Genomic DNA, 144,179 nt, shown 5'->3' with positions numbered 1-144,179 from the left:
GATTCAGATAAACCAGTGTCCTTCAACACTATGATTAATTACTGAAAAAAAGATTGAAAGAACCAAAATTTGATTTGCTTGCATTATTTCAAAATATTAATTGCTTATATTTCCTCAATTAAAAAATTCTCCAAGCATCTGAATTTTCATATCTAAGGATATGATTTTTCAGATAAAACTCTCAGATTTTCCAAGTCTAAGGATGTCACCAAACATGCATATTTCCATTGAGACCACAAAGTTACACTCAACATGAATTCCTGTCCTACATGCCTCACTGAAAGATTCTGGCAAGTTAATCAGAATTCAAAGAAGATAAAAATTATTTATTGAGAGAAGAAATACTAAAAGAACAATAAACATTTCTTTATTAGTTATGAAGAAATATTTTTTAAAAAACCACACATTTGCTAGCTAAGTGATACCTGGAGTTGGAAAATGATGGCATAACTACAAATATTTGGAGAGCCTAAAAACTTGGTGAATAGATTTTCAATTAAATATTTAGTAGGTACACATTGAAATACCACCAAGAATATCCCTTGTACATTGAAACAAACATATATGAAGCAAATATCTAAATGTGTTGTTAAGAAACCACAGCATGTCACAACGAAAGGAAATAGGGTTCAGCTCAACCAAATTTTATGTTTTACAGAAGAGGACACTAATACTCAAAATAAAAAGTACAGGGATTAAGTTACATAGATGAGTAAAAAATACATCCTTTAAAAGTCATTTTAAATTAAATCAAGGTGACGTTTGCTTTTTCATTCCCTTTGCATTGCTAGTAACAGTCCTGCAAATGCTGTATGGTATTCCAGCAAAAAAGCAACCACTAATGGCCTTTCTTTGATGAGATTTCATGGGTGAACAGTAGAGCACTTATGTTGGTATCTAATATTCCTAATCTCTCTTGAAAGACATACATTTTATTAACTTTTGCATTGAGAATCATAATTGGCATAAAGGTCACAAAATCCCCAAGCAAAACACATCTACCCATCAGTAGCTTCCTACAATTTTGAAAAAATGCTGAGTAAATGAAAGAAGGCAGGGGATTTCCATTTGCCAGGTTAGATGGCAAGAGAGATAGTCTCTGTTTTGCTTTGCATATAATTCTGCTGTTACCAGATGGAATCTTGATGGCAAATACTCTATTAGCACTGGATTTGTGATGGTTTATCTGATATCTGGGAACAAGCTTCAATAGCTTTCTCCTAACATGGCCCCTCTATCTACATACCTGCTATAATGCTACACTGTCTCAGTCCCGTTGCTAAACACTGGACTTTTTTAAACGATAATGTCTAAGGCAGAGTACCAACTATGTCCAGGGGTCTCCAGAATGATTTTAACATATGCCTCTATCAGTAAAAGAACCCCTCCCCAAAATAACCCCATGACCCAGTTCATGGTATTATAAATGACCAATATTTGCCTGTGTATTAATATATACATACATTATAAAATAAACTTAAAAATAGAAATGTTAAAAATTTGATAAAAATAAATACCAACAGAAATGTAGTATTTCCTCACCACAGCCCACCAGAGAATCTCACAAACCCCTGGGGAGCAGGTCCTTCCCCTGGTACCTGCTTTCATAAAGAAATTAGATGAACTGATTCCAGCTATATTGTAAGATTTTAGGGTGATGAGCCTCATCTTGATTTCCTTTGCATCTCTTGAAATATCTAGCGCACATGTTTGTGTCTCATAGTTACTTAGCTTTGTTGAGAAGATATTTCAAGAAATTACTCTGCATTGGTGGACAGTAGAGGAAAGGTTTTAATCTTCAGGAGCTGGGTTGGGCTTGGCATTTTACACAAAAGACATAGAGTTAGTTATCTGACGTCAGATACGTGAACGGTTTTATTTTCAGAACTCAGCAAGTATGTGTTGCCCTTCTGTGGCTACAGTTTGCTTTACCCAGAAAACTTCCAACCACAGTTCTTTTGAAATATGCCTGAACTTCAAAATCCAGGGAATTATATTTCAGAAAACATCATTTGCTGGTCTAGGAGATAAGGAATACCATTCAGTCTGCCATGCCTTTTTACACTTCGGCTCTCTCAAAAAGTAGGGAAGAGGTGATAGAGTAAAGACACTCAAACTGACAATAATTCATGAGGTCTTTCTTCACCAGGAAATAATTTTGTAGCTTCCAGATTATTTTTAGTCATATAAATAATTTCTTTCTTTTATTAAGGCAGACATTTGTTTTAGTCATCATGACAAACTGTGAGATGTCTGCTTCATCAGTCCCTAAATACAGGCTTCTTTGCTCCAGTTTTAGAGGCAACAAAACTAGATAGGTGTCCTTACAAGAATAAAGCTTTAAAAAAAAGATGCAACCTACTGTGCACTGCTCCTGCATAAGGCAATTCATTCACCCATCAATTCACAATTTTAAGCACCAACTATGCGTCAAACCCTGGGCTACTTTCCAATTAACCATTAACATTTGATAAGGATATATACAATGTAGCCCTAATAGAAACAAGTGACCCAAATAAGAAAAACAGAAAAATGCAAATGGTGAGTTCTGCGTTCAGAACTTCTACCATTACTTTCTCTTTGTACATGCGGATATGCTTCCTCTTTATATTTTACCACAGAGGCAAACTTTCACAGGCACTAATTAGCTCATGTCTTTTTAGCCAAGCACACAGTGGAAAAGTTGAGAAACAGAGGATGAGAACAGTAAACTTGAAAAGATTGTAAAGCGGAACCTCTATTTTCTATTTCTATAAAACCTAGTCCTTTTATTTGTAGAATGGAGCTTATGGGAGGATTTTCTCCAGGATCAGTGGAAAAAGATGGGTCTTCTATGCAATAGCTTCCATTTTTTCTGCATTTGATCTCTGCATATTTCAGCAAATATTTTTTTACCTCCATAAGGGATATAGTCCCGAAAACATCTCCAAAAATTGGGAGCAAACTGTCTACTTGAACTCTAATTCATTCATTAAAAACATATTGGGTGCATACTAAGTGTTACTCCATTGACTACAAGGATCTACCTATATGCTCTACTCAACATGTACAAACGAGGAGACACATCACAATTCAGGGAAGAAGAATAATGTCTATTTAAGAATGATCTCTATTTTATTATATATATATATATATATATATATATATATATATATATATATATGCATTACTTCTAATTTTGTAAATCAGAAAGCATGCAAAACAAAAGTAGAAAATCCAAAAGAATTATCCAAAAAAGAAAATAAAAGACCCTCTTGGAATTAATAAGCAATTACAGCAAATTTGCAAGATACAGAGTATATTAGTTTGCTAGTACTACCATAACAAAATACCATAGACGCGGTGGCTTAAATAACAGAAGCATACTTTCTACAATTCTGGAGGCTACAAGTCCAAGATCAAGGTGTCTGCAGGACTGCATACTCCGGAGGTCTCTCTCCTTGGCCTGCACATGGCCACCTTCTAGCTGCATCCTCACGTGGTCTTTGCTCTGTGCACACACATCCTTTATGTCTCTTAGTGTATCTACATCCATCTTCTCTTAAGGGCTTTAAAGAGGTAATTAAGTTAAAATGAAGTCTTTTAGTTGGCCCTAATCCAGTTTGACCAGTGTCCTTAGAAGAGGAGATTAGGGTATTCAGAGAGAAACCAGGGATGTGCAAGCACAGATCATGTGAAGAGGCAACAAAATGCTGGCCATTTGCAAGCCAAGGAGAGAGGGCTCTGAAACTGTCCCTGCTGGTACCTTACTCTTGGGCTTTCAGCATCCACAACCGTGAAATAATGCATTTCTGTTGTCTAAGCCACTCAGTCTGTGATATTTTGTTAGAACAGCCATAGTAAAGTACCCCACTAGCCAACACAATATTGAAGGAGACAAAAAAGGGGAGTATTGATACCACAGGACTGATATTACCTGAATTCAAGACACACTGCAAAGCTAGCAATAAAGACACTGTGCTATTGGTGAAAGAATAGACAAGTAGATCAATGGAGCAAAATGAGAGCCCAAAACAGACATGCACAAATAGAGTAAACTCATCTTTGCTAAAACAGCAAAAGTAATTAAACAGAGACAACATAATCTCTTCAACAAACAATACTGGAACAACTTGGCATCCATATGCTAATTTTTTTTAATCTACTCAGAACTTACACTCTTCACAACAATCGACTCAAAATGGATCACATAGATTTAACTGTAAAGTGCAATGCTGTGAAAACTACTAGAAGACAACTTAGAAGAAAATTTAGATGATCTTGGATTTGGTAATGACCTTTTACATACAACACCAAAGGCTTGAGCCATGAAAGAAGAACTGATTAAGTTGAGCTTCACTGAAATTGAAACCTTTTGCTCTGTGACAGATACTGTCAGAAGAATGAGAAGACGAACCAGAGTCTGGGAGGAAATATTTGCAAAAGACATACTGATAAGGGACTGTTCTCCAAAATACTCAACAAACCCTTAAGACTCAAAACTAAGAAAACACTGCCTGGTTTTAAAATGAGCAAAAGATTTAAACAGAAAGAAACCAGTCTCAAGATAGTACCTTCTATATGATGCCAACTATATGACATTCTAGAAAAGATAAAACTATGGAGAAAATAAAAAGATCTTTGATTGCCAGGGGTCTAGAGCAGTGAGGGAGGAATAGGTGGAACATGGGATTTTTATGGCAGTGAAACTATTCCGTATGATACTGTGAACACATGCCATTATGCTTGTGTATAAAACCCATAGAACGCTCAACACCGAAAGTGAACCCTAATATAAACAAAGGACTTTGGTTGGTGATGGTGGGTCAGGTTGTAACAAATATACCATTGGGCTGTGGGATGATGATGGCTGGGAAGGCTGTTTGTACTTGGGGTGACAGGTATATGGGGCCTCTCTACACATTCCTCTCAATTTTGCTGTCAACTTAAAACCTAAGAAAATAAAGCCTATTTTGTTAATTTAGTTTCTCATTCTTCCAACCTCTAATATCCAATTGCTTTAGAAACATAGGGCCAAAATTATCTTATATCTTCTTTAAATTAAATATGCAAGTAACAGAATACACACACACAAAGTCTATCTAGACAAAAGGGATCAGTCAAAGCAACTGACCAGCACCTCACTTTTATCATTTATTAATGTATTTTGAAAATCTATTCATAATAGCAGATATCATTGTGTATGTGCACCACATCTTCTTTATCCATTCATCTACTGAGGGACACTTAGGTTGTTTCCATATCATGGCTATTGTAAATAGTGCTGCGATAAACATAGGGGTGCATGTGTCTTTTTGAATCTGAGAAGTTGTTTTATTTGGGTAAATTTCTAGGAGTAGAATTCCTGGGTCAAATGGTACTTGTATTTTCAGTTTTGGGAAGAACCTCCATACTGCTTTCCACAATGGTTGAACTAGTTTACATTTCCACCAGCAGTGTAGGAGGATTCGCCTTTCTTCACATCCTCGCCAGCATTTGTTGTTCCTAGTCTTTTGATGTTGGCCATCCTAACTGGTGTGAGCTGATATCTCATTGTGGTTTTAATTTGCATTTCCCTGATAATTAGCAATGTAGAGCATCTGTTCATGTGCCTGTTGGCCATCTGAATTTCTTCTTCGGAGAACTGTCTGTTCATATCCTCTGCCCATTTTTTAATAGGATTATTTGCCTTTTGGGTGTTGAGGCATGTGAGTTCTTCATGTATTTTGGATGTTACTACTCAGCTGTAAGAAAGAAACAAATCCTACCATTTGCAACAACATGGATGGAGCTAGAGGGTGTTATGCTCAGTGAAATAAGTCAGGTGGAGAAAGACAAGTACCAAAGGATTTCCCTCATTTGTGGAGTATAACAGTGAAGCAAAACTGAAGAACAAAATAGTAGCAGACTTAGAGACTCCAAGAAGGGACTAGTGGTTACCAAAGGGGAGGGGTGTGGGAGGGTGGGTGGGGAGTGAGGGAGAAGGGGATTGTGGGGTGTCATGATTAGTGCACATGATGTGTGTGGGATCGCGGGGAAGACAGTGCAGCTCAGGGAAGACAAATAGGGACTCTGGCATTTTATTACATTGATGGACAGTAACTGCAATGGGGTAGGGGGAGAACTCCATAATAAGGGTGAATGTAGTAACCACAATGTTGCTCATATGAAACCTTCATAAGAGTATATATTAATGATACCTTAATAAATAAATAAATAAATAATAGCAGATATCAGTGTAGCACACTTTTTAAAGCTGTGTAGAATTTTGTTGTTTGGATATATTATATTTTATTTAACCACTACCCCATAGATTACATGATGTTTTTAAACTGCTAAAAACTATATTCTATATCATAGTATAGTTCTGCAAGAATGTTTCTAGGGCAATTTTCTGATAATAGCATCACTGTTGGGCGAAAGGATGTGTGTGTTTAAAATAAGTTTAGATATTACCAAATATCTCTCCAAAGTGATCTGATTTGGATGTCAATCAAATAAGAATGCCCATAGTCCAATAACCTTTGTTAAATTAGTAATATTAACTATATTTACTTCTTTCAATTAGATATGTGTAAATGCTAATTTTATTTTTATTCATTTAATATACATGAGCCTGAGCATTCTTTTGTTGATTAGTACTTGTCTTATTTTCTATAAAATAATTATTCAATTTATGAGTGAAATATTTATTAATCATTTTATGAGACTATTAGATGTATTGTAAATGTCTTATACAGTTTTTTTTTTAATTTTTCATGTTACCATGTTTTTGCCATCATCTAGTTTTTAATATTTAAGTAGACACTTTTATCAATGTTTCTTTGTAAATTCAATGAGTTTTTTTGTCATGAGTCATCCCTTATTATATTGCTAAGGTTTTTGATTTTTACATTTATACAATTAATAGATCACAAATTCATATTGAGACTGAAGCAGCCATACAGGATGATTTTTTGCACAAATGTCAATCCAGTTTTCACAACACCAATTTTTGACTAATCCATCTTTCCCCATTGAACAAAAATGCCATCTTTATCATATTAACATATTTATGTATATCTGCATGAATTTTTTCTAGATTCTAGATTTTGTTGCACTGAACCTATAATTTTTTCTTATTTTTCAGAATCATCGTAACAATTCCGTACATGCATTCCTCAAAAAATATCATCCTGTAAAGTTTTCCTCAAAACATCTCAGTGGTATTCTAACTTGGATGGCATAGGCTTCATAGATAGTTAGAAGATAACATCTTTATGAGGTTGAGACATTCTCAGAACAAATTATGACTATTTTCTAAGTCTTCTTTTATCATCCTCAGAAGAGTTTTAAAGTTTCCTTCACATAAACCCTGAATATTTCTTGTTCCTAGTTTTCTTTTTAATCTGCTTTTCTTGATATTGTAAATGGGATATTTCCTTCATTAAATTTCCTGTTTATAGCCGGTACAGAAGAAAACTAACGATTTTGATATAAATTTTGCAACCAGGGAATTTTCTGAATTCTTTTTTATTTCTAACAGTTGTTCAGACAATTCTCACGAGTTCTAATAGTAGACAATCATATCACCTGCAAATAACACTAATTTAATGCCCTCCATTCCCAAGTTTATGGTTTTCCTTCCCGTGTAACTGCACTGGAACACACTCTCGGAGGTCTGTTAGGATGATTACTGACTTTCTTGCCAACCTTCTGACTTTGCCCTATTTTTTACTGAGAGCATGCAGGCAAGACATACCAACCCATGTCCCACTTTTCCCTTTGCATTGCTTATGGGGTGGAAATTCTATTAAAACATCTTCAAGCCGTGGGTATTTTGTACTCTTCTTTCTCTTTTTTTCTCTGACTTAACTTTTCCAAGAAATGCTGTGTGTGAAGCTGTGGCATCCCACGTGTTTGATGGTGGCCAATGCAGCAATAAGATATCTAGTTTTGTTCATATCTTCTAGGCTACATAGAGGGAGGCAGTGACCCAACTTTTCTCTCTCTCTCACTGATGGCAGAAATGCCATCCTGTTACTGACTGTAGGCCTCTCAGGCATCCCAGACACTTCACTGGGGCATCTGCATTAAGGAGCCCAGTTGTCTTGTCGAAGCCTAAGACATAGTTGTTATTATTCCTGATTTACTGGTGAAGCCCAGAGAAGAACTTGTCTTAAGTTATATAGTTAATTGGGAGGAAGAAAAGACTGGAAGCCACAGCTCCTCTGTCTGCAAGGCCCACACTCTGCTGCCTTTCCTCGCATCTCCAGAAGGCTGAAACATGGGATGTACAAAGTTCCCAGGGAATGTGAAAGAGGGAGAGATCAATTCTGTTTAGGGAGTGTCAAGAAGTGATGCATCTGTTTCTAAAGATCAGCGCTGGAAGTGATGAATACAAAATTAATCTCCCATCGTGCCTCTGGAAATACCCTCCCCTCCCCACCTCACGGGAGGAGTAAGCACCCCACAGTAGCCCTGGGTTGATTTCCCATCGGGCCTCGGCAGATCCTCATGCGATAGTCAGGTCAATTATTTTCAAGTCAAAGCTTACTTGCCTTAAGAGCAGGCACCTGCTCAACAAGGTTCTTTGGGGAGGGAAAAAAATTGTTTTTACCTTAGAAACTTAATTCAAGTTTTGAACTTATTTCTTCTTTCAAGCAGTTTCTATTGTAAACCCAATTCTGTGGTGGGATTTATTGAAGCACAGAAAAGAAAAGACATTTGCTCAGAAGTAACTGAGGGATCTGATGTGGATTAGAACCTGGAAAAAATAATAAATCATAAAGCTAGTGCATCCTGAAATGACTGAGCCCTAGTTGAAAGTAGACTGAGATTGGAACAGGTGAGCTATCATTAAAGGAACATGAATACATCAAGAACTGTGTCTGAATTACATTTCATTTCGGAAGTTTTATTTAGCCTCTAATTTTTCTCTTAACTCCTTTTAACCCTATTAAAGTAAACATTAACATCTCTTTTCAGTCTTCTTTATAGATGAATAAATAAGGGAGTCATTGAATTTCCAGGAGTTATTCAGGGGATAACGAGGCCTATATTTAGAATGGATAATTCCTGATCAAAGGGTCCTTTAATCTCCTGGTTGAGGGTGGCACTTTCTCAGGCCTCCTTCAGAGGACACAGTGAACCTGAGGTTCATCATGGACATTTTTCTTGTTCTCTCTAGATTATCCAGTTTCTGGAGCTTCTTCTCATCTAAGCTCAGCTGCTTTTCACATGAGGTCAGGTCGAAAGTCCTAGAGCCAAGGAAGGCAGCCAGAGAATTTCACCTTAATACTCACAAAAGGTGATATAATCAATTGTTCACTTACTGGCAAGAAAATTAAGGGCTTACTGATGGGTCACTTCACCATTCCTGGCATAGGTATGACCTTGCCCAGGATAAGTGAAGGCAAGATTGACACATGTCCCTCTCTCACAGAACATACAATCTTCTGGGAGATAGATGTATCCAGAGAATATAGCTAGAGATCTATCAACTATAGAATAGTAAGAGTATAAACACAGTGTAAATGCCAGAGTGTAATTCAGGGCTAAAGTAGGAGAAGACATAAAGGAATATCTGCAAGGTTGGGACTTGCCTCTACAACATCAAGTGTTTTTATGTTTATTTTTTCCAAGTTGAGTCAAACTCTGACTTATCAGTTTATATATCTCTTACATTAAATCCCAAAATTGAGTTTACTGAATTATGGGAAAACAAGATAAATAGTTTTATCTATTGCAAAGAGGAGAATGTTTCATGCCAAATGGTCTAGGTACTTTCATTGTGGGACAGTTATGGGAATACCAAAAATACTGTGCCTGCAGACACAATTAAGGCTGTGCATTTTATCACCAGCAAAAATCAGAGAAACATACCAATGTGGAGACCTTCCTGTACATCCCCAGTTGGAAGTGAAGCTTTCCAGGATCCCCAGATTTGTCTCTGAGATGCCAGCTGCTAATGATTCTATCCTTGTAGAATGAAGTTCTGCCCAGGGTGAGAACTACCACTTTCCCACTCTCAGTGGGGATTTGCAATCTGGGAACTTTGGCTAAACACCTTTCTACTCACCAGGTGCTAGTAACCATAAAAATCTAACCCCAGAAAACTTACTTCCAGGTAGTCAAAGGTCAGTTTCCCAAGAGACTCTTGACTTTTCTGTCCCTTTTTAGGACCAACCCAAACCTGCCAACGGTCTGAATTCTTACAGGTGCCAAAGTAATTTTTTTTCTTTCCATCTTTTCTCATTTCCCTCTTTCCATTCCTTCGTGTATTTTTTATCATCTTTTACTAAATACAATCTTTCAAATAGCCTCAAATCATATTCCAAGAAAAATGTGGTAAGAATAAAGGTATACATAGGAAATTACATCAGGATATTAGTGTGACTACACAGGCTTGTATATTTTACTTCGTAGAGAAGACATAAAAAATTGTCTTAGGAAAAACAAAATTATAACATTAGCAATAAACAATAAAGAGCCTCCTGGGTGAATCAAACTTGTTAAAGAATCCATGAAAGTAATATGCAGAAGGAATCAGGCCACAGATCAAAGAGCACAGAGGAAAGACCAGTTGTAAACAGCAGGAACATTTCTCTGGGTTCTCCAAGTCAGAGGTAAAAGATATAAGACACAGGAGAGTATGATAACGGCAGCTATCAAGGTGATTTCTGTGGAGCTACATTCATACAAGCTGACCTTTCCTACTTTGATAACAGAAATTCTGGGGCAGTGATGAAGGGCACTTGTGTGGGAGAGGCTAAGAAACACCAAGATGGGTGATGACAACCTAAAAGAACAGAGAACATGCTCCCCCCAGACAACAGCCATTGGCAAATAACATAATTAAGCTTAACACATAACATCCCCATAATCACTGAAAGCAGGCTGTAGTATATAAATAAACATGGAATCTCAGAAAGATTTTAAAAACTTAGAAAGCACCAGACATTTGAAGAAAATCAAAAGTATGATATAAGGGAATCAAAAATGTAAATAAATCATATTTAATGAAATATTTTATTTATTTAAATCAAGTTTATTTAATAATATTTATTTAATGAGTGAATGCACAAGAAATTAGGTTTACTCTAGAAAATATTTATAATAAAGCCTTTATTAAGCAAGGCATAAAACTCAAAGCCATAGGGGAACATGTCCTTAACTTTAATTACATATAACTAAGAAAATTCTTTCCCATAGAGGCACCACAAATAATATTAAGAGAAAAATAGCAGGTGGGAGAAATTAATTGCCACATATGTAACAAAGAATTGAAATAAAGACTCTGAATAAATTCTGTAAATGAATAAGAAATAAATCTAAATCCCTGGCAAACCTAAGAAACTTAAGAAAAAATAAACAATCTCACAAATTATTGGGGAAATAAGAATGAAAATTATGAAATAATATTTTTCATCCCTTAGATTGACAACAAAGACTGGAAGAGATTTTGTTTGTTTTTTCAGCTCCTGATATTCAAGGAGGTATCTGTCAAAACAGTATCCAAACACCAGCTAACATAAAGACATGCCAATGACCTCAAATGACAAGGAATATAGTCTGCAAAAATAGTTTGGAAAAACCAATTAAAAAATGGATGACTACAGCCCTCAGTAATTCATTCTTCAAGAAGATATGACAATTATGAACATATATATGCACCGAGCAACTGGCCCTCAAAATACATGAAGCAAACACTGACAGAATTAAAGTCAACTTTAGAAATAAACATATCTAAACTAATATTTGGAGACATCAATAACCTCACTTCCAATAATGGAGAAATGTTCTAGACAGAAAATCACTAAGGAAATAAGACTTGCCACTTCATTATAAACAACTCAACTAACAGAATAGAACACTCCCAACAATAGCAGAACACACATTCTTAATTGCACAGGAAACATTATCCGGTATAGACCATAGGTCAGGTGACAAAACAAGTCTCAATAAATTTTAAAAGATCAAAATTATACAAAGTGTCTTTCCTAACTACCACGAATGAAGCTAAAAATCACTAACAGAAGGAAAACTAGAAAATTCACAAATATATAGAAGTTGTACAACACACTCTTCAACAATCATTGGATGAAAGAAGATATTAGAGGGGAATTAGAAAATAGTTTGAGATGAATGAAAGTGAAACAAAATAGCAATACTGATAATATACAGGAAAAGCAATGCTCAGAAGGAAATTCATAGCTGTAAACGCCTACATTAAAAAGACCTCAAATCAATAACCTTATTTTGCAACTTGAGGAGCCAGAAAAAGAGCAAACTAAACTCAAAACTGGCAGAAGGAAGGAAATAGTTAAGATTAGAGACAATGAAAAAGAAAATAGAAAAGCAATAGAGATCACTAACCAAACCAAAAGTTGACTCTTTGAAAGAAAAAACAATTGGACAATCACAAACCACAGTGAGATACCACTACATATACACTAGAATGGTTACAATTAAAAAATAGAAATTAAATGTTGGTGAGGATGTGGAGAAATTGGAACCCTCTTTTTTGCTGGTGGGAATGTAAAATGATGCAGCCACTGTGGGAAACAGTTTGTCAGTTCCTCAAAAAGTTAAACATAGAATTACCATATGACCCAGGAATTACACTCCTAAGTATACACCCGAAGAATTTAAATCAGGGATTCAAAAAGCACGTGAATATTCACTGAAGCACCATTCACAATAGCCAAAAAGGGAAGCAACCGAGGTGTCTATCAACAGATGAAATGATAAACAAAATGTGCATATATACATAGAAAGGAATATTATGCAGGCATAAAAAGGCATAATATACTCATACATGCTACAATATCAAAGAACCCTGAAAATGCTAAGTAAAATAAGCCAGACACAAAAGACAAATATTGTATGATTCACTTATATGAAATATCTAGCATGGGTAAGTTCATATAGAAAGAAAGCGATTTCCAACCGGAAGGAGGTTGGAATGGGAAGTACTGCTTCATAGTTACAGAGCTTCTGTTTGAGGTGATGAAAAAGATGGAAACAGACATCAGTGATAGTGGTACACTGTAAATGTAATTAATGCCATCAACCATAACCTGAAAATGGGTAAAGTGGCAAATCTTACCCACATTTTAGCCCAATAAAAAACTGAGGAAAAAAAACAAAACAGTGCTTGTGATAAAGTGAGGACATAATACTCAAGCATTGGTATGTAAATTGATACTTTTTGGAGGAAAATTTGGGCAGTATCAAAATTTATAATATTTGTAATTGGACACCATGTATTTTTCCTTTTTTAACTGACCTGTAAGACCTGCCACATGTCCAGGTACTGGCACACTGGAAAAGCACAGACTTGAGTAGGAAGTTCAGTGGTCACCACAACCCCTTCCTCCCCACTGGTGAGTCTGGGGGTGGCAGGGAAGAGTGGACTGTATTCAATGAAATCCAATCTCTTCTAACGACTCAAAATCTGATTCTAAGGGTAGAATGTGGCAAATAGGAATTTTGTTAATCTTTTACCTCATTGCCTTCCAGGAATAAGACATAGTCAACAAACTCGTTCTGGGGCAAAGTATACTAATCAAGCCAGAAAAACAGTTTCCATGCAGCTGAAAGCTAAGTACTGAGGAGTTTGTCCTTGTTGTTTTACTTTGGTTTTCTGTTCTGTTCTTTAGCATAAAATATTTGGCAGGGGGAAAGGTAGACTTGTATCTATTTGGCCCAGTATAGGCAGTTCTTAATCATACCTTTCCTGTATCCTAGTGAATTGGAAACCCCCAAAAACAAGGCCCAGGGAGAAAAAAGGCCACAATTTGAAACACAACGGAGAACCTGAGACAAAGGAGGAGAAATGGCGAAGGCTGAAGAGAGCAGAAGCAGAGGCATTTAAGAGACTGAAGATGCTCTGGGCAAGAAAAGAAAGAGAACAATCCAGAAGGCCCAGAATCAGGGAGGATACCTGAACACCCAAGAGTCATGGAAAACCTTCAGGGCCTATCTAGAGGACCAGGCCAATACTTGTACATTTGACTTATTTGTATCAGTTAATCTTTCTCCTGAGTACAAACCATTTCAAAGCATAGTAACTGAAACAACAATTACTTCTTTAGTTTAAGTCAGTGGATTAGCTCAGCTGGATGGTTCCTCTGGTCTCCTCTGCTCTACTTAACACATGTTTGTTCAGCTGCTAGGTTGTCTGGAGGGCTGACCAGGCTCAGAAGGCCCCAGCTGAGCTGGCCTGTTTCTGGTCTATGTGGTCCTTCACCTTCCAGTAGGCGAGCTCAAGACAGTTTGCAGAGCAGCTGGGCAGCTTCCCAGGAGAACAAGTCCAAGGGGTCAAGTCCTCTGAGGCCCAGGCTTATGCCAGGCCCATCACGACTTCCACCGTGTTCTGTTGGGGAAGCCAGTTCCACATTCAGCCCAGATCCAAAAGGTGGGGACACAGACCTCCCCTCTGGTTGAGAGAAGCTGCAAATTCACATTACAAAGGATATTGACACAGGACAGGAATAATTGTTGCCATGTTTGTGATCAGTGCAACATCTCATTTCATCAGTCAGTCAAGAAGCAGAACCTGAATTTCTAACCTGCATGTAGGGCTGTCTATCACATAAACTATGATATAAAAAAAAATACGTATCTTTTTTTGTGTCTGCATGTCCACTCTGCAGAGATTTTTCTCTATGTAACTATGGGGAAAGAGATGATGCTCTGAGATTTACAGAATGGGTTTATGTTCTTTTATTAAATTCATTTCAAACAGCTATGACTTTGGAGCTTAACTATAGAAATAATGGTCCAGTGGTTGCCTTTGTGTGGCTTAGAGTCTATTGGGAACCCCACATGTAAAGCATGCCTGGGAAACAGAGACAAAGCAGGAGTTCATTCTCCTCTGCTAAAAAGATGATTTGATTAGGACTTTAAAGATTAGCAGGAATTTGCCAGATTATGAAAACTGGAGAAAGAGTCTACCTTATCCTCTAGGGCAAACCTCAGAAACCCTCCCCTCCCTGCAGAAGTGTCGGCATAGGCCTCTGTACCTCATTTGATTGTCTGTTTTATGAGTGAAATCATTAATTTCTAAGACCACATTTAAAATTCACAGTTCTAGCAGAACACCCTCACGTTTCTGTGAAGTCAGGCGTCTCAGTCATATTGCTCTAGCTACCATCATCCACTGCCGGCTGCAGCTGAACAGGAACACCATTTACATTGCATTTCTCTCCCAATATCGGACACCTCGAACCTGAATGATGAGCTTTGACTTACGATGATGCTCTTTACTAGCACTTCCCACATTGTCACTTCATGCCAGAAATGTTATTTTTCTCCAGAGACTTGTTTTTGGTGTAGAATTGGATGCTGGCACAGTCTTGATTCTTATTGACAAGCTTCCTTGTTTACCGTTGTTCATCCTTAAGATGTTGCCTTGTTAAAGACTGAAAGGTTAACGAATGAACCCTGTTTGCCTTGAGTAAATCATACTCAATTTACTGGAGCTCATTGCAAATGATCTACTCCAAGAAAGCTAATTAGGGCTGAGAATACAAAATGAGAATTTGGACAGCACCATTTGCGTCGCCTCGACAGCAGCCTCCTTTCTCTTCCTTCACACCAGCAAAGGCATTCTGCCTCAGTCAGTCTCCTTTTTTCTGGGAAAGAAAATGTAGGCTGAAGATGAGGATGCACGCACTGTGGCATTCTGATGGCAATGATGGCTGCATGTGGGCCATCAAATACATGAAAAATCTTGTCAGTTTCCTTGGCTACTAGCAGACACATAAAGGTACCTGGACTGCCATTCATTTGATTAGGAACTGCAGCATGGGGCTTCTAAGTGTAGCTCAGTTAGAAACATTCTGCTTTCTCTCTCTTTCACCGTGTGTGTGTGTGTGTGTGTGTGTGTGTGTGTGTGTGTGCGTGTGTGTGTGTAGGAAGAGCATTGTCAATAGATGAAAGTAGCTCTTGTCTCGTGTCAGTGAGATTTTGCAGCATGATAAACCACCCAAAACATATTAGCTTCACACAGCAACACCTTATTAATGTTCTCAGGTCTATGGGATGACTGGGTAATTCTGCTGATCTGAGCCTGGCTCAGCTGATTCATGAGTCTGCAGTCAGCTGGTGGGTCAGGGGGAAACAGGCTCAGCTTGGATGGCTCATCTCTGGTCCATACGGTATGTCATGTTCCCACAGGTTTGCCTGAGCTCATTGGCCTAGTGACTCAGCAGGGCTCCAGGGAGTGGACAGCAGCATGCAAGGCTTCCTGGCCTTGGCTTGGAGCCAGCATGGCATCCCACCCACCACATTCTATTGGCTAACACAAGTCAGAGCAAGTCCCCATGCAAACAGTGGAAAACGAGACTTTATCTCCTGAGGAGTCACAAAGTCACTGAAAAAGGGCATAAAGAGATAGAGAATGTGTACCATTTCTGCAATCTACCACAAATCAAAGGAATTGATATCTTTGTTATGGCCAAAATCTCAAAATAAACCAAATTAGGTGATCTTCAGTGATTTGTATAAGAGGGTGCGTTGGGCCTGTGTTGCAGTATGGGGTAGGGCAGGTTGATTTTCCGTCCTCTTCTCCAACTTGGTTTTTTTTTTTTTTGCCGGTTTGGAAAGCTCTTTAATAAATTCTTTAGTGCACACACAAAAAAGTTAGAGACAACTTTTATAAGTGTGAATAAAGAGCACTTAATAAGAAATCTTACAGCACTTAGTGGGAAACAAACAGGAATAGCTTAGGGAGGCCCATAAGGACAGTTATGGAAGAAAAAGCATGTGAAGGAGCAGCCACTCGGACAGGACTGGTGCTCCGCCTTTACGTGACTGTATTAGATAAAGAAGTGGTGGGGTCCCAAGAGTTGGGTTCCAGGGATTCCAAAAGAATGGGTAAGAGCAGTTAGAAGCTGGTACCAGGTAATGACTTTGACAACTTCTAGGAAATTCAGCATTCAATAGTTAGACTATCTAAAGGATTATTGGTGGGTTTCACTTAACAAATAAGGGAGGCGATGTTCATTTATGATAACCATTGAAGAAAGCATCAGGGCACAATGGGGAAAAAATAGGATACCAGATTTAGAGCCATAAGGTGACTTTGATCAGTTTCAAGTCTAGGGAAGGTGGAGCAATGACACTGAAGCTGGATAGGAGGCATGGGGCAGCTATTTGAACACGCTGAAAGGCAAAATATTGGAGCCAAGTTTAAGAGGAAGGTCGTAATTCAAAGTGCCACTGAATCTACCAGGAGTTTGCCATCCCTCCCCCACACTAGTATTCCTTTGTCTGGATTTAAAGCAGCACCAAACGCAGAACTGGTCATTGCATGAACAGCTGATGCCCTCTCGTTCTTGCTGAAGGAGCAGGAAGGGGGATTCTTGTGCTCTGAGTGGAGGAAATAACTACTATTCTTTTTTAAAAAAAAACAGGTATGTATTTTCTCCATTCTCTCATGCTCCCAGGCCCAGATAATCACGCTACGCAGTGATGCGGTAGTGACGGCAGAACAGACTGTGGGCACCTGAATTCTGAGGCAGAGGAAACCACCTCAGCAATGGGAGGGTCTGTGGTCCCAAGAGAAAAAGCCACTGCCGATTTCTGTTTCTCTCTCTCTCTGGCCTCCTACTACCCGGCCATGAAGCAGCTATAACCTCAGGAAATGTGAAACCCAGCAGGCTAACTACAGCCCCAGATTTCTGGCTGGCGGACTGAAGAAGAGAGCCCAGGAGAATCAGAGAACACCAAGGAGATCAGACAAAGGCAGGAGCTTGGGGAAGCCAAATATCAAGTTGCCAAGAACTGCTGGGCCCACCACTATGCCTCAACATGCATGGATCTAATTCCAAATGGTGACCAAAGGCTTGGAGAGCTGACCACGCAGTCAATTTCCAGATTGGCACCCAGGGGGGCACAGATCTGGGTGGATCCAAAGAGCTCTACTATGGAGAAAAGTGACATTGAAACCATACTCAGAAGCCTGGTGCAAATGTGCAGCTTGAATTTAACCAGGTACATTACCTGCCTAGAAAAAGAAGTCAATGTTCTTCATAGGACTTACACTAAATTAGACTGACAGACTCATGATGTAAGATTCATAATGTCCAGAATACAATTCGAACTTACTTGAATGTACCAGTACCAGGAAGGGTCAGAAAAAATTTCAACTTGCATGAGAACAGTCAAGCAGCAGATGCCAACAAGAAAATGATGACAATGTTGAAATTATTCAGCAAAGACATCAGACCACTGATCATAAAAAAATTCCAAATAAGTATCAGTAAATACTCCTTAAACAAATAGAAAGATCAAACATCTTAGAAAAGAAATAAAACATATATATCAGAGCCAAATGGACTCTTTGGAACTGAAAAATATAATAGCCTAAGTAAAAATAAGTTCAGAAAAATGAACAGGCTTAATTCATGAGGAAGACGAATGTTAATTCAAACACAGACCACAGACCTAATTCCAATGTCTTTGCTTTTTTCTTTAAAAAGAATGGAACATCTATCCTGTTTTAATCCAACAATGCGATATACATTTTATCTGAATTCTATGCAACTTTCTGCAAATTCAGATGAGGACATTTTCTGGGAGATGATGGTAGAAATTCAGAGAGATGGTGGCTGTTTGGACACATGGGAAAATCATCAGCTGCCCATTTCATGCTCAGCTTGGAGAAGGGGCCCTGAGTGCAGGGTGGGGTCTGCCCAGTTCATATTATCCCAGAGCTGCAAATTACTTGACTCCAGACACAGCTGTTTTACCAACTGCACTGGAGTATGAACTTGGGAAATCTCAGAGGAGGCGGAATGCTTGTGCCTTCTTGGAAATTGAGCCAAGAATCAATCTAAGTGCTCCACTGGACAGATGACAAAAAGGCTTTTCTGAAATAAATCTTTAAACTTTTCTATCTGCGAGAATCACCACCACAAGGGACCCTTGAGAGCAGAATAAGGCTGCCTGTTTAAATGGCTCATATATTACCTGTAGGAGGCCAACACTACAAAATATCAGAAAACTCTAGTCATAGCAGACACTGCCCTTCTGCATGCTGTTATTTGTAGTTCTTCATTGTAAAGTAATATACGTTAATTATACCATACTGGACAATACTGAAAGTGAGAAAAAGGAAATTGAGTATCCTTCTACCAATTAGAGATATTTCCTTTTGAAAATTCTCTGAAAATTTTTACCCAGCTGTAATTATATAAGATTTCATGTCTTGCTGAATTACTTGGCATATATTGCAGTGTATTCTCACACCTTAAATAGTCTTAGAGAGTGCAAATTTTTCAATGACTGTAGTATTTCATCATATGAATACATGTTAATTTATTTTTACTGGTTACTCATTGTTCAATATTAATATTCTATTAATAAAAATAACAGTATGGGTAATGGTGTTGTTCATAATATTGTGTGGCTTTTCTATGATATTCTAATGATAAGTTGCTGCAAGCAGGATTGTTGATATGTTGACACCTACAGCTGAACTGTCTATCAGAATCTTTTTGTCAATTCACAGGCCAATTAGCCTGGTATAAAAGAATAAGCATTTCCTTAACCTCTGGCCAAGGAAAGATGTTGTTCGGTCCTAATATTATAGCAAATGCCATTTTTTTCTTAGAGTAAGATTTATCATATATTGTGAAAACATTTACCAGATTATTATCTGCCATTTAACATAATTTATGTTGAAGTATAAGTTTTGTTTGTTTTGTTTTAGTTTTCCATTTGACTAATTTTCCCAATGGGTAATTTCCAACAAAATTTTAATGTAGACAATGAAAGCTCTTTTACCCCACCTTTTAATCATGTACTTCTCTCTCACTTTGACTCCCCAGAATTGGTGTGTATACTTCAAGAGATCTTTATCTGCTTGTTGGCAAAAGAATCTCTATTTAAAGTATTTTGCTGTTATAGCCACTACTTCATTTAGTGTCCTTGTACCTAAGTCATTCGATTGATGCATAGTAAGCTAATCTCTTACAATTGGATTGCTATGTTATAAGGAATGATCATTTTTAATTTTAATAGATAATGCCAATAAAATGTCCATAGAAAGTACACTAATTTATATTCCCACAAACAATGTGTGGGAATTATCTGTTTCCCTACATCCTTATCAATACAGTGTGTTATTGAAATTTAAAGAAAGTAATTGCCAATCTGATGGGTAAGAAGTGATATTTTCTTGTAGTTTTCACATTTCTCACATTATGACAGAAACCGAGCATCCTTTCATACATTTAAGAATCTTATCTACCTCATTTTTGTAATATGGCGTATTTGTTCAAATGCTATTCTCATTTTCAACTAAATAATTGTTCTATTACTTGCTGATTTCTAGAAGCTCTTTATATACTAGGAGATTAGCCCTTTGTTAGGAAGTGAGTGGCAAATATATTTTCTAACTTGATATTTATCTTTTGACCTCATTTATTATGTTTTCTTTTTGAAACATTTCTGTATTGACTTCGGATTTGAGTCATCATTAAAAAGGACTTTGTTCTGAAATTATAGGAGAATTTGTCTATGTTCATATCTAATAACTGTATAGTTTTATTTGTGTGTTTACTTTTTTGGGGACTTTTTATTGAAAAATACATGAATGTATATAAACCGTAAGTATAAAGCTGACTGCATTTTCACAGAAATTCCACAAATAGACATGAGCACCCAGATCAAGAGAACAGAATATTAACAAGACACCAGAAGCCCCCCTGCAACCTCTTGAGACACATGCATGCAACCCCTCCCCAAGGCTAAGTGTATCCTGGACTCTAGGACAATACTCCCAAGTTGCTGGAAGAACTGCTTCCACTTCATATCACAGAGAGCCTAGAAAATTATTTAGTTCTGAGTAATTGTTTATTGAACACACCACTTACAATAATCAGAATAATTACCCATACTGCCAATAGAATTGACTTTGTACACACAAAGAAAAATGTATAGAGACATTTATGGATGAACCAGACATTGACATTAAGTGCCTGGGACACTGTGAAGAAAGAAATATGTAAACTTAAAGATTAAATAAAATCCTGCAGAGACTTCCTTCCCCATCTCTGCAAGATAACTTGTATTATGGAATGTGTCATTTCTGCATCCTTTCCTTTAATGAATAGCAAGATTGTTCCTATAGTCATTGATGCCAAAACTACTAACAATGTATTTTTCTCTTTAATATTCTCCTAACATGCACAGCAAACTCTAGAATTTAGAGAAGCTTACTGATAACACTTTAAACAGAAGGATGATTCACATGTTTAAAGGAAGTCAAGAGTGATGAGGACAGAAGTGAGTCACTGTCCTCTTTGTAAAGTTAAAGGAACCAGACAATTAGGCAATCACAGATGAATAAAAAGAGCAGAAAGGAGTACAGGATAAGGTCAGAGAAGGTGACTAGGGCAACTCCGGAGGGAGTGGCATATTTTTTGTCATAAAATATAAATGCAAAGTAAATTTGGAGACAAAGAGTATGGGGCTAACTTGTGTTTTACAATTACTGCAGTAAAGATTATTTCCCTGGGTATCTCAGAAATGTTGAAGTTTATAGCCTGGAGATAAAGGAAAATGAGGAAGTTGTAGCTCAAAACCAGAGAAACAGGCTTTGAACAAATTTCAACAACAAAAGAAAAATCTACCTCTTTCATTGCACTGACGGTTCTGTTCCGAAGTTGCCTGTAACCTTCCAATTGCTCCATTTGATTCTTTTCAAGTCTCATCTTTCTTGACCTCTCTACAGCTTTGCTGTTATTAATCACTGTCTCTTTCTCAAAACTCATCCATCCTTTGGCTTCTGTGAAAGCACTTTCTCCTGTTTCTCCCTTCACTTTTCTCATCACCTGCTTAAGCTCGGGTTCCGCTCAGTGGCTGAACTTAAGCAAGAATGTGTGTCCGGAGTTTACTCCAGAGGTGATCCTGGGAGGAATGAGGAAAGGGGAGGTGAAGGAAGGAGGAAAAGACAATAATAGGGTGAGTTAATTAGTACACCCTGTGGGCAGCTGGGCTCAATTCCACTCTAAGGATACAATTGCTAGGACCACACATGACACTAACTTGACTTGGGTTCAAAAGCAGAGTCAGAGACAAGGATTTATGGGCAGATAATTTCATTCTGGAGTTATTCCAGAATGTGGGAGTGAAGGGCCCAAGAGACGGAAGGAACATGTCCGTATAGAGGTATACTAATAGAGGCGACCACTGACAGTGCCAGGATCTGGATTCTTGCTGCAGCCTCTAAGAAATGTATAGACCACCTCTCAGAATTGCCCACCTGAGGCCTGGACACAAGTAGTTACCCACCGGCTCCCATCCCATCTCCTATTTGTTGACAACTGCCCCTGGGGTCATTAACTCCTTGCATTTGCAGACTGTGCACATATGCTTGACTAGAGGGCTCCTATCTGAAGTATTAGAGAAGCCTGGGACACAAAGTGGAAGACAGGTGGCCTATGCTGATGGCGAAATGCTGTCTACATGTGGTGTATCAAAGATCACAAGGAACTATCCACTATAGGGATTCTGAAACCAGAGATGAGGGTAGGAGCTGGGGCCCCAAAGGGGCCTGATAGATCCTTATGTATACCATCCTTTCCTCACTCACCAGTCAATCAAAGGGACTGTGCTAAGGGTTCTATTCTATCCATGGTGCTGACTCAAATGCATCTCAGTTATTATTTCATAAACACCATAATGCTTCCATAATGGGGACACAGGACCAATAATACTATAGAGTAATTGTTTTGTTGGAACATCTCTCCAATTTCTGATGCAAACTGATCGGATTAGACTAAGTCCTCTTGCAAGTGGAAAAAAAATACATCTTTCGATTTCATTATGAAGAGTTGACAACCATAAAAACAAACCAATAAGCCCACAATCTTCTTGCCTTTGAAGGATGAATGCTAATATGATCTCCACAGCATGATAGCAGTTAGAAAAATGGAATCTGAAACAGTGTAATTATTTTAAACTTAGGTATTGGTTGGTGGGGTAATGACTGGCTGAGGTTCCCTGCTCCTTGCTTGTTAATCTTCAAGCTCTGAACCTCTGGTCTCTTTTCCTTTCCCCTCACATCTTCTTTCCTTCAGGGAGGGCTTGCCCCCTACCATATATGGTTTTTGGCATCTTTTCCTGATTTTTTTTCCCTGAGTTTTCTCTTACTATCTCCTGATTTCTAATAGGGCGTGAAGATTGATAATGAATGCCCATCTACATGATCTCTCTTACACATGTCTGTTACACTAATTAGGCCCCCCAGTGATCTATCAAGTTACAGTTAACACAAAGGCTTTTGAATACTTGTTAGTCCACATATTCAGGAAGGTCCAGATGGATGCAACAATGAGGACTACAGGACTCAAATAACATTTTAGGAAGGGCTTAAAATGCAACAACCAAGATACAAAGGATGAGAAAGAGTATTCGTTTTTTGGAAACAGAAGGAGGAAGGAAAGAGAATAATACAAATCTTAGAGGGGAGCACTGCTTAGCTTAAAGGATCAGTAGTGATTTGTGGAGATTTGATGGGATCCACAACAAATAATGACCTTAGACAGTGCTGCCCAGCTGTGCCTGTGTAAAATTAATTGGCGTATTGCCATCGGTAAGGGCCTATGCATTTTCCTTGCCTATAAGGAGATGTCCTCTATGTCCCTTTAGGCTCCTTCTCCCTCAGAATTGACACATTCCAGAACAGCTCCTCCTTGTGCTGATTGTCCTCTGTGTTTATCAACCAAGGCTTGTTTCATCTTCTTTCAGTTTCTTGCTCTTGATAATGAAGAATGCCTGCTTTACCTCTTAAAGTTTTCCACATGGTCTCTGAAGATTACCTTGCACGTGAATTTGAGTTACTCTGAGCCAGATGCCTCCTGAGTGGATAAGATCCAAACCAGATAGAAAGATAACCAAACAGACCACAATGGCCAGACCACCTCCAGGAATAAGGCAGTGTTTGAAACTATGCCAGAAAGAGGTGAGCATCAAAACTAGACAAGGTAGACATCATCAGTAGCTCCAAGGAGTTGATCAGGCTGAGATTCTCAGAAAGCAGAGCCTGACACATGAATCTGGGATCACAGGTTTTACTGAGGGAGCATCCTTCAGGACAACCTTTGAAAAGAAAAAGAATTCCATGGGTAAAGAGCCAAACAAATATGTGATCTTAGAAAAAGTCTTACCCTACCCATAAAGATCTCTGGAATAGAAATAACATGACAGAATAATCCCAACTTGGGGCAAATGGGCTTGGATTATGTTCCCCCATATCACTCAGACACTACCCAGCGGCCACCCCTATGTTTGGGGCAGTACATAACCTCCAGCAATAAGCCAGTTCACCATCAGCCAAGGGCAATTCACCAGAGAAGGCAGACAGCTGTAAATCATTAGCTGTTAACATTCACCCAGTGGGAGGATGGGTGCACCAGACAGCTTTGAGGATCTGGTACTTTTGTAGATGAAATTCCACATGAGAAGTTGAAATTCCCTCCACTGAGGGTCTTGGAAGTCCCTGCAAGTGCCCTCCTCGTTGCAGCCCTCAGGTAAATGAAATGACATGTGGGCCTGCGTTTAGCTCAGTACTGGGACTCAGCTCTTCCTCTCTGCCTCTGTGCACCCACACAAGGACATTTACAGGGATTCTTCAAGTTGCCCCAAACAGTATGCTTTCTATAGCAGAGCCCTCGGCTCAGTTCCAGGTGAGCTGATTGTACTGAGCCCAGATAAGGCATTATTCCTGAAAATCTCAAATAGTATCTGAGACAGGGTAAGAGAAGTCTTGCTAGATAAGAACAGAAAATGATTCTGAGATCAGGTTGCCTAGAACTGGTGATAATTAGGCAGCAGAAGAAAACAGAAAGATGCATAGTGGCAGAACCCTGATCCCTAAATGGATGAGTCAGAAAACAATGAGACAGAAGGATGACTGTCTAAGACACTCCACTGGGAAGAGTCCATCTCAGGCCCGGTCACCCACATGGTGGCAGAGGCCCTGGAGCAGAGGCAGCACACTGAACACATCCCTGCAGCCCCGGCCTGAGCTCTTCTGGACTCTTCTGCTGGCACTGCTCACAGATGAAGAGGGGTGGGGACTCATGTCACGACTCCATGGAAATAAGGCCTGTGCTGGCTGGTCCAAGGGAGGGATGATCACCTCTGGAGTCATTGCCTTTGTGGGGAGAAAGGGGACGGAAAGGTAGGATGACAGTAACAGCTTCCTTTGACACCTCAAGCATCTGGCTTCCCCATTGACTTCTCCATTCCCAGTTATTCTAATTAATTTGAAGGATCATCTTGGACTCTCTGCTTATCATTAGGTGAGCCAGGAATTATTCCATGGCAATAGGATCTGGTATTTGGTGAACGTTTTTAATCAAAATATCAATGCCTCTAATGAAAAAGAGCTTGATATATAGCAAAGAAATAATACCCATATTAGCTTTTGGTCTGAACACACTGATAGCTTCAGGATAAAAAAAAAAACACACACCAATCTCCTGTAATGCAGCTAATGGTCTCCATCAGGGCTGGAAAGCTGTATTTAACAGCCCTAACCCTGTCTTCCAGCAGCTCCCAAATACCCAGCTACTCCCAACTGCTCTTTGGATTTCTCTGATTGTGACATGCTTGCGCGCCTAAGGCAAGTCTCAACTACTTAAGCTAATTGATCTCTCAGTACAATCATCCTTCCTGGTAAGTTGTTCTTATAGGCTGGAAGGGAAGGCTATGCCCATTTGCAGGGAAGTTCCTCCTTTGACAAAATGTCTCTGTTTTTCCTAGTAATCACACTTGTGGGTCTTGTCTCCATCTGAGGGAACTAGTTGGCTGGAGGCCCCCATCACTCAGGTAGTAACACACAGGTCACCTGTGGTAACTGTCCTAATATCTCATGACCTGGGAGCTTCCTCTCTTTTGAAAAGGACAATACCTTTAAAAAATTTTTAAATATTTATTCATATATAATCATAAAACATATTCAAACAATTATGCACCATAAAATTCAATTTGTTGTTGAGCAATACTCTTGTGTTTTAATAAATGTATAGATCCATGTAACCACTATCACAGTCAGGATACAGAATAATTCCCTCAGCAAGAAGTTCCCTCATGATGACCATTTGGAGTCACACCTTCCTGCCCCCTCAATTTCTGGCAACTCCTCATGTTTCCTTTCTCTGAACCTACAGCTTTGCCATTTCCAGATGTCCTATGAATGGAATTCTACAACATGTAAAATGTTGAATTTGTCTTAAGTTAGCATAATGCATCTGAGGTTCATCTGCATCATGTTTATCAAAATTCTCATTTCTTTTTATTGCTGAATAGTATTCCACTGTATGGATATACCACCATTGGTTTAGCCATTCTCTCATTGAAAGACATTTGATTTCTAGTTTGGATGATTACAAAACATACTATTGTAAACATCCATGTATATAGCATGGATTCATGTATAGGTTTATGTGCAAACACATGTTTTCATTCCCCTAAATACCTAAAAGTGGTATTACTGGATCATAAGGCAAATATATGTTTTAATTTATAAGAAATTGACAAAGTTTTCACTTTCTTATGGGGCTTTCTCATTTTGCATTCCCACCAGAAATGTAGGAGTTCCAGTTGCTCTATATCCTCCAGAGGACTTGTTTCTTCAGGGTTTTCTGTTTGTTTTCTTTTCTTTTTGCTTTGTGGATAGATGTGCAGTGGTATCATATTGTGGTTTTAATTTGCATTTCTTAATGACTAATGGAGGAGAGCATCTTTTCATGTGTGTATGTGCCATCTTTGTTGAGGTATCTGTTAAAATATTTTCCTGTTGTTTTCACTGGGCTCTGTTTTCTTATAAGGAGCATAGTAAGTCCTATTTCTGATAACTGAATTGCAAGTATTCTCTTCCTACCTCTAATCTGTCTTTTCTCTCCCTTAGCAATAATTTTCAGAGAGCAGAATTTTAAATTTTGATGGGCTCATTTATCTTTTTTAATAGGTCTAAGAACATTTTGCCTAAACAAAGATCATGACAATTTTTTCTAAAAGTTCTGTACTTTCAGGATTTGGATTAGTCTGTGATCCACTTTGAGTTAATTGTTGTATAAGATGTTAGGCACAGATCAAGATTTGTTATGCTGCATAGAAACATCTAATTTTTCCAGTATCATTCGTTGAAAAGATTATCCTTTCTCCATTGAAGGGTATTTGCATCTTAGTAAAAAATCAATGCACCATATTTGCATTAATCAGTATCTGAATTTGATATCCTGTTCCATTAGTCTATGTGTCTGACATTTGCCAATAACTTACTGACTTGTAGTATTAATGTTAGGTATCAGATAAGGGAATGCCTCAACTTTGTTCTTCTATAAACTGGTTTTAGCTAGTCAAGTTTATTTTACAATTCATACACATTTGAATCAGTTTCTTAATACCCAAAAAAAAAGTTACTGAGATTTTTATTGGGATTGTGCTAAAGCAATAGAGAATTGACATTGGAATTCAATTAGGAATGGATTACCCAGAGAGATGAGCAGTCTTTTGGGACTGATGTATATTCACTATCTTGACTGTGGTGATAGTGTCATGGATGTATATATGTGTTCAATCCTATTATATAATTCAGTTTAAATATAGGCAAGTTATTGTACATTAATCATATCACAATAAGACATTTTTTAAAACACTGCAGTTTGGGATCTTTTGTTTGGTTTTACAGTTTGACTCCTTTCATCCATTTCTATTCCCCACCCCTGTTTCTGGTAACCATCAATCTGTACGCTGTATCTATGAGCTTGGTTTTTGTTTTTTTGTTTAATTCTACATATAAAAGAGATCATATAAGTCATATATGTCTGACTTATTTCACTTAGCATAATGGCCTTCAGTTTTACTCATGCTGTCACTGTATGGCAAGATTTCATTTTTATGGACAAATAATATTCCATTGTGTGTATATATACCACATTTCTTTATCCATCTATTGATGGACATTTAGGTTGTTTCCACATCTTGGTTATTGTGGAATAATGCTGCAGTGAACACGGGGGATACAGATATCCCTGATTGATGATTTGAGAGTTTTTTTCTAGAAAATACCCAGATGCGGGATTACTGGGTCATATGTTATTTCTACTTTTAATTTTTTGAGGAACTTCCATACTGTTTTCCACAGTGGCTGTACCAGTTTACATCCCCACCCCCACCAATAGCATAGGAGGGTTCCCTTTTCTCCACATCCTCACCAACATTTATTTTTCTTGTCTTTTGGATAGTGGCCATTCTGACTGGTGTGAGGTGACATCTCACTGTGGCTTTGAGTTGCATTTCCCTGATTAGTGATGTTGTGCAGCCTTTCATGTACCTTTCCGCCATCTGTATGTCTCCTTTAGGATAGTATTTATTCAGATCCTTTGCCCATTTTTTAAATTAGAACTTTGTTGTTGCTGTTATTGAGTTGTACAAGTTCTGTACCTATTTTGGGTATTAGTCCTTTATTATATATTATTTGCAAATATTTTCTCCTGCTCAGCAGGTTGATGGCTTATTTTGTTGATTGTTTCCCATGTTGTGCAGAAGCTTTTTAATATGATGCTGGTCCCACTTGTTTATTTTCACTTTTGTTGCTGTTGCTTTTGGTGTCAGACTCAAAAAATCATTGCCAAGACTTATGTCAAGTTACTTACCACCTGTTTTTCCTTCCAGGAATTTTATGATTTCATACATTCACATCTTTCATTCATTGTCAGTTAATTTTTGTGTATGGCTTAAGGTAGTGGCCTAGTTTCATTCTTTTGCATGTGGTTATCTAGTTTTCCCATCACCATTTACTGAAGAGGCTATCCCTTCCCCATTGTATATTCTTGGTTCCTTTGTCATAAATTAACCAAACACAGAGACATGGATTTATTTCTGGGCTCTCTATTCTGTTCCACTGATCTGTGTGTCTGTTTTCATGCCTGTACCATACTGTTTTGATTACTATAGCTTTATAATATAGTTTGAAAATCAGACTACCTGATGCCTTCAGCTTTGTTCTTCTTTCTCAAGACTGCTTTGGCTATTTCAGGTTTTTATATGAGGCCATGAAAATTTCAGGATTATTTTTCTATTTCTTTGAAAAACACTGTTAGTGTCTTGATAGGGGTTGCTATGAATCTGTAGAGTGCTTTGGGTATATGGACATTTTGACAATGATGTTAAAAACAGCAGCCTTTCACTAACTGATCTTATTCCTTGATGTTCAGTTTTAGCTGATGCTAAACGCTTTGCATATTTTATTGGCACAGTCTCACTGTGAGCCAAATCTTAGGACTATCTCCAAAGGAGAGAGATTCCACAAAGAGACTTCTCAGTGACATTGAACTCCAGCTTTCTCTAAACATTCTAGTAAAACACAGATAACATAAAATTTACCATCTTGACCATTTTTAAATGTACAGGTCAGGAGTACTAATACTAAGTACATTCATATTATTGTACTATCTCCAGAACTTTCCATCTTGCAAAACTAAAACTTCATACCTCTATGTGAAACTTTATATACTATGAAAAACAATTCCCCATTCTGCCTCTACCCAGTCCCTGGCAACCACCATTCAAATTTCTATCTCTATGATTTTGACCAGTCTTGGTACCTCATAATCACACAGAATCTGTCTTTTTGTGACTGCCTTGCTTAACCTAGCATAACGTCCTCCAGGTTCATGCATGTCTATCATGTATCTGAATTTCCTTCCTTTATGAGGTTGAATAACATCCCATTATATATATGATATAAATGATTTATGTTTCACATTTTGTTTATCCATTCATCTGTCAATGGACACTTGGGTTTCTTCCACTTCTTGGCTACTGTGAATAATACCGCTACGAACATGGGGGCACAGACAGCTTTCTGAGACCCTGCTTTCAACTCTTTTGGGTACATACACAGAAGCAGAATTGCTAGATGATATGACAGCTCTATTTTTAATTTTTTTGAGGAACTGTCACACCATTTTTCAGAGTTTTTGCTTCATATTACATTCCCACCAACAGTGCACCAGTTTCCAGTTATTCCTAACCTCACCAACACTTATTATTTTCTGTTAATAACCATCCTAAGTGTGAAATGGTGTCTTGTTGTGGTTTTGATTTGTACCAACTTCCAACTTCCAACCTGGGATAATCTAGCTTCTATATAATTGAAGCTACTTTTCAAAACAATACTAATAATAAAAATAGCTCCATCCCTTTTGGAAATACCTTAGAATTTAACATGTTCAAATGAATTAGTATAACATTTTACATGCATGTACTTTTTCTGGCACACAAAGGTGATGAGGAGGCTAAAATCTAAAGAAATACTGTTCCTATTTTTATATCTTCTCTTCTTATAAGAACTTAACACAAGCTTCAGTGATATATGAGATGCTAAAAAAATAGTTGTTGAATCTAAATCTATTTTCTTTTCATTTTCTTCCTTTTTTCCTGCTCCTTTGTCTTCTTTCTCCCTCCCTCCCTCCCTTTCTCTCTCTCTCTGTCTCTCTCTCTCTCTCTTATTTATCATCTTTTCAGAAAACCACTTTAGAGATGGGAGACTTCCTCAGACCTGGATTCTTTGATTCCAGAACCTTTTGACCAGCCTGTCCTAACTGGATCCAGGGACCCTCCCATACTCAAGGAAAGCTGAGAACCTATTGGTGGGGGCCTTGGAAGACTCTCCTACCAGCAGCCTGCGATCCTTCTCATACAAGTGAGAGCCCCAGAAATACTGGCTCTCATGAGAAGAGAACTTGGTTCTAGTTGTTATTGTGCAATCCATTCTTTCATAAGTTTATAAACTTATGAACATGTTTACTGGTCTCTTAATTGAGGGAGATGAACTACTGATTTTTCAGTTCATTAAAAATTGAAGAATTCTATGTCACCTAGTAATTTATATCCCAGAAAGGGATTACCAGGCTGAACGGCCCAAAAATGAGCCTATTTTAAATGGTAAGATTATGTACATCATTAAAAATTATGACATATCGCATGCATGTGACACTATTTTAGATAATACCATGACAAATACATAATAATTAGGGATGTTAATAAAAAGTTCCTTTAGCTGAACACACACACACTCATGCCACTTTATCTGTCCAATGCACTCCTTCCTATATTTTGATCTAACCGAGCTCAACATATTCATGACATCACAAGTTAAAATAAAGCAGGATTTTGTCACAGTTAATAGAGATATAAGAGTGCTCTGTCCCATATCCAATTCCCTTTGTTAATTTGTCATTTCTTCTTTGAATTAGTTTAACCTTTTCCATTGCAAGTCTCATATAGGAATGTACTGTCCATGATCACAATTAAAGGATACTTAACTCTTACTAAGTTGAGAATAAAAATTCAGTTGCATTAAACTGTAAACAAATTCACTGAGCCTCTGTTATTTTCCAGGTTCTATGTGAGGCTGAATGGGGATAAAAATGAGTAAAAGTCTAGCTGCCTTGACAGAGCTACTGAATTAGCAGAAGAGACACTTGTGGCCAAAAGAGGTTAGCTCGTCACCAAATGCATTTCCTTTTCTTTCTTTGCATAAAACAGGATTTTACTTTTCAACCTCATTTTTAGTTTGATGTGGCCATATGCTTGAACGTAGTCAATGGGAGTGGGTAGAACCCACATATGCACTTTCAGACCAAGCCTGTGAAAATCTCCCACAGGATACTGAAGCTTCTTTCATTATTCCAGCTACCAACTGTATGTCAAGGCATGGGATGATCTTGGAATCCAGACATTAAAGATGGCAAAGGCTCTATTAACCCAGCCCCATGAATGGCTATGAGGCTCCCCTGCCCTGGCATTGCCCAGCCATCCAAATTTTACATAAACAAGAAATAAAGATCTACTGTATTAAGCCATCACAGTTTTAGGGTTTTGCCTCTGAGAGCAATTAATGTTTCCCTTAACTGTTATAAACTCACATAAAACAACTTTCATATTGGCCAATGGATTAACTGTAATAAAAGTTTAATTTGAAGAATTGACAAGTGTTACTTAGAGAATAAATATTTTAAAACTTAGTATGGTGGCAGCTTAACTTTCAATTCCCTAGATTTTCTCCAATCTACATTGAGGGAGAATATAAGTGAGAGAATTCTGCAAACTCCACATTATTGTCAGTCGGTTCCAAAGCCCCAGAATGTAAGAGAACCGGCCCAGGAAGCCATAAGGGTGCAGTAGGTGTGGACAAGAATAATAAGTAGGGCAGTGAGGCCCGACGCATGGCAGGTTCCACACATCACCACGAAATATTCAACTCCTGAAAGAGAGGACTAAAGCCTGTTTCGGGAGCTGTGATGAGCTGGAGAATGAGCAGAACATAAGTATCAGAGCAAATGGAGAGAGAAGACATGGGCAGTTTGCAGGAGACCCAGAGTAGCGTACTCAGCAATAACCACCTTCGAAAAGAGAGAAGAAAATTCTAGAAGGCAGTGGGGAGTATCCCTTGGTAGCAGCAGCTGGTAAAAAGAATTCAGAAACTCAGGACTGGTGGTAGAAGCCCTCTCAAACCAGGTTAAAACCTAAATCAGAAAGTGACATATATAAAAAAATAACATGTCACTTAAAGCAAAAATAAAAAGAGGCACTTTTTTGGTTAAGGAACCAAGAACCATACTTTATTATTTCCCACTTAGGTCAGATGATCTAATATAATAGCTAGGCAAGGAAAATCCAGTGCATTCAACTATTTAATATGTTTTTTTTAAGTATAAGTAAATCATCCATCCAGAGATACCATAGGAGAAACCATCTGAAAAATAGTAACAAAACCTCCTTACAGAAAGCTCTCTTCATAAAGCAGAGAAAAATTGTAACCTGACACTTCAACAGGTAAAACAATAATAACAGCAACCCAATTTTATGAACAATAGCTATGGAGAGAAACCACAAAGCAGAAATATAAAAATTTAGGCAAAAGATGATCAGGTAACCAGAGGTGATGGCCAGTCCAGAGTAGCAGGTGAAATGGAAGCTGATAATAATTTAAGAAAGAAATGGAAACAAAAGAAAAATCTTGAATGACAACACTAGAAAGAAAACATGGGACAAAACAAAGCCACCCCCATTCTCCCAAGAAAGCACATTGAAAGACAGGGAGAACAGGAACCAAAACAGGGAAGGAGAAGAAGGAAGAAAATGGTTGACAGGGTATTGACATGTAAATTAAGCAAAGCACATACTTGGGATTCTTGAGGGAAAAAAAAATCAAAAACCCCTAAATTCAAGGGAGATTCTAATCTACATATTTGTAAGAACACACCACTGTATTCTAAAGAAAACTGATGGCCCCAAAATCCAACACACACACACAAAACTGTAAGCAAATATATTGAACTTGAAAGCTGAAGAATTCTTTGGCTGTCCAAGTACAAAAGATCAGGTCATTCTTAGGGAAATAAAGTTGGGTTAACCATCAGACCCAAGAGACATACTAGAACAGCACCTTGAGCTAAAGGAAAGAAAATGTGAGCCAAGAATTTTATATTCTGCCGAGTATAATAGCTCCAGGCAGTTTGGCTCTGCAAAGTCTCGGAAAGATTGCACCTAGGTCCCTTTTTGAGGAATCTGCTGGATGATTAGAAAATCTTCAGCAAGACGACTGGCGGTGAACATTGAATGCATTTATCTATAGAATTAATAAATCAAAGGATTCCAAAATGAAATACCAATGTACATTTCTAGAGATCAGAAAAAAGTAAGATGATGCTATACACATGAATCATCAGGAAATGTATATGGGCAATTAAAGAAAATACATTTTCAGACAGAATCACAAAACAAGCCACAATTCCATGTGTTCTTCATGAAACACACATGCACACACCCCTAAACCAAGTGATTCAGACAGGAGAAAAATAAAAAGGTAGACAGGGGTACAATGGGCAATTGCAAACTAAAAAGGAAGCAGGGATTAGGATCTTAATATTAAAACACAAATACATTACATTCGTCAAAGACGGGGATTTTATTTCTACAAGGTAAAATACTGTGGTCATCTGGATAACAGTCTCTTAAAATGTCCAGATCCTCACCCTGGGAATCTGTGAATGTCACCTTATACTTCAAAGATTTTGCAGAAATGATCAAGTCAAGGATCTTGAAGTGGAGAGATTATCCTGGGTTTTCTGGGGGCATCCAATATAATCTCAAGAATCCTTACAGATGGAAATGGTTGATAATAGTTTAGAGAGAGATGTAAGGATGGAGCAGATGTTCAAAGAGGAGATGCTCTGAGGATGGACGACAGGGCCATGAGCCAAAGAAAGGAGGTGGCTTGCAGAAGCTGGAAAAGTCAAGGACAGGGACATTTTCCTAGCGACTCCAGAAGGGACTAACTCTGCTGGCCCTTTGAGTTTTGCCCCATTAGATTGATTTCAGACTTCCGATCTCCCATCAGAGAATAAATGTGGGGTTTTTAAGCCACAAAAGTTTGTGCTAATTTGTTATAGCAGCAATAGGAAACAGGTATGATAGCGTGACATAGCAAAGAGCCTACAAAAAAGCGCAACTAGAAATCATGAACATTTCAATTATTCAAAAATATATTTAAGTTTGTTAAATATCAGCTGTAAAGCAGGTATAGGTTTCTGGTAAATTCTGGCTTGATTTAGGTTGTCTACTACATAGTTGGCTTCCTCTGTGCAACGTATGATAATAAATACCATTTATCACTAAAACAAGGCTGAAAAGTATGTATTATCACCATTTGGAGTAGTATAAACCAGGGTACTGCTCATGAGTGGGAAATAAATTTTCCCAACTCCAAGCTGAAAATAAGTAGAGCTAGATTTTAACCCTTGCTCTGTTTGGCTCCAAATCTCATGCTGTCTCCAGTATGGGATACTTCAGGTACTCCTGTTTCTTCTTTTAGTCTCATGCTCATATTGTGGGTAAGGGCAGTGGGGCAAAAATGAAGAAAATGAGGATACACTGAGCAGGAAGTAATGTCTCAGCTTCTTTCCCATGCATATAATCATATTCATTTGTCTAATTGGAGAGAGCAACAAAAACAACTCCAGATTAGAAAGAAGGTCTTCAATGCAAGTGCCCTAAACCCAAATATTTAAGTCACAGCTCTCAAACCTCACTGAGATAAACCCAACAGGGTGTATGTTGCTATAGGACTAGTGAAGGGTGCTACCCATTTCAACAAGAGAAGCAGCTGAGAATACCCCTGCCAGGTACCATCCAGCCATGGCTGAGGATAGTGCAGAAAGTGGGGTCCCAAGGGACCCCCAAGGAAACCAGGCTCACATCCCTGCCTCAGCAGCCTGAGAAACACAGGCATGGGTTCCGGGGGCAAATATCAGAGTTCTTGGGAGCTTCTATTCTGGTGGTCAAGGTTCACCTGACACAAGAATTCAAGTATTCACCAATCACAGCCCATCAGGGGCACAGCTATGTGTACAGGGAAGTGGATGTGCTTTGAGTTTGACTTCTTCCAAGTAACAGGGCATTTGGAAAGGCAGTAAGCTCCAGGCAGCTCTGAGGTGTCAAAGCAGACTGGATGGAGCAGTTAGATGTTGGGTGGCCTCCTTCCAAATGCAGCCAGCCTTCTCTGAGATGGCAACCAAAAATCACAACAAATTTAAACTTCCCCAAACTGGAAAATGATATTCCCCAAATAAAAAGCTGGACATTAATGGGGGTAAATTTAAACTAGCTCCACCTGGCTCCCAAGCCCATGCCCTCTCCAATATTCTTCATTGCAGGAGAAATAGAAATTCTCCTATTTCTTCTTCTAGTCTGATGCTCACACCCAGGGCACTAGGACAAAGGAAGAAAAGAAAGGCAAAGGGGAGGGAGGAGGAGGGCAGGGAAAACAGAGACACACTTGCACGTTTGCAAAGAAACTATATCCCAGATGAGGACAGGACACAACTACTGTCACTGTCTCACCCAGAAGGAAAGAAGAGAGAAAAATCAGCAAATATGTGAGAAGACTCAACACATCAAAAATGGGGAGGTATGAGTAATGTGATTTTTCATCCCAGGAGTCACCCCTTTATTCCACTGTTGAAAAGGAGCCCTTGACTTGGGGTGTAGCCAGGGAGGTAATTTATTTATTCAATAAAAGGAAATAGTAGAAGAAGGGAATGAAGTTTGAATCCAGACCCCATCATTCACTCATCGGCCTTGGACACAGGTTTTAATTTAATGGGGCCTCAGTATTCTCAAATTAAAAATGAGAGTAAGGGCCCTTGGTATTATTTTTGGTCCTAGCTAATATAAGCAAAAGTGGGGACTTGTTAGGATGTTGATAATTTACAGAATTAACAAAGGGGCACAGGAAACAAGATAATACTATAGCCTCATCCAGAACTTCCAAAATAAATTTTAACTATTTTCAGTAATTTTAATGCTCAGTTTAAGATTTACCTAACCAGGATTAACAGCAAATGCACTGATTTGCTTCATATTCCCACCATGGTTAGGGCATTTTAATTTATGGTCTAACTGGATAGTATAAAAGGGGGAAAAGATAATTTCCTAAAAGGAAGTCAGCCTACTATTGAAAAAAAAAAATGGATGTTTCATGGACCAAAATAACGGTGTCGTCATATATCCTCACAGGTGGCTATGAGGAGTAAATAGGAGACCATTGGCAGGGCACCCCATAAATGAAAACAAAAGTCGGACATGGGGAAGATGGGAATCTTATGATCCTGTCAGCTCTAGGACTTGGCCATCCTACCTCTTTAAAACAGAAACATGACCTTTGAGGTTTTGTTTTCAATTAAGCCAATTCTTAGGGACCAGAATCAATTCGGCCATTTTCCTTAAGCTGATCTGAAAAGAATTCACACAGTCTGCTTCAGAACATCCCCTCTGTTCTTCTAACCTTTATTATTTATCAAGAAAATCCTTCCCACTGGCCTTTTCCCCTTTCACAGTTTTGTTTGAATGTACCCTGAAAATTAAAAAAAAAAAAAATTGGTGGATGACAATTTGACTTGTAGCTGTATCCTTGGAAACCACAGAAAATTTGGCTATTTTAGGCTAATTTGTTGTTGTGGTTTTATGACAACAGCCAAGGGTATATTTTAACTACTGTTTTTACTCTAATTCAATTAGAAGGTAAAAAATGTTTAAAGCAAACAGCCTTAGACTCTCCAAGGCTGTTTCTGTTTCTTTATAAGCCTCAGTGGTGAGTATAATAGGAGCCAGGAGACAAAGCCAATACATATGCCACTTGCCTTACTGGATTTAGCTGCAAGAAGGATGTCTACATTATTTGGTGAGAGCAAGGTGATTTATGGCCAATAATGCTTTCAAATCCCATGCAGGCAGTTCATGGCCAAGGACCCAGATTTGCCCTGGCCAGTCACCTTTCTTTGGAGGGCGTGGTTAACTAAAAGGAAATCCATTTCCTTTCAAGGTGTAAATTAGTGTCAAGTTCTTCCAGGCAGGAAATAGGTTGCCAAAATACCAGCTGAAGCCCAGCCTCCTAAATCTAAGATTACAGCATAACCGGGGTTGCAGGGGAAAGACTTCATGCTTTCTCAGGGTTCACACTAATGCATCAGCTCCAGGAAGAGGGCTTAATAACCATGAAAACTCATTTTTCTCCACATTTCCACCCAGTCAAAGGGAAACTGGGAAAAAGAAAAGGAATGTAGGTATTTCCTTACTGTGAATATATATTGCTGTGGCTTCTCAGCCAGTGTGTCAAGATGAATTGAAAACTGGTCGTTCCATCCATGTTATAAGTTCCAGAAAATCCAGACAGTCGCTTCATCACACAAAGTATAGACACATATTCTAAACCTGGACTGTCCAGTGCCCACACCTTTGAATCTGAATCTCTAGGGTGGGATGTTAAAGCTCATGGTCAGTTAGAGTTGAGTCACATCGGCTGCTATGTGTGGTTGTGTATAAAGAGAATGGAAATTTCTGACCAGGATTCCCACCTGGCCTTAATAGCGCTCATTGTGTATGTGTAAGAGCCTGGATTGCATGCTTAAGAGAGCGGCAGGATGTTTACCCATGACAGAACCACTGGGCAGTCACGGAAGTAGCCCCACAGAGAAAGGGTGGAGAGGAAACACCCATTCTCTCCTCTCCCTGTGTTCCTGGTACATAATTGGTTGGGCGACCACCCGCCATGAGAGACCCGCCCCGAGTTCCTCGAGGTGGTAGAGGTGGGGAAGGAGAGGGCCTCTGGGAGAGCAGGGAGGACACGAAAGCTTGGAGAGCAGACAAGGGAAGCCTGGAGGGAGAGCTAGGAGAGAATGGAGCCTGGCAGAACAAAGTCAGAGCAGACAAGAGACTGAGATTTACTGCCATGAGAACAAAAACCCCTTTTTGATCCCCAACTTCTTGCCCTTGTCTTTATTCAGTCTCAGCAAATTTATAGGGAACTTGCCCTGGGCAAGGAACCCCCTCCTCCCAGAGCAACAGGTTGAAAGTCAAATGGCAAGCCTGGGCTTTTCCTTGCTACAGAGCTCAGCGGTGCCTGCCGTCTGTGCCATAGCTTCCTGCAGTGCTTCCCGCAGTGATGATGGCTCTCAAGGGGCAAATGCCCCAGCATGGCTTGCTAAGCAGAATATTCCTGTGGAAGGATGGGAGTAGTGCTTTATCTCTATTACTTCCTTCCAAATACTGCATCACCAACCTGAAAAGATTATTTGATGCTGAAAACAGAAGGAATAGAGTGGTGAAGGTGTGATAAAGAACAGCTAAGTTTTGTCAGAAGCTTGCTCATGTTCTTTGGATTTTAAACTTTTATACACATAGCTTTAATAGAATAGACATTTTTTAATTATCAAAAATACTTCGGGAGATAGGAATTTTAGGGTAACTTTAACTTTCCACTCACTCCTAAATGCATTTTTTAAAATCCTGCAAAAGTCACCTGAAGAAACTTGCTTCCTCAAGTACTCGAGAAATTGGAGGGGAGAAAACCAGCATTGCTACTGAATATACCTGGACTAGCTGGGCAGAGAGGCCTACTTTGCAAATAACCACTTGACTTTCAATACAGCTGGAGGATGCTAGAATGTCATAAGTGGTAAGCAAGGCATAGGTAAAGTGATAACCAGGGTGGTCTGACTGACCCACAGAAATAAATGGCTATTGCTAATTGATCATGGTGCTCTTTACTATAGGAAAGGACCAGTGGCCCACTAAAGATCTGCTTGAGATTTATAACCTCCAAAGCTGTATGCTTAACAGAGGCAGTTCTGAACCATCATGATGGGACCCCTTTAAACTGGAGTTACTTCCCAGATTCAGACCATTTTGACCTGAAAGAAAACTGGATGTTCTTGAGGGAGGATTCTGTAATAACAAACAGGTAAGTTCATGAATCTTCCTCACAGTCTTCCCCAGGGGGCCCTGAGGCCACTAACCAGGCTAAGTGGGCATTGAGTAAAGAGATTTACCCTGATATTGGGAGGTTGTGGGGAGTTCAATTTAAATCAAGCTAGTCCCTAGGGACCTATGATGCTCTGGTGATCCATGGGAAACAATGAGGGCTTTATAGAGGTCAAGTATTGATAGAATATGACTTGAGTCTACTTCATAGTAGTTCCAGCTGGTTCTTTATCTTTATCATGTGTATCTCCTTAGTATATTTTAGGCTAGATATCTCCAGCAACTGGCATAGCCATAATTGTAATCTGACTCATGGAGTGAGGCTTATGTTGGCAGGAAGGTGAATGAAAGTTTCTAGAACTCCCTTTCTGTACCAAAACACTGATGCAAAAATATAATGGCAACCCTGGGGAATCTCAGAGTTTGTGCCAATATTCAAGACCTGAGAGACTGAGTGGAATTCTCCTCACCTTGCCATTTAACTCACCAGCTTAGCTAGTATGGAAGATGGATGCATCCTCGAGAAGAACAATTAATGGTCATATATTTCATCAGGTAACAACTCCATTTACAGCTGGTTTGTTAGATATAGTCTGCTTACTGGAGGAAGTTAACATAATCTACAGCAGCCAGTATGCTGCTATGAATCTAACCAATCATTTACCTTTATCCCGAAAAGAAGGGGCATCAGAATCCATTGCTTTCACCTAGCAGAAAGAGCTGAACAACTTTGCCCAGCAGACTCAGCGTTATTTCCATGTTCTATAACTGTTTCACAATTTAATTTGCAGGGACTTTGATCCTCTCACCAACCCAGAAGATATCATGCTGGTTCATCATGTTAGTGAGAAGCTAACAGCAGCAACTACAGAAATGTCTTGAAAGCATTTGCACCATGGTGTGAGGAGATGACTCCCCTACCCATGCAGAAGGCTTTTAATTTCTGCAGATCCAGTGATCTGGAGCATGTTGGCATATACTGTCTTAGGTGAAATATTCTTGAATCCTGAGTCCCCTATTACTAAGAAAAAGACCAAGAGGTCTTGTGGGACCTTATAAATACATACTATCTTTGGTTGTGCTTTTCTAATCTATTTACCAAGTTATTAAACATGCTTTCAGTTTGAGTGAATTCAAGAGGATGAGGACTCTATCCAGCTGGTCCAGGTTGCAGTGCAAGCGGCTCAGCTCCTTGGCTAGCACAGCTCAGCTGATTCCATAGTGACTAAAGTCAGTGGTAGCTGGGCATGCTATTGGGAGCCTGTAACGACCCTGATGGGAAGACCACATTTCTTAGGGGTTTGCGGATAAAAGTCCTGTGCATTCCTTATGAATCAACTATTATTTTGGAAAACGCTCTTAACTCTCTTCATACTCTGTTTGAGGCTTATCTCTGTCTGTGCTCAATCAAACTGAGGTTGGCATTGGGTACTGTCGTTTTATATTAAGAGACAATAACATTTAAACATCATGGACTGTATATTATCTAGAAACTCAAGCCTTGAAGTCAGAATGCACACAGCAGTACTCCTTTATCAAATGTAAAAGGTGTATATGGGACTGGACCCAAACAACTCCTGAAGCATAAGAATGTGGCCTGAGCAGATGGCTCACAGACACAGCATGTCTTCCCTTGGCACAAAACTGCCCCTCCGTCAACCCACGCTTTTGATCACCCGGGGAGTCCCTTATGATTAGAGCAACTATAATTTATCATATACACAGGGACAGTTTGGAGCTCAAAAGTAGGCCAGGATGGCAGGCCTAAAATGGAACTGTCCTAGCCAAATAATTGTGCATTGCCACCCCACTTCAGTGGTTTTCAACTAGGGGTAATCTTGCCCCATCCCACCCCAAGAGCATTTGGCAATGTTTGGAGACATTTTGGGTTGTCATAACTTGGGAGAAGGTATGCTGTGGATACCGAGTGGATACAGGTCTGGTATGCTGCTGAACATCTGAAAAGGCACAGAAACAGCTCCCCCAGCAAAGAATTACTCAACCTAAAATATCATTTGAGCTGAGGTTAAGAAATTCTTCTGTAACTAATTGACTTAAGACAGGAAAAAAATAAAGTTACAGAACGTTCTCCATGATAGGCTCATACAAGGTGAAAGTGGATACCTAGAGCATCATGACCCCACTCAGAGGGTGTAAAAGAGTTTAGGAAAGGGAAACACTCCTCGAAGGCAGAAGTTTAAGGGTTACAACAAATTTTCCACTTGGACCCGAAGGAGACTTATGGTGATGTAATGATCCACATTGATCTATGAACACAGGGTCTTATCTTAGAAGGAACAGATTGGAAGACTGCCAACAGGAAGATTCAGGGAATATATATGTTTAATATGCCACTTGGAAATGGACCTTAGACTCCATTGCAGAAGAGGCTCTTAATTAACAAGAGTCAGACTCCAAGTCTTTGAATGGATCAAGTCCTGCCAGTTGGCCCAAGTTCCCAGTGAGGTTCTAAAAATGTGGCCCTAGTGGCAGAGATAGTGATTGTACTCAGGCTAAAGCAACAATTAACAAACACACACAAATATTGTCTTTCTTTCCCAGTGCCCATCTGGATACCACCTTTGTTGAGTGTCTGATTCACTCTAATTCACAAATAATAGTGCAATCAGAAGCCCCAAATAAGGGTACCATCCTCTGAGAAGATCAGCCAGTCTCCTGTGATAACACTGGGGCCTTTCAATAATGGAAGAGCCAGTAATTTGTCCTCATTCTAAATAATACTTACACTGGACTCAAATTTTCTTTATCTGCTAAACGTGCTTCTGCCAACATTATTTAAGTCTTATGACACTAATACAGTATCACACACAATGATGCTTCCAATCAAAAACCAAAATGAATAAAGAAATAACTGGTGGCCATGGGATTTAATTTTATTTCATGTATCCTATCTTGCAGAAATACCTTGCCTCATAGGATGTGGCCTGCTGCAAAGCCAGCTGGGAAATAATGCCTTGCAAGTTCAGGGCTCTGCTCTAGAGGAAATGGTTTGTATTCTGAACGAAAGATAAACAGATGGTGAATTTTTTTTCATAAAGCCAAAATAAACAGGCCTATGAATCAAGGAGTTCAAGGAGAAATTGCAATTTAAAATGTTACATCTAATAGTACAGTATTTTATCACTGTATCTCTGTTTTCCACGTGCCAAACTAATCTCTTGCTCAGAAAATATACTATTATATTTGTTTTTTCCTTATTACACTTAGCGTATATGATAATGTATCCTACACCCTTCTATAAGTGACTTTCCATTAGGCACTGTACCTTACTTTTATTTGTTTTCCCAGTACTTAGCAGAGAGTGAAGGCACTTAGTAAATATGTATTTAATAAATGCATGAATAAATAAACAGCTAAGTCAATAAAGAAAGTCAAATCGGATATTCCCATTTTTTTCATATGACCTCAAAAGGATATTTGCCTTCTTTTGTGAATGTACTTACCCAAGCCAGGCTTGACTTAATGCTAGCAGCATTATTAAGTAAAGGATATAGTCACTTGCTTTCATTGATTTTACTGTCCACTTTTAGAGAAACAAATGAAAAATAGAAAGCACTGCTAAGGCTTTTTATCACAGCCCCCTTTCACTGTAACTTGTTGTTAGATAAACATCTAAATTATTTTAATATAATCAGAAAGCAATGATTGCACAATGAAGGAATTCTAGTGCAATTAGAATATAATACACGAGGAGTTGTACTGTTTATCTACCTACCTACTTATCATCTGTCTTATCTATTTTCCTCCTGTCTACCATCATTCTGTCTTTACATCTTTCTGTCTTAGGTAGCAACCCACATAGGCAATGACACAGGGCGAGCAGGCAATAATCACATAATGTCATTTCCAAACACATTCTTTAATGACATTGGAGGTACACCTTTCTGCCCCCATGCCCCCACTGCCTTCAAGGAATCCCTTCTACACTTGACATGGTTGACAAATCAAAACAGAGGAAGTAGACTCTACCTTACCTTTGGCTGAGAAGAATTTCAAATTTAAAAAGAGAGAGAGAGAAAGAGACTCAAAGCTTGAACATTCGCCTTCTCCAAAATTCTTTTCAGTGAGACACTTTGAACACATTTAAAGTAGGATCACATTTTAATGGCTGCATCGGAAAGAACAGAAATGAATCCTTGAGTAGCCCTAGTGAAGATGGAAGATGGATTGCCCCAGGGGTGCCAAGAAAGCAAGAGATAATAAACAGCATTCTAGTCAGGTCCCTAACTTTTTGGTGCCTAGTAACTATCCCAAAATGTAGTGGCTTAAAAATATATATCCCTTTCTTTAGCTCACACTTCTGCAGGTCAGCAGTTCAGGCCGGGTTTATTAGGAGGTTTTTCTGGGCTTGGCTGAGCTGTCATGCATCTGTAGTCACTGCCAGATTGGCTGGTTCCTGGCTGCCCTAGGATGCCCTCAGCAGGATGCCTTGGGAGGCTGCCAGCAGACTTCCCAGACTTGTTCACATGGCAACTGGAAAGAGTTCTGAGAAAGCATGCAAAGCCTCTTGAGACCTCGGTTAGCAACTGTCACATCACGTTGCTGCATTCTGTTGGTCAAAACAAGTCACGTTGTCAATTGAGGCTCAAGAAGAGGAATAACAGATTTCACATCTTGATGGGAGGAGCTGCAAAGTCATTTTGCAAAGGACATGGTTGCAGCAGCAGTGGAGGACTGTGATCGTTTTTGCAATTTACTTCCCCAGTGTTCAGAGAGAAAGCTGACTAATTCACAGACAATGGCTGTCATTTAGCACCTGACAACATACAGAGTCTCATCTTAATGAAGTAATGGATATCTGAAGTTTAGCATAAGGAGACTTCCACCTGACCACATACTGGACCTTGGACTAGTGATTCTACCTCCCATGTGCTCATATTAAATAGAGATTATGAGAATAGTTAGCTTACACGATTTTTATGAATATAAAATGAGTCCATTAATGGAAAAAGTTCTTTAAAGTCTATTAAACATCAAGTCAAATATTAGCATTAAGCAGAAAAGCACGGAGTTAAAAGCCATGGCCTTAGCGTCAGACTGTCCTCGCGCTAACACTCCGCCTGCCCTGGATAACTTTGTAGTCTTGGGCAAGATCTTAGGCTCTCTGGGCCTTGCTTTCCTCCATGGTGAGCGATGGGTGTAGTTTTTGCTACTAAGGTTGGGATGATCGTGAGGCAGTGTGCCGAATTTGAAGACAACGCACGCTCAGACCTGGTACAGTAATTGGCGTATCTTTATTGTAAGCTAGGTACATTATGCAGACTCAGGCAAGTCACTTAGACTGTCAGCTTGGCTACACACAGTAGCACGGGAGAAGTAATTAACACACGGTCCTTACAGATGTCCAGCCATGAGAACTTGCTGCTTTAAAGAAAGCTATACCTTAGGAAGCCTTCACAGGGGCAAAGCCTCCTCCAAGACAACTGTTTGCCACCAAATGAATAGACTCACAGTTCTGAGAGCTCTCAGTGATCCCAGTCAGAGTTTAGTCTGCGTGGACGTGGACCCTTGCAGTGTTAGAAAAAGCAGTAAATTAAAGTGAGAGAGGCCCTGTTTTAGAGTCTGATGGAGCTGGATTCAAACTCTGAAGCTTACCTACCTGGCTCTATGTGACTTCTGCAACCTGTTAGGACCCCCAGAGCTTCAGTTTCCTAGTTTGAAAACTGAGCGCCAGGACCCTGAGTGTTTATTCTCTGCTCCTTCCCACCTTTACTAATGCTGATGCCCCTCGCTTGCCCAGTAGGTCCTGTGCCTCACAACTGGACCAGCTTTTGACTGGCAGTTTAAACTCCTTGATAAAGAATGTGCCACCAGGATCTACTGAATATCAGCCTCTCAGGGAAAAGACACAGCTTTTGTCTCAGGGGTTCTGAGACATCTTTCGGAGCTTCATAAAGAGACAGACGCTGGTGCTGGTGGACTGACACCCACCGGAAATATTAATGGCTGCACTCCGTTAGCTCTCCATCCAACCTGAGCTCCTTTCCAGTGGGCTGGGCTCCAGGGCTGTTTTCTGTTAACTAACGACTTAATCAAATGCTCCGTCTCCCTCTGTCCTTCTCATCTCCAATCCAATCAAAACCAACTTCTCATGGCTCCTACAACATGAAGGCCTGTGGCTCAACTTCCCTAGCAGGCTTGAAAGTCATGAAAGACCCCAGGTAGCTCTGTGTGCCCTCCAGCAGCCCGGAATATGCTTTCTCCTATTTCGTTAGCGTCCGCTGACCCAGCCTTGAGAGACGACTGGGCAGGTTACAAACATCCCTTGAGAATTTCTGTCACCAGTAATGTCTTCTGCAGCATGAACTCTTTTTTATTCAGTTTTGGTTTTGTTATTTTTCTGCCTGTGGCCGGGGGTTCAAAAATTAGACTCAGTATCAAATGTAGCCGTATTTGGAAAAGTTGGGTAAGCGTGATGACATCCCACGCTGATCTGCCTTTACTCACTGGGCTTTGATCTCTATTAAGATTAGTTTTTATGAGTGATAAAGATATGAAGGGGTTCAGAATAAGTGTCCCCAAAATGTACCACTGTGGCATGTGAACTATTTTGAGCTAAAGGCAGCTGAGACCCTGCAGGCTCAAGAGAAACGTTTGCTCCTCCTTTAAATACCTAGAATCTAAACCAGGGGTCTTTCCCAGGATGAGTTATTACCATAGATAAATTTTCTTGGAGGCAGGGCATGGCAGGGCAATCCACTTCCCAAGCTTCTGCTCTGTTATTGCCCCAGGCATCACCCCCTCCCCTTGGGAGCCCCAGTCCCTTTCTAGTCCCTAGCTCAGGATGGCATATAGACCTCATTTTATTTTTCTGTCTTTGAACCTCTCATGTATGCGGGGCTCCCATACATACGGAATTGAATGTATTTTTCCCCTGTTAATCCGTCTCGTGTCAGTTCTCAGAACAGCCGGAAGGACCTTTGAAGGGTACAGGAAATATTTTCCTCCCCAACAAACACAAATGAAGCCTGGGCGGGACACATGTGGGGCAAACTCTATATGTGGAGGACCAAAAAAGGCAGCAATAAATCCAGTGACACCTAATTGTCATTATCTCTTTCTCAGAATGTTTATGTCCAATCTCTTTTGCACAAGCTCTTAATTTCTTACTCTTAACTGTCTACAATTTACTTCTCTCAAAAATTATATTAACTTAGATAAATTAGAGTCTAACCAAAACTAATTTTGCATAATATCCCAGTCCATTTGTGCCATCTCTGAAAACCTCTAAGCTATTTTTCTAGGCAGTAGGGTAGCTAATTATTTACCCTCTCAGCAGCCTCCAAGGCACTTCAGATCCTATGTTTAGAACAGAGAGTGATTCCATCTGATTAGGAGAGAAAATGCCCACAGCTTTCCTAAGATAAGATGAAAATTCCATCCATCCAAGGGGACTAAGTCATTTCCTCTCTGCAGATTCCTTTGGATCCTGAAATAATGCGCAGTGATGCATAGGCGCATGGTCATTATGCCCCAGATTTCCTCATTTAGGAAATCAATTCTAAAGCACTGGGGATATGCAAATTCAATTATTCCTGAACTGCAGAGTGATTATCATGCACTGAGACCCATATTAGCATATCCACGTGGACCTGGCTTCTCCTCCCCCAGGGTTCTCTGCCACCTGTTGAATTAATTTATTCCCATCCCTTGACATCTATCAAGTTTCATATATGACAAGGGGCAGAGTAGCTTAACCTGTTGTCAGAGGAAACCACAAAGTTGCAACACAGAGTCACATCTCAGCAGAATACGACTGAGAAGTGACAAAAACTAGAACAAATGCCCAGCCAATCAGTCACCAGATATCCCCGAACAATGTACCTTGGCAAACAAGGACCACTGAAATCTAATTAAGAAATTTCTCTTCTGGCCCGCTGGGATGTGCACAATGACACAGGAACAGTGCTTAACAGACGTGGTACTTGCTAAGCAAGCATTTGGGACTTAAATTCCTTCGTATTGTTCTTTTAAAAATATTTCTGAACCACAGGAAAATGCTGCTGTCATGATTCTAGAGAAGCAGAAATAAATTTCATTTGCAATCTGATTTTAATCGACAGGCAGAGGGAAAAATATATTGCATTGTATTCATCAGTTTCTCTCTGACTCAAAATCTTCTGAAGGTTTGGACACTGATATACATGTATGCCATGTAGCATTTTCTGCCCCAAAGAGTTACCACAGGATACACTTCCTAGCATCTGTCTGGACTCATTTTGGTGATCAAATTTAGAATCTGCTTGAATTCACATTTGTTCTCCTGGGACTTCACAAATTCACACCCTCCTCCAGAAATCCGCTGTGGGGGTGTCTCCTGTGGCTCTGAGCTTAGGACTTTACTATGGTACAGTTATGGTGCAGGCTTACTCAGGAAACAGTAAACTTGAAGTCAGAAACAACTTCTTAGTAATCTTTGTATCCCACAGGTCTGGCACAAAAGGCTCAATAAATGGATGCTGTTTCTGGAATGAAGGAAGGAAGGAAGGAAGCTAAATTTTCATTTAGCAAGAATAATAAACATTTGCCCGTGACCTTGTTCATTTGAGCCTCTCTCTATATATAATTAGCACTCTGTTATATGATAGCACTAGAATGTCTTCTGGAAGTATAAACATATATAAATTTAATCTGACAACATTTGCTGTATCAGAAGAGAATATAAAAACTTAATTTAGATAGATCTTAGAGAAGTGAGCTTTCCAGATTCTTCTAAAGTGTCCCTGGGTTCTTCTATCTTAAAATCACTTGAACATCCATATTCCAGTATTAAACTATTACTTAGCTTTTTCTATCCCCAAGCACTGATTTTCTTTTCTCCTTCCTTCCAGTGCTGCCACAGTTCTCCCAACTGTAGCCTCTGCTCCACCTGAGCTTCTGTTCACTGTGTGTTTTTTATATTCCACACGTCCTCTGGTCTGTGTAGCCAGGTTTTCATACACTGCTTCAGATATTGTCATTTCTAAGGCATTCATTCATTATATAATTTCTGGGAACCTCTGTGCAGTAGACATTGTGCTTTTTTGTATGCACTGTTGTCTCTTCCCCGAGCAAGAGGTAGCTTGTGCAAGAGATAGAGACAAGTTAGAGTTAAAATAGAATTGTCACCTAAAACAGGCATAAGAGTTTACGGCAAAAGAATAGCTGTCAAAGATAGGTTTTACCGTAAGAAAGGAGGGATTCTAAATGCCTTTATCTGCCTGGTAAACACATCTAGAGAGCCTCTTGATGGTGAAGATCATAGAGGTTTACTCTTTGCCTGGGTAGGATGGAGGGTATGTGATAGAGGTGGCAAGAAGCCCTAAACCTGGCCTTTCTGGTTTGAAAAATTATTTGGAGGGAGTTGGTGCAGCAGGAGGAAGGAGTGGTTCAGAGACTTACATATAAGTGCTGAAACTATAAAACTTCTACAGAGAAACAGAAGAGTGTCTTCCCCATCCTGGGGCAGGCAAAGATTTCTGAGACAGAATTCAAATAGCACTAACTAGAAAAGAAAAATGAGAAACTGGTAAAATAGGCATGTAGAAAGAGCCCCCGTGTGGTCTCCAGTGCTCCCTTGACATCCATGTGGCTTGGAGGCCCCGAGAAGTTCCTGGGTGACCCTTGGTAGAACAGACAGCAAGCATGGCTGGAGCCACTGGTTCCTCTATGGCAAGGACGAAATTGCCAGACACTGGAGGTGAGACCAGGGCAAGGTGCAGAACACACGTGCTAACTGCACTGGAATCTGAAAAAGTGGCTTAATCTCTTTTAGTTTTTAATTAAATTAGAGGGAACATTTTACTCTTTTCAATCCAGCTGGTTTTAAAATACAAGTAAATAGAATTTGCATTTCTATTCTATATCAAGCAATATTCCCCAATACAGGAAACTTCAGCCCATAGATAAATGTGCTTTTCCCCTTTGATGCTTACAAAAATCATTGTTCCTACATACCTAAAATATTTAGTGCATAGGACATAGGAAAGTTAAGCCTTGAATTCTAGTTTCTACTCCCGTATTGCTGCCTGCATGGCCCTGGGCACAGTATTCAGCCTCAGTGGTCTGCAGGGAGGAGACTGAAGAGTATGATCTATTAGGTCTCCTTCGGCCCTTAATAATAGGTGTTTCTACTAGGCCAGTTTGTTCAGAATGCAAAATTTATTTTTGTGAGATGAGGGTATTAGTGTTGCTAGCCCATGACATCCATCAAGCTAGGCAACTGTCACTGCCCATCATGCAAAGAAATGTGAATGCAATAATAATGTGTGGTCCAACAAGGGTTCCCAGCAGAGTGACCAAATTCTCTAATCTCTGTTTGCTGTTCTGTTTGTATATAATGTATTTTATTACATCTCTGACACCCCAAAGGATAATAACTTTCTTGAAAATGGAGGAATTCCTTATTCTTTGCAAATTCACAGAATAGAACACAACCATGTTTTGGAATAGAGGCATGTATAATTATTCATTAAATGAAACAGTGAAATTTACTTCTTACTCTGAAACTCCACACAATCCAAGGACCTGGATTTTGAAAAGTCTATTGAATAGATTGGACAGTAACCAAGCATCTAAGATTAGAGAGTCAAGATACCCAAAGGAAGGAACCACATTGATAGGAACTGAAATTTATTTTCAGTATTCTTCCTAGAAATGTCCCATTAATGATTTCTGCTTGGTGATAGAAGAACCGATGAATTCCAGAAATTTAAGAAAGTTGCAGGCAAATGATTTATGTACTCCATGGACAGTATTCAGCTGTCTCAAAATGTGGAGGATTTGACAAATAAAGGACAAGTCCTCATAAAGGGAGCAGCCTTCTCCATAGCCCAGATTTTAAGTCAGGTTATTTCATATCTATGCCACAAGAATAAAAGCAAACTAAAAAGAGACCAGCGCTTACTAAGAATAAAACCTGACTTTAAATTAGTTCTTATTAAAATCTCTTAGCAAACTAGAAATGCAAGAGAAGGGACTTCCTTATTATGATAAAAGGCATCTACAAAAAGAAAAAAGCTTATAACAAACATGGTTAATGGTAAAATAGCTGAAGATTTCCCTTTGCTCCATAATGAGACAAAAATGTCCTCTCTCACTACCACTATTCACTTTTCTACTTCAGGTTCTAGCCAATGCTATAAGACAAGATACACACACCACAGATGTATGTATATATGCACATATTACATATATGTGTATATGTATATAATATGTATATATATACACATATATATGTACTTTTAATGAATTAAAGGAAAGAAATAAAACTGTCATTTTTCTACAATATGGTTATTTCCACAGAACATATCTAAATGTATGTGGATAAACACATAAATATCAAAATGCATTTAGCAAGGTCATTGTTTTCAAAATCAACATAAAATATATATTCATAGATACTAGCAATAGACAAAATATTATTTTCAATGACATCAAAAACATCAAAGACCTATGACTCAATCTACAAAATGCATGCCATATCTCTATATAGAAAATTCAAAACACTTTTATGGTAAATTTAAAATCTTTTTAAAGAAATTGAGAGCTATGCCATGTTCATGGATAAGAAGATAAAATATTTAAAGATATAAAAACTCACCAAATTGATCTATAGATTCAATACAATCTCAATCAAAATTCCAGCATATTTTGGAATATGTGTGAGGTTGCATAAATTTACATGTTGATTCTTAATTTATGTGGAAATGCAAAGGGCAAAAAACAGCCAAGACAGTTCTGGAATGAAGGAACAAATTTAGAACATTTATACTACACTTGCAGACATCAGGTCTTATTATAAAGTCCTAATAATTAAGACTGAAAGGCTTTGGCATATGTTTAAGCAATAAACTAAGAAGAACAGAGTGAGTTCAGGACCAGACTATATATATATTTTTTTCACCAACATTAGATACTTTCAAATATTTCCCCAAGTGCTTTTATCCTTTCACACTCTACCCAGAAGCTTAGGAGCAGTCTAGTTGCTTCAGATTTCCTCCAACACTTGACATTCCCAGTCCTTTTACTTATTTATAAAAATAAATTCTGACCTTTTTAGTGGAACAGTAGTGAAGTTTCACTGTGGTTTAGTTTTACATTTCCTTTATGACTGGCCAACATGGCTTTAATTCCCCATTAGCTCAACTAAACTACAGACAGGTTTCTTCCGGACTCCGAGCCCTTTACTTCCCTTTTCTGGAGTATTCCTGCTCCTTTGAGATGTAACTCACCCAGTCTCTCCCAGTGTCACCAACCCAGGAAGGTCCTTCTCAAGGACCTGGGAGCCACATCTTGGAAGTGTCTGTTTAGGACTTTTTCCCATTTTTCCATTGTATTTTTTGTATTTTCATCATGGCCTATAGGTATTCTTATTATTATTTGGTTTTAAGTCCTTTGTCTGATAAGTGTATTTCCTCCACTGCATTGTGAAATGAAGTAAAGGCCTTTCTAGAATCAGTTAATAGCCTTTGCCTTTACTCTTTAGACGTCTCTGATAGGAACGGACAGATGCCAAACATCAAAGGCCTCGGCGGCTATGGCCCTAATCTCAAAGGGCCTAGGTTGAGTCTGTGATGGCCCGTACAGCTAATTTCTATTCTCCCATTTCCCATGTGCCATGACATCCTTCTCATTTTCTCATTTAGGTTGTCATAAAGTCTCCACACACCAGTCATGCACCCGGCTCATGATCACTGCCAACTGCATTATCCTTGATTTATATGTTTAAGAGTCTCAGGAGAGTGTCTCAAAGCCAAAGCTCTATCAGCTGGAGGAGTCATTTGTTTATTGTACAAAAAGTATTTTGTTCTTCATCTAAGCCACAGTGCCCAAAAGAAATTAAAACATATACTTATTTTAAGCTCAGTAGCCTATTGCAATAAGCTCATGGAGCTTATTTTAAGCTCATAATTTAAATGCTTCACATAGATGTCATTAACTAAAAATTAAGATCTTTTACCTAAAATCTCATTTAAAAAAATTGGTGAAAGGGTAATTACATGAAAAAGAAATACAAATTGTCCTTTAATATATAAAATGTTACTCAACCTGTAACTGGAAGGAATACAAATCAGAACTAAACTGAGATCCATTTCTCACTTATCAAATAGGCAAGAATTCAAAAAGTTGACAACACTACTCACTCTGCTGATAAGACAGGAGGGAAACAGGCATAATCCTACACCATACAAGTGTTTACCATAAGGGACTCTAGATAAAGGGAATCTGGGGATTCTCTATGCTTTTCCTTCAACTTTACTGTAAGTTTGAAAATTCCTAAATAAAACATTGGCAGCAAAAAGGAGTATGGCTTTTCTCCAACTTACAAAATAATGTAAATTATATGTTCAGGGGTATTTTAGTAACAAACAAAAAATAGAATTTTAAAAAGCTAACATACCTCAAAAGGGAAGTAGCTGAATAAATTATGTCATAACCATGTGATAGGATGAGCTCTGTAGCCTTTAAAATATGAAGTAGATCTATATGTACATACAATCATATAAATATAAATGCACACACATACACACATGTATGGGATATACATGTATATAAATATATATGCTTACATATATTTATTTACGGGGAAAAATGGAAAGACGCAGAAGAGCATGAATGGTTGGTCATTCCTGCTACAACTGACAATTCTAGAGGCATGGACAAGAACCCATTAACAGTGATTTCCCTGGAGAATGAGATCAGGGTCAGGGAAAGGATTTTAATTTTCACATTACTCCTACTATTACAATTTGTTTATGGTAAGCATGTTATCATTTTTATAATAAAAGTAAATATCTATCCCCTCCTCCCTAAACGGAGCAAGATCTCATTACACTATAAAATTCTTAGAATTGTAAACCCAAACCATATCTATTATTTACTATGGGTTTTGCCCTGCTGGTGAATCAGGCAGTCCTTGGAGTTTGGCCAACCTGTGCGGGGTCAGCGCCACAGCTATAGCTACAGTTGGCATGTTCCAACAGGAGTGAACACAAATACACATGTGATTTGGAGCCCATAGCTCTCGCCTGGCTAAGTTAAATGCCATGAACACATCCCACATCTGGATTCTGGATGGTCCCCCAAAAAATCACAAGGGAAGTTATTGGTTTAAGCCTCACCTATTATTGAAAGGTCTTTGTAAACTGTAAATCAGAGCACACATGGGCACTATCCTCAGTTCCTTGGAACCTTAGAATGACCTTGCAGACAGAGCAGTTAGCATGGTCTCCATTGTTTCCAAATTGGGAGCATGAGTCCAAAGAGATTAAGGGACTTGCCTGAGATTATGTTCGTGATAATAATGTCAACCTCCCTCACAATATTCTTGGATACCACTAACAGCTGGTAAGTATCAGCAAATAAGAGTCTCAGAGGAGGCCAGAGCCTAGGAAATATGGAAGAGGAGTGCCCCATCTTGACCTAAAGGGAATTCTGTGTCCCCTTTCAAGGTGGCTTTCTCATTGGTTGAGGCATTCACCACCATGTGCTCAGATACAGCAACCAGCTCTCAACATGTAACAGCAGCCTGTCGTACAAGAGCTCAGGAGCCTGTAGGCCAACCAACTTCTACAGCCACTTTAAGACTTTATCTGTAATTTATAGGAGAAGTTAAATAGCACTAGAATTAAAAACATCACAGATGCAGTGATGTCGGGAAAGTTGAGGCAAACAAAGGTGATGGAGATAATTCAGATGGTGAGCATGATTCAGTGTCATCTGCCACGGCAACGGCGGCTAAGGGTCCCTGAGCAGGAACTGCTGGGGCTGTGCTCCATATGGTACCTATGACGTTTTCAAACACCCTTTAGAAGCAAAATATTACTTTAAAACCTTTTAGTATCATTTTATGAAGTTGGTTTGCCCCTTAAATGCTTTTTGTTCCCCCTGGGAAATAAGTCAGTCTCAGGGAAGACCCCTTTTTGATTGTTTGAACACCACTTGGGGGTACAAAACTTACAAGAAGAAAGCTCTTAACCTCCTGCTTGTAATCGCCCTGTCATTGTGACCACCAAACTTTTGACTCTCCCACTCTCCTCCTCCTAATGATTCAAGAAAGGCAGTGACCGCTGCTTTCTCTGATGGAGTCCCTGCTGGGGAACCAAAGGGAATGAGCAGAAATGCAAGTGAGGCTTTTTTGAGTGTGGCTTTGAGAAGGCCATGGCCCAGCCCCATCTGGTGCATAGGAGGTGCCCATAGGCTGGGTGCTTGGGGGGCACATCGTCCTCTTCAAATACTCTGCAAATGTGAGGGTCCCTCTGGTGAACACAGGCAGGTACTTGGCCCTGTGTGGGAGTCAGTTGAACTGAGCAGAAGCCAGAAGTGAGTGAAACAAAGGCTGGGCAACAGCTCTGTGGCCCATGACTGAGAAAAACACAAATGGGACTGAATGCGTCTAGGGAAGGCAAGCTGGGCCCTAGGGTGATCCTACAAACCTCTCCATCTCAGAAGAACCCCAAATAGAGATGGTGCACACCCAGCCTCTAAGGAGGAAGCCAAGGATGGCAAAACGAAGTAGTTGAGTTGCCTTAACAAAGTGAAACAGAGTGTTTGGTAAGCATATGCAGGTTCACAACCAGACCCACGACCCTCCCTCTCAAACAGGCAGCTGTCACTAGGCCCTTCAGAATAGAATTTCTGAGGAGTCACTTGATGAATAGGAGGCAGAAGTTCTATGTAGGAACACTGAAAAAAACCCCAGATCTATGCCAACCATCAGGATACAATTTAAAGGCTGTGTCTTGGGGCTCAGGTTGGTGTAGTTAGGTGTATCATAGCAGCTGCTTCTCTTCGGGAGGCACCATGGCCATGAAGGAGAACAGATAATGAGCATGAGAGAAGTGAATCAGCCACTGATAAATGGACGGATCCCTACTCAGTAAAAAAGTTTAATGCCCTATTAACTGGAAGCATCTGTCCAGAAATAATTCAGACTCCCTAGCTGAGGACTGTCTTTCTATGCATCTGCCCTTCCCACATGAATACCGATGGAGACCAAACCCTGCCTGGAATCTGAACTAAAACTCACTGGAGTTTGTAACAATTACTGCAGCTGGTCCCTTGGACCAAGATGCATATCCAAATGTCATGATCCATAAGCATCCTGCCCTTAGAGCTCTTTATCGGTGATCTTGTCAATTAACTAAGTTGCCATTTGCCTTCCTCTCTTTCCTTAGATTTTGGAACCAGAGAATGTTCAAAGCCATTGATTACATCCTCACATTATAGACAGGAAATTAAAGCTAGCTCAGAGATAGAATGATCTGCCCAAACGTCCATAGCCCATTACCCCAGAGGAGGTTGATGCATTTCCGATGTCATAGTTCTCTACCAGAACCACAGTGTTTTCTCAGTCAACTAACACAGCCCAAGGGTCTTGACTTTTAACTGCCAGCAAGACCAGATGTATTCAACATGGTCCCTGAAAGTAAACGTTTCATTTAAATGCAGTGGCAAGAATAGGGAGCAATCTAAGCACGACCTTGAGATCACTATATTAGAGATCTTGCTTTGTTATCCTTAGGGCTGCTCTTCTATGAGTGCCCTTTCATTTGATATGGTTTCTTTCAAAATATGGCTACCTTTCCATGTGAAATTTGCCTCAATGCACCCAGAGCTCTGAGTAAAATGTTGGCACAGGAGGGCACAAAATTTAGCATAACAAGAAGAGAGCTTAAGTCTTGATTCAAAGGCTCCATATTTGTGTGACTAAACAAGTCACATGAGTCAGTTTCAATTTCATCATCTAAAATAAGAGAAACTGTTCAAGATGACAGACCCAGCTCAAGGATGTGTACCTATTACATGGTCTATTTGAGTGGAAAAAAAAATGTACATACAATAATGCTGGAAAACAGGAAAGAGTGCCATCAATGGACCATTAAATGGGATGAAGTTTTAGGGAATAAAACTTAATAAAAGGTATTGACAGGACAAATGGAAGAGAGAACATCACAACCTAAAACATTACATGTAACAGATCTTTCAACATGGAGCATCAGAGAAGCTTCAAGCCAACTTCTGCCAAAATGGGCGTATGTTCTGGGGTAGTATTCAAGGTCAAAAATTAGCCACTTGGCCAGAAAAGCAATGGTCTTCCTGCCCCCCAAGTCCATGTTTAAAGAGCTCATGCAGCAAAAGCAGTGATCAAGCATGCCAGGGTGAGCTTTCCGCTGAAGAAAGGAGGCAATCTGTACGGCTCCTGGAGCCCAAGAGAAGGAGGGCGACGCAGAGGCAACTCCGGCCTTAAACTTCAGACAGGAGAAAGGAAAAGATAAGGTAGTTCCTCCCCAAGTCAAAAGCACCAATGTGTCCTACATTCGGGTTAATGAGCGTTTTGTTTGGGCCACTGTGTGCGCCAGCCACCCAGACGTCTCTGTCTGGGCACCCAGTGGGGAGGCTGCTTGTTAAGACATCCTCAGCATACACAGATCTCAAAGTCAGTCCTCCCAGCTGAGGAAGAGTGTTTTTAGAAAGGTAGACATACACAACTCCAGAGAAAATTCTAGCCTCCTAGTTATCCTAATCACCCCATCTTTGCTTAGGTGCCACAAGGTCAAATGTGAGACAAGAACATGGAGGCAGGTAGTTTATCTGAGAGGTGATTCCAGGAAGCAGGTATAAAGAATTGCAGGAGTAAGATAGGAGCAAGGAAATTCAATAAAGAATGTATAATGTGAGTGCTGCCATTACAGGCAACTGGGAATCCATCCTGCCGGGAACCTCTCAGAAACTACAGAACATGACACAGTATTGTCCCCCTGAGGAACAGAAGGTTGCAGCATTTATTCATTGATCCCCCACTCTTACACTGGTTGGGGCTGCCCCTGGAAGCACTACCCAACCCACATTTCCATGCTATCCTGGCATGGACTGGGTAAGTACCAAGCAGTTTTCAAATACCAAGGCAAAATTATGGAGAGAGGTGGCAGGAAACTGAGGTCCTTGGAAGTGTGAGGCACCTGTTCACCAGGCCAGTAGTTAATATCCAAAGGGGGACAAGGGACATGATATGGAATACAAAACTATCTGTTAAATTCATTCATAAAACTGAACCAACAGCTAAGGACCCTGAGATATGTTTAAGGAAAATTGGTGGCACAAAAAGAGAAACCCAAAATGGAGAAAACAATTTGCAGGACTTAGAGAAATTAGAGTTGATCAAGGAAGAAAACATCATGATTTTTCTAATAAGTATCTTCAGATAAAATGAAAGCTGTTCTTTCCAAAAACAGAAATAGGCCTCTGTAAGAAGGAAGCAAATAGCAAAAAGAAAATTTCAGAAAGTTAGACATGTTATTAGAAAAAAAAAAAGTTCAGTAATAGGACCAAATAATAGGATAGGTCTAAATACCAAAACCAAGCTAAAGGGATGTTCCTTCTACTGAGAAGAGTAATGCAGTTTCAAATCAATTTGAAGGGCCACCTAAATGAGAGTGGGGAAAAATTGCACAGTAAAACAACTTGGGGAATTTCAGAAGTCCTAAAACAAAGAGACAATTATGAAGGCTTCAAAACAGAAGAAAGAATCAAACTAACATCAAATTTCTCTTCAGCAACAATGGATGCAAAAAGATGATGTTTTTTTCTGATTTTCAAACCCTGAACTATATGCCCAAACAAATCACAGAATTTAGACAAAAAAGTTTCTTGCTTAGGCCTGATCTCAAAAAAACACAAGATTCCAATAATTCAAGTTAAGAAAGAAACCTCCCAAAGCAGTACTCCAGGGGAAAAATGATGTAAAAGGAAGAGGATAATATGAGCAGCACTGAGTAATACCTAGAAAATAGAAAGAAACAGAAAAAAAAAAAAGAATCAATTGGGTCTTGACATGAGTACTTTGGAGGTAGAGGCAGAAGGATTTAATTACACAGTATTAAAAATCCTTGCTAATGGGACTTTACTTATTTTAAAATGAGTCATAGTCATATAATCATGACTCTGTAAATATTATTTTTGGCAATTGTACTTTTGAAAATCAACCTATTGACAAAATACAGTGATATTACATTTATCAGAGAACAATGTAAGTGCTATAATCTTTAACAATATTAAGAGTTAAATAAAAAACAATAACAGAAATTAGAAGTGAAGGGAACAAATAGAAGCAATTATCCATGCACTCATTTATTTTCTCTTCAAAAGTATTCTCTAAAGCTGAGAAATCAAAACATGCACATGTGAATTTTTAGCGCTTATTACTACAAGAAGCACTAAAATAATAATACAATGGATAAAACTGAAGGATGAAGGTAAGAAGATGCGGTACAGGACAGTAAAATGTTCCTAAATGGTTGATCTTTTATTGCACAGAGATCAGTGTTTAAAGTTGATAACTCAGGAAATAGGGGCAGAAATAAAAACATTTCACTATTTATCACCGTGAGCTTTCCATAATGTGTAAGACTGTCAGATCACTATGTTGCACACATTAAACTAATATATTTATACCACTGATAATTCAATTTTTTAAAAACAATTGAAAATCTAATGGGAAATGTCAAATGAATGAAAAACGAAAATGGTTTAAAGTTACTTACCTCAGGAGTGAGGCACTGTGGGTAGGGGAGGATACCGTTATACTTCATTTGAGGCAGGTTTTTTAAAAACAAGGTTTTTTTCCCCATGTTCAGACATTCCTTTTAAACATAATAATGTGATAGAGCCTCAAAATCTGCAAATGAAGTTCCCCACCCTCAGCCATGTAGTCGCTGGTGATTAATAACAACCTAACTAGTGCCCAGGATTTCAGAGAATGAATAACCTTGTCATTTCCAAACCCTAAGCTGTGGATTCATTTTATATAGCCATGTTAATTCCACACATAATCCCCATGAAGTTCAGGGACTTCTGTTATTTCTCATTTTTAAGCTTCTTTTATCTCTGAACTCAAAAGATTCGCTTTTAAAAGAGCTGATGAGATAGGGAGGAAAAAAAACAATAAGATATGACTGGGTGTTGGGAGATGAAAAGGAATGACAATGATTAAGCTGAAATAATTAGATATTTATTCTTCCTTGCATAACTCAAAGGGATCAATATTTCTGATAATGAGAATTTCACATACCGGTAAATTACTTAAAGGAAGCCTTGTTTTTACTGCAAGTAGATTAGATCCTGAAATATTCAATCATGTATCAAATCAAAAATAGATGAACTCAGCTTCTTACTTCAGGGAAGAGACCCATGTTTAACTTCGTACATCCCTTGGAAGAAAGGAAGGACACCGAATGCAGAGAACAGTGAATTGGGGAGTCTCTGAGCTAAAGCAGAACCCAGTCAGTTCTGCTTAACTGTGTTCAGGTGCCTGTAAAATCCAGTTCCTTAAGGCACTTAAGTGGAAGGGAATTTGATGAATTAGTGGTGATCAAATCTCTATTTCTTCCATTAATAAAAATCATTTGGCTCCTAAATGTCCTGGATTTCTACTCCTTGAGGCTACCTGAATTTAGGAATAAATGTGCCCTTTGGGGAGGGAGGGAGGGAGGGAGGAGTGACATTGAATATGTAGCTGGCAGCTATTCCCATACGTTCTTGGAAAAATGGAACTAAATGTATGAAGGATTTTTAATTTCACCCTGTCCTCAATCTTGTACTTCCCAGGCCTGTCCCCCCACTGACACACACACAAACCCCAACTAAGCCACTTGTGAACAAGAAGTTCAATGGCCTAAAAAGCCCAGTGACCTCAGGAGAGTCATCAGCAAAATGGTGACCAAGAAGCCCCAAGCTCCAATACCTGGAATGGTCACATTCACAGAGAAAGAAAGTAAAGCGTTTACCAGGAGCTGGAGGGAAAGAGAGTTTGGGCAATATTTAATGGATATGGAATTTCAGTTTGGTGTGATAAAAATAGTTTTGGGGATGGACAGTCATGATGGTAGCACAACAATGCGAATGTACTGTCAATATCTTAAGGTTCTGTCAGTTGTACCTCAATAAAGCTAAAAAAATAAGCATGATTCATCTTAAGACACACACACACACACACACACAATGTGAATGTACGTAATGCCTCGGAATTGTACCGTTAAAATGGTCAGAATGGTAAGCTTCACACTATGTACAGTTTATCACCACAATAACAAAGCCCGGGTGACTTGAAGCTGGTTCATGGAGGGCAAGCCATTCTACTTGCTTCACTAGAACTTGCACATATCACACTGTGGTTCTATAATTTATGTTTATCAAGAAGGGTATAATGGCATAGTAGGGCTGCACAAATACAACTTCCATATTCGACAATTTTGTCAAGTTAAATTATTTTCCACTAAGTATTTTGGAAATTGAAAGCATGTAATTCAGATGCCTGGAAAATTCATGTGTGTGTGTGTGTGTGTGTGTGTGTGTGTGTAAAGACTGAGAGAGACAGGCAGGATAAATCCCAGGCAGAAATTGCTATTATCATCAGAAGCTCTGGAGAGAATGGTGGAATCAGGTGGGTCCTTTGGCTCCCAGCCCCCTCCCTGCCTTATTAGATGCCCTTGGGCAAGTCATATGCCTTTCTGAACATAATGTGCCCTCATCTGGAAAATAAGAACCCATACACATATTATATGGGTTATCATAAAGATTAACTACGCATAGAATACTTAATATAAGTGCCGAGCACTTCACACACAGATGAAATGTAACCACTGCTGCCGTTGCCATTTAGCGGTACAGCCATCCACACTCATCCAGGGGAGACAGGCTTCGACAGCCCCTGTGGATGTCTGAAACCATGCACAGCACACGGCCCCTTATGCACTGTTTTTCCCTACACACACGTCCCTATGATAGAGTTTAATTTATAAACACAGTAAGAGATTAACAACAATGACTAATAATAAAACAGAGCAATTATAACAATTATTATACTAACAGTTAAGTGAATGTGCTCTCTCTCTCTCTCCAAATTTATTGTCCTATATTCACTCTTCTTGTAACAATGTGAGATGATTAAATGTCTCAATGATGAGATGAAGTGAGGTGAATGATATAGGCACTGTGACCTAGCGTTAGACTACTACTGACCTTCTGAGGGTATGTCAGAAGGAGGAACATTTGCTTCCAGACTGTGGTTGTCTGCAGGTAACTGAAACCAGAAAGCAAAAAGCAAAACCATGGATAGGGGGTCTCCTGTGATTCTTACTGCCATTCTCTTCCCGTCCTGCCCAGCAACTGCATCACAATGCATGGCTTGCTAAGAAAGCCCATGTTGGAAACTCCTTTCAAAGAATGTGGTCCTGAAAAGCAAATCTCTGATGACTCTGAGGCAGAAATCCTGTAGACTGTGCTTCCCAGGACTCAGCTCACCTACTGGGAGGGCGAAGCTTCAGAGAAAGTTGTCAGATGAGAAGATGAAAGGCTGAGACAGAAGAGGAAGAACAGGAGCTGGCACCACCCACGGCAGCAGTCACCCTTTCTTAGCATAAACTGCAGTGTGGCTGACCCCTCTGCTGGCTTTTAGACGTCCCATGGCTCTTCTAGGAAAGGAGAAGTTAGGAGCTACAGAGTTGAAAGAGTGTATGTTCCTCCACAGTACCGAGGAGAAGTGAGCAGAGAAAGAGGACATCCTGGTCTCCACATCTGGGAATTAGAGTCAAGTGACAACACTGCCTGCTGTTGTGTTGTACGATACAGTAGTCACTAGACACACATGGCTATTTATATTTAAATTTAAATCAACTAATGTTAAATTAAATTTAAAAACCAGTTCCTCAATCATACTAGCCCACTGCAAATGTTGTACAGCTGCATGCAGCTAGTAGCTACCATACCAGACAGAGAGGCAAAAGAAAATGAACATCTCCTTCATTTCTGAAAGTTCTACTGGACGTTGCTGATTTATAGGGAAGAGCCAAAAGGAAAAATTTTTAAAGATGTCTTAAATAGGTTCAGCCAGACAAGTGTTTTTGGCTTTTTTACAAGGATCTTGGTTCTTGTGCAGTCTCAGTACTGTGAGAAACCCACAAGAAATTCAATTAGAATGCTCAGCATACTCGTTTCTCTTGAATTGTAGCAAACTCTGCAGTCCTTAGTGAAGATGCTACCAAGGAGAGCTCTGGGCTGCCAGGTAAATGATTCAGGAATCATTTGCAAAGGAACTACTTCCAAAGGACTCTTTATCCTGCAACCTCCATCTCCCCATTCCCTGGATGACATTTCCGTTATGCCTGGCAGGTGGGACTCTCTCCTAGGTTTCAGTCCTCTTGGTGGAAGGAATGCAAGGCTATCCTCAGGGTCATTTCAGATGCTACCTTTCCTCCTGGGGACAGTCTTCCCCTAACCAACATGGTATCAACATGCCAGTGTGAAAGGCCCATCCATAATTACCCCATAGGCTACAAGAATGATACGGGGGCTCGGCCTGTCATCATACAGCAAGGTAGCCACTTCAAAGACCCCTGGGCCAGAGAGTAAAACATACGGGCTAGGTAAGAGGAATAAGTGTTAATCAGACAAATCCAGAAGTTGGACATTCTATGAGGAAACTTGTCTGGACTCTTAAAAAAATCAATGTCATGAGAAAAATGGGGACAGAGGTTTTAATTAAAGGAATAAAGGAGACACAACTGAGTGCAATATTTGTGCCTTCGTTGGTTGGTTGGATGCTGCTTCAAAGAGTACATAGCTATAAGAGATATTTTAGAATAATTGGGAAATATCGATTATGACTGGACATTCAGTGACGGTGTGGCATTAATGTTAATATTGTCAGAAGTGATGTCACCAGGTTGATGGAGAATGCCCTCATTCCTAAGAAAAGCATGCTGAATGAAATATTTAGACAGGGGTCTCACAGTATCTTCAATTTTTAAGTGATTGATAAAAAGCATAAATATAGAGAATTAGAGCAAATATGGGAAAGTATTAGTCAATTGTTGAATCTAGATGGCATACAAATGGTCACTGTTTCATTTTGCCATTTTCCTCTATGTTTTCACTATTCAATGTAAATGGATTATGGAAGAATAGGATGAAATTCAGAAGAACCAAGGTCTAAGAAAGAAAATGCCCAAAGAACGAAAAATCTAGAGAGATGGAGTGCAGAGAATACTAACTGCCCCAACTGGTACCCAACTATTCTCCTGAATAGTTGTTGGGTGTTACCATGTACCAAACACCAACTAGGTGCCTCGCATACATTATTTAATGTGATTTTCACCATGTCACTAAAACCAGAATCATCCCTATTCTGCTGATGTAAAAAACTGAAGCTGGTAGAATTTGAATTGCTTGATCAAACATACATAGCTATTAAGTAGCTGAGCTAGGATGCAAACCCAAATCCACCCAGTTCCAAATCCTATGCTAATTCCTTCCTATTATTTTAGCATCAATAGTAATTCTTCTCATTGGATTCAATTTGGAAAGAGAAAACAGTAAGTCTTATTTTTATAAGAGAGAGAGACAGACAGAGATAATGAGAAAGAGGTAGGGAGTTAGGGACAGAACTGATTATGGCTACCAGGGCTTCAGCATGTACTTTAGATTCTAGTCTTCAGAATTACATGGGGATTTGATAGGTTCTCAAATCAGATTGGAACTCCAATATCCCTTATTAAGCACCAGGGTGCCACATGAACTGCCACTGGACATGGGATCTCAGTGGTCTAAATGGGTTGCCAAAATCAGCTCTTTCATCAGTCTAGAAATAAGCCAGTTCATTATCACTCTGCCAGACACAAATTCCATTTTATTTTTCTCTTTCTCTGACAAGCTGGCAAATTCTTGAGATATATATCAGTGATTTCTGCCTCTTTCATTCATTGATAAGGTAAACCTTTTAATAAGATGGTTTGACCAAGAATCTCTTTAATTCTGAACATTCTCATTTAGTCTCTACCATGAAACATTTTACATATTATTCTCTATAACTGTAATAAGGCACAGCCTTGTAATCTTCTACTCAGCACTATGTCAACTTGTATTCTAAACACAAGGGTTAAAGAGATGATGATTGAGGCCATTTGCACACCAACAGTGTCCTACGTTCTTGGAATGTAGACATAGGAAACTTCCAAGGTTCTCTTGTCAAAGGAAAAACCCACCTCAGGTTTCCATTAGTAAATAGCTTCCAGGAGACACTGCCTTGCACAGGTGTGATAAATGTTGAGATGATACACACTGTGTAGGGTATGATTTCTTGGCAAACTACACCCTTCTTCATGCAACAGGTCAATTTTGCATGCACGTCCACTGCTGCACATGTAATTTGCAGATCTGGATCTTCCTGCTTTTCAATGTGCATTTTAACAGGAGTAAGGCTGGAGGACAACCCCCAACCCCTCACCCCACACCCACCCTGGCCAGCACCACAGAGACCAAGACAGCCCACAGTAGAAGGGTGACATGTGGAGGTTACATGGACAGGTAACCCCCAGGACAGCGCTGTCCATATGGAGAGGTTTCTCCTGAGCCTCTGGTTTGTCCAGAGGCAAAAAAGAGCCCTGGGGGCACAAGGCCCCTCCCTGCATCATGGGCTGCTTTGTAGGAGCCCCTACTCTGGCCTTGCCCCACAGTGATTGCAGGGGAATCAGCAGGGCTCAACCCCTGGGACTCTGACTGTGGTAGAGAAGTGGGGAGGGGCTTGCAAAAACTAGCATGCAGATCTTGGCAGACGGAGTCCAGACCTGCACTGTCCAAGTCGTAATCCCAGCCAGAGGCTTTGCTCATCACAGAACCAGGTCCGTAGTGCCCAGGGATGCTTAGGAGCACAGACCTGCCAAATTCGGTCAGCAAAAGAGGACTTTTATGAGCCCTAGGGCCCAATTTGCCCACATCTGACATTTAATGCCTTCACATTGGACATGAATTCAAGATCCTGACTCCTTTCCATGTCCTACAAACCCTTGTCAGTATCCTCTCCAGACATCAAGCCCCTTCTGTCCCCCGCACCCCATCTCCTAGATGCACCTTCCTGTCTGGTTCCAATCCATCACTTTCGGTGGAATGTTCCTCATTGCCTGGGCTCAGAGGCCCTACTCCACCACCCTCGGTAACAGCGCTCATGCAAGTATTCTGTCGCTGTTCGTGCTCCTTTTCTTCACAACACCAGTAAAACTGTTTGTTTTTCTGGTATTTGTTCATTTTCATTGTTGGTTTTATGAGAGCAGGCACCATGCCTGTATTCAGAACATGCACACACTGTATAGAACAACGCTCATGTTCAGGGAATAAATGTGGATGGCACTGAGATCTAACAGACCGCATGCCCTGTCTGTGTGTGTCAGGGGCTTGACCAAGGCAGATGGAGAGAAAAGGGGCCTTGACAGAGCCTGATGAGCTTTGGGAATATTTACTCATCTGTAGAAGCTAAAAGCCTCCTCCTTCACCCACCCTGCCCCCCTCGGGAAGAGTGGTGTTTTCATGCCCCAGTAAGTAAGGGGGTTGGACAATGTCATGCTGGGAGGTGGAAGATCTGCTCTAGCAGCTTCTCTTCTCTCTTCTAGGAACTTCACGCTCCTAGAGTCTATTATTTCAGCTGTTTGGCCAAGCTTCGAGGTTCAAAACACCAGAGATGCTCTATTCCTGCAATGCCAAGGCCTAACTCAAGGTCTAACCCAGAGCAGGTGCTAAGAATATGTTTGGTGAACTGAACCAAATGCAAAGTCACTACTTCCAAAGATTCCTATTCCAGACAATGATGTGGAGGTCAAGAAAAATCCAGGAACCAACGAGATCAAAACAAATAGAGAATAAGGATGAAACCACAACACCTAATAAGTCTTGACCCTCAAGCCAATAAATGAAAATTCAGATTTATTTTAGTAACTTACTGCCTGAAAGATTTTAACCTGTCTAGAGTATTTTCATACTCAAAGAGGCAAATAATGATTGAAACTACCTTATTTTCTGACTTCAAGGGGCCTTATTAAGCTCTACAAATAAGTCTATTCTAAGTTGTGCTAGGAAAAAAATTGGTCCCACTGTGGCAAGAAAATGGAGCCCTGTGCTTCTCAGTAATGTCAGGAACCAAAGATTGTGCTGAATAGAAAGCTGATTGGACGGCTGATTGTAATCCTTGAATATGACAGAAGCTGGATTTTCTCAGCCCAGTTGTGCTCTATGGGTATCTGACAAGTCTAAACTGCCAGCTTACAGGCATTCAATAAATTTCAAGTTGTTTTTATGTCAAAGGGTTGAATTTAGACAAGCTGTGTTGACTTGAAATTGACTGGAATTTGTATTTTCAGTCGTTGGGAATTTCAGTGCAGATTTGACAAGCCTGATGATCCTTTATTGACATAAAGCATTTGTACAAATCATGGGATTCAATAAAGTACAATTCTTTCCACTTTTTCATTTAATGGTTTCTGCTATTGAAAAAGCCCATTTTTCTAATAATTTTAAATAACCTTCAGAATAGAGGATATACAAATTGTTAAGAAAGTCAAGACTGTGTAGCTTAGAATAAGCTAAACTTGTAATGAGGCTGTTATTAATGTTAACTTCCACTGCAGCTGTTTTCTGGGCTCCTCACAAATTGCATAATTTGTCTTGTGTTTCTAAGTTCAATTTAAGGTGTTGCAGTGTCATGACTGGGGTGGGAGTTGTGATTAACAAGCTACATTGATATATTCCGACTGTGGCACAGGTCAGTGCTTCTTCTAGAAAGCCAAAGACAATGGAGAAAGAAGTCTCCCTTCCATAATATCTACACATAAAGCAAGGCTTGTTTACTCCTATTGAATAGGCTCCCAGACATAAATGCTTCCTTTGGGGAGTTCTTTCCGACCTCTTCCTGAAACATGACTCTCAGAGGAAAGCTGAGATTAATAGTTCATCAGGTTATGCTTAATTTTCTCCCAATATTTCATTTTGCTTTAATCCTATAACATTTGCATTTCTGAAATTAGGGGGTCTGATGCATCACTGGGACCCAGAGGCCTCATTTGGGTTCGATTTATTATCTACTAAATGACTTTGTTAGCAGATCTCTTTATCTCTGGTCTGCCAGCTAACCTCAATGCTCTATCTTGAACAGATTCTATTATACAAAAATGTATTATTACTTTTTTTAGGTTTTCTACACAGCTTTCAGACACTTTATTACTAATAGTAAACCCTAACTGGTACACCACAACCCAGTTAGCAGAGATGTGTGAAGTACCCCCTTGTGAATGAGTATATGTCAGATGTTTTTGACTCTACAGGTGTCTCCAAATCCACGGCTTTAGGAAGAGATGGCAGTTTTATCTCCAAGCTTTTTTTCAGGCCCACAGAGTCAACTTCCTGGGATGGGGGGCATTTGGTAAGAGGTATATTTCCTGCAACCTCATGCTTTGGTGAAGAATGATAGAAACACAGGCCAAGGAGAGAGTTTGGGTCTTAGGTGAAAGAAGAGCCTAAGAAACTATGTTTAACATATTTGAACAGAGACTGAGTTAAGTCACAAGTGAGAAGACCTAGAAGAAAGTGGAAAGGGCCTGGGGTGTGAACAGAGAAGTGCTCCTAAGGAAACTGTAGTAACACCTGATCACCTTTCTGATCACCTCTTGCCAGACTGGCTTAAATCCTACTTGGTATCTATCAGTCCACCAGTTCCACAGATCCTACACAAGGGTGAATGCTAAACGATACTGTTGGGAACTCCAGAGGAGTTTCACACATTCAGCGGTCCTACGCCTGACGGTGGTGGGCACAAGAACCACACCTGGTAGTGGTAGGTGGAGCTGAGGATGGTAGTGTGGATTGGAGTGAAGGGCACAATGAAGGTGGGTTGAGCTGAAGATCAGACGTGGGGAGAGAGGAAAGGATGGCATGATGGATCTGGTCAACATCACTGGTGGGGAGACAGGACGAGGCAGACCTTTGGTTGAAAGGTCTGAGCCACAGTCAAGAACATAGGACAGATATTGGTTCCAAAGTAGAAGATTCTAGAATAAGCTAGTCAGGATATTGGCGGAAAATGAATTGCTCAGAGCTGGGCTCCAGACTTAATGAGGAAATTGGAGTAACAGTGCCATGGAGTAACATGAAGCTGAATCCAAGGCTTCGTTACTGACCAATGTCTGAGTTGTGTTACTGCTGGCTGGATTCCAGATGCGAGCCTTACACCTACCAAGTATGGACTGATCGCTGCACAACTAACTCAGGTCTGACTGCTAGAAGATTGCTAAGCCCTCTCCACCAGGTCAGGATAAGCTGAAGACATGATCAGGCTGTGTTAGAAAGTTATAAAAAAGAGGCAGACATATGAGAAGCATGTGTGTAAGCATGTGTGTGTGTGTGTGTTTGGTGTATTTATATGTCCATCATTATGGACTTACAGACTTATAAGTTCCAAAGGGAATCAAGTCATGAAGTCTATTTCTCATTAAGCATCATCTTTATCCAGCACAAACACCCTAAAACATGTTTATCTCCTGTATATATTTAGCTTAAGTTAAGGAGAAATCCTTAATAACTGTAACCAGAAACCATTTGTAACTACATGTTGCCTCTGATGAAACAGACAGTGATAGACAAGGGTTAATTTTTTAAATGCAAGCAAAAATATGAACTCATTTGAAAAAGGAAGGCCTTTTCAAATACTTAAAATGGAAATATTCACAGGTTTGAATGCTAAGAACAATTGAAGACTCATTGGGGGAATTTGAACCTAACTTGAACTTAAATTCTATTGAGCATGTAGATGAAAACAAAATGCGGCCTGGGCCTCCAATGGAATATACATTTCAAGGGCTGTCAGTGTTGGAGCCAAGCAGATTTGTCAAAGAAATAAATTAACTGCTCTTTCTCTGTGTGTGCTTGACAATATGGAAGTCAACATCTCTCTGTCTTTTCATCCAAGGAAACACACCTGTGGAAGACTAATAGAAGATGGAGATGCAGAGATGGAAAAAAAGACATGTGCTAAGTGTGAGAGAACAGGACAGACCAAATCAGAGGAAGAAGCAGATCCTCAGAGGGATGCCAGGAAGGAAAAAAGAGGACTCATCCCAAACCATTAATACAAAATTCCTATTGGCAGTGCCATTTATTAAAGTCTGTGACTGCTCACTGATGTGACATTCAAATGACAGCAAACCGAGAGACTTCTGGCCAGTACCCCTCAGTTCAGGTCTTACAGCCGTGCCTCCCTTCCGCATATCAAGGCTTTGGATGGAATGACAAAATCAGAGGCCTTTTATGGTCCTTATGGAGACACTATTAAGAAACTAACAGAAAACTGGACTGGTAGAAATCCAAAGAACAAGCTGTGTTAGCTTTCCTCTGATCCCTGCTGAGTCAAATAGGAAGTCTTCCAGGGCAAGAAGAAGGAACAAGTGGATTTTTAAGAACAAAGTGTTTTTCTCTCATTGATAGAAATTAATATGCAGCTCAGACTTCAGGGTCATTTTGAGTTAGAGTCCAGTTTCTCTAAAATGAAGAATCGCCATCCTCCTGGGAAACACAAGAATAAGGTAGGCAGCCAGGCAGCTGCTAGAGACAGCCACCATGTGTGACAAAATTGTAGGGATCACCCATGCCTCTACCTCCTCCCATGCTTGTGCCAAAGTGAACCCAATGCCAGGACACCACCAAGTTTTACTGAAGAGCCAAGTGACCTAAGGAAAGAGAAACACATGAAGAAACCACATGGTCCACCTCCTGGCTCCTGGCCCATCCATACACTCATTTTGGAAAGCCAAGATCCCTAACTCTAAGATACTATCAGATAACTCCATGCCCAGGGAGGCATCTTAAAAGAAACAGCTGTGACCTAACAGAATGAATGAGGAACTGCGGTGAAGAAGTCTTGGGTTCTGTGAAATGGGGCAAGCCCACTTCACCCCTCTGCACTACAGTCTTTTCAATGGTGAAGGAAAAATAATAATCCTCATTATAATAATATGTAGTAGGGGAGTTATAAATGTTAAAAGACATCATTTACACTGTGTGAACGATGATTGCCAATGCTCCTTAATGATATGGGCTCTGATTTCCTCTGGCTATACTTGATTTTTGCAATATATATTCATAGAAATCAAAGAATTAATTCTTTCAAACATTCAAAAACAGTTATTGCCAGGTTTTGAGAATACAAAACTCCTGCCTCCAATAAACTTTCTGTCTGTGTTCCTACTCTGACTCTGTGACAGTCTCCCATATGAGGTGGGGGGCGGGGAACATCTAACATCATTCTGTGCTTGACATGTGAAGTCCGAATTTGCCAACAAGAGGCAGATCCCCAAATCCCCAAACCCATCTCTATAACAAGGCTCAGTAAGAACATAAGAAATTATTTGGTCATCATTATTTTCTCCTTCAGTTCATAATTCTCAGGTCAGAGCATGTTCTGAGAGCAGAACAAATGAACCTTTTAATCATGAAAATAACTCTGGAAACCTAAATCAAGTTCAAAGCTGGTTTTGTCACTGTAAAATCATAGGAGAGCACCTGTCCCAAAAAGTCTATCATGTCCCTAACTCTGTGCTAGACACCATGAGAAATACAGCATTAAGCAAAGACACATGCCCCTGTCTTCTGACTGTGTCTTATAGCTCTGGCCTCCTGGGCTTTGCCATTTTAAAGTGTCAGCCTAATATTCTTCATCCTTCAATAACAGGCCGAACATAGAACAAGCAGTTCTAAGTACAAACCTCAGCATTATCTGTAAAACATGTTCAAAGACAATCCCTATCACCTTTACTCAATGACTCCTTATGCAAAGACCCACAAGAGAGTGTTCTTTTCAAGTGCAAACCTGAGAAAGCATGCATATTCCCATGAAGCAGGGGCAGCAATTCTTTGTTGGAAAGAGGTAACCCATCAGCTTGTGGGGGTGCCCTCTTTCTCCACGCCACGAGGAAATCCCAAGTGAAGCCTCGTACCCACTGTTGCTTTCTACAGGCTTACCATTACTCTGCCTTCCTTTCCCTGTCTTTATGAGCCCTTTCACTGTCCTTACGCTATACCACAATGAGGCACTTATCTATGTATATTTTGAAATACACAGAGCTCTTCATATAGATGTGACCAGAAATTAATGCCCAAGAGGTAAAAGCCAAAATCCTAGATGGCATTCCAGGGCCTTCATGACCTGTCCCAGCCACCCTGCATGTTTTCTAAATTATACTCACATTGAATTACTTGCAGGTTTCCTAATTTAGGAAATTAGGTTGTTCATGCCAACCTACCTTTGCCCTCATTGTTCTCCTTGCCTCCTGCACTGCCATCCTTGAGCACTGTGGCAAATAACTGTTCAGCCGTCATATTGTGGTTCGTATCAAGCTTTGTGTACTCCCCAACTGCACTGGACAGAATTGGGCATTTTGCTTTTACTTTTAAACCCCCTGAGGTCTTTTGCATTGTTCTGTTTATTTGGTGATGTCTTCATGTCCTACCTATCTGCTTGCACTTCTTTTTTTCTCCCCTGGTCTAAAGAGACCTGCAAGACATGGACCATGTCTTTACATCTTTCCACCGCAATGTTCATTGCAGAGCCAGACACAGAGGAGGATGACGGTAACAACAAAAGGTAGAACCCACTGAATAAACGGATGGCCAGACCAATGAATGGGGCACCATTATGGCACCAAGTTCCCTGAAAGGCAACAAGAGTAAAATCATGGAAGCTTGCAGTATAAGGAAGAAATGTGCAGGAAATCCAATGACAAGGAACGAGGGGAAAAGCCCTCACTCATCTTTAGTGAAGGGCCCCCACCCATAAGATGGCGAACTCCGGCTTCTCTTCCGGGTCCTCGGTTTCCGACGGCACCACCTGAAGCCCAATCACCTCTTTCCCCCACTCCCAATCCCAGCACCTAGCCAATAGCCACCAGCCCCGTAGAAGTAACACCACAATCACCCCATGCCCCTTCCTATATAACCCAGCACCTTTCCCTAATAAAGCGGAATTCTCCGGTGAATTGCTGCTGTGTGTCGCTCCTTCCTTTCACTTAGAAATTCTGCCACAGGGAAAAACAGTGAAACAAACTGTCATCCACTATAAGGAAGAGCACCAGGCCCAGGGAGCAGAAAAGGTCTTTATGCCAGTGGGAAGGGACCGGCATCACCATGCAGGAAAGCCTTTGCCAGGCTCCAAGAAAGAGGACAAGGCTTCCACATGTTCCCTCATCCAAGCCTTACTTGAGCTACAAAAAAACAATTATTATTATTCTTTCAAAAATATGCCAAAGCCCCCTGAATTTTGAAAGGTGTACAATTTCAAACACAGAAGACACCTACTGCACTGTCATTTCTGATATCTTTACTCCTGGCAAACTTCACGCACCTAGCAGTAATGTGGAAATGACTTATTTCGTTACTACTTCAAGACCTAGCTAAAATCTCATATATTTTATTTAGAAACTTTGAGTACATTTAGTGGCAGATGGGTAATACATCCCAAAACAGAGCTTTGAAGAAGCTATAGAAAAAAACAGATGTTGCTTGCTGAGGAGATTTAACAGAGTGCAAGGAAGCTAAACGGAATAAACAAGATCAGGCCCTTCACATAAGGACAGTCTTTGGTCAGACTCCCTCGGCCATACCCATCTGCTCTTTGGCCACCTTAATATTCACCGAGCAGCTGCTATAAACCAGACACTGAATACACAAAGGAAGAAAAAGGCCAAGCACCCCTGCCTGTATGTAACTCACTCCTCCCTGCACTTGAACCATTTTGTGCATTAATTCATGTGGGTACAGGTTTCTCCTATGTTCCAAAAGTGGAGTATTCCTATGAAACCTTTTATAAGAAGAAATGGCATAAAGTGAAGAAGCAATTACCATTAATTTGCATGAAAAATTTTTTTTACCATTCCTAGACCCCGAAAAATAACCTCTTAGGCTTTTCTGATACCTTAGGACACATCTTGCTGACAGATGCACAAAATAAGTCGAAGTAAAGTCCAGAAGCTCACAAACATAGTTCAAAACTCTGGCAGCTTGATATGAGAGGCTGAGAATGGTTCCTGGGGAAGGAACAGGGAGGGGCCCCTCTCGCAGCTCAGGGTGGGTGGTGATAGCAAAACACTGAAAGCTATTTTTGCTTTTCGTCTTTTTTTGTAAAAGCAAAAACACTCTTTAGATTTGTTTCAGCTAGCAGAAACAGGTACTACTCTTAGGTCTTTTCTAAAAGTGAGGTGGCATCATGCAAACTTTCAAAATGTGGATGTTACCTGACAGTGCTTTCAAGGTTGAGGCAGAATATCTAGAAAAAAATCATTCCATTCAATTCATTAATGCATCAATAAACAATAAATAGATAATAAATCGTAAACATAATGAGTAAGATAATTCTATAGCAGCCTAAGTAACAATGCGTTAGGACAAAAGAAAATGGCTGAGTACGATAGCGAGGAAGAATTTTAGGGTGTGGTGCTCTGGATGCATTATGAATTAGGACACAGCCACCCCCCTACCCACATGGGATACATTCCAAGTGGATGCTTGAAATTACAGGTGGTAACAAACCCTATATTTAACCCTGTTTTTTCCTATACCTACAACTTATGATTAAGCTTAATTTATAATTAGACACAGTAAGATTTAACACCAATAACTAATAATAAATAGAACAATTCACAACAATGTGCCATAATAAAAGTTATGTGAATGTGCTCTTTCTCAGCCTCTCTGAAAATATCTATTGGACTGCATTCCCACTTCTCGTTGCTATGAGGTCAGATGACACGATGCTGACATGACGAGGTGAAGTGAGGTGGATGACATGGTTGGGATGTAATGTCAGGCCACCTGACCTTCTGATGGAAGGACAGAAGGAAGGTCGTCTACTTCTGGAGTGTTTGACTGTGGGTAACTGAAACTGGGGAAAGTGAAACCACATGGAAGGGGGCGACCGTATCTAGGATCGTTCTTATGGGAAAGCAATCCAGTCCGAGGGAACGGGTGCAGAGATCGCTATGGCAGGCGCCTGCCTGTGCACTGGGGAAAAGGCAAGGGAGCCGGTGGGGCTGGGGGAGACTGGCTGGAGAGGAGGGCAGAGAAGTCTCCAGAGGTGGGGGCAGGCAGGGGACCCTCAGGCCTTTTCAGGGACTCTGGCTTCAACTCTGAGTAAAACTCTGGGCCACTGGGGAGTTCTGAGCAGAGAAGTGACCTGATTTGATTCACACCTAAGAAGTTCTCCCTGGCTTCTGTGTTGAGGATGGCCTATGGCCAGGGGCAAGGGGAGAGCCTAGGAACTCTCTTAGTTTGACTTTCCAGGGGAGAAAATCTAGGAAGTATTAGTGGAGGAGAGTAAAAGTGTCCGGATTCTAGGGATAGCCTGGATATTTTGAAGTGAATACCAATAGAATTGGATGCAGAGGGTAGGAGAAAGTGTCTTCAAGGACTGGCGGCCTGAGCAGACTGAAGGATGAAGTCGTCAGGCTGAGAGGAGGAGAGCTGAGGAGCAGAAAGACGGTCAAACACGTCAAGCCGAGGACCCTTTCCCGTCTCCAAGCGGAGGGTGGGTGGGCTGTGGACGGGGAGAGAGAAGGTGCTTTGATTCATACACTGTTGTCAGCTTTCAGATGGCAAATAACTCCACGGGGCTAGGTGAGATCGCCCCGGAAATGTCACAGATAGCGAAGAAAAGCTGTCCAGGGACTGAGCTCTGGAGCACTCCACACAAGAGGAAGAATCTCAGTAAAGAATTAGAAAGAGTGGCCACTGAGGTATGTGACTGAAAATGGTGAAGGAGAGAGAGAGAGATGGACATAAACGTCTGAGAATGTGTCCAAGTGAAAAACACGTAACACCAAGGTGGAGGGAATGGTTCACTTTGGCAAATCATCTGATGGCTGAGAGTTGAGCCTTGGACTGAGCGATGTGGAAAATGGTCATTAGTGACATTAATGAGATCAGTTTCCAAAGAGTATGTAAATACGTGAACGTGCGGCATGAGGTGACAGGCTTATTAGAGTGTGACCGGGTGGGTTAGAGCCGAGGGGAAGGGAGGAATCACAGTGAGTTCAACAGCTGTTTTGATATGTTTCACTAAAACGGAGCAAAGCGTTGATGGGGTCACTGGCGGAGCGTGCTGATGGGGTCTCCAGGCACAGAGATAGAGTCAGAAGTGAAAGGGCTTAATTGGGAGTGACACCTACGATATAGAGAGGGGACAAGAAGAAGTGGAGGGGTCTCTCAGCCACTGTGCAAGTCTGCAACCTGTGAAAGGAGAGACGGGAAGAAAGGAGGCTAGAGGGCAGGAGCCTCAGACGACAGCGCAACTCTGAGGGACACAACCAGTCCCCCAGGGGGCACTGGCAAAACAACTGCCTCTCCAGGAGTCTCAGATTGTGCAGAAGTGGCCAGGCCTTCGTCCCCTCCTGCTAAGACACAGTCTGGGGTCTGCCCAGGAAGAGCAGGGCTGTGGAGCAAAAGCCGAGGAAGATCGCGATGGTTATATAAAATTAAGTGCCCTCCTCAGAAAGTTCTTTCTTGAAGCAAGATCCAAGATGTGCACCTTTGGGGCTACTACTTGGGGACAACAAAGTCAAGGGGGCTTTTAATAAAAAGAAGTAACAAAATTCTCTCTGGAATTTCATCCATGAAGTTTCCAGAGCCTTGAAAACTCCAAACTTCAACATTTGCATGACTGCTGCCTCTGCTTGGCCTCTGCCTCTCCTCTGACAAATCGGGAGACATCGAGTGAAAACGCCAGAGTGAGGGAGGCCCTCGTCTCCTCTGCTTCCTTTCTCTCATAGACCGTAGCCCTGTGTTGATTGCCACTGCCTGTGTTGGTTACACGCAAATGCCTTGAAGCCGTTGTACATGCCTTTTATTCACATCGCCCATCATTCAAAACTGTTTTTGCTGGAAGCCTTGGCTTGAGGAAGCCAGAGCCAGAGGAGTGGCCAGCCAGCACGGCTGTGAGTTGGGCTTTTCTCTGTCACATTCCACTGCACGGATGCACTTGTGGAGTGAGCAGAGTTGCATTTGACCAAGGATGTGGTTTTACCCACTGAGTATCACAAAGTCAGAGAGGGACAAGTGAGTGAAGGTCTATGCAAGAGAGAATAAAATTATCAACCTTGGAATTGACCTGCTGTTATGCAGGGGTGAAATTTTGTACTCCGTTCTTCCTTTGGGATCTTTGTGGAGTTGTCACTAGAGAAGAGTCAATCAGGCAGTGCACAAAATGTGGCTGAACTTCCTCCTGTACGAAAGTCTTCTGGGGTGTTTATTTCAAAAGTAGATTCCCTGAGCATGCTCAGTCTCACCTAATCAGAATGGTCTGAGTGGTGTTCAGCTTAGGCAAAACATTTGTGTCTAGATCCCCCATAATTCCATGCACTCAAAAGCTAGAAAGCCCTGGAGATAGACAGGTGTGATCCTTCGCCTTCTTCTACCTGTTAGTGAGGATTGGTGTGTCTTTGGTGATCATCCAGCTTTGGGGATGTGATGCTGGATTTTGGGAAGGACACACATGGACAGTGTCTTTTGTTTGAAGAAGTTCAAGCTCCAGATCCACTCGAGGACTATAATACAGCATTGATGGACATGGACTGAATCTCACAAGGGCGTCCTCCTCTCCCGCTCCCCTCCTCCACCACACACCATTCTAGAAGCCTAAAGAGAAACCACTAAAGCATCCCATCTTATCTTATCTCCTGCCAAAATTTTTAACTTTTCTTTCTAATTTATGTAAGTTGTTATGGAAACATGTTTGACCTAAATTTGGAAGAGAACAAAATATATAAATTAGCAAAGGAAAGGGGCCTGGTTTGTTCCTTTGAGCTGGATTTGATATGACACATTGCCTACCAATATGATGTTCATACCATCAAAAGACAAGAAAATGCCCCCAAATTCTGCAATTCAGACTTCAGTATAAGTAACATCAAGGAGTTATACTACACAGGCTTAAATTAAAAAAGCAAAAAAAAGAAAACAAAACTGAAGTTTATAGAAATTCTGTTTTGCTTGCCACACTTGAACCATTTTGTTTATTTTTTGTTTACTTGCCATACTTGCTTTCGGAGTTTAGGCAGGTTTTCTAGAAGAGTTCTGCATCCTAATTCATTCATCTATCAAACAATTTCTGCAATAGATGTAGGTTCAGAGCACCCAGAATGAATATAATGCATATAAAATATATCTCCAGGCAGAAATGACATTACTATGGTCAGGATACACTCCACATAGAGGTGAGGATGAAGGTGAATCATGAAAGATGATTAGAAGTTTACCAGTCGTTGAACATAAAGTAGGACACACTGAGTCAAGGAAAACCATGTGTGCAGGCTCACCAGGGCAAGACCCCTGGCCTTCTCAGCAAACAGCCTGTAGTTCAGTCTAGACCCAGCAAAGAGTAAAGAAAAAGCAGGGCTGGAAAGGCACTGACACCATATCGTAAGATGCCTTTTATGTCGTGCTCGGTAGTTTCAATTTTAACTTACATTCAAAAGGAAGGGAAGAATTTAACTTGAGCAGTAACAAGATAGGAATAAACTTTTACAGAATCAATCTGACCAACATTTGGGGAATGGATTAGATAAAGACTGGGGCCAGACCCTAATTAGAAGGTTGATGGGAAATATGAAAGCTTAAGAATTCCTTAAGAGCAAACCAAATACTTCTGATTTCACCAGGATTGTTCGGGCCCCTGTAGGGATGTGAAGAGACAGATAGACAGTAGCTCTTTTGAAATATTAGGTACTATAATGTATCTTCATCCTTAGATCTCAAACAGAGAAACTCACTTTGGTCCAGCAGTTATACAACAAAATTCTTGGGCTTACATAAGATTCAATGTAACCTCAGCTTTGTCAAGTCTCACCAGACTGGATCATTAATACAGAAGGGCTCACATTAACATTCAGAGCCGCGGTGTTATGGATCCATTTCTCTCTTACATACACAGGGCCTCCCTCCCCTCACCTTTCTCTGAATCTCAGCCAGTTACAACTTAGAACCTCCAGCCTGCCTCACAGAAAAGACTGACAATTGCAAGCATTTCAAGCATCCATTGTTCCGCCACCAATCCTACTATGTCCCGCCCTGCTGGGCTCTGCTGCCCCTTAGCTAGAAACCATCTCTATTACACGGAAATACCCTAGAGCCAGAACTGCATGTTGATCTTTGATGAGGAAGAAGAGAATGCCTTCCCCCCTCTGACCACATTTCTGTTACATGGCTATCTTATGTTGGGTCCCTAAAAAGGGAGCCTGAGATAGGAATTTAGTTGTGCATGGTTTACTGATGGCATACTCTCAGGAAAATATGACTTACGTAAGCAGGATGAAGGAGGAAGTGTAGATCAAGAATGTCATTTCAGCTAAAGGCTGATTTCAGGCTGATCTCGTGGAGAGTTTGAAGCTCAAGAGCCACCAGTTGTCTTCTACTCAAGCAGGGGGCAGCCTTTTATATTCCCATTCCATTAATTCATTGATTAAAGGTTGCTGGGGTGGGAGATGGGAGTGTGTACATAACTCCTGAAGCAAGACAGCCTTTGCTTGGCTGAAGGCAGTTTTCTGGAGAAGAGAACAGCTGTGAGGCATCAGCGGCCAACACTCACAGTAGCCGGGGAATGGGTTCACCAGCTCAGTAATTGGGATCTGAGTGGGGCACCACCAGCATTTCTACTCTTGTGAGTTTCTGTGTCATTCCACTGCAGCCCAGCTTACAAGGTGTAATGAAAGAGTAACTCCTATATTCATTTACTCCACTGTTGCTTTCCACAAGGAAGTATGGGGCCAGGAAACACACGAAACAGGATTTCCTTTCTCCCTAGTGAAGATTAGCTACATGGGCATCACATGGTCAAAAGGGAAAGAGACCTGGGGTCAAAGAACTTTTGGGTTTCTACAAGCATGTAATATAGGCTTGCATGTAGTATGTGTGACAGATTGCAGTGACGACCGTAATTCTTTACTCCTTTCCTATGTCCTTCTTATGTTTCATGTGACTCTGCAGCTTCCCCCCATACCCTATCCTATCCTTTGAATTCAGACGAGTCTTGCACTGACCAAGAAAACATGGCAGACATGCTGGTGTCCCAGTTCTAGACCTACCTCTCAAGAGGCTTTGCAAGTTTCTGCCTGTGCTTTCACGCTCTGCCATCACCATGAAAGAGCACGCCCAGGCTAGGCCAATGGAGGACGAGAGACGCCAAATCATCCCAGATGTCCCGACCAAGGCCATTTGAGATTAGTCAACAGCCAGCCAATAATCTGCAAGTCATGAGTGAGCCCAGCCAAGATCAACAATCACGTAACTGCCCTCCAGCTTGTTCCAGACACAATAATCACTTAATGTTGTATACTACTGTGATTTGTGGCTGTTTCATGGCGTCACTGTATTAAGAGATAACTGTTACAGTAGGTATGCAATGAACATTTACTGCAGATGAATCAGTATGCTGTCACAGAGAGCTGGACTGAGGCAGAGAGAAGAGACATCTTTATTTCTTCCTCCCAGACCCAGAACCATACCCAAACAAGGCCACATCAAAAAGCTGGGGGATATTGAGTGACATTTCTGGACGGGACTACATTGACAGACTTTTCCAAAATGCCCCTTGCTCTACCCATCAACAGTACCTGAGTCTTGGCATAAACTCAGTTGGAAGGACTGTGGTGTGGGTATACAGCCAAATGCAGGGGTTGTAGCCATCAGCATGCACAGAGTGCACGTTTTGTCTTGAGATATTCTGCAAGTATCTCAAGCCAGCCCTGCATCTTCTTTCTCTCCATCCCTCCATAGCTGGCAACCAAAGGCAATTAAGTGGAAAGGCACTTAAAAGCTGGAGCCTCGGAAGCATACTCTATGTCTGTCTCAGTCTTGCTAGTTTCACGAACCCATTTTCAATTTGGTCTGGCAGCCACTACAGGAAACGGGAGGTAAATCAAAGAGTTACTCTTTATGTTTCCCTTGAGGCTACACCAGTAAGTAACTCCTGAGGGTTTTTTATTTATTTTCTTGCTGTAGGCAATTTAGTTTTTCCCTGGATTCCTTCCTCCTGTTGCTCTTCACACCACCTTCTCTCCTGCTCTCAGCTCCATTTTTTCCAAGTAGAGTATGGTACTGGTTAACAAGACACCACACACCCCACCTCCAATGGTTAATTTTAGCTGTATTAGCGACACAGCACTCCTTTTCTGGCTGTGCCTATTAAGGTTCACACTGAGGATGTCTGCAAAGTAAATTTTCTCAGTAAGAGATAATTTTCTACCTGATAGCCCATCCTGCATGGCAACCGTGGTGAGCATCCAGCCATACTCCTTTTTTTTTTAAATCTGGAACTGGTATTATAAATATGAATTTTCCAGTTTATTTCTTTCAGTCCCAGATGATGCAGGCTCCACGTGAAAGCACTGAGTCAGAGCACAGAAGCAGTAAGAGAATAATTAGTCCTGGCAAGGCACAGGTCACTATGAGAAGCTCTGTGAGCATTCACCTGTGGGAAAAAGTAATGCACACCACGCCTTCATCTGAACTCTGTCCAGGCATCTGTCTCCTGCTTCTGTGACTTGTTCTTCATCTGTAATTTTGTTTCAGGTCACAGGACCAGGGTGAGAGCTACCAGAATGGTTTGTAATCCAGGTCCTTGGAAAAGATCACACACACACACACACACACACACACACACACACACACACACACACACACATCACACCACACCACACCAGCACAAGTTTGCATTAAGGCTGAAATACTTACAGGAAAGGGTATTCCCATCCACCACTGCTATATCCAAAGACTGGACAGGAGACAGCAGGGAGGCAAAGGCCCAAAGTGGGAGCCCCGATTGGAAGGGGAGGGTAGAAGGGGAGGGAGCCTGAGGCACCCGTCCCCCAGGGCTCACACAGCCTAGAAATGGACAACCGTCCAGGTCCCTCTTTGCTTCCTGGACCCCCATGTTCTTCTAGTACCTTCCTCCCATCTGTGGCAGGAACATGTAGCCTCTCATGAATGTACAGCCCTTTAGGAGAATCTTTTCGAACTCATACAGATTATCTGCAGACACACCCATATGCACACACATCCAAAAGTTTCTGCCAATTGCAGTTGTCCCATGAATCGTTGGTCCAGAAAGGAATCCTCTGACCTACACTCAGCACAAAATCAAATTCCTACTAAAGGCAGGAAGGTCACTGTCTCATTCCCTTGATGCCTACTAATCTCAGCTCATCCTCTCTAGGTTTCTAGTCTCATGGCTTTGGCTGACAGCTCTGCCCTCAACCAGCCTGAATTTTCCATTACTCCATTATGACAAACACACTTACTATGTGGGAGTATTAGTAACACCCCTAGATCTTACGGAAAGATGTTTTGTCCATTATTTGGGATCTGCACTGCATATGACCTCCCTCAAGGACCAGATGATGGTAATTTTACAAACTGAAATTCATTCGAAAAATGAGAAAGAGTCTTTAGAGTCGGTCTGCCTTGGTCTAAAATCCAGCTCTCCCACTGTCCAACTGTGAATATACTTGCTGAGGCAATAATGGTAAGAGTTCTCACGTAGAGTTCTAGTAAAGAGTAAAGAGCCTTTTTCTTCAAAAGGGACTTATGATATAGGGGAAAAATGAACACTAAATGAACTTTATGATTTTATTATTGTTGCCAGTGTTATAACGGAAAGTCCTAACAAATAAAAATTAAATTATATTTAGTCCTAAAAAAAATAAATATTTCTATCTGTACTTGAACAGAACTATACATATAATTTTTCATGTGAATAGTGACCATATGTGCCCAATTCTTCCGGCCTTTTTAAGACATTGAACTAAAATGACCCCCACCCATGTCTGTGGAACTTCGGCTCTGGTGTTCTTAATGGGAAGTTGTCTCCAGGTCTGTTTTCTGTGCTGTCATGGGAATCAGTGTCATGTTGGCTTTTGAAAAAATAATTTGGAAGCATTCCTTTTTTCTCTCTGCTTGGGAACAATTTAAGTAGTGTTGAAGTCTCTGTTCCTTGAAGGTTGAAAAAAATTCACCCAGGAAACCATCTGTGCCTGGCACTGTTTGGAGGGAGAAGTCTTGGGAACTTTCTCAGTATCTCGCTTGTTTGCCCAAGCAGAAGTCTTCTGGATCTTCCAGGTTTAATTTTAGCAATTTGTAGTTTCCTAGAAAATTATCCATTTCATCAAGCTATTCAAATGTATTTGAAGAGAGTTTAGTGAAATAGTCTAATAGAGTTTTCATGCTTTCCTCTGTATTAATGGTAATTTCTCATCTCTAATTCTGTGTATGTATATGCCTTTCTTCACCCACTCCTATTTATTTTTATGTACTTGTTTAGGAAGCTTGGGTTCCCTATTTTGTTTCACTGTTTTTTCCAAATTAGCTCTTGGGTTTACACACTAATGCTGCTGTTTTCCTATTTTCTAAGAAACCCATTTCTGTGTTAATTTGATTATTTCCTTACTCCTGCTTTTCTCAAAGTCACCTGATCTTCATTAACTTCTTCATACAGATGCTTGTGCATTTATTTTCATATATTTCTGTTTCCTAATAAAGGAACTTAACTGTTTTACATGGCTTTTAATACACATAGTGTTATGACTATTATAATTGTTATTTTTTATCATTATGGTTAAGTGTACTAAAATATTCATTTTTATTACCTTTGAAGTAAAAATTCTTTGAAGTATTTCTAAATGTTTAAAATAATAGTTTCATTTGTTTTTGTTTTTAAACTAATTGCAAGTTGTACTGGCTTGTGATTGAAAAGAAAAGTTTGAATGATTCCCAATTATGGCATTTACTGGATATACCAATCTCTGTTAGATCCACCTTACTAATTATAGTATTCAGATCCTCTACAGCTCTCCTATTCTTGTTTACCTGCATTTCATAGTCCTGGCCTAGGAGGTGAACTCTCCTACCATGCTGGTGGTGTTACTTTCTTCTCAGTTCCCTACAGGATGAGTTTCAGGTTTCAGAAGCTTGGTAATTTGGTGCAGAAAGAGTCTTGTGGCTATATTATGAAAATGCCTATCTTTTCCTCATTTGATGTACTTTTTTTCTTGAATTCTGCACAGAGTTGGAATCAAGTTCAGAAAGACCTGAGGCTTTTGCTACGTTGGACCCTTTCTAGGAACAGTTAAAAAATACCCAATTATGAATGCAAGTTTAGTTACAGAGCTTGGAGGAGGCCTATGACATGAGGGACCCTGAAACGTCAGCTTTATCAGCTTCTTGGTAACTCTGCCACTGTATGCAAGAAGAATATTCTGACCCCATCTTTTCTGTCTTCCCCCACCCTTTCTTCTTTAGCCATTCATACGCTAGATATTTAATTGAGCACCTCTTTTGAGCAAAGCACTATGTGAGGTGCTGAGCATACCAAGACCATTTTGCAAAAGTCCCTTCCTCTACACGACCTTGAAACCTTGGTGTTCCTCAGAATTCTGTCCTGTACTGTTTCTACTGTTCCTCTGGGGTTTTTCAGAAATCTCATCCAATTCCAAAAGTATCTATATAGTCTCTCTATACTGATGACTTCCAAATCTTTATCTCCAGTCCAATTCTATATACTATCTCTCTGCTAATGATTCTCAAATGTCTGTATCCCATCCAATTTTCCCCAATAGCATTGGAGACCAGTATGTCTTATTCTTTTCTGGACATACCCTCTGGGCGATTACAGACAGGTCATATTAGACATATCTAAAGCCTGCTGCAATTCACCTCTGCCTTTTTTAACACCACCGACACCCACTTGCCAAACCATACACTCGGGCACCATTCCCATCTACCCTCGGGCCAGCGGTCCCCACATGTACCCACCCAGTCAGGTGCACAACATATTCTCCCTCAGTCAAGCACCATAACTCTGCCAAAGGACACATTCGCCTCCTACTTGGGGGCTACCTCTACCTTTTCACGTCTCTCTGCCCCCCACTATTTTCCATCCTCTAGGCAAGAAACACTTCATTTGACCCAAATCTGATCATTAATCTCTCCTGCTTAAAACATTCAGGGACCTCCACCCTGAAGAGGAAATCTGAATTCCTCAACACAACATAAAAGACCATTCTAATCTGGATGTTCACCCAATTTTTCTAAACTTGTCACTCTCGATGCCAGGCTGCTTCAATATCTCCAATACACCTCAGCTTCTGCCCCCAGGTCTTTTTGGATGCCCTCTCCTCCACCTGGAACACCTGCCCTTCCCTCTACTGTTCTACTCGCATCATATTAATATGATCTGTTTTGCTACTATTATCCTATTATTGTCTTTTTTTATGTGTCCTTGTTTTGTCTATGGTTTGTGCCTTTTATCATAGGTTTTAATTATTTTTTTCTAGTGATTAGGAAACCACATTTCTAGTAACGGTAACCTTTAAGCAGTGGTGTGTTAACAATGGGCTCTCTGAAATTAAAACAGGCTCTCTGATTTGTAGCACTTTCTAATTTGATGGTACAAATATTAGCATTATGGCCAATTTCAAGCTACCAACATAATGTCTCTGAACTCCGAGTGCAAAGAGATACACCCAGTTGGTTTTCAAAAGCCAGTGCAACCTGGCTTCAGCACCTCACTACCTTTGAGGTTTATAAAATGTAATTGAACCTATAATTCTCTAATAAGTATACAAAGAATCAACTAATATCTATTGAATTCACCCATGCAAAAAAAAAAAATTTAACACACAATTTCTTTCCTAACTGTTTCTCCTAGCTTTCTGGGTTTTACTATTTAATTTGGGAATATAGATTATTATTATATAATTATATTATGCATTCTCACACAAGTATTATTTTTGACATTGGCATGCAGATTTAATACTCTGTTTGAAACCATTACTTTTAAACTTAACTCTGTGCTTGACTGATTTGAATTATTTTTGTCAGAAGGAGTAAGAAGATCATTTAGAGAGCAGGGAATACATTCCAAGACCCTCAGTGGATGTCTGAAACCATGAATAGTGCTGAATTGTATAAATACAATGCTTTTTCCTAGACATACATATTTATGATAAAGTTTAATCTATAAATTAAACACAATAAGAGCTTAATAACAATAACTAATCATAAAATAGATTATAACAATATGCTGTAATAAAAGTTATGTGACTGTGGTCTCCCCAAATAGCTTATGATACTGGGCTCATACTTCTTGTGGTGATGTGAGATGATAAAATGCCCACATGATGAAATGAAGGGAGGCGAATGATGCAGGCTTGGTGAGGTGGCGTTAGGCTGCTGTTGAACTGACCATATGTCAGGAGGATCATCGGCTTCCAAGGCGGCTGACCAAGGCTAAGTGAGACTGTAGAAAGTGGAACCGCAGATAAGAAGGGTCTATGTACACACTCCCTCTCCTCATGTATCACTTAGCAGCTGCCTGATGTTGGGAATGTTTCTCATTCTCTTGACCTTGTCCAGTGGTGATGGAAATACAAGCAACAGGCATCTGCTCCATTACTAGGTCAGTTCACAGCCAATCATTTCTCCACTGTATGTTTCAGTTCAAACAAACGCTAGGACACGTTTGCGGTGTAGAAACATCCTGGGTCATGGAGAGAGGACTGCCATCATTGTTTGGCAGGAACTAACATATAACTGGTTCTCAGACTGAGATTTTGTGTCAAAGCACACAATTTGGTCTGTATAATTGCCGAGTCATTTATTACATTAAATCAAATTTTTATATTGGAAACATCCACAATGTAACCTGAATGGTTTTGCTTTCTCGGCATTGTCTGGTCCCTGGGCCAGGTCTGGAAACTTCATATGCAAAAAATCCTTTCTCTTGCTACATGTTTCCAGAATAATCAGTTAGAGCTATAATTACCCAGATACTTGAAACAAGTTCCTCTTTGAGTGACTGAGATAAGCTTTGATTTTATGTGGACTTAGCAATATGTCTCTTTTCTCATATCTCTGATACATATCTTCATGTATATTATATATTGTATATTTTCCCATTTGACATACAATTACTCTTGCCCAGTATTATTAACTAAATATTTGTGATTTCTACTTGACTAGTTGTCAGAGACTAAGATTGTTGAAGATAATGGCAGTATCATTCAATACAAAGAAAATAAGTTTTTATAGTCAGACAAAATTGGGTAAATTTACACCTATGTCACATTTTAGCTGTGTGGTTTTAGGCAACCACAATGGTTTATCTCTCTGATCCACAATGAGATGAAAAGGGGACTTTTAACATAACTCTGGGTAGTTATAAGGATTATGTGAGATAATATATGAAAAACTCCTATCCCAGTGCCTAGAATTTTTATCAATAAATATGAGCTTGTTTTTCCCTTTTTCCATTTGCATTCCCCTTCAGCATATCTCAGTTGATTGATGACAGAGTTGTTACAGGAGCTATTTTATAAGGCTTTGGAATGTTCCCTTGGAGCTATGTTTCAGGATTTGACAAATATTCCTAAATCCACACAATAGAAACTGGGTCACCACAAGAGAAAGCTTCCCTTTATCCTGTCTTTCCTGGTATAAGTCCACTCAGGTGGGGCGCTGGGTTGAGAGGTCCATTGATTAATAACCCTAATTTATTTGCAGAGCTCACTGTACAATCAGCAAACTATTTAATTTCATTAAGATTTATACATCCCTTTATTAAAAATGAACTGAGAGATCTGAGGCTGAGAGAGGGCTTGGAAATTTACTTAATTTAAGATCACACGACTAGGAAGGGTCTAGAGCTCAGATAAAACAAGCTCCCTTGGCTCCTATCCTGGAATCTGCTCCCATAACCTGCAGGACTCAGGCATTAGTTACTACATAAATACAAGGTGTTGATGACCTTCGTTTTGCATGCAGTCCATTCCCAGAATGCTCTGCCACTTCCTCGTTCCTAGCGGCTTTTAAGGCCATGCTAGGTGGAGTCCACCAGTCAAAGAATGATCAGTTGGCCTTGGCTAGGCTCACCCTCCTCTGTGGAACCACCTTCCCATAAGCCAGGCAGACGTTTTTCTCTTCTGAAGAAAAGCGTCGAGCTTACACTGCCAGGAACTGCAGAGCTGGAGTACTTATGTAACTAAAAGAGCAAGACAGACTGACAGCCCCAGCAACTCTGAGGCAGGGGCTTCCAGAAACGAAATCACCCACTTTGCAGTCCTATACTTGCCAGACCTCACCGTAGGAGAACAGCAACAACTGAATTATCAAAAGCAAAACCAGTTCACTGGTTAAATTACTCTGATTACTTTTTTTGCAGGGAAACAATTATACCTAATTAACAAACAAGGCTGAGGTGTTACTTTCCTAGTGAGAGTAAAGGGCCAAGTGGAAGTTCAAGATCTCTTCACCCAGCCTCAAAGGCTTCTAAATATACCATGAATACACTGCCTGCTGGTATTATACTACTGTACTGATTTGGACCCAGTAAGGTCTTCTTATGGGTTTCCTAAAATAAAACTCTACTCCAGGGGCTTCTTCTCCTCTGTGACTTTTGGAATTCTGCTGAGATATATAAAATAGAAATAAGAGGGAAGTAATTGAACAAGTGTCAGTATGTATTCTCTGCATTTGAGGCAAAGAAAGGACCCCATTTCTACCTATGAGTGAACTAGCTCTTACAAGGTATTTTAAGTAATGATGCAGCCAAAATTCCTAGTCCAACTTAATTTCTGTAATTTCATTTTCCCAAATGAATGTTTGGTTGGCAATTTTTTAATTGGGGTGTTACCTAGTGAAAGGAAATGCATAGATATTGAGACCTGAGAGCAATGCATATCTGATAACATGCATAAAAACTGGGGATCAGATATAATGGTTCTGAATATGATTTACAGGAATGGTATAAAGATGAAGCTCCTTTTCATCTGAAAAGGAGAGAGAGGCACAAATAGAACTGTAAGTCTTGGGTCCATGCAGGATTAAATATAGATTTTAACCCAATTTTACCTGAAACAATATTCTTTATTGTTGAAACCATACATGAAAGAGGGAAGTAATCCAAGGTTCAGGGAGGAAAGAACTTGCATAAATGGAGATTCCTCCAGAGAAGGGCTTCTAATAGACCCTGAAAGGAAAGAAAGTTTAGAAAAGGGTAGGATAAGTGAAATTTTGGCAGGCAGAGAATGTGGGTGTGAGATGGAGCAGCACAAGAAGGCACAGGAGCTGTAGTTACAGAGGGAAAGAGGAGACTTGCCCACGAAAAACAGCACTATGGGGGGTGAGACTGAGCCTAATACATCAGCACCTAGTATACAGAGGAAGATGAAGCCAGACCCACTGGATGTTGAGAAAAGGTGTCAACCCTTGAACAGAGAGGATTCATGAAATAAAACTTGACTTTGGGGAAATGAATGAGCTGGGCTGTAGAGGATAGGTTCAGGATGGACCAAAGGGGAGGGTTGTAGGAAAGGTCTTTATGGAAACCTCTTTTGCTCTAAGGCATCCAGAGGGAAAATCAGGAGTGGCCCAGGCAAGGTGAGGGCCTGGGTATCATCTTGAGGGGAAAGGAAGCTCTGGTGGAGACAGAACATGATCTGCAGCCAGAAGAAGCTATGCCTGGAGGTGACATGAAGACTTACGTCTGTGGAGATTAAGAAATTATTCAGCCCAAAGATGGCATCTACATAGGCAAGTGGAGAAGAGCAAAAGAGCCCTGCTGGCAGGATCCTGATGTGCTCTCAGTTGCAGAGAAGCCTATTACGGACTGCAGGTCTTGAACTGTTAATGTGGGGTTAAGACTAGCTAACAGGAGAGGAAGGGTGGCTGAGAAGTGAAGCCACATCTAAGCAGAGTGAGGGCAGTGAGAGAACACGATTAGTCTGAGAAGTCGGCACCCTTGAGAAGACTTAGTGAAGAGCTGGTAAATCTCAGGTCTCAGACTCCAATGGTAAGACCCCCCAAGGCCTCAGGGAATCTGGTGACAAAAGTTTGGAGTGTTGAGCTTCGATGCCTACTTCTTGAAGACTTTGATAAGGTTCCACATCATGAGGTTTTTAGTTGAATGTGGCCTGCTTGAAAGATTAAAAAAGGAATGCCTGCTTTTTTTACAAGAGAATCTTTAGCCTGAATGACGACATACAATTCAAGACGGTTATGATTCTAGTAATTTGGAGTCTAGTAAAATTGGAAAGGATAATTCTCTGACTGAGCCTAGGGTTGCTTACTGTAAAGACCAGGAGGCAAAAATAAAAGAATAACATTGAGCTAAAAGGCCAAACACACAGAGCCTTCCCATGTATGTCCTGTATGCAGACATAGTCAGAGGAAAGAAAAATACAACCTCACTGTACAGAACAGGTAGCCCCTGCAGCCTGGGTGCAAGGGAAGGTCAACAGTACCTTCCCAACCCATCCTTTTGCTTTGATCTTTGCCAAGGTAGCAATCAAGGTGCAGGCCATTGAGCTGAAGGCTAGCGGAATGGGCAGAGCATAGCTCTGTTCAGTGGGCTCCCTACCTTTGGTTAACAACTGTGACTCCAGGGGGAAAATATTTTCCCAGCCCAGGGAAAATCACCTTTGAAATCAAAATCAGTCAAAAGGAGAAATAAAGTAGGAGAAACCCATTTATTGCCTAAAAGCAATCATCCACTTCTGCTCGCCCATGTCTCTTTCTACCCAGCTGAAAATGGAGCCCCACCCAATGTCTCCAGTCCAGATAAGCCCTCACTTCCCGTTGTAATTACCTATTGAAATGGAGATGGACTATTTCTGTCCACCCCTTGGAAACACCTATTGATATGGAGATGCACTAAGGTCAGGCAAGAAATTCTGGAAATATTGCAGTTTTACCCACACCAGCTCTTGAAGTTAGGCTAATAGAATTAAATGGAAATTTAACCAAATTTTTATGAGTTTTTCATTAGCAAAATATGTTAAAGTTTGCATTGCCCAAAACAGAAAGGAATCTCTAGACAGCTGAACCTTTGAATAAGTACCACCCTCAGAAGGGGAATACCTCCTAATTCCTCTCCCTGATGTGGCCATGGAAAACAATGGATAAGGAAGAGCCTCCCAGAGAAGAGAAATGGGAGCAGGGAAAGGAAGACCAAGGATCTCATTCCACAACCAAGGCGATGAGTACTTGCTGTCACACTAGTATGACATGTTGGCTACACACCATTTCTCAATGATCTTGTTCTCCATCCTAGCCTTTTCAAAACTTTGTTGCAAGTGCTATTTTTTCCCTCCAGGAAGGCATATTATGCTGACAAAGCAATGTAAACTTTAGTTGTAGATTGCTAGACCATAAGGCATTCCAAACAGGGTTGTCTATGAGACAACCAAGTTAAAAAACCCAGAATTTAAATCTACTTTCAGCAATGAAAAGAAGATTCTCACATCATCACACCACAACCAACTTATTCTTTATTACAGTCACCTACAGATTTCAGGGCCAAACACTCAATTCCTTGACAGTTTCACACTTAGGTACACCCTGCTCATGTCACAATTCTTGATGAGCCATTTATTCCTTAGAGATAAATTCAGTTCCTTAACCTCCTGTCACCCAATGAACTTATTATTGACCCAGTCTTTGTACTTATTCCCCTGGTCATGCCCTAGACCTTTCCAGTATTTAGATTATTTTTGTCCTTGAATCATATCACAGTGAATAGATACACAAGTACATATATTTATCCATTTTCTTGTTGAGTTTTTTCTAATTTTTTACTCTTATAAACAAACTTCTGTATGTTGTTCTACTGTCTTCTGACTGACATTATTCTGATGAGGAATACTTAATGGTAGACAGAAATGTAAAACTCTCCCCTCCTAAGATTTCCATTCCATGATTATTCTATCAACTATTTATCTAAGTGAATCTGTGAAGGGATTTTACAAGCATACAAGTAAAGTCCCAAATCAGTTGATCTTAAAATTAGCAGGCGGGCTTTGTCCTATTAAGTGAGCATGTTCAAAGCAGAGTTTTCTCAAGCTAGTAACAGGAGTGCAAGTCAGAGATTGGAAGCATTAGAAAGATTTAACACACCTTTGCTTACTTAAAAATGGAGGAGGCTTCATGATGAGGGGCACAGGCAGCCCCAGAAGCTAAGAGCATCCCCTGACTGATAGGTAGCAATAAAAGGGAGACTTCAGTCCTACAACCACAAGAAACTAAGTTCTACCAATAACAAGAATGAGCTTGGGAGAGGATCTCCAGTCTTCAGGTGAAAATGCAGCCAGCCAGCCGCTTCATTTCAGCCTGAGCAAAGCACCCTGTCATGTCATGCCATGTAGTCTGGTCTGCAGAATTGGGAGCTAGTATATGAGTATTGTTTGAAGCCTCTGAGTTTATGATAATGTGTCATACAGCAGAAGAAAACTAATATATCATCTGTAACACTCTTATAATTTTTCCCTCTGGTTGTTTTTTGTTCTAATGTTTTTTTATTATTGTTTAGGATTTTCTCTTTATTTTTGGTTTTCAGCATTTTGAATAATACATGCCTAAGGGTGATTGTCTTTGATATTCATTACTTGGGGTTTTTCAGGCATCCTAGACTTACAGCTTACTCTTTATTTTTCATCAAATTTGGAAAAATTTTAGCCTATTTATTATCAAATATTTTTCTGCCTCATCCATTTTCCCTTCTCCTTCAAAAACACAAATGTAGTAAGCCACTTGATTTTTTTCTACGAGGTTATGAAAGCTCTGGGTTTTTTTTCTCTCTCCCTCTCTCTGTGCTTCAATTTGTATTAATACTTTTGAAGTGTCTTCAATTTCAATGATCCTTTCTTCTGTTACACCCAATTTTTGTTAATCCTATCCTATATTTTTTGATATTGTATTTTTCAATTCTAAGTTTTGTTTTTTGTGAAGTTTTATACTTTTCATATATCTTCTGAAACTTCCCATCTCTTTACATAGGATTTCTTCATTTCCTGTGCCCTGGCCTTCATGCTTACCTCATTCCCACACCCACGACAAACTGGCCAGAAACATCCCTTTGGGTCGCTCTGGGTCACGGGGCTATCAGTGAGGACTGAGGAAGAAGAGTTCCCTGCCCTTGGGTTCAGACACGCTGTGCTTTTAACCCGAGCTTCTCCATGGGCTGATAGACCTTGTTATGTAAACTCTCTCTTAGCACCTTAATCCTAATCAATAAAATGTAAATAATAAAAACTATCTTGTATATTTTCTGAGGATTAAATAGGATGATTACATGATTTTAGCACAGTGCCTGACATACTCAAGATGCCTAATCAAAGTAATTATTATTATATTTAAATAATATAAGGAATATTACTCATACAGCTTGTCAAGAGAATATTGTTGACCACCAACTGAATACTACCTGATCCTAGGTTTGGGAATTCAGCAATAACCAAGTATAACACTATATCTTCCCTCAAAAAACTTAGATTCTAACAAAGGAAATAGAAAATAAACATGCTAGCAAAAAATGTGAACAAGAGTTCACATGTAATGGGAGTGTAATGAGGGCAGTAAGGTGGCACTCTAGTTTGGACGGCTGGGAAGAACTTGAAGACAAGGAAGGTTTTCAGAACAGAGATCGAATGGCAACCGCTATAAAATGGTGCACAAGCTTTTTAACCAAAAGGAACAGGGGATGCATAGATCGGGGTCCAAAATAAGCTCAATGCGAGAGAAGTTCAGAAGGAAAGCCGGTGTGGCTAAAAGAGAGCATGAAAAGGAAGAGGTGTGAGGAGGTGAAGTTCAAGAAGCCAGGAACCAGATTATATAGGGCTTTGTTATGTAAATGACCTTTAGTCTTTTGTCTAATAATGATGGGCGGTGTAAGAAATCTCTTTAGCATCCAGACAATGAACTTCAGGGTGGCAAGGATGAGAGCAGTACAATTTCAGCAGGCTCTAGTGGTAATGCTGATAAGAGATGGTGGTGTTTTTAATTAAGATGGAATGTTCTAGACATGGAGCAAGGGTAGAAGTGGGGGTATATTTTGAAGGTCAAGTTTTCATAATTTTCTGATAGATGGGAGGTGGGGTGTGAGGGGAAAAAAGAGCAGTGGACAACCCCTAGATGTTTTTCACCTGAGCAAGTAGGTAATGAAAGATATCTTTTACTGAAGTGAGGGCTCCTGGGGGAAATCGCCATGGGGTACCGGGAGGAGAATCCAGACTTCTGTTCTTAATGTTAACTTCAGGGTATCCTTAGACATCCAGGTGGAGATGCTGAGCAAATATTTAGATATGTAAGTCCAGAGTGTGGGAGAGGTTAGCACCAGCCAACCCACTTCATGAGCACTTGGTAATAGCTTATGAATGCTTATTATTATCTCTTCTGAGTGTAGGGAAAATACAACATAGGACTGGACTATTCCTATCAGTTGGCTTTCGGCAGGACAGAACTCCAGATTCCACTGCAGAAAAATGAATAAAGAGGTCATGGCCACTCCTTTCCCTAGCCCTCACTCTGGGAAGTTTACAAACACATTCTGGGAAATAGATATTGATTCCTTGAATATTTTTAACTGATCATTTCTACACTGAAAATAATATTTAAAACAATTATTAATCAAGAGAAGCCAAAAATGGAAACTCAAGGTTGAAAACAAATAGGTGTGCTTAACTAGACAGAGGTGCAGGGGAGGACATGATGCGAATAAAGAAGCAGCCGGAGATGTATTTCTAAGGTTCTGTGAAAACAGGGGTGAAGACTCTCCCTGATGCATATTCATTGCGTACACCAAGCAGATAGTCCGAGTAGGATATCAGCACAGGTCCTGAAGCCAGCTGAGAAGAGGGCTGCTATCTAGAACAATCACCAAGACCAGATCATCCTAGAAAATGAGTCTTACCTCGTTCCCAGCACCCATGATCCCAGTCGGACAATCTGACTGGCATGTGGAAATGTTAGGCTACTTTAGGCAAGCCAGGAATAGGAAGCCGGAAAATCCATTATATTTCTCCAGCCACACCTCCTTTCAACTTCACAGGATCCCCCAAGGCCATGTTGAGGGCCAACAGTTCCAGAGATGTATGGAGTCAGGGTGTCAAAGAGTTTGAGATTCAAATCAAGGCCCTCCCAGCTGCTAGCCTGCTGTAAATGAAATCAATAAACCCTTTGCTTAGCTCTCCTCACTAAAATCGACTATCAGACCGATGATTGCTTCCTCTTGGTCACTGGAGAATGGCTGCTGTGGGGACCCCATGGCTATATAAGCATTAAAGCTTACAACCCCAGCTTTAGGGCTTACTGTGTGACCTTGAACAATTTACTTGAACTCCTGAGCCTTGATTAACTCAAGAGGAAAACAAGGATGTTTTATCTCCTTTTCACGATTGTTCACAACTGTGAAAGATATACATAAAATGTCTGACATGGTTCAAAGCACACAGAAAAATGATCAAAGCCTATTATTTATTTCTCCACAACCCTCCCATTTCTAGAGCATGATGTGTCTGATTCTACTTATTTCCTTCCACCTTGCATGGTAATTAGTCATCTCCTGTCATTCTCCCCACTCTAATGTAACCATGTAGGGGGTAGAGACCCTCCCTTACCCATCTCTAGATCTCCCCAGTATTTACAGAGTAGGAAATTTCCCATCACTGATGCCAACCAAATGTTTATAAAATATATCAGTCAATGAAAGAATGTAAACAGAAAAGCCAGGCCATCTTCCTTGGATGTCAGTGTTCCTTACACTTCAGAACAGATCTTTGCCTCTCAAACCAAGTTTGACCTGGTTCACAAGAAGGGCTCACACCAAGCCTGCAGGAAGTCCTCTCAGGAAGCAGCAATCTCAGGGCCCGCTATGGTGTGCACATATCACACTGTTATCACACACCAGCGATAAGAGCTCATGAACCTCACCTTTATCCCCACTCATTGCGGTTTTTACATACCAGGCCAAGTTGTGAAAATGAAATTTCTTCTATAGAGAAGGAAGAAAACAGCTGGATGGGGTTCTGAGAGCACGCTTGTAAACTGAGCTTTGCTCCCAGTTGGCGTTGTGCATTATGTGTTTAAATTACTTGAATTCAGTAGAAACAGCTCTTTCTGTCCTGGGATTCTGACAATATCTCTCCTGATCCCTAAGGTCATCTTTCCTTTCAGATGCTGTAGTCAAGCTTCAATTTCACCTTTTATTTTTAATTAAAGCCCCATCACCTATTGACTCTGCAAACTCTTTTGAAAATGCCTGGTGAGACAGAAGGCCCATTACTTTCAGATCAATTCCCAACCAGTTGTGCTTCCTCTGAGTTAGTGGGCCCTGAGCCTGGTAGCCGCCTCTTACAGCACTGTACAGAAAGCACACACTGACTCTCCAGACAATTCACATGGACCAAGAGCCTGCCTGTAGCTTTTTCTCCAAAGAGCCAGGCCATCTTCCTTGGCTGTCAGTAAAGTCTTCTCCCTCTCACTGACCACATTACCCTCTCTATTGCTGGAACCATGTTAAAGAGACAAAGATGTCATAAGTAGTCCAAGGATGCATTTTATGAAATTACAACTTATCTCTCATCTGTCAACTAAGGATGTTGGACTTGGAAACTTCTAAAACCTGGCAAAACACCACAGTGTTCATAAACTTCAAGCTAATGCCTGAAGGAAATTTAGAAAACACCATATCAAAAATCCTCTTTTTAGAGATGTGAAAGAGGGGGCAAAAGATATTTCTGATTGGTCATACAAGCTTGAACCCTACCATCCAAACATCAAAGAACTATTGAGCTATATGGCAGGAATATATCCCTATTTATAGGTGAGGAAGCTGAGGTTCCAGATGTATAAATGACTCTTTTGTGGCCCAAAAGGGTCAAGGTGAGAGACAAATTCTTCTATTCTATCTGAATGCATTATGTTCTCTTCTATTCTAATTAGCTAGTAATCATATTTTTCCTTAGCAGAAAGAAGCACCATTTTCTCATTTTTAATTTGGAAGCTGACAAATAATATCATACCACAGTGCTTTCTCCTTGTGTGGGATTCATTTATTTCCCCCCAGATTATGTTTATTTAAAGCTTCATTAAACAGGAATCCTTATGAGCCAAGACCAGCTGGACCAAATCAATGAACGAATTCAGAGGGAGTAAGATACTATGCACTGTCTGTGTGACCACTTACCTGCTCTTCAGTGTGGTTGGTGGTCTTGGTTCTGAGTGTGTCTGGGGTCTTTACTCATTCCCAGATGCCCCAAGTACAAAATGGAATAATGCCAGATCTGCAGTTCTTCAGAAGATTGTGTAGATGCGTGAGAGTGAAAGCAGTTTGGACACAAGTGTATGTTCTGAATGACATTAGCCTCAGTTCTTCCCAAATTTATGTTCAGTTGCTATGGCTAGAGGTATCTCTTGATCTGGTAATCACAGCCAGACTAGGGGCTTGGAAACTGGCGGTGAATACAACACCTGAGCTGCTGAGTTTAAGGAACATGTCAGGTATTGGGTTCAAAGATTAATGTGATCTTTTTCATGTGCACAAATGTATCCATTACCAAAATACTTTCATTTTGCATAGTACGTTATAGTCTAAAAAGAACTTTCTTGGGTATCCTTTTTTTCATCTCCAAATTAACCCTGTGAGACAAACAGTTCCATTATCATAAATTTTAGATAAAGAATCTGAAAAGTCACAAAGATTAAGGGACTTGCCCAAAGTCACATGGCTAATAGGTAAAAGCTGAGACGAAAAGCCTTAGAATTCTGCTTTGAAGTTTGGTGCTCATTTCATAATGTTGTATTTTCATGTACACACACACACCGGAAAAACATTCAGCATATGTCCGTAACTATATCATATACATCAAATCAGTGTGAATCCTTTGCACATTCATTGTGTTTGAATGTCCCCAGAAATAAGTACTATTTGCCAAAGGTGTAGTGAAAATTAAAAGCCGGTCTTCAGCTCAAACTGCAATTGCACTTCAGCCAAAGATGGAGGTTTACTTTATGAAGCATTTCTCCCCCATACTTTTAGAGGGCAAGACAATACAGTGGGGTTGTGCAAGGTGCAGGAAATGGGGCTTACATTTGTACACGGGTTTAAGTGCTTTCAAATTCTGCAATGAATGTTTACTCCCTAACTAATTTCACCTAGGACTTGACACATCTCTTTCCAAATTTGAAATTCATACCAAAAGATTATGCATTCTTTCACAAATATTTTTATTCTGCAATTTTAGAATGGCACATCAACCATCCTATATAGTAGAGAACAAAGGCTAAAGTGTTTCAGTGTGGCCCTACTTTACAACCCCAAGGACTCAGGTGAACATCTGAATTTAAAATGTGCCCCATAATATGTTTTTTACATTCCCTTTTCTATAGTCATATGATTGGCAAACTTAAATATTTAAACCTAAGCAAAAGACTTCAAGGTGTATAAAGCTTCAACTTTTCATTATATAAACTACTCTCTTGCTGTGTGTCCCTTGTTTGCATCATTTCCCTTCTGATCCTGCCATCTCCCTATCTTTGGATTTTAGAATAGTAATTCCATCAGGTTCATGGGAATAAAACTGTTCTTCTCTCCCTATTCTGTGGACTATATTGAAAAGTCATCTGTCAACATTATGTGCCCCCTACACAATGCTGAATATCACAGGCATGTGAATATGGCAGAAAGAGCCGAATATTCTTCTGTAATCAAAAGGTACTCCAATCAGATTGATCCCCGCCATTGGTATCTGCAGGAGCAATAACTCCTGGAAACACTAGGCTCAGAGAGCCAAGGTTCTGGGGAGAGAACTAGCATCTGATAAGCATACAAAATATCACAAATACTGTGCTAGGAATTTGCACATACAAATCTCATTTGATACCCATATTAACCAAATTTAATAATGGGTAAATGGTGTTTCATAAAAACTATATTTGCTAGTTACAGAGCTATTGAACAGCAGAACCAGAGTTTAAGTCTGCTGTACTCAATGTCACTATTAACTGTAGTTGCCGTCAGTAAGTCTTAGGGCTTCCCTGGTTGCCCTCACATCTTTGATCAGCAGCTAGGAGCCTCAGGAGCTTGATGGCTCAAGGACTTCATTACAGCTATTTCAGTACCAAAAAACTGTGGACAGCTCCCATTACCTGGACAGGGGATAAAGGGCTTATTCAAGGGACTTACTTAAACACTGCCAGGCATAAGAGAAATTAGTGAAATCAAAACGCTTATATACTATGTTCCCAAATGTCTCTGCAGTCCTGCCCATCTGTACCTGAGACAGGACCCAAAATCCAGATTTGTGCTTTCTTTTGCAGTTCAAATAAGCGTTCGGATTTTTTATTAATATCCATCAATACAAAGGCTACTGATGCTCTAGAGAGACACTTAAGTTTCCAAAAGCCTTCCCAAAGGACTTCATTTTTCTTCACATGTCTACCTACATGTCTAATCTGTGTCTGAGAGATCTACCACAGGGAACCCACTGTCTCAACAAATTTCAGAAGTAACAGCGTGAGACAATACAAAAGCCTCCGTGAGAAATAGCTTTGCCTTTTCTTCCAGACACTGCAGGCATTTCGTTTCCGGTATCAATTTTATCCTGCAGCTTTAATTAAAGCCCCCATAGCCTATTGATCCATGTATTATGAAGATTTACCTAGGGGGCAGAAGAATCATAAGCTAAATAAACCATAGTAAGCAGGGTGTCAGGAGGATCAAAGAAAGATTCAAGCTTGATCCAAAATGATGTGTTAAAAGCAGAAGCAGGAGTTGCAGGAGGGGAAGGATGCGCTTGCCAACTTCTCCGGCGCCTCGTTTGTATGTGAACATTCCTGTCCACTTGCCTTTCTGTCTTCATGTGTCACTGATGGAGATGAGATACAGCTGGTCCTGAAAGAAGCATGTTTGGCCAGGAGCCTCCCCTAGAAAGCTCATGGTGAAGCTTTCACAAATAGTACTGACTCTCAGGAATTAGAGTCCCTCACTCAAGGTTTTCTGAGTCTGTCATTCCATGCACACACATTCAGTTTTCCACTAACACCACCACCACCAATGGTGTCTAAGAGAAAAGCTCAACAATTAAGGAATCCTGTTCCCAGTCTTTCAGGGGTGATCTTATGTATGTTTGTGTAATCTTACTGAATCGGGGTGGCAGTTGGTGTGTTATAGAATTTTTGAATTAATAAACTGATTCAGGTCCAGCAGAGGACCTGATGAATGTCTGGCTCATGAATGAAAGGATGTTCAAACAATAACATCCAAGAGAGAGCCTCTCTGTCCAGAGGCCCTAAGAGATGCAGCCTTAAGGGGCTTCTACCCTTAAACAAGCAATCAGCCACATTGACCCTACAGCATACCAGTTACCACCCCAATTTCATAAGATTACACAAAGATAAGATTACTATACCCCTACAAGATCAGGAACAGAATTCCTTAAGAGTTATGCTTTTCTCTTAGACACCACTGGTGGTGGTGGTGCTGGTGGTAAACTGAATTTGCATGAAATGACATAGCCACGTGGCCCATAAGTACTCATGTCAGAGATGGTATGCAGAAAATCCACTCCTTAGGAAAGAATTAATGATGTACAAACTAATCCCCTAAGGCTGAAAAAGTTAAGAGGAGATGAGGGTGGGAGGGAAAAGAGCAGGACTGGGAGCTGGGCCTGTTGGTAGAGCATCTGCTAAGTGCCAGGCAGAAGTACAGAAGGTTTTCGTGCATTCGTTTATTTAGCCCTCCTAATAACACTATGAATGAGCTACTCCTACAACATTGATTTTTCGGGTTGAACATTGAGACTCAGAGGGAGTAAATAATTGCCCCAGTGCCACCCAGCTGGACTCAGCCTTTAACCTCTAAAGCCACTGCTCTTCAGCACTATATGAAGAGGATGAGAAAAAGAAAGGAGGGAGAGAGATGGAGGAAGAGCAAATACACATCTTAAGTGCCTAATATATTTCAACAGATTTTTACCTGCATCAAAGCCTTGTGAAAAGAGCACCTGTTCAAAACACTGTGACGCCCTTTAAAGACATGCTTGCCAATCGCCAACATCATGGGCATTGAAATGATACCTAAGAACGCAGGTCCTTGACAGGAAGGGCAGTGGTAGCATTCTTGCACAGCCCTCACCTAAATCCTTCCTTTTCTCCACTTCCCAAAACGTGAGGAAAACTAAGCTCATGATTTCAGACACCAGAAATGCAGATGCAGGGGTATATATGAATGTTTTAACAAGTAGATCCCTCCTATACTTCCAGATGAATTTCTGGAACAGCTGAAATCACACTTCTGCTTGGGAAGCAGCAACTAGCAAAATCTCTACCGGCTTCCTCTCTACACAGAGTCCAGGACAACTGTCCCTGCTCCTCAGTTCCCTCTGAGATGGGCAGCCACGTGGTATCATGGCAACACTGACCAAACGTCAGGGTCAGACCAACAGGGTGAATTTCCTAGTTCTGCTCCTCCTGGGCTGTGCACATTTATCCCTTTGAGTTTGTTTCTTCATCAACATACAAATTTCATCCATTTCGGGGCTCAAATTTAAATCCCCCATAGAACTTAATTTTGGGTAGTTTTTGTATAGCCATATTAATGAAGAACAAGTTTGAAACAGCAAATGCTGAGCATATGAGTATTCCAGAGACGTATCAACATCATTATTAGGAAAAATGAGATGTCACTCAGTGTGTGCCTAGCACTTTTCAGATCCAGCCCAAATGAAAATTAATATCCCTCTCTTTGGTACAATATCGACCAAATAATATACAATCTGCCCTAATAGCAACATTGTAAGTAACTTGGTATACAACAAAAATATAAGATGGGAAATAACTGCAGGGCCCAGCCCTATCTCTGATACATGGACGTCCCAGGTGCCTGGATTGGTGTTGGGAGCAAGGACATAGACAAGGACAAGGACTTGGACAAAAGAATTTTACCAATTTGCCCAAGTTGGCCTTTTCTTCAGATGATTTTCAATTTCCAGCAATGTATTTTAAATGGACAGATTCACTAACAGATTCATCATATGCTGAACAACCAGCCAAGGTACAGCTTCTCTGTCCTCACATCAGGACCGAGCACTATAAAGAGCAAGTTGGTCTGCATCCTCTTTGCTCCTGTCCTGCACACTCAGGTCCCAATGGGAAGGAAATTACTTTTATTTATAGCTCCCTGCTCACCAAGCATACCACATATGCCATCATTTTCCCTCACTGTACCCAGGTTTTATAGATACAGAGCCTGAGGTTCATTGACACAAGTTACTGGCCCAAGATGACAGGAAAAAAGGAAAAACCTCCACTTGTGAGATAATAGTCCTTCCAGGGGAGAATGGAATGACTCTGTCGTGGGAAGTATCAGGGACCAGGACCTGGTGTGGTCGGACCACATTATCTGTGATCAAGAATTCCTACTTGGATAGTAGCTCTACAGCATCTTACTATGTTGATGGACAGTAACTGTAATGGGGTGTGTGGTGGGGACTTGATAATGGGGGGAATCTAGTAAGCACAATGTTGCTCATGTGATTGTATATTAATGATACCATAATAAAAAATAAAAAATAAAAAATAAAGAATTCCTACCTGGAGATCCTTCAATGAGCACACAAGGGTCTACTTCTCTTTCTAGCAAAGTACGTGTGTCTGTCCAATGGATCAGAACCTGTGATTCTCTTCTTGGTTGGAGTGAGATGGGCTGGATAAAGAGTCACCAGCTGGGAAAAAGGAAAAGTACAAACTTTGTACAAACTTTGTGAACTTCACAGGTAAGATCAGCAAGGAGAGTCACAGGGGATCCTGCACCACATGGCCCCTTTGAAAACCACTGTTCAACCATAGAGGAGGCAACAAATTATTTCCCTGGTTTCTTACAAAAATAACCACAGTAAAGAGGAACTGGAGAAGGGGAACTAAGTCTCTGGATTCTGGTCTAGGCTTTTGTCTGTCTGTCCCATCACACATTGGGCACCATTTATATACTGTGACACCAATGCTAGATGACCAAATGGAAAACAAAATGAGCAAAACAATGAATCCGTGGATGAATGAATAGGTGAATGAAAACCCTCCCAAAGCTGTAGCCAGCAGTCAGATAATCCATGGATTTCTGGCTCAGGCGGGGGGATTCTAGATGACAGTAATGACACTCAAACCTCAGAAACCTTCACTCCCACAAGCTTCTTCCAAGGCCCTGGCAGGAGCTACAGCTCTGTGTTCACAAGATGCTTCAATTTTGCAGAATTTGAAAATGTAAGCAGTATAAACCACAATTGTTTAAAACTTTAGTCCCTGCTCTCTCCTGTGGAGTGGCATTAGAATGGCCATCTGTGTTTTCAGATCAGCTGAGGGAGGGCATACACCCTGTTTGGGTTCCATGGGACACAGTTATGTGGTTCCCAGCCGCCTTCATGGACAGTTAAGTCTCTGCTCTGGGAAGTGGGGTACCTTCCAGGAATACTCATCCTGTGCTGACTCCCCTGGTGTCATGACGCAGGACCTGAGGTAGAAGGACAATGCAAACATGTCCCAAAGCTCTAGGCATCCAAAGTATGTAGGCAATGGAAGAAAAAGAGGTTGAAAATGTGTGGAGCCCAAAGCTGGTCTGTGGAAACATCTTCCAGTCAACAGATGTAAATTTGTAAGCAGAGGATCTCATCGAATCCATCCTGAGTCAAAATGAAAATTTTTCCCATAGGAATAGACTAGAAAATCTATCTTAAACAATTATAAACACATTTTCCATTGATGGGAATTATGCAAAATAGAATGCATCAAGCCAAATCCCCGGGATCAAAAGGCACAAAGCTGTATGGCACAACAGACAGAGGGTACATCAGATGTCAAGTTCATGTTTTATGTGTCCCAATGTATCAGATCAGATTTTAGCCTCTCAGGTACATTGGACGAAGTCCAGTGATACCAGGCAACACGGTCCCGATACAGGAAAGCCACTGAAAAACACTGTTCCATCAGCAAACAGGCCAGCATGTTTTTCATCTGTAGGTCAATAGATAGAGTAGGAGAGTTCTTTGATTACGTAATTATGGATCACAATACAATGTAGGGACAATTTTAATGTACTTGGGTGTAATTATTTATGCCTTAATTTCAGACTAACCCTGTATATTTTTATAAATTACCCACATAAATATTAAGTATGTATCTGTGTAGGTATGCATACATAAATACAATAATAGCAGTTAAATTGACTAATTAGTACAAATTGGCAGCCAATCAATAAAACTTACATTTTCTAGGCGTTATGTATTTGTGGTGTTTTTTTAGCACTTTTAATATTTTAATGTGTATAATTTATTTTCTCATTAAAAGTAAATATTCCCTTTTATACCTAATTTTGTATCTTAAAGGTTGTTCATTTTAAGCCACCTATACACACATACATACACGTGTACACAAACTGATTCTGTAAGCCTCAATCCCTACAAAAACTAAATCCACCTCTGAGCTGCAAGGGGTGAACTTTTTAGCAACAGTTCAGCCTTTGACTTTTTTTAATTTGATTTTTTTCTCCTCTTGCCTTGAGTAGCAGATGATTCAGAGCTTGGTTATAGTAAAGAGCCAAGGAGGGTGCTGGGAACACAGGGCCAGTGACAGAGTAGGTAGTGGGGAGGAGGCATGTTTTCCTTGTGATCCTTTTATTATTCTCTCCCCATCCGCCTGCTCTGGAAATCGGCGCCTGTAAACATTCCAGATCCGCGGAGCAAACATCCATCCCAAGGCACCTGCCTTCCTGTTGGTCTGCCCTCCTCTCCCTGCTCTGCTCCATTCTCCCCCACATTTATGTGCAGGCTTCTCCACACATGCTGATTCATGTCATCATAACAGATGAGCCCTGGTAAAGGTCACTGACCCAGGGCTGCATTTATTAGCAGCAGTTTTCTGTCATAGCTGGCAGAATTACTCCTAAATCCAGGAAAGGAGAACAGCTGCCAGAACGTGTCTAGGGGTCCATGGTGAGGAGTTCTGAGGCTGTGTGCATACTGTGCACATGCAAGCTCAGACACAAGAGGGGCATGCCATTTTCACCGTGCTAGCCTCTTACAAAAATTCTCGTAGCATCACTTGAAAAAAAAGGAAATAGCAAAAAAATGAAATGTCTGTTTAAATATCCTTCTCCAGTGGATGTATGCTGATGTCTCATTTTTCTACGTGTTTCTGTGTTCCCCAGCAACTATGCACCCACTGTCACTGACAGCCCCAAGGGCAGACTCAGACCTGCTGAATGAGGTCAGTGGTCGAACTGGTTTGGTTGTGATGCTCAGTGTGTGTAAACTGCTGGTGAAGTCAGCCAACAATTGCATCTTACAGTGGCTGAGTTGGTTGAGGCATACGGCAACAGCATTCTTCTCTCGAAGATAATTCAAGACGGATGCTAGAATCACTTGCCTGCTCTTTGCTACTGGCACACTTACACCTGCCCTCTCTCTGGAGAAACAGGGCTCACCATTGATGAATATACCATGTGAGGACACAACGTTAGACAGAAAGACAAAGGGAAACAAACCCGGCGCCCACCTTCAGAGTTCACAGCCCAGTGTTAGAAAAGAAGCAGAGAAATAATAATTCCAAGGCAGCATGTAACCAAGTTGTGTGACATGAGAAGCTGAAGAAGGAAACCATGCACAGAGCCATGGTGGTGCCTTGGTGAGAAGGAAGCACTGGATGTTTTCTGCACTCACTGGGCAGACCAGGGGTGGGGCATTCCAGAAAGAGACTGTCAGAGCCACCAAAGTGGCACAGTATATTCCAGGCACTTATGGAACCTGTCACAGCAAAGGTGTGGGTGAGGCAGGACACGTTCCTGCAGGGCTGGGCCAAAGCTTCCTCCTACATGACCTAGTGAAGCCATCACTATAGGCAATTCCCGCATGCTCAACTCATGAGATTGACAACCAACAGTTGGTATGTTTCCCATTTTAATTTAAATGTAGAAAAGTGTGTGTCCCCCTTGTGCTGGAATTGTATTCCAGAAGTCATTGTGTGTGGTTCAACTGGTGATTCCTTTCAGCTCCACTTGGCAATATTTCTTTACTGGGGCACCTCAAAGATCTGACTCAAGCTTCAATTAAATAAGGAAATTGTAGGCGCAGGCAAGGCAATTACAGGGCAGCCCAGGTGAAGTAAAATGGGTGGGATTATTTCTCAATACTGAGCTTCGAATTCACTGAGTTAATTAACTCCATAGAGTTTTAGCTTCTTTCCTCTTCCAAAAGTAATCTTCCCACTGGTCAACAGGAATTCAAGAAAATAAGATTTTGCAGAGGCATAGGAGACCCATTAGGCCATCAAGCACCAGGAGTGTGAAACCAAAATTTCTATTTCAAACCTCAGCCACTGCTGTCCTGGGCTGAACCTGGTAATTGTGTCAGTATTGACTCACTGTGTCCCTAGGCTGAGCCAGCCAATGAATCCAGGTGGTAAGTGGATCAGGCATATATAAAGGAGAAATATTTTTTTATTATTTTGTTATCACTAATCTACAATTAAATGAAGAACATTATGTTTACTAGGGTTCCCCCCTTCACCAAGTCCCCCTCACAAAACCCATTACAGTCACTGTGGAAGGAGAAATATTTTTGACAAATATATGTGAACACATGTATGCTATTGAATGTTATCTCTAGGAAAACAATTGCCTGAGGTTACAAAAAAATTACACACACTCCAGCGACGCCTGCTTGTCAAACATGCTAACTTTGTCTTTTCTTCTGTTGTTTGGCATTTGCAATTTCTGTTGCATGCCACCATAAATGAAAGCTATCACCTCCCTTAAGCCAGTCTTAAATCTAAGAGTCCTAAGTCCTCTGTGTCTTAACTGGGGCAATATTGCTCCCTAGAAGATATTTGGCACTATCTGGAGACATTTATGGTGTCACAACTAGAGAGGATGCGCTGTTGGCATCAGGTGGGGAAGTGATGTGGCTAGACATCCTCTAACACACAGAACAAGTCCCCACCAACCCAACAGTACATGTAAGAAGAACAGGGAATGAAGGACAGTATAAGTACATACACAAGACATAAAGGAGGCCAAGCTGGCAATCGGCATGGCTATGGGTGACAAGGTGCATACAGAACAATAACTGGGCCTCCGACTTGGGTGACCAAGAAGAAAAATATAGTTCATCCAGAAAAAGAATTCAAGCAGGGGTGCAAAAGAAAGAGAGCTGTGGATTCCCATTCTTATGTCCTGACCTTTGAGTCTTAGCACCAGAACCACACTTTTGGCTGCTGGGTTCTCCCATGAGCACCTCATTCCAGGTTTATTGGTCATGATGAGCTAACTGCGAAGACAAATAACCCCCAAATCTTAATAGTGTAAGAGGATAGGGTTTTTTTTCCCCCTCGTTATAGTCCAATGCTGGGCTGCTGGGGAGAGGAGTCTCTGCTCAATATAGTCATTCAAGAGCACAGATTCCTTCCATTCAATGGCTTTACTATGTCCCCCAGGCTCAAAGTTTTCTGCTAAGTCCATTGCGTCTCTCAAGCTGATGGGGAAGAGAAAGTGCAACAGAGGGGTCAGGTCTGGAAGCGGCATACTTCTCTTCCTAAGTTGGAACATAGACCAACTTAATGCAGGGGAGAATCAGAAGAGGTCTTGCTGAGCCCAGAAAGAAAAGGAAGGAGATTTTCAGAATATGTAGCACCCTGTGCCCACTGAGCCTTACCGAACAAAGCCCATCCTTATCCTCTCTGCTTGGTGAATGGACCTACCCCAGTCAGCCTGAGCCAGGAACACTGATGTGGCCATCCACCCTCCAAGTTGGCCACTGTGTGCCTAAGTCCATTGATTCTCCCCACTGAACATCTGTTGAATCTGTCTCTTCCCTTCCATCCACTTCAAAGAACCCCACAGGTAGGGGTTCTTCCCTTAGGATAATCCAGACCCTTCAGGATGACATATGGAGACTCTTCATTCCCTGGACCCTATTCACTCTTCAGTCTAACTTGGCATCACTCTCACGGCACCTGCACCCCAGCCATCAAACGATCAGACCTTAAGTTCTTTAACGGGCCTCATTCTTATAAGTGTTACCCACTGTGTTCACCATGCTATAGATTACACACCCACTTCACTCCCCAGACATTTATTTATTCATAGGTGGACATGTATTCCCAATACCTAAGATAATACCAGCACATAGACATATTCAACAAATACCCACAGAATTTCAACCACATACATCATTAGAATGATAAATGATCATAAGATTTCTTTAAAAGAAAGTGAGAAAGAGAGCTTTCCACCACCTTCTATCACCTAACACACCCACACCCACCAGACAAAAATATCAACAACAGTAAATAATAACTTCCCTATAAGTGCCACCCAGTGTCATAAGCTGAATTATCCACTGTATTTATTTTATATTGCTGATTATAATTTTTAAAAATACATTTCCATTATATTGCTCCTGTCTCCTTCCATTATATTCATGATTAAAAGAAGTTCTTTCTAGTTGAATCTGACTACTTTTTTTTCTTCCTGTTTCATTGAGATAAAATTGACATAACAGCATCTCTTTGGGAAGTACTAGTGTCCCCTCTGTCCCTCCCCAGCCTCCCAGAGCTCCCCCACACTTCTCGCTCTGTCCTGTCATCTGCAGCCCTCCCTTCATCTAAGCTGTCCTATCGCTCACCTCCCTTTTTGTGTGCCTTCTATTTAAGAGACACCAGTACTGTTACCAGAAAGTCTAACACCTTGCTGGTTGGTGAGAAAAACCCTCAAAGTTTTATTCACAGTCTTGTCTCTCTAGAATTTAGCTCTGAGTCAACAGGTGCTGGACAAGCAGGCAAGTCTAGGTACAGGCAGTGAGCTTTCTCCTCATCAGCCCCTGCCTCCCTCAACAAAATCATACTGAGGGCCAAGCCTCTTAGCCTGTTCTCCCATCCGCTAGGATGGGTTTTTATTACAGAGATACCCGAGTTGCTCCAGCTCCACCATCTCCCCCTGACGCACCTTGGTATGTGAGCCTGCCAGGGACAACAGAGTGAATAGCTAACAAGGAGTAGTGGCACCCAGCCCAGCTGACCAGCACTCCAGGCCTTTTCCCTTTCCCTGATGCCTCTTCCCTTGGAGCTAGATGCCCAAATCACACGTTAGGCATGAAGCATAAACAATGCATTAGGAATTCCTTATCCCAGGTATAGCTGTGCCAGTTCACTGAAATTTCCTTGCTCCCATCCCTCACCTCGATGCTATATCGCCAGCAGAGAGAATTATTGATCTTGATTGTTTTCCACACTGTTTTGGCTTAGCAGGGGAAAAGGTGTTCCCACGAAGAAAGCAGTTTTGATAAATCTCTGTTAAAGAGTTAAAAGAAGAAATACGTGTCCTTTGGATCACGTGACTAGAAGGCTCCGAAGGCAGCAGAAAAAATTAGGACACTATTGTCTGCCCTGCAACAGCTCTGCACACCTGCTGCCAGTCCCCAACTTCGAAACTAATTTAAGAGAAACCCACAGCGGGAGAGGAACTTGGAGAGAAAATGTGCTCACATACTGAGGCCTGTGCAACCACCCAGGGCAGTCTACCACGGCTTGTGTGATAAACTGCAAAAATAGCTGCAGCTCCCTCTTCTCTGTGTCCCTTTGAAATGTAGTAGGATTGGGTGCAATGTGGATTATTTACCTCCCCAGCCCTTGAATCCGACCTGATCTGGGGTCTTGCATAGGCCTGCAGAACACAGTAGGAGTGACGGAGTGCCGGAGCTGAGCACAGACCCCAAGGATCTTTACATTCTTCTCCTCACTCACCTGGAATCCAACTGTGTGAACAAACACAGACCAGCTGGCTGAAGGATGAGATGCCTAGAGAAATAAGGCCATTTGGTTAAAGTCTGCCAGTAAGTAATGGTATACTCTCTAACTTTCTAAACTCTGTTGGTAATGGTTTTCCTAGTGTGCACCTTCCCCAGCCCTATTCCCCTCAAGGACTTAGTCATGTCAGTCCTAATGGAACCAAAACAGTTCTGTCCATGGGAAAAGAGAGGGAGCATTAATCTGACCGTGGTGTGTCATATAACTTGCTTTACCAGCTGAGATTCTCGGAATAGCACACACTGGTAGTGCCTTATCTATAAGTCTTCAGAACTCACCAATTCTGAGCTCATAGCCCAAAGGCTTCTAATTGAAAGTAGTTGGGACTCTTAGCCACAGAATTTTTTCTCCCCAAGCTTTATTGACCTTTAATTGGCATATAGCACTGTGTGAGCTTAGGGCATACAACATGTTAATTTGATATTCTTCTATATTGCAAAACAATTGCCACCATGGCATTAGAGTTTCCTCTAATTATATTATCAATGACAATACAGAGTCAATCCTGCACAGACCAGTGTTAGGATCCCGGCCCTCCATATGGCAATGCTACTGGATCTGTGACATTTTATAACATTTCTTAAGTGACTTAGAATAAATGTCAGTAGGCTATTGGAAAAGTAGATGGATGACCTTTAAATATGATCATTAACTAGCTCTTTCCTTGTCCAAGCATGCCTTTCTGCCCTCCTACACAAACTCCAGATGTTAGACTTTCTGAATCTGGCCTTCCCTATTAGCATAGGCCGAGTCTTACTCTGACCGTCTATCAGAGAAGCTGTCTGTCAAGTATTGTTCACTGTAATAGGGCTTGATTTCCACAATTCAGGCAGCATGTAATTTTCATTTTGTTCATACAAAACAAGGGGGGAGATGGTTATAAATGGACTGAAAAAGCTATTCTGTATTGGGTTAAATAAAATACTTTTTAAAGTTAATTTCAACGGTTTCTTTTTTACTTATGTGGCTACTAGAAAATTTTAAATAACATACGTGGTCCACATTATATTTCTTTTGGACTCTGGGCTCTAGAAAGAATACTTATTAATTTGGATCATCTGCAAAATGTGGGAACATTCCCAATGTATATAAAGACTCCTGTTTACATAGAATAGCTCCCGGCTACACACTGCTCAAAGATTTGTCTGCTGATCTACCCCAGAGCAGGCTAGTCATGTGGTGGATCAACTAACTTAAAAAGAAGTCCATGAACTAAACTGGAAACATTTCAGGACTCTTTGGATGTCAGTAAAGGAAAGAAGGCTGAGCTCACAGTCAGGTGCATTATTAATAATATCCATTACAGCAATTACACAATCACAATGCCATCTGTTGGGTAGTGACTGTGGGATGCGCTGCAAAAGAAAACAGCAAAAAAGAATCATCTTTCCTCTCATATTAGTCACAGGACTGATCTTCTGTGTTAATTTGTTTTTCCCTAATGCTCACAAGGCTTGTTTTGGTGAAAAATGTAAAGTGGAGCTGAACTTTCCTTTGTTAACCTCTAGATTTAATGGTTCTGTCCTACAAGAATACCAAACATCAAAACCTAAGAATTTCAGTGAGGACTATGAGCTTACTGGGAGGAGCTAATAGATAAAGAAAAGGTGGGAAGGAAGGAGAGAGGGAGGGAACAAAGGAAACATTCAAATAAGTGTTTTCAACTCTAAAGGAAGGTGACACTTGAATGGGACAATAAGATAGCTTTAACCTTCGAAAAATTTTGATCTTAAGGACACCAGCCTCAAAACAATACTTTCAAGATTGTTTTCTTTCAAATCTGTGAATGAAAGGATAGACAGTAGGAAGGAAAGTGGAAGAAGAGAGAATGCAGTAATGAGAAAAAAAGAAAAAGGAAAACGGAGATGATGAGAAAAAAATGGTTACCCGCACCTCCTCCATGTGGGACACACACACCCTCCACCAGCACGGGGGCTCCGGCAACCACAGGCTCACAGAGCTCCCCTTCCAGGCCAGGGATGTCTCCATTCCTCCACCTGCCATGTACACATTATCCCATTTTCCACCAGAGAAACGGAGATTCAGATCAGTTGCATTATATACATTAATGAGGATCAGTAAATGGCAGAATGAGAATGGAAATCCAAGTCTACCCAGCTACAAAGACGATTATTTCTCCACTTCTCCGGGATATGCCCTGTCTCCACATTACTCCCTCCAGTGTCTACAGCGCATGAAGAGCAACAAGAGGATTTATGGTTTAACTTCTGACAACAAGGCTGCCCCTTTGAAGTCAACCACCCCTCTAGCCACTAGGATCCAGTGCCATCCAATATAGTAACCTCTCACCACATGGAAAATCACCCCAGATTTCAAAGAGGTGAAGTATTTTACCAGTACAGAAATAAAAATGTAATGTGTCATTGATAATCATTATATTAATTACATGTCAACATGGCAATGTTTAGATATATTTAGGATAAATAAAATATATTATTAACCCTAATAATGTATGTTACGCTTTATTTTTTTAATGGGGGTACTAGGAAATTTTGATTACATGCATTGTCCATGTTATATCACTACTGGACAGTCCTGCACCTAGCTGTGGAGAGAACACCTGCTATCGGCGACCATGCTGTTGTTGACACATGCCACAAATCAAAGGTTCTCCAGAAAAAATGAATTTTCTACCTCCTAGGGAAGACACTGTATCTTCAGTCTCTTGAACCCATCTGGGCACCCAGACCTCAGTTGCAGTGAATGTGGACTGCAAATAGCTCACAGCAGCCCCCTGCTCTAAAAGTCACCCTGGATGATAGAAGCCACCTGGCTAGGGAAGCTACAACCCTCTGACCTCTCCCTACCACCATGGACCTGCCAATGACCCCTGCTTCACTTGTGGTCAAAAGGACATTTGTTTGCCTTGAGGGCACAAAAGTCTCTGGCACTGGCCAAGGTCAGAGTTCACCTTGTTCAACCCTTTGCTTCCCCTGCCTTATCCTACTTAGCCTCCTTTCTGATAACTTCAGGAGTTTTCTCCTGTTTGTTTGGTTTGGGGTCTTATCTTTTCTTCTTTTCTTCCTTTTTTTCTTTTTTTAATGAAGCTACTCTCAATAAATCCTTACATCAGAGACCCCTAAATCCTTACATCAGCTCTGCTTCTAGAGAACCCAACCTGAGACCCTAAATAGGTTCTGGTACCAATTCCCATGTATGGAGGAGATTCCCCACACCAACAAGTGATTCTCAGGGCCCTGGCTGGGTGTCCTACAATTCCAGTCAATTCTGACACTATCAGATTCCACAGGCTATGGGCTCAGTCCCACAACACGCCCCAACACACACCAACTTCAGCTGTCAGTCTCAATCCCAAGTTGTCACCTATGCTTCTGACCAGTTGGCTCTAAATCAGAGACTTCTAAGATCCCTTTGTCAAGTCTGATCAATTTGCCAGAGTGGCTGTGAGAACTCAGAGAAACATTTAACTTACTAGATTACTTGTTTGTCAGGAATAGCCAAACAGAAGAGATGCATGCGTGGCTCAGCATGAACAACAGGTACAGTTTATGGCATTTCCACGCCATTTCCCAGAGGACCACAGCCCCAGCACCTCAAACTACTCAGCAACCCAGAAGCTCTCCCAACCCTGTCCTTTAGGGTTGTTATGGTGAGTTCATTACACAGGCATGATTGATTAAAGCATTGGCCTCTGGCAATTGAACTCAATCTTCAGCCCGTCTCCCCTTCATGAAGGTAGGAGAGGAGTGGAACTGAGAACTCCAACCCTCTAATCACATGGTTGATTCTCCTGGCAAGCACCTGGATTCCCCTACCTAAGGACTTTCCAAAAGTCACCTTCATTAACACAATAAAAATCACCTTCAATTGCTCTATCACTGGGAATTCCAAGGGTTTGGAATTCTGAGCCTGTCTTTGCAATGGGTTTCAGCCCCAGACAAGTTCGCTATGGATTCAGTGTGACCAAAGAAATTGACAGCAAAACGTTCTTTGGGGTGAAAGGGTTTATTACCCTGCTTGTTCTCTGGCAGTAGGTCGAGCACTAGCATCTCTGCCTCTGGGCCCCTCTGTCCGCACAGCCGTCCAGCACAGCCGTCCTCTAGGGCTCTGTCCTCAGCACTGCCACCACTCCAGCCTCTGCTCTGCTCTCCTTCAGCCTTGCAGCCCTGCTACCATGTTGTGCTTTCAATACAGGAGGGGGCCAGTGCCTCCGGCACCACCCCTTCATCTTCCCTAGCTCCTCCATTTCTGGGGCTGATGGCACCTTTCTCTCCCCTCCCCCGAGTGCCTCCTCTTCTACAGGGCCTCGCAGCAATGTCAGCTCAGTCTTCAGAAGCTCTCTTACCTTCGCCTCAGTGCTTCCCAGCTGAAGTTCTCATGCCGCCTCCACCTGTGCTTCCCTCAGGAGTTCGTCTTTTTCCTTGATGGCCTCTTCCTCCTTCAGAGCACCTGGCAGCACTGCCATCTTGTCTCCAATGGCACCTTGCTGCCAGCACTCTCGTGCCGCCTCTCACATCAAGGCCTTCTCCTTCCTCAGGGAATCCACAGAGGTTTGCAGCTCACGTTCTCGTGCCACCATTTCCTGGGTCTCCTCTGTAGACTTTTTTAATACTGTGAGAAGCAGGAAACCCACAGTCCCCACTGCCTCCCGGGCACTCTGCTTCTTAAAGACCTGCTTACTATACTCCAATGGCCACCCTTTCTGCCTCAGGTGTCACCTCCACTTGCCTCCAGTCCTGGGGTGGGGCCCAGTCCTCTAGGAGGCAAGCCACCTCAGACCACATACCCATTGGGGGACAATCCACTGTTTCCCCATTCACAGGGGCAGCCCATTGAAGCACCCCTCCCATAAGGGCAGCCTGTCATTTCCTTGGTCACATTGAATCCATAGCGAACTTGCCTGGGGCTGAAACCCATTGGCAAGATGGCAAGACAGAGCCCAACTGCAGGGGAAGCCCAAATATATATATATATGTATGTAAATATGAAATATGCTTTACCAATGTGTTTCAGCTCCAGGCAAGTTCGCTATGGATTCAGTGTGACCAAAGAAATTGACAGCAAAACATTCTTGGGATGAAAGGGTTTTACCCAGGTTTATTTCCAGGTGGCAGGTCAGTCACTAGAATCCCGTTCACTCAGAGCGAGACTGCAGGCAGCAAGCCGGTCTCTGCCTCTGGGCCCCTGTGTCCGCACAGCCGTCCTCTGGGCCTCTCTGCACAGTTGTCCCGCACAGCCGTCCTCTGGGCTTCTGTCCTCAGCGCTGCAACCACTCCAGCCTCTGCTCTGCTCTCCTGCAGCCTTGTAGCCCTGCCACCGTGTTGTGCCCAGAGCACTGGGCAGAGCTCTTTACATAGAGTCAACAGCCATGTGTTGCCCACAGGTATGCAGTGAGCTAGTCAACCAGGGCCAGGTGAGAATCCTGGCCACAGGAACTCTCATTTTATCCACAAATATATAAATCACAGTATTGTTATAGTAGGTGGATAGCCAGACAGGAGTAGGCAGAGGCTTGGGGACTTTGGCCAGTGTTTACATTCATATATATGCTTGGTTATATTCTAAACATGCTTGTAAATTGCTCTCACAAGGTGTGAGGAGGAAGGATGTAGATAACAGACCGGCCAAAACAGACTGGTTCCAACCAGTCGGGGAAGTTGACCCTGACTATATGCACATTAGCACACTAACAATCATACCCCTTGGCTCCATGTCAGCTCTGAGGCAGACATCTAAGGACAAAAAGAGGGTGTCACCCTATTTCCAAGAAATCCCCTCCCTCTTCTCAACAAACCCCACCTATCTTGATGAATACTTCACCCCCAGATTAAACTCCAGCTATAAGACTGCGCAGCCCAAACCCTGCATGCTGCTCATCTCTGGAGCCCACCCATACTCCCTCCTCGAGTGTGTACTTTGCCTTATTAAACTACTCTTTGCTTGTACCTGCCTGTCCTGCTCATGAATTCTTTCTCTATCAGAGTCAAGACTGCTCCCCCATGTTGAGGCCTCACCTAGTGCACAGGGAGATTCCCCAGATTGGGTTTCCCAACAATAGTGTCACAGACCCAAATTTTTAAGCCTCTTTCCACAGGTCAAATGTCACTCGTGCTGTGGTACTAAAAGCAATGTGGCAAGCACAGCAACTCTCTGCCAGCAGCTGCAAATGGCCTCAAGGACATTAACCTTCTTCTTCATGCATAACTTAGTACAAAAAATACATTTCATGATGACTCTTAGTTTCCATTCTGGTTCCAAATGAAATAAGAAAAAATAAATAAACAATAAAATAGGAAATATCTTCCTGGGATTTATTTTATATTACCTACCTACCACTAGAGTAGAGAAGCAAACATTCCAGTGGGGTTCAAAATAGATTGATGAGACAGGAAAATAAAAATAGCTTTTTTTTTTTGGCACACCAATTATTCCAGGAACCAAGATAGTTGCTCTAAAAAATATATCTTCTTTAACCCTTGAGATTTCTGCCCCTATTTTACAGATGAGAAAACTGAGTTGTACAGAAGCCCTTTAACTTGTCTTAGATGCTATCTAGTAAATACCCAGTGAAGACCCATCTAGTAAAGACATAGAGTCTGGTCCAAACACACATCTAACTCCAAATCCCATGGGCTCCCTGCTCTATTATTAATTTCCAAATTTACTGATTGCTCATCCCTACAATAATTAATCTCCACACCCATATATGAAATTCCAAGTAATTTAGTACATTTAAAAAATGTAAATAGATTTTTTTTAATATCATAAAGGTGAAGGTAAAAGTCATGTCATCTCACCACTTTGTTATTGTTGACTCTGTATCATTAGAATTCTCTTCAATCTTCACTTTTCTTTGCAGAAGTCTTGTAAAGTCAATTGTCTATTTTGGTGTTGGTTTGGCTAAAACTAAAGAATAGCTAAAAATCCACTCAGAACTGGTCAACACTGAAAGCAAATGAATGTACAAAGGTCCCCACTCCCTCAGGAGGCTTTGGGTATCTGATATATGGCTGGAATGAGGGCACCTTCCTTGATCTGTACCTTAAATGTGTATTAGAAGGGCTTTTGTTATTTCTTATGTGGTCTAGATGGCAAATAATTTTAAAGAAAGCTTCCATGGCTTTCTTTTTGCAGGCTTTACAATTGGCGTTTGGGTGCTTAAGTCTTTCCGAAGCTACCACTTGATTTCAGCCACCAGGAGATCTTTCCACCAGCATCAGTGTTTGGGTTTTCTTGCTACATGAGACCTGATTAGTTCAGCTGCATGAAGCTTCAACCCACTTCCTAACCAAGACCACTGGGCAGATGACTGTAACCCAGAGCCTGTCTGACAGCCTGCTCTACTGGCTTTTCTTTGGTCTGATTTTAAAGCTAAAGAAAAGTGTCAATTTGCTGCTTAGAGCTTTCTTATCTTGTCTAAAAATTGAATTGACATGTTTGCAACTCTTTCTTTTCTTAGGGACCTGAGCAAGCAGAGCAGGCGTTGTCTCCTTCACTGACCACCCTAAGGTCTTCTGACCCTCAGCCCCTGGGGTGTCTACCTCTCTGAACAAAACTTGCTCTGGAAGACTCTATTCAATATTTTCACTCAGTGGTGTAAATTACTTAACAACTGAGAGTGCTGACCTTACCCAGAGAAATTTTTGTTTGAGAGAGGATCAAAGTCCCCAGTCCAAGAGCAGAAAGTTCAGCAGCGACCTCCTGGGAGAATCCTCAGGGCACCCAGTTAGCAGGCACTATTCCTGCCAAGAGCCTTGATTAAAGGGTTCTGCTGCCAAGCGTGTCTGGGAAACCTTATACCCCAGATTCCCCTGTTGGATATTCAATCACCCAGCACGTTCTGATGTGCAGTTAAGCCACTTACAGAAACCAGGTTAGAGAAACCAAGTCGACTTAGTTCAGTTCTTTTTTCTCCCAAATGTATTTAATGACAGGATTACCCTCTCCCACCCTGACCCCACCAAAACACTCATAAATGTCACATGGAACTACTCCTGTACAGAATGTACCACTGAAAGGTGAAGAGTCCAATTCTAAATAGTCAGTGAGAAAAGCATTGTTCTAGGCACATCTCCCAGGTCTCACAGAAGAACATTGACTCTGCCCTTGATAGCAGAACTTAGCAAAGTCCCCCAAACAGAACTAGGGTGGCTTTCAAAGCAGCAGTTCGCAGAGCAGCTATGAGTGCTCAGGTATATTTCTGAGTCAACCACTAGGAAATATGCCCAGCCCTGTTTTATATTGTTGTTGTTATTGTTTTGTTTTTAAAGAAGAATGGCACCTAAGAAGTGGCTGGCTAGCATCTCCCTACTTCCTAGGTGGGAGGTTGCTGGATTCAGGAATCACTTAATAAAGCCAATTAGATCTTCAAATTAAAAAAGAAAAAGAAAAAAGAAGTATCTGGCAACTCTGGTCAGTCTTCCAGAATCCAGATTATACAAAACCCTTCGTCTACAAATATCAATATAACGATTCAGAAGTTCAGAGGTGAGTGCAAAGGCCTCCATGGCATACACAGCTCCTCCTCCAGCTCTACGCTGATTTCTGCCAAATGACATTAGGTCTTTCTCCCTGTTGATCCAGCTCAACCCCAGCCTGCACATTCCTCTACCCTTAAGAGCTCATATGCTTTAACAGATTCATATGCCAGGCAGGGTGCAGAGAGCTCAGGGCTGGGTGCCCAAGCACCTAGCATCATTTTCCTGTTTCACCATTTTCTTAGATACATTATATAACTTTTCCAAGCCTCAATTTTCTCTTCCCTAAAATATGATGATGGTATCAAAAAGCAGTTGGCAGATAGTTGTCTTTTAATAGATATTAGTTCAGTCAAGAATATTCCTCCCTCCAGGATTGCACACACATTTATTTTCCAACCTACCATTCTACCTTCTCTCTTTGTGACCAGGCAAGGATTGAACTTGCTCCCATAGCTTCTGTGTCATATCAACCAATGACTGGCTGATCCAGAGGAACAAAAGGCCAGCATCCTTCTCCCAATGTGGGCTGACTCTGAAGTCACATTAACTGTGTGTCAGGTGAGACTGCATTTAAGCTAGACCTACATCTTTGCCTAGCTTCTTCCTTGTCATCTCCTCCTTTGCTCATGTCCTTTCAAGTTTCATCTGAGGTCACTTCCTCAATGCATCAACTGTATAAGAAGCTCTGTCGCAGGCTCTTTTAGGGGGAATCTAAGCTAAGACACTTTTCATCAATTTTTGTCCCTCAGTAAACTTTCCCCCTTCACTTTCCAAATACCATTTTGTCCTCTCTCTTTGATCTTACAACTGGTAAAACACCCATTTCCTCCCTCCAGATACCAATGGGAAATAGAAAAATAGATCATTTTTCTTTGGGGGCTTTCTCTCTTAAAACCTTTCTACAATTTCTAGGAACCTCTAAAATGTCCCAGTTTACACTCTGATTCATCCCTGCTTGACTGCAAAATATAGATACAGAAAGTTTGACTATCAAGAGATACACTAATAGAGTACCAAAATTGTTTTCAGATCTGAACTTGTCAACCTTGCATTGGCCATGCACAAGGCTCCTTGCTCACAGTGGCCACTAGAGGAAAGACAATCTGCCTGCCATGTGACTCGGTCATCTTTGTTCCCTCCAGCACAGATGGTCCCCACACTCCAGCGTTTCAAGTCTCTGACAGACTCTCAGCCAGTAACATTGCTTTGTGCCTCCCTGGGGTCCACACAGGATCTGATCTCTATATACTACACCTTGGCAAAAGAGTTCTGTTTTCAGGTATGTTCGGGAAACCATACATACTAGATTCCTCCACTTCATACATCTGCAATTAGCTCATAAGTGCACAAGTTGAATGCATGGCATTTACTCATAGATGAGACAGATGTTATGGGGGCAAGGAACAGAGACCCAAAGTCTGTGATTTTGCTGTGGCCATTGATCTACCCAACCAGACAATTTTTCACTCTCCAGTCCTTTCTATGATGGACCATCACTCACCTCAGTATCAACTGATGCATGGCCTCTTGTCTCCTGTGCTGCAGCATGGGTCTGTATTAAATCCTTATGGACTTCTGGAAAACTGCTCCCACCAAAAAGTTCTCTTCCCCAGGAAAGACTGAGCAAATATTGGTCCTGATTGCTCTGCAGATAGATGACCTGAAATTGTCACCCTGCACGTCTGAGAGGAGGTAGTACATTTACCTGTGACCATACAACACCTTTGCATGCAGGCTATGGCCCACCTTCTTCCTTGCAGAGAATAAATGTAAAGCCTATTTTCTTTCACCTTTGTTTAATTGATAGGAACACTTTTAGAGGATTAACTCCCTTAAAATGTTAATGGAGTCACTGAGCTGCTTTGCCATGAAATAGTTCCATAATTGTTATGTTGCTTTAGCTCTTGTAATTGTGTGACTACAATATGCATACATGCCAGAAGGTTAAATGGGCTGAAACATGACAAAGAAGTGGTTAATGAAGAACAGGTTATGGACCCAGCTGTTTCTCTTAACCTGCCCAGGTGTTAAGTGCAGTCTTGGATACCTCTGAGATCCATCACTTTTCTGTAAAACATTGGAGTGGCATTGGAGGACTAACCCCACATCTGGAACAAGGCCAAAGTGAAAGTATAAATTTCTGTTCCCTGTGATGAACAAAGTTCCCTCTTCATGATTCTGCAAATCTGGGCATGCAGTCAATTTCCCCCACCTCCACATAGTTAAAATGAGGAGATCATATTTTGTCACATCAGAAAATGAAATCAACAAGGCACTGCCGCTTCTCATCAAGGGATGAGAATGACTTGTCCAGATTTATCTGAAGATCTGTCCCTTCCTAGATGAAAATGTTAGCATCATAATTGTGTGACTGAGCTGTTCCTATCTTTTTCATGAGAATGGCTATAATTCGGATTTCAGTTGTAAGGGGCTAAATTTTGCTCTAAAAAATTAAAAATTTAACAAATCCTTGAATGAAATAGTGATATTTAGTTAGGATAAAAATGAGACCCTGGAGGAAGATGATGGTTATCTTGAATATCTAGAAGACACATGTTAAAAATATAGGAATACACTAATGATTAAAGTTGCATTGAGGTATATTTTTGTTTATTGATTAGAGCCCTACAAAAAGGAATTGAATGGCTTAATGAATGAGTACTTCATTACCAAAAATAGTCAAGCACTGCCTAGATGTCTTCTTTCAAGAGAATTTGAATGTTCAGGAGGTTTGTTCTAGATCTATTCTAATGTTAAAATTCTACAATTCCAAGCTTGGCCAATAAGCCTAAGACTAGTGTTGAGAGAGTCTGAACAAATTATCTAATGTTTCTGACTCAGCTATGTTCAAATATTATTTTTGATAAAAAATGAGAGTTCTTTTTGTACAGTAAGTCTACATAGAGAATTATGTAGCAGTCAAAATATAGAATTTAGAAAAAATGTATCCTTTAGCTTTTTTTGAAGACTTAATTTTCAGGTTGCAGCTTTGCTCACCAGGGATCTTCTATTTCACCTGCCTTTGGCAGTATGTCAATGTTGTTGATAAATCCCTTGAAAAGTATTCAATATGGCAGAAAGTACTGGATTGCTAGTCCTTTCCATCTTCTCATAAAAATCAGTTACAGTATAAAACTTAGAAGAAAAAAGTTCCAAAAAAGCAATTTTAGAACCTGCTTTGTGTTTTTACTAGTAAATAATGTGCCTCCAACTACCTCCATGGCTTGGAGCAAAACCATGTGCCATGTATGAAATCATTTCCCAGGTTGTCATCAAACAACTCCCCACCTCTTTCCTTTGTTCCCTGTCTTGTCCTGGTGGTCCCACCAGCATAATCTATTATTTAATCTATTCTCTTTCTCATTATTTTTTTTTGAGGGGAGGGGTTTACCTCACAGATTTTAAATGAGGTTCTTCTCACCCAGCTAGATGTCTCTATTGAGTAATGGATTCCACCAACTTGGTCCAAGCTTCAAAAACTAAGATTGTATAAATAGAAGTAGAGTACAAGTAGGAGACTATCAGGATGCCCAAGACTCTCCAGTGTAACTTGAGAAGCTATACATGGTGTTGATGCTACAATCTTTGCCCTCAAGGAGCTTCTGGAAGAATTACTACTTAGAGTTAGATTCTAAAGTAAACACAGGGGTGCATATTTCCTATCTTCAGAACTAATCCTGAAAACACACACTACATCTTAAACATGAGAAGCACCTATCTTGGTGAAATACTCAAACTTTGGGAAGTACCTGGGAATTGAGAACAAATGCTAGGACCTCAGATTCATGTCTCTCATCTGAACACACAGTGCAGGCACTACATGAAGTGGTGAGGAGAATCTCTCTTTTCTCTCTTTTTTTTAATTTAAGAGTAAATTTGTATGAATTGATGGTCAATAAATATATGTGAAATGTAATTTTATTTATAATATTTTTGATAATTTAATATATTGGCTCAAATAGTGCATAAAGTAATTTCACATGGAACTGCAAGGTCAGAATAATGAAACAATCTTGATAAAGAACAAAGTTGTAGGACTCATTTTCTGATTTTAAAAGTTATCACAAAGCAGCAATAATCAAGATAGTATGGCACTGGCATTAGGATAGACACAAAGAGCAAATGAATAGTCTTGAGAGTTCAGAAATAAACCTCGCACTAATGGTCAATTGTTTTTCAGTGAGATCATTCATGGAGGGAAGAATAGTCTTTTTAACAAATGGTACTGCAACACTGGATATGCATATGCAAAAGATTGAAGTCATTCCCCTACCTCACACTGCATGTAACAATTAATTCAGAATTAATTATAGACTAAACATAAGAACTAAGATTATGAAATTCTTAGAAGAAAACCTAAGAGTAATGATCATAGATTAGACAATAGCTTCTGAACTATGACACCAAAAGCATAAGCAACAAAAGAAAAAATTAATAAATTGAACTTAATTAAAATTAAAAACTTTTGTGCTTTGAGAGATTCCAAGGAAGTGAAAAGACACACCATTGAATGAGAGAAAAATACTTGCAAATCATGTATTTGATGAGGGCTTACAATCAGGATATATCAACTCAATATATAAAGAACTCAATCTATAAATAGCTCAACAAAAGTAGGACAATCCAATTTGAATGTGCAAATGATAGAAATAGACATTTCTCCAAAGATTTCTTAAATGTCCTGTAAGCATCTTAAAGTTGTTTGACATTATTCATCATTACAGAAATGGAAATCAAAATTATAAGATACCACTTCATACCCATTAGGGTGACTAAAATAAAGACAGACAATAACAAGTGTTGAAATGTGGGGAAATTGAATATCTTGTATATTTCTGGTACTGTTGTAAAATGATACAGCCACTTTGGAAAATAATTTGGAAGTTTATTTAAGAATTAAATGTATAGTTACCATAAGACCTACACCTAGGTATATACCCAAGAGGATTGAAAATATAAGTCCATGAAAAATCTGTACACAAACATTCATAGCAGAATTATTCATAATAAACAAAAAGTGGAAACTAAAAAAATGCCCATCAAGTGATGGATGGATTAACAAAATATGGTACATCCATATAATGAAATATTTTCAGTCATAGAAAGGAATGATATACTGGCACATCCTACTGCTTGGATGAACCATAGAAACAGTATTCAAGTAAAGGAAACCAGTTATAAGAGCTACTTGTAGTAGGACTCCATTGATGTGAAATGTCCAGACTAGGTAAATACACAGAGGCAGAAAGTAAGTATAAATAAAAGAGGGGAATTAAAAAAAATTCTGTTAATGAAAAGCCATAATAATGTATGTCAAAGTTTTAGTGGAGAAGGCATCAAGATCAGAGAATCTATTGATATATTATTATGCCACTTCCACAATTAAATGAGAAGATTGATTCATTGAACTGGTGTATCAATAGTGAGAAAAAGAAAAAGGATGTTGGAATTACTCAAGAGCAGGGATGTGCATGGACCATCGCAATATATTGTGATTGAATATCAAAGATGAACAGTAACTGGCAAGGAAGATGCACCTAGCACATTTGCAGCATGAACCAGTTCAGCCAGTTAGGTCACAGTGGCAAGCTGAGGCATTGCCAGTGTTTCCTTCGGGATAATTTATTCATCTACTCTCTTTCAGGTGGGCATTTAGGTGGAATCCAAGTGTTTATTCCTTTCCATTACAGTTCTGTGGACATTTTTATACATGTCTCCTGAATCTTCTCTCATGATGGATTGCTGGGTCTCAGAATGTGTGAATTTTCAACTTCACAAGATAATATTAAACTGCTTTTCAAAAGGTTATTCTAAGTCACACACCCTCCAGTAAAGTACAAGGGATTCTCTGGATGAAGAAGAAGGGCAACAAAGAAAAGTTTCTGTTCTTCGGTGAAGCCCCACCCATCTGTCTTCCCTTTATATCCTCCCCTCCTTTATTTTCCCTTTCTTAGGGTCTTGAAATGTAAGGACTGGAGGGGCCTCCTCTACTCAAAAACACTGGCAATGCCTCAGCTTGCCACTGTGACCTAACTGGCTGAACTGGTTCATGCTGCAAATGTGCTAGGTGCATCTTCCTTGCCAGTTACTGTTCATCTTTGATATTCAATCGCAACATAATTCAACTCATTTGGCAGATGAGGAAATGGAGGTTCAGAGAAGATAAAATGGCATGTTCAGTAACCAAAACTGCGTGAACCAGGGCTATAAAGCAAGCCTCCTGATTCCCAGTCTCTTTCCTCTGTTCTTCCCCCCTTTACAGTCCCTCTTCCTTCCAAAGCCAGGCGGTGGGAAGTGTGGCAGAATGGGAGAGGCATGTGGCAGAGATCAGAATTATTTCAGGCATGGTTTTCAGCTGCCTTTCTGCCCGGAGGGATGGGAGGAGAGCTGCTCTGGCCTCAACCCCATGGCTGTCAGACCCCAATGACAGGCTTGTTGCAAGAAAAAAAGGAGACTGTGGATTTTGAGTCACAGCTATAATACTTTATTTAAGGCACTGAAGGACAATCAATTAGAACAATGATTATAATATAGTGTATTGAATGACAGAAATCATGGATTTCAGTCTCAGCTCTGTAATTATCTGTGGGGGACCTCTGGCAAATGGACAAAGCCTCTGTAAGATTCTACTTCCTTATCTACTGATAACATTAACAGTTGATACCCTAATTCCCAAAATTGGTGAGAGCATCAACAATGCAATAGGTACCAAGCATATGTCTACTTCAAGCTCTTAGCACCTGACCTGTATATAGTGGTGCCTCAAAAGATGTTCATTGTATGAATAAATTATTAATGATTGGAGTGCTTTGAAATTTAGACTGTGTACCACATACACAAATTATTAATCTGAACATATAAAAGAAACTTCCTATTCTATATTCACAGCTGAATCTCAGAACCACTTAGCCATTTGCATTAAAACTTTTCAGACCAAACCTGAAAAATGTCCAAGTCCCAGCTTAATCTTGAAGCCCAAAAGCAAAGTCAATATTTTGAGATTAGGGTATTTTAATGAAAGGTTTGTATAAACCCAAAGCTCAAAAACAGAGATGGTGATGGGTTATCAACCTTTAGGAGGCTGAAAGATTCCTCCTTTCTACCCATTCCCTCCATTACATGGCTGGGTCAAGTAATATGTATGAAGATACTATAAGGACCATGTTTTCTAAAAATGAAGACTCCAAGGAATGTAGGGGAAAAAAAAGTCATGCCTGAGCATGAATGCAGCTTCTTTCCAAACTCCACAAGGCTAGGGAATAAACACAGGGCCACTTCCATGCCCAGACACCCTTGAGGAGACCTTACTGAGGGTCTAAGGCCAATTCTTCTCTAGGCCATAGGGGGAAACTCCCCCACGCTCACTATCTATGTGTCTTTCTCTTTTTCCTCTGGAACCTGCTGACATGTTGAGTCATCTCCTATTTTGTACTTGAGTGGTGATCCAGTCTTAGGTAAAGGTGTTGAGTGGAAGGGCAAGACCCTGTCTAGGTCCCAGAACCTCTGAAGCAGGTGTAGAATCATGTCCCCAGATAGCAATAAAGTTCACCTTGCCTTGCTTTGCTTAAGTTCTGCAAAGATCTTTCTTTAGAAATCTCACAGTGAATAGGAACAGCTGGGGAGAATGAGGATTTGGGTTCTCCCAGGCACGACTGCCAGATAATGCTGAGTGGGAAGTGTTGGAGAGAACTCAAAGGATCTATTTTCTAGAATATGGGGAATCTCAAGTTAAAAAGAAGCTGCTGACTTTGATGGCAAGGAGAGAGCATCCAACCTTGTAGGAGAAAAATACAAGCACAGAAAACATGCAGAGATGAAATGGTTTGCACTATTTAAATCACAACATGGAAGGAAGCCAAAAAGAATGAAGGTCTAACAAAATACAGCTAAGGTCTAAGCTAAAATAAAGATGTAACAAAGGTGTTACAAGAATGGCCACATGCAAAAAAAGTGTTGCCTTTTTTTAAAAAAGGGGGGGGCCATATGTATTCTATTTGGCTCCCTCTTGGGAGAAAATGGAAAAGGATTATCATTAAACAATGGCTTCAGCAAGGGAAGAATGTGACATATATGAAGTAACACATTTGTGCCTGTGCTTTTCTGCCTGACTGCCCAGGTTGGTACAGAGGATGTCAGGCAGCTGCCTTCCATGTTACCTTGCATGGCTTCCTCGAAGGAACATTCAGTTGGGAAAAAACAAATACAAACTTTCTGATGCAAGAAACTTGGCTTAGAGGGAGGGGTATCATGAGTAATCTGCTCTGTGGGTAATTTTCACTGCCTTTATTCTCATAACTTCAGTAATGGGACACATCCCAAAACACACTCTTCTTAAAAGCCATTCATCTCACCTCACTGGCAATAACCAATGTTATTTAATGACCATTAGATTGTACAGAATGGTTAAGAGAATTGTATACAGCATGGAATAGAAACAATACACACCAAAGCATGTATTTCCATCCAAAGGGAGGGAAATTCTTTGTCACACAAAAGCATGTATTTCCATCTGTACTGGAAGTTTTACTATAAAATTCCATTTCTTCTTTCATGTACTACAAACATCATTATTTTTACTCGACAGATGAGGAAACTAAGGTTCAGAGATACTAACGTCAAAGTACCACTGCTGATAAGGGACATTGCTAGAACTGAATCTCAAGTTTCCTCCAGTTCAAAAGCCACTCTTTCTCTTACAACAGCCAGACCCATAGGTGAGCCAAAAGTAAAAGCATTTTTTTTATTTTGGTATCATTAATCTACAATTATATGAAGGACATTATGTTTACTAGGCTCCCCCCTTCACCAAGTCCCCACCCACATCCCCATTAACAGTCACTGTCCATCAACACAGTAAGATGCTGTAAAATCACTACTTGTCTTCTCTGTGTTGCACAGCCCTCCCTGTGCCCCCTCACACTATACATGCTAATCGTTATGCCCCCTTTCTTTTCTTTCCCCCCTTATCTCTCCCTTCTCACCCATCCTGCCCAGTCCCTTTCCCTTTGGTAACTATTAGTCCATTCTTGGGTTCTATGCTTCTGCTGCTGTTTTGTTCCTTCAGTTTTCTTTTGTTCTTATACTCCACATATGAGTGAAATCATTTGGTATTTGTCTTTCTCCGCCTGGCTTATTTCACTGAGCATAATACCCTCTAGCTCCATCCATGTTGTTGCAAATGGTAGGATTTGGTTTTTTCTTATGGCTGAGTAATATTCCATTGTGTATATGTACCACATCTTCTTTATCCATTCATCTACTGATGGACATTTAGGTTGTAAAAGCATTTTTTTTTCACAAAGTGTAATTCAATTATTATTAGGACTGGTTTAGCAAGAAGTGTAACCAACTTTAAATTTTTTATATCTGCTTTATCTTTCATACATATGTATTCACATATAAATATACATTATCTCTTCTATAGATTATCTATGTATCTTCATCCATATGTATATATGAACTTATATATGAAGAAGGCAGTCTTTTTTAAAAATTTCAGACATGATACTATAGTACATTCTAATTAAAATCTGAATGACTTCATACAGTGCAACTAAGTCACCCCTCCTCAGTCATGTCTAATGACAACTTCCTTGATTGTTGGGATGGCCCAAAACACTGGAACAGCCCATCAAGATTTTACAGTTTTTAGTCAAATAAATATGTTCTCCAAAATGGCTCAACTGAGAACCCATTCTGTATTTAGGAGGTGGTAGACATCTACAGAATATTTGGGACAGCCACATAGTCTCTCTGCCTTCAGAATTTTCATCTTTAGATTATGAGAAAGGGAAACAGAGAAGGGTTTTATGAGGAGAAAATAAGATCAGGCATGTGGAGGGCCTATGACAGAACATGGCTGGCAGTAGGCACTCAGAGGTTACAGTCCACTTTATAATTTGTGAGAAATAGCAGGTGGGAAAATGAAAAAGTTAATTTGTTTCACTCTTTTTATTTTTTTTTAAAGGAAACAACAGATCTAGGGGGCTTATTCCCTTGTATGGGAATAATAACCCCTCACTTGATGTCTTTCTATGGATATCTCAATGCTCAGATTCATCACTTCTGCATCAGAGAACCTGTTTTTACCACCTTCCATGCATACAAACCTTCCTTCAGTGGCATTCTCAAGGCTGCTTTTGCTTACATGACACGATGCAGATTCACAGCTATGACCCCCACTAGAATGTGGTTTATTGTGGTGATTTTTTTTCCTCTGCTCAATTAGCAGGTGTAAGGATTTGACCCATCTGGGTCAGCTGGGCTTCTACCTAGCTAACAACTGGATTCTCTGTAGGCATTAGAATCAGGTCACATTTTTTTTCTGTGATGTCAAATAAAACCTCTTTTTTAATAAAAAATATGTGAAAAATGTGGCTGCCAGGTTTGTGGACACCTCCCATGTGGCGGTCCCTGGCATTCCTGCTGAATTCCTTTTTAGTAGGGAACTAGCAGCTCCCACTGTGTGACAGCCTTAATGGCTCTCAAACTGCATTATAATTAATACAGCCTGCAAGAAACTCCGCCCAGAGGTATTTCCTGAGGAGCCAAGCCCTCCCTAACACTAAAAGGCAAAGAAAGGGGCCACATGTTGCATAGTGTCATTAAGAAGCCATGAAGAACAACTGCTGTTTTCTTTTTTAAAACATATTAATACAAAAAAAGAACACCAAAAACATTTAAAACAAAATCAGAAGTCGAGGAATAGTATAAAAACTATCATGAACCTATCACTCAACTTCCACAATTATCAACATTTTACCAATTTCTTTTTATCTACCTAGCTCACTTTTTTTTCTTTGCTTGGTTATTTTGAAACAAATCCTACATATCAGGTCATGTCCATGGTAAAGCTCTAGTATGCATCGCTCTATCATTGTTTACATGATGAAACAACACAATTTGCAATAATTCCTTGATATCATCTAATACGCAATTCATGTCCAAATTTCCTGTCCTAAAGGATCTTCTTTGCAGATGATTTGTTTGAATGTGGATGCAAGTAATATCCACATTACATTTGGTTATTATTAGGACTCCGTTTCTGCAACCTATTATTGCATAACAATCACCCCAAAAGTCGCGGCCTTCAAACAAGAACCATTCATCTGCTCCACAAATTACAGATCAACAACTTGATCTGGGGTCAGCTGAGTGGTTCTTCCGTGGGTCCTATCCCGATCCTTTGTGAGATAGCAGGTGGCAGTGGCTTTCGTGGAGACTTGATGGTCCAAGATGGCCTCGTCATGTCCAGTGATTAGTGCTGGCTGTCTGATGGATCTCTTACTCCACATCATCTTTTATCCTCAAGGAAACTAGCCCAGGGTTCTTCAAAAACCATCTCAAGGCTCCAAGAGCAGCATCTACAAGCCTCTTTCAGGTGCAGATCCAGAACTTGCTTGGCAATTCTGCCATATGCTATTTGTCAAGGCAAGTTGCAAGCCCAACCCGGATTCAAATGGCAGAACAATAAACTCCACTTCTTGATGGGAGGAGAGGTAAAATCACATCAAAAAAGAAAAAGTGCCCATGATTGCCAACTATCTAGCACATTCTCTTAAATCTTCTGTATTCTCCAACAATATTTACCCTTCCTTTTTATGACATTGATTTGCAGAGAAATAAAATCATTTATCTCAAATAATTTTGCATTTTCATGGTATCTTTTAGATTTGTTCATTTATCTTCCATATTGCCTGTACACTGGTACTTTGATTACAGAAGCCTGATCAGATTTTAGGTTTTATTTTTAATTAAGAATACATCATAGGTAATATTGAGTACTTTATTCTGTATCATATCATGAGCCATATAATGATTTGTCTTTCCCAATTTTAGTGAGGCTAAGATTGATCTGTAGGCATGTGCTGCCAGCCTAATGCTTCTTTAAAAAATCACCATTAAACTTTCTCTTAATGGATTTTCACCTAACCACCCAAATCTATCAACAAATGCTGATTTCTCTGACTCTATCACACCTTCTGCAAGGACTAGCTGAATCCTTCTCTAGAGAAATCTCCCTCATCAATAACATTGTCAATCTGAAATGACAACAGGTATAGGAAAGCCTGAGCAAATGCTTATTTCCCCTTAATAAAATTTAAGAGTAATGAGTTGGTGCCCTGGTAAACTCCTATGATGTCCAATAAGATATTTTTTAAATTAGTTTGTGGTGTTTAGTATTATTAGGAACACTTGGATTTTTATGTATCTGATGTGCTTCAAAACATTTGCAATCATTACTTATTTTCATAATCAAATGGTTCCCTCTGGGGCAGCAGGAGCTCCCTTAAGTTGGAGCCTGGTTTGTGTTACATGATCTCATTAGTCTTTGATAGTTTGTAGCTTTCTATTACAACAAAATGCTAAGGTTCACCTTCTCTATTTTCTGCCCCAACCTTGCAATCAACCATGTCTGGGGAGTTCTGATTCCACTTAGTGGGGAGTAATGCTTAGACACTATGATCTGAACCCTAAGGATGTCCATTACTATTCGGCAGTCATTGAAACTGGGACTTCACTAAAGCCCAGACATGATTATCAGACAGATAAAAAATTGGCATTATTAAGACAAGACAATCAGGAGATCATAAGATAGCCTGCTTCAAAGATTATATCATACAGTTTTTATATCACTTATGATTTACTTGTATCTCTTTTCTCTTGTGCCAAAAAGTCTTGATTCCTTAAAACATCAACATAATTGCTTACTACCATGGCAGCAGAAAATAGTCGAATGTCAGGTCCCTTCCTCAAGCCAATCAGGCTGAGAAGAGGTATAGTTATTCTGGCCCTATGATGTAGCAGACACTGAAACTTGTGCTGACCTAAATTTCTTGGGCACATGCCTGTATGAAATAAAAGATCTGAAATCTTGAAATGAATGTGTCACATAAAGGAAGTGTGACCAATTTTGATCAAAGGATCCCTCCACAGAGGTTGGACTCTACAGTGGAAACTAGCAACTATCCTAGCCTTGCACTTGAAGACAAATGATCCTACACAGCACACATCCCTGAAACCCAGGAAAGGTGAGGCTAAGCCCTTGCGATTCCTGGGTGTGGTTCTGTCTAGAGAGAGTCCGAGGCTGAGAGCGCAGTGTCGCCCTGCATCTAAGAGGCCAGCTGCTCTGTCCTTCTCCTCACCTGCCTACAGTGCTAGCAGTGGCCACTCAGTCTGTGTGTAAATGCCAGAACAGCAGGTGATTCCGGGCAGCACCACCCCAAGAGCATGGAGCCTCCCAAAGAGGGACACGGCCTTTGAAAGGGAGCATCAGAACTTCCCACCAACCTATGCATTCAGATATTTGAGCTCTGGGCTTAGGCAGTCCACTAGGGAAGAAAGTACTCACATTCTAAGCTCTAACCTTGGCAGAAGATGAGTTTCCTATTTTCTTATTTTCACGTGAGCAACCTAATGGCTTCCTTCCATTAGTCTGAACCACTCCTTCAAACACTGAGTTGAACTAACAGTAATAAACACAATTATCATGAAAGAAAAGAGATTGAGATCAAAAGCCTCAAGTTCTCAGCATGCCACTGTCCCACTGATCTTGGGTATATGACACACAAACTCTCTGAAACACTATTGCCTCAGCCTTCATACAGGATACCCGACCCCTTCATACGGGGTTTTCTTAAGGATTAATGACACAGTGTGTGTGACCCACCTGCACATACTGAGTAATCAATACATCCTCACTAAATCATAATCTTCCCTCTACAGCTGTCTGTGAGTTTGCGGCTTCTCAAAGAAAGGAATATTTTGTTTGGCACTTTTTTGGGGGGAGGGCGGGGAGTTCTGTATCTAGGATGGGTTAACCCCGAGGGCAAGTCAAGTATTATGATATTCCTCTTCCTTCATCCCTTACCCATAAAGAAAATATCTATATTTTCCCAGTGGCTAGGTTGAATGACACATGTATTACAGGATCTTTCCAAAACTTCTGGCATAAAACCCTACATTATAAACATTTTGCGTGAATATAAGAATCAGGAAGTGTTGATATTTTCATTTACAATTTAAATAGCTACGTCTCATGGCTTGGGAAACTGGATATGCCTCCATCTCTACCATACCTGCTGTTCGAAACAAAGCCTAAGACCCAGTCGATGGCTTTCAAATAGGCCCTATTTATAATGTAAATGATGCACACAGAATGCTGTAAAAAGTAACAGTAATTTAAAACTCCTACATCCCGTCATATATTTTGATGACAGCTACAAGGAAATTGCTAGCCCAATTCTCCTGATGGTTTTGTGTGAATATATTGAACCAATCCATTAAGCCTTGATAATAATCCAATTAATTGTTTAGAAACATTACCCCAGCTCCTGTGTGTGGTTTTTCTAGCAGCGAGATGAGGTGCCTGTTTATTTCACAGGAGGAATGACCAAGTTAGATACCAATATCCTCCATGAGTGAGCTCTCTCAAATGGATTCACCATCGATCGGTCCATTTGCTATTGTTAGCAATCTTGCTCTACATGGTGAGGCTTCTGAATTTTTTATCCCTACTCAGTTACTGTGAATCATTTCCCTTCTAACCAACAAAAATAAAACTGGGTTTGCCTATATATAAAGGATTTTTTTCCACAAATGCAATATTAATTTCCCCCCAAAAGTCTACTTGTCTTATGCTTTAATTACATACAGATTTTTGAGGATTTGGTGTGCCATTTAAACTGGTGTCATTTCATAGTGAAGTTCAATGTGGCTGCAAAATGGTGGAAGGAAGAAGCATGTTTTTCTTCTCATTTTACAGGTGATAAGGCTGAGACTTAGAAAGATCAAATGCTTTGGAGTTAGATGGACCTGTGTGGAACTTTGGCCCTGATACTTACCACTTGCAGAACTTGCTCTTTCCAAATCAATTTACTCACTTCAAAAGGGAAATAACCCAAATGTCCCCCTCTGTCGGTTCTTGCACAGATTCAGTGCAATGGTTCATATAAAACTCCTGAAGCGCAGTAAGGACTCAGTACATGTTACTACTGTGAGCCACGGGGCTGTAATTACTTCCCTACTGCACCGTTCCCATGAAATGTCTGTCTGTTTCTGGAAGTCAAAAATGGTCCTTTATCAGCAATTCCAAATGGATCAATGCTGTTTGTTTTCTGCCAGCTGAGAAACAGACTGAGATTTTGAGGACAATTGTTTCCTCACTTTTGTACACTCTGAAAGCCTGTCACACAGTTTAAGCATTCAACAAATGACTGTAAAAGGTAAATCATATAAATGATGTAAAATGTGCAGAACGTATCCCTTTCCTTGGACTCTGAATTACTGACAATACCACCTCATCACAGACTCCTGTTTTTAGAGTAAGTCCCATTGCCAGGGTGGGGGCATTTGCATATGTTGCTTGTGATATAACCCATGAAGACGGATGTGCATAGTGTCCACAGACTGTTCCATGCTTGGCTGAAAAGAGAGTGAGGGGTGCCCAAAAGGTGACAGCCTGTGCACAGACCCCCGAGATTCTCACAGTACAAGCTTGAGAACACATCACTGCTCACATGAGCTTCCGAATTCAGGGCTCTGGGCTGTGCTGTGTCCAATAGAGACCGTGAAGGAGAGACTCAGAATTCAAGGTCATCAGTGACACTGCACGAAGCCAGATTCCATCACGGAATGTCTCAGCTGCTTTTGCAAAGAAGAGGCAGTCTTGTCAAAGCTCATGAAGCCCAAGTGCAGGTTCAAACCTAAAGCGGCCCCGGTGAGAAAAACATCAACTGAGGAAACGCAGTTGCATTTACGTCCCCCATGTGTCATAGGCAGTCCACAGCCCCAAAGTTTAAACAAGAGTTTGAGTTCAAACAAGTGAGTCACTTGACTCCTCAGCATCTGTGTAAGTCAGGATAACCTCACGTTTCAGACTTGTGAGCATTGAAGGAGACAGGCCAGAAAGCATGGAGGAAATGGAGTCAACATGCAAACAAGAGGCCAGGAGGGCAAAGTGCTTTCACTCTGCTGCAGAACAATGCACAGGAACACAGAGGCTGTGATTTTTCAGAAGTCCCTGGTCTCAGCAGTTCCCTCCCATACTTCCCTTCATGTCCACCACCGAATGAAACCCAGCCCCAAGCCCCATGTTTCTGAGACTTCACACAATGGCTTTGTGATCACTTGATCTATAAAAAAAGAATCATGTGGAAACTCCTTGGCTCTGAAGATTCTTTCTGCTGTACCCCAGGCCAGACAATTCTCCTGCCTCCAGGTCTCCCCAGGTTTTGGACGTTCCTCTACCACAGAATGTATCTTACCCAGGTTCTGATACATCTGTTTACCACTGATTGAAATCTAGGGTGTGGCTGCCATCTTTGAGCATCCCATTTTGTTTAAGTCTCAATTCAATTAAATATTTTTACTCTTGTTTTGAAAAGAATCAAAGGCTCTGAAAGTTCTACAAGTTTTTAGTAACTTTGGACCAGTCCACACAGCCAACAAAACACAGCCAGAATGTAACTCCAGGAATGTCTGTCTCCACAGTTAAGTCTTTGCCACCAATGACAGGCTGAAAAAATTTTTTTATTTATAGGCTGCTTTTGAAGAGGGTTGTGTCTTATTCACTCTTATGTCCTCTGTGCCTAGGTGCATACATGTATTTTCACTGAAGAATGAAGGAATAGATGAGCAACCACTGATTTCCCTAAGTTCCTCAAATACTCATGGGGCACATAAGCAGCACTCTACCTTTCCTTTCCAGAATTGCAGCTAAAGGAGAAAGCCATAAAAATATGCCCTATCAGAGACAGGGTTAGCGGGTACCCCTAGGACCTCCTGCTCTCCTCTTGGTTTTAAACCAAAAGATGAGTACTTTCTGTCACACTCTATACTCTCCTGCACAAATCCCAGCCAACTAAGTTCAGTGCAATAAAGGGAATTAGGTTCTATGGCTTTAGATTATAGTAATGTGGCCTTGGGGAAGTGATTTTTGCCCAGATGGGTCTCAGCATCCTTGGCTAAAATATACATTGACTAAAAATGATGATCTCAGGAAGATACCTGGAAACGGGTTCCTAGCTTACCTGCCAAAACACGCAGTGCCCCCCGGCAGCGCCGCATGGTGGTCGGGCGCGGGGACTGGAGCCCGGCTGTCTGGATTCGGATCTTAGCTCTGGCTCTAATGGAGCCACAGGGTCTTGGCAACTTCCTTCATCTTTCTCATCAGGATCAATATTTATCTCTCATTTCTCAAAGCTGTATTGTTACATGGTCACAAAGCAAACAATGTCATTAAACATTACCCAGATGACTGGAAAGGATTAATAGATATGTGCATGCATGAAACCAGTGGTAGAAAGGCATATGTGGTTGTGTACGGACAAAGGAGGGAGGCATTTGGTGGTGATGGGGGAAGAAAGATCATTCTGACCTTTGTATTTAATGTCTGGGGGATATTTTCCACATGGATTCAAGTTTTAGCCTCTGGAGCTTCTTAGCACTGAACAGCATAAAAATCATGTGTTGTCTTTTATCTGGTTATTCATGAAATATCTAAGACTTTTAATAGGAGGTAACAATTTCTTGAAAGTTGCTAATAGTTTAACAGAGAATATGAAAAAATAAAGATTAGAGAGTGGGTGTATTTATTTAGGATAAAAGTCACTACGTGAAAGTTTTTAGCCAAAATAGAATGTTCATGATTATTCATTCGTAACATGTAAATTCTATGAATAATTAATTGGAAAAAAATACTACTGCTTAAAAGTGAACAAAAATGAAAGGAAATGGGGCACAGTAGGAACGGATAGTCTATTAATCGAGTGGGATTATGATGATGACAAGCTTGCTTTTCAGAAACATGAGAAATTTGAATGCTATTCATGGGGAGAGCACGTTTTCCTCTGTTACATCTTATATTGGTTTTCTATTGCTGCTGTCACAAATAACTGTAACAACACAATTTATAATTTTCACAGTTCTGTAGGCCAGAAGCCTGACACCAGTTGGTCCCAGTGGGTGAAAATCAAGATGTCAGGAGAGCCGCATGGTCCTTGGAGATTCTGGGGAGAATGGTTCCTTGCTCCTTCCAGCCGACAGAGGCTGCCTGTGTTCTCTGGCTCATGGGCTCCCTCCCTCTTCAAAGGCAGCAGTGGTGGGTTGAGGGTTTCCTGTGTGCATCACTCTGACCTTCTTTTCTACCCCCTCTTCCATTTCAAGGGCACTTATGATTACACAGAGTCCATCCAGATAATCCAGGATAATCTCAAGATCCTTAATTTAATCCCATTTGCAGAATGCATTGTGTCATATAAAGTCACTGGTCTGGGGATTGGTTCCTACAAGTCTTTGAGGAGCTCTGTGGTTACCAAGTGAAAAAGTTGGCATTCTGCCTTCATGTTGTGTCTGTCTCTTCTATTGCTTTAGTCTTTGAGTCAAAAGCTTCTGCTCAGTCCTGCAACCCTGCATGTAGGCTTGTTAATCATCAAAAAGAATTTTGCTCATGACTTAAGACTGATGCAACCAGCTCCTTATCTGAAACTTACCTCCCTGAGGAGACAAAGAAGCATGCACAAAATGATGACTGGATTGTCATGGACTTAGAGGCACACCATAGCCAGAACCATGTCAATGAAATGACTGGAGTCAACTAACCAAGGACAAAAAGTTTCACAACCCTTCTCAGATCCTTGCTGATGTCCAGATGTCTGAACTGATTGTCACCTCCTGACCACAGCCCCTCCCCTTCCCCTTCTTCCCTAATAAAAAACAAAAGCTTGAAATCAACCCTAAGTTAAGATGGTTCTTTAGGACATGAGTCTGCCATCTCCCTGGTCTGCTGGCTTTCCGAATAAAGTCATTTTGCTTGCTTGAACATCTTGTCTCTTGACTTATTGGCACGTCATGCAGTGAGTGACAAGTAACATTACTGTGCCTTCTACATGTCTTTTGAATCTGTGTGTAGTGGTTAAGAGCATGCACTCTGGAGGCAGATCATATAGGTTCAAACCCCAGCTGTGCCAATTACCAGCCATGGGATCATAATCAAGTTATTTTCCTTCTCTGGCCTCAGTTTCTTCATCTTTAAAAGAGTGGTAATAATTCATGCATGCCTTATCTAGTTTTTAAGAATATTAAATGAATTTACAAAGTGATTAGGGCATGTTAAATCCATGTAAACATTAACTGTTAGGAAACAGAGGTATATTAGTGAAGATAGGCTAACTTCTATAACACACAAACTCCCAAATTTTGCTGGCTTAATGTAATATGCTTACTTCTTGCTTTTAAAAGTTCAGTTAGAGTCAGAAGAGAAGGGGCAGGTTCTGTACTGTGCAGTTACTTTCATCTCCACCCTCCTAAGGCCTCTGAGTCTTCTCCGTTCAACCATAGGAAGACCAGAGAAGAAATGGAACATCTCAAAGGAGGCTTTTATCTGTCAACTCTGAAATTATTTACATCACTTTCCATTCAGTCACTGCAAATCCAGTTGGTATGTGCACTAAATGTAACCTCCCCCTGCAAAAAAAAAAAATGGATTTGGTGAAAAGCTAGGCAGTCTCTGCCACGAAGAGCCATAGGCTCAGTGTAGGGAGTGAAGTTCCAGGGACCCCAACCTCTTTGGCAAGCAAATGAGCCATTCAAACCAAGGAACACCTTGGTCACCTCATGAAAGAATTCTGGAATAGGCAGGAGGCCAGGGTGGAGATTTGTACAGCCCAGACTGCATGCTGCTTTGGGTAAACTGGAAGCTGGGACTGTGGATGTAAGAGCGACAGTTCCAACAGGACGCAGCTACGTGGTTGCTGAATGAACCAGGTCATTCTGGACATGATCACAAGCAGTTAAGTGAATCTTGGATTAGGGAACAAAATGAGACTGTAGCTATGGATCTAATCATTACCACCATAATGATTAAGGAAAGTAACTGAGCCCAAGGGGTGTGTAAGAGCAGGTAGAGGGAGGACAGGACCAAGGAAGACGGGAAGGCGAGGAAGCATAAAGAGAAGTCACCAGGGAGGAGGCAGGACAAGAAGACAGGGTGCAACACAGGGCAAAGGAGAAGGCACCTTGGCAGCATCCGATGCCACCCAGAATGAGATGACATTACCATAAGAAACCACAAACCTCTGCAGTGTGCCCTGGAAGGAGTGTTTCTGAGCACAGATTGTAGTGTGAAGGGGTGCAAGGAAGGAAGGAAAGTGACAGCAAGGAGGTGCACACAGACCACCCTTTCCAGAGGCTATATTGGGAAAGGAGGAGAAAGAGGGGACTTTGGTAGAATATGGTGGTTACAGGGTTTCTCTCTTTTCTTCAGTGGGGGATGAACTTGAGCATATCTGCAGTGAGGGAAGAGCTGAAAATCAGAGACAGGGATGATGGACAGGGAGGCAGTGGAGGATAAACAGAGAACCCCAAAGTCTCAGCATCCACAGTCCTGTTCTCATTGGGCTACTGCAGATGGATGAGGAGACAGAGGAGCCCCCCTGTGCTGTTTGGAGGCCTGAGGGACAATGCAAAGTTTGGGTTTGCAAGGCCCTTTGAAAAACATGCAGAGTTGACTTTACATCCCTTGGCATCACTGCCTGTAATTATGAAAATGAGCAAATAGTCCGATTTGCACTCTGTAGAAATAAAATGCAACTTCCATTCCCACTCAATAACTTAAAACCTCTCCCTGTGCATCAGAGAACAGGACAGATTTCAGTCCTAATTATGAGATGCTCATTTATTTATACCTGCTTAGACCCAAAAGGATGTAAGGTGATTAGTTAAAAAATAATAATCCAGCTATTTCAGTCGTGTCCTTAGATGGATGTGTCTTAGTACATCCATGCTAGAGAGATGACAGCAAGCAAAGAGTTTGGGGCTATTGCACCCCAAACCCATCACCAGGAGGCTGTCTGGGGACCACAACCAAGGCTTTCCTTGACCTGAAGCAGGAAACAGAAGGAACACTACTCATTTTTTAAGAGATAAGAAGAATCAGAGTTCAGTTATGCTGACACGAGCAATTTAGTAGAAGAGTTTATGTGTATTGAAATCTAGTTGCATGACATGAATGACATGGATGTTTATAAGTCATCTGCAATTAATCGTTTATTATTCTGTTTTTCAAACAGGAAATACTAACTGCCTATGATATTGTATGTAGGATGGCTAATGACATCCAGAGAATCTTGCAAAGTTACAATTGCTGTAATTATGAAAATGAGCAAATAGTCCGATTTGCACTCTGTAGAAATAAAATGCAACTTCCATTCCCACTCAATAATACTAACTGCCTATGATATTGTATGTAGGATGGCTAATGACATCCAGAGAATCTTGCAAAGTTACAATTGCCGTCACAAAGTCTAGGCACCAGACTTCACATGGAAATCACAAGCTCAAGTCATAGTGCCTGGGAAGTAATGCAACCTGTCTTTGCAAGTTCAAATCCTAAAACACTCGTGTTCTTCCTTGCACCATCTCCCCAGCCATCCACACCTTCCTTTCAGATTCTCTTTTCTCCGTATTACTCATTCCAATTGAACATACTAATATTGTTTTAAGCTTTTTACTGTCTGTCTCTCCCCTTGAGAATGCCCAACCTGTGAGGTGAGGGATTTTTGCTTGGTTTGGTCAGTATATATGCCTAAGGCTTATAGTCACAGGCACTTGATACACACTTGGTTATGCCTTGTAAGTGAAGGAACGAATGAATCAGTAGAATTGGTTGGTACTTTCATCCCCCGCTGTCTGCCTATCCAGCTCAACTCCCAGTGCACTCTCTGTGCCAGCCACACACAACTGCTTCCTGCTTCCTACTCTCAAGTGGCCCTGCTGTTTCATGGTCCTGTATCTTTCCCACACTTTCCCACTGATTTGGCATCTCTCTCCCCCTACCCCGCTTCCCACCACACATCCTCACACACACAGACATTCTTTTCTGCCCCCGAAGACTTAATCTTTCAAGCACCAGGTATCTTAGCTCATGTTTGTCTCCAAGAAGCCTTTCCTCACCACCATAGTAGATTTCCTCACTGTTTTATTCACTATTTACTCATTCAACTGATATTATTGAGGGTTTTGTATGTATCTGTTACTGTGATGGGAGGAAAACACACTGACAAGTGAACTCCTTGCTGGTAGAGTGTCCAGCGCCACTGCCTCTGCACTATTCCCGTCGCCGTCCCAGCATCTGCCAACCTGCAGAGCAACTGTGTTTATATATGTCTCCTCGACTAGATTCTGAAGTCCTACAGGGCAACACCATTTCCTATACATTTCTATTTCCCCAACACAGTGTTTGCAGCTTGACAAATGTTTAAATGAATGAATGGAACAACCTAATTAACAAAGGATATGAAACAAACCATTTCTACCCTTCATGTGGACAGTCTATTTCTTTTCACAACTGGCACCAAAGATTTCTGTGCTGTTGCTGTGGATGTTATTTTTACTCATGGTCCCTTTATCCTCCTTCCTCTCCAGCTCCTGCAATGGCTACCACTCATTTGCTATCTCCTGCACCAGGCCCTCCTCTAGACACTATAGAATATTAAGTATCTCATTGAATACTCACAACAGCACTGCCAAGCAAATACAATAATCCCTATTTTCAAGAAGACCTTCCACTCCCCCTTCCCAGACCCTTTCCTTTGTAAATGTCCTCCCTTCCTTAGTTTCCAGGGGACATTCCAGCCCCACCACCCGCTCCACACCCACCACTGGAGGAAGGCTTTGCAGCCTCAGTGTTTTACAGGGAGATCTAGGCCCTTTCATCAGCATTGTTGTCCCTCCTGCTCTGTTGCTAAACTTGCCTTTGACCATAAATTGTATGATACAGATCTTGGAAAGGTAACAAGTCTAGACTCTATTGATTTCCTTGACAAGTGACAAATAGAACATCATGATGAGTTATTTCAGTAAAAACCAAAAAGAGTTACAACTTACAACAGCTGTCACTGAGCCCACTGCTACCTAGATTGATGCCACGTCCTCTCCCAGAGAAAAAGCTAACAGTCAATCCTCCTCCTCAAGCCCCTTGACTGCTAACATTTAAGGGCATTTGAGTATGTGGCTGCATCTACAGTGGCCTCACTATATCACAGCTCACAAAGATGTTATCCTGTACACAGACCACAAGGGGTTAGTAATTAAGGTGGTGAGTGGCCTCACTGAACCCTAGACTCACCAGTATATAAAATGCATCTCCATCCTAATGGGATGGGGATATTTCAGGGTATCTTCAGATTTTGAATTCAGACATACATTGTTGCAAACTCTACTTGCTGTCTATGTACCCTTGAGAAAACTAATCTTTCTTAGTATCTTCTACCTTATGATAAAATCAGACAATACTGCCATATTCCACAGATCTGCTGGAAAAAGTAGGTGAAATAGCGTAAACAGAGGGACTAGTACTTCATAATAGATGTTAATCTCCTTTTCTTCTTTTGCCCTATTCTATTTCTTTCACCTTACATCATAGAAATCCAGAATCTTAGAACTGTAAGGAAATGGGATACTATCAATGTCAAATGTCCAACCACTGCAGAAAATGCTCCACAAGAAAAGGACCTCTAGCCATCAGGGTTCAATCACTCATAGAGGCTGAAAGCTCACCACTGTACAGGGTGATTGATGTTAAATGAAGGGATGAGTGAGTGAAGACCCAAACAAAATGAAAACAAAACACATTCCAGTGCTTTCCTGTTTCTTTGGCTATGACCCCATTGTTCTTGGACCCTAACTATCTAACACCAGCCTTTCTCTATGATAAGTGTGTATTTGCCCCACCCCCCCTAACTCCCTAGACTGAGGCCACTTTTATCACAGGTCCATTTTCTCTAGCACCTAGAACACTACCTGGCATAAAGGAACGTATCAATAAAAATTTGGATGAAACATAAATGAATGAGATATTTGAGTATTCTATAAATCCTTCATTATATTTTTTAAAAGTCTTATTATAATACCCTACCACCCTGATGCTGAGGGTATGGTTTGTATACTGTCCCAGTTCTGGTTGTGATAGATTTCACATGCATGTCCGTTCAGCACCATGGACAGAACCTCTCCCAACAGAGAGGGATGGGGTCTCCCCAGATCAGGGTGGACATTCTCCACGTGGATCACAGGACTCAGAGGTTGATACTTAGACAAGAAACTGAAATGTGGACACCAAGGGAGCCTACTGCTGCACAAAGCCTCGGCCCAGAGTGGGCACCTAATAAATGTTGATTGATGACTGAAGAAAAATGAAAGAAATCCCATTGCCTCTGATCTAAATTATACATTAAGACTGTCCTGGCTCTTTAGGATTGGTAATAAATTGATAAAAGAAATACACTTTGTAGCATAAATTCTTAAAGTGAACATATTTTCACCTTTAAATCTTTTCTAATTCTTTTTTTTTTTAAGTTTTCTTTCCTTTTTAGTGACAACAATCTCAATTCCACAGACTCTGTTGGAGGGCTAATCAGAAAATATGCTCTGTACAGTTAATCAACCATGTATGATTACCCTAAGCACTCAGTCAGGCCCAGGGGTGGGCAGTTTGAAAAAGAACAAGAAATGGTCCCTGCCCTTGAGGAGGACTCAGGTGCAAGAGGTAGACAGCCACATGATATAATAAAAACTGCATTAGTTTTCTGGGGCTGCCATAACAAATTGCCACAAAGTAAATGGTTTAAGACATAAAAAAAAATCATCTCTCATAGTCCTAGAGCCCAGAAATCCAAAATCAAGGTGTTAGCAGGGCCACAATCCCTATAGAGGTTCTAGGAAGAATCTGTTTCATGCTTCTAGCTTCTGGTGTTGGCAGCTTGCTGGGCTTGTAATTATAGCACTCTGTTCTCTGCCTCTGTCTTTACATCGCCTTCTATGTGTCTGACTTCTCTGCTGTGTTTCTTATAAGAACACTTGTCACTGGATTTAGGGCATACCCAAAGCATGCAGGATGATCTCCTTATCTCAAGATCCTTAACTCAGTTACATATGCAAAGACCCTTTTTCTAAACAGGGTAACATCCACAGAGATTACAACAACATGGACACATCTCTTGGCCAGGAGGCTGGGAGCACAGGTCAGGCCACTACAGTAACTAACCATGCTAAGTGTGATTGCTTACCTTCAAAGAGAAGAAACTGAGGTTGCAAAGGTTAGATAACAGGTCCAACACCAGGTGGAAAGTGACAGAACTGGGGTTCACACCCAGGTCTGACCCAAAGATTTTTGCTTTCCTCGTCTCTGTTAGGACTCAGTAATGAGATTATAATACTGGGTCCTACATGGTCATGAGACGTACCACAGATCAAGTAAGGCAGGATTGTGTAAAGCTTTGCTGAGACTGGTGCTGAAAGATGAGTGAGTAGGAAAATGTTATTTTTAAGATGATGATGCATACATAAATAAGAATCAAATACTACATAACATGAAGCCTGATCTGATAAGGTGAAATGCTCTGAGATGGAAGTATTTCTGAGGAGAGAAGACAATTACAGCCTGGAGGTAAGAGAGGAGGACACTGAAAAGGCTTCAAGGATAGGGAGCAGTTAGTTGGTAACTGAAAGGGGGAATAGGATTTGGATGCACCAAGGAGAAGGAGAAGGTATGGGCACTGAGAATATTAGAACAAGATCACTGAAGAGAGAAGGCACGGATCTTCTGGGAATCTGGAGAAATACAATCTGGCTACAGTGCAGGGCACTCCAGAGGGATTGGTCAGAGGGAGATAACATGGGGGTGGGGACTTGGTAGAGACATTTAATGAAACATCCTAATGCTATACTTAGAGATTCAAACTTGATTCTAAACAGTGAGAGCCACCAAAGGGTTTTTAAGACATTTAGGAAAAGAAGCCAAATAGAAGTCAAGAGAAATGACTTTTGCCTTTGGTTCTTTGAACTTCTCTTTTCTTACCTTCATGACACAAAATACAATCCTAATTAAGACTTCTTTAGCTTTTATTTTGGGGAAGGATATGGTAAAGAAAGACTGGCTCTGAAGCACATTCCAATCCTAGGAGTTTGAAATGATACAATATCAGCTATTTGCTCCCCAGGAGGAAAGCAATCCAATTGTTTCTGGTTCCAGAGTAGCAACCTGAGTAGCAAGCCCATTAAGCTCCAGAATGGGTGATCTGTTTCTGTTGGCCATCTCTCAACCAGCAGGCCTTTATGTCCAGACATCACTGGGGTCTAATAAAGCTGGAATGTCTAATGAAATTGGACACAGCATTTCATCACAACTACGCCAAAATTAAGGGGATGTTGCCTTCAAACTCACTGACAAGAATCTAGCAGGGTGAAACAAAGTGAACAGAAGGCCTGGAGGTCATTTACCTAGACTAGAGGGACAAGCCCAATCCCCTAGCCCACTCCCTCTCCAGCCCTCGGTGAGATGACGTGGTGGAGAGAAGGTGCCTGCTCACCTCTAACAGCACCACTGCTTAGTGTATCAGCAGCTTATATGGTCAAAGTCAATGAAGGAATTAAAAACAAGAACCTAAACAAGGACCCCTTCCAGAACACATTTTCATTGTCCCAGGAGTCAATCCATCTGCTTCTCCCACCACCTTTTTCTACTTAGATGTTATGAGTAAGAGAAAACTGACCTGCTGCTGCTTCGACATAAATTAACATCTGCTAACAGAAAGTGGGGAATGCTCTCAAATGAATCATAGGAGGCTTTCCAGTAAAGGAAAATATTAATTATGCCTAACATTGTGGAGCATGTTATAAAGCACTTTTACATGCATAATTCCATTTTAACTCTGCAGAATTAATGAAACAACACACAAAACATGCTTAGGATTGTGCCTGGAACATAGCAGGTGTTCAATAAATATCATTCTCCTTCTCATTTGCCACTGTACTATTTCTGCTGTCACTTTTTCAGCCTGCCTCTAGACTGTCACTTCCCATTACTCTCTGCAGTGAAAACTA

This window comes from Manis javanica, chromosome 15 (genome assembly GCF_040802235.1).
Source record: "Manis javanica isolate MJ-LG chromosome 15, MJ_LKY, whole genome shotgun sequence".
NCBI lineage: Eukaryota > Metazoa > Chordata > Mammalia > Pholidota > Manidae > Manis > Manis javanica.
This window is presented reverse-complemented; position numbering follows the sequence as displayed.